Here is a 144,179-nt window from a genome sequence, read left to right on the forward strand (position 1 = left end):
AACCCAGCTATTCCACCTCTGGGAATTTACCTACAGAAAATGAAATCCACATATGAAAGAGTTATCTGTAACTCCATGCTTATTGTAGCTCAGTGCATATAGTGCAATAGCTAACATATGGAATCAAACCAGATGTCTAACAAATGGTGACTAGATAAACAAAATATGGTATACACACAATTATATATATAATATTTATAATATGCATTATATATACATATACAGAGAATGGAATTCTACTGATCTGTAAAAAATGAAATCCTGTATTTTGCAACAAAATGGATGCAACTGGAAACCATTATACTAAGTGAAATAAGCCAAACTTAAAAAGAAAATTACCATGTTTTCCCTGATCTGTGATAAGTAATAGAGTACCATAAGATTTAATGTACATGACTGAAATTTTGTATATGGGCTTAGGTTTTATAATCAATAAAAAGTGTTGCTATCAAATATGATTACTGGCTGAATAAAAACTTATTTCTGAAAATAGATTAAGAAGACCTTATCCCGTTTCACAGTGCCTAGCATAGAGTAGGTACTTAATAACATTGGTTGGACAGATAAATATAACAAAGCTCACATTTTTCTGTCATCAGCTTATATCGATATTAAGATTAATAATCAATATGTAAACATGTGAAAGTCAGAATAATTATAATATGCTAAAAATCATATATTGGCTATTTTAACTGATGTTTTTCATCTCCATTCTAGATCAAAAAAAGACAATATTGGTAGCAAAAAGCAGAAATGAATTTTCTTTTGTGTTAGCAGTGGATATTTTATACCATCATTACTTGATTTATTGATTCAGTTTCATGCAAATTTTATTGGGTCTCTCCTATTGACAAAATGTGAGATTGTAATATTTGTACCTCCTTTCAGTAAATGTTTTTTCTTTAAAGAGTTATTTTATTTCTTTGAAACATAGAGTTACAGAAAGAAGTAGAGCCAGAGAGAGAAAAAGAGAGGTCTTCCATTCCACTAGTTCACTCCCCAAATGACCTCAATGGCCAGAGCTGAGCTGATCCGAAGCCAGGAGCTTCTTCCAGGTCTCTCATGCAGGTACAGGGGCCCAAGGACTTGGGCTGTTTTCCACTGCTTTCCCAGGCCACAGCAGAGAGCTGGATCAGAAGAGGAGCAGCCAGGATGCGAACCTGTGCCCACATGGGTTGCCGGTGCTGCAGGCTGGGCCTTTAACCCACTGCACCACAGCGCCAGCCCCTTAATGTTCTTGTTCAAAAAATCTCTTGCATAAAGAATCCTCTAGCAAATCAGTACAAAAACTTCTTTCAGTAACAGTTCTATTAATATAACAGTACAAAAATGACACTTCCAGGCATAAAGTTAGACTTTAAAAAATAGTGAATTCTCTCTCTCCTTTATCTCAATCAGCCTATTTAGTATTAAATTCACATCAAATTTATCTATGGATGAAATTCATCTGAAGTCACATTCCCAGCATGTTTTCATGTTTTTGATAATCAAATTAGTTCTAAACATTTATAGAATAAGGCTGTTAAGTTTTCAGTTTAAAATACAGTCACACAGGTCCTTGTCCTATCATATACAGAGTGTACACTGAGTAGATTGTGGTTGAATGAATGAATGAATGAATGGAGAAAAAGCTGGTAAAGGTGCAGGAAGGTGAACAAAGATCCTCTGAGACACAGTACAAAGAGAAACCCAAAAGTCAGGATAGAGCCGACATTGAGAAAAACTCCCTGACAACTCCCTAACTGCAACACTAAACATGAGGGATCATTAAAGAAATTTGAAGGTTGTAGTATAGCCTATGGGTAACCATAGCAACATCAAGTCTCAAGCTCAAAACACCTAAATAAATGATACCGAGATCGCACACTAAAAGCAAGAAAAAAAGTCATGCCCATATTCAGTTTAAAAATACATATTTACGGTCACTGCTCTCACACAAGAGGTCCAGAAGGATCTAAGGCATGTGGAAAGACAAGGAAAAGCAGATACATACTTGCAGTGCCACAAAATAATCAACTAAAGAAGATTCAGATATTGCTCAGATACTGGGAATGATTTATGAGAAATTTAAACAGATAAATGATTAGTAGTTTAAAGGCTGTGATGAAAAGCTAGATGACAGACAATATTAGATGGAACATTTTAGAAAGAAATCTGAATTAGAAAAAATCAATTTGAAATGAGATAAAAGGAAAATATAGTAATGGAGATTTTTAAAAATTGCCATTGGTGAACACCTCAGTGGACTCAATTCAAAGAAGGAGGGAACGCATTAACTTGCAAAAAGGTCAACAGAAATTAACCAAGCAGAAACACAAGGAAAATAAAAGTTAACATGGTCCAACAACTGTAGTACAATAATAAATTGTTTAGTATATTAATAGTAGGAATATAAAAATTAGAAGAGTGAGGAATTGACAAAAGAAATAATGGAAAAAAATCAACAAGAAAATGTTCTAAAAGTATAGCCATATACCAAATCACAGGTCCAAGTTTGGAGTTTATCAAGAAAGTAATTATTTGATTTTTATAAGAATTATCATTCTGACAGATTTTTTTTTTTTGCTTTCAAACTTTTATTTAATGAATATAAATTTCCAAAGTACAGCTTATGGATTACAATGGCTTCCCCCCCATAACGTCTCTCCCACCCGTAACCCTCCCCTTTCCCACTCCTTCTCCCCTTCCATTCACATCAAGATTCATTTTCGTTTCTCTTTATATACAGAAGATCAGTTGAGCATACATTAAGTAAAGATTTCAACAGTTTGCTCCCACACAGAAACATAAAGTGAAAAATACTGTTTGAGTACTAGTTATAGCATTAAATCTCAATGTACAGCACACTAAGGACAAAGATCCTACATGAGGAGTAAGTGCACAGTGACTCCTGTTGTTAACAAATTGACACTCTTGTTGATGGCCTCAGTAATCACCCTAGGCTCTTGTCATGAGTTGCCAAGGCTATGGAAGCCCCCTGAGTTCACTGACTCTGATCATATTTAGACAAGGCCATGGTCAAAGTGGAAGTTCTCTCCTCCCTTCAGAGAAAGGTACCTCCTTCTTTGATGACCCGTTCTTTCCACTGGGATCTCACTCGCAGAGATCTTTCATTTAGGTTCCCCCCCGCCCAGAGTGTCTTGGCTTTCCATGCCTGAAATACTCTCATGGGCTTTTCAGCCGGATCCGCATGCCTTAAGGGCTGATTATGAGGCCAGAGTGTTGTTTAGGATATCTGCCATTCTATGGGTCTGCTGTGTATCTCACTTCCCATGTTGCATCATTCTCTCCCTTTTTTATTCTATCAGCTAGTAATTTGCAGACACTATTCTTGTTTCTGTGATCCCTTTGGTTCTTAGTCCTATCATTATGATCAATTGTGAACAGAAATTGATCACTGGGACTAGTGAGATGGCATTGGCCCATGCCACCTTGATGGGATTGAATTGGAATCCCCTGGTATGTTTCTAACTCTACCATTTGAGGTAAGTCTACGGCCATACCACCCTGAACGCGCCCAATCTCATCTGACAGATTTTTTTAAAGATTCATTTTTATTTATTTGAAAGAGTTACACATAGAGAGGAGAGGCATACAGAAAGAGAGAGAGAGAGAGGTCTTCCATCCGATGGTTCATGCCCCAATTGGCCACAACAGCCGGAGCTGGGCCCATCTGAAGCCAGGAGCCAGGAGCCTCCCCTGGGTTCCCCACCCGGGTGCAGTGGCCCAAGTACTTGGGCCATCTTCTACTGCTATCCCAGGCCATAGCAAGAGCTGGATCAGAAGTGGAGCAGCCGGGTCTCGAACCAGCGCACATATGGGATGCCGGCACTTCAGGCCAGGGCGTTAACCTGCTGCACCACAACACCAGCCCCAGATATTATTTCAATAAACTTTCCACTCTCACTTCCAAATTTCTTTCCTTTTAATGCTAAGTATTCAGATTATATTTTTCTACTTTTACAGGCAGTTTCTTAGTTTCTGCGTTAAGAGACAGTAATAGGAGATTAGATGGCATGAGAATGTGAGCAGCCACTTCCTTCCGGTTTGCATCTGACAGCATTTGTAGTTCTGCACATCTCTTAAGAATTTCTAACTTTGTGAAATTGCATTTATTATTTATTAATTCATTTATTTGTTCAAGGCAGAGAGCCTGAGAGTGCATGCATGAGAGAGAGAGAGAGAGAGAGAGAGAGAGAGATCTGATGATCTGATCTCTTGGATCACTCTTCAAATATCAACAGTCAGGGATGATCAGGGTGCAGCTGGGAGCTGGTATTCAATACAAGTCTCCACATGGATAGCAGGAGCGCAATTGTTTATGCATTACCAGCTGTCTCTAGAATTCCCATTAGTAGGGACCCAGAATCAGGAGCAGAGCCAGGACTCAAACCTATTCCCTCCGAAATGGGATGTGAGCATCCTAACTGGCCACTTAAATACTAGGTCAAATACCCACCCAAGAATTCCTAACTTTCACAGTAGGACACAATTTCTTTTCCCAGCAAAGTGGAAGCCCCACTACTGTAATTACTGTACTGTCCATGTGGCCCCTCTTCAGTCTTTAATGGCTATGGTGCCTCCTCCCTGTACCCTAAGGGCAGGTGTCTCCTGTTTATTGGAAATGTCAACAGTTGAGTTAATTCACTGCCCATTTGTCTCTTCCAGGATGCCCAGTATTCTCAGCCAGCTTTCTCAACAATGGCTTTAGTTTTACTGACAGGATATTGACTAATAAAGAAAAAATGCATAAAGGAAACAGTTAGCTCAATTTTCTAGCTTGTTAAAGTATATGTTGTTAAAGTCAAAGCCATACATGCACAACTGTGAGCAAGTGGAAATAATGAAATAATTCATGAATTATACCATAGCCATGTTTTTATTTACAAAAGAAATACTAGGTGAAATTCACAACATTTTAAAAGTGCATATATAACCATCAATATGTCTTTGCAAAATAGCATTCGAGTGTCCATGTACCCCATTCAGAAGGGGCCCTAAACTGACCAGTAGGAAGTATTCTGTGATAGCCTCTAGATTCTCACACTGTGGAACCCTTACTTCTGGTGGAGTTGATTTTCATATTTGATTGAAATCCACAGAACACACATTCCTAAGGGCAATATACTCTAAATCTGGCATCCCTCAAAAGAGTAATTGTTCCTCTTCTAGAATGTGGGTCTTTAGATTTGATAATTCTGCCTTTTTCATTTCATTCCCTGTAAGTCAGAGTCAGCCTTGTGAGACATTGTTAAACAACATGCTAAACATGAAATATCAACAGTTACTCTAAACTTCCCCTCTTCATAGAATCAAATATACATTTCACAGGGTGTTACAGTGGCTGATTATGGTAGCCCATTGAAAAAGGGAGTTTGAAAGTAGCTATATACTGTTAAAGATTGCCTGCCCATGTCCTATCTGAACTACCTTCCTTGATTGTTTATGAAAAAGCATCTTTAACAAAGCTGACTGAATAGGAAAAGAGAATGTTTTTGGGACTGGCTTATTTCACTAAGTATAATGTTTTCTGGTTGCATCTAGAGTGTGGGTGGGAGTGAGGGTAAGGTGGGAAGAATAACTATATTCCTAAATTTGTATTTATGAAATGCATGAAGTTTGTATACCTTAAGTAAGAAGTTTCTAGGTAAAAAAAAATGCTAAAACTAATCTTCACATGTAATACTTTTGCAACATACCTAAGAAAAAGAAAATTCAACAGTGCTTTAAAAGACAAACTTTTAGCAACACCAATGATTAATTTGTCACTTTTCTTTATCTATAAGTAGAAATATGAATTGCAAGCAATAAGGAGGAAGCCATGAGAAAAATATTGTACCAGGGGTTGGCACTGTGGTACAGCAGATTAAGCCATCATTTGCAACTCCGGCATCCCATATCAGAGTGCCAGTTTGAGTCTTGGTGGATCTGTTTCAAATCCAGTTTCCTGCTAACATGCTTGGGAAAGCAGCCAAAGAAAGTCCAAGTACTACTTGGGCTCCTACCACCCATGTGGGAGACTTGGCTGGATTTACTGGATCTTGAATTAGATCTGGCCTAGCTTGGGCTGCTGTGACCATTTGGAAACTAAAACAGTGGATAGAAGATCTCTCTGTCACGTTGTCTTTCAAATAAATCAAGTGAATTTGTGTAACAAATGTATCACATCTCAAGTTGTTAATGTCAGCACCAAGGTCTGCAAGAATGACTTGTGTGGCTCACACAGTGATCCACAGGATGTCTAGCAAAGGACACCCGTTACCACCTCCAGAGATGGAGTTCCACTGTGTGAAGTAGGAAAAAAAAAAAAAAAGCCCATAGTAATGCTTACCACCCAGAGCAACAGTCCCAGGATGTCAACTCATGGCATGGTGTGCAGGTATCAAAGTTGCCAAGGAAAACATGACTCACCGGCCCTGGATGTAGTCATCTTTTAGTCAGAGAAGAATTAGGGCAACATTACCTTCAGTATCGAGCACCCCTTCTCCAGGGCAAGTCTCAGGTACAGGAGTGGAGTTGGCTAGATGCCATATGACCTGCATACTAATGTAGAACACTTTAGGAATACACATCAAGCCCAATAAAGGTGAAAATTTTCCCCAAACAAGTCTCTCTGCCCAGCACAGGCAGTGGGGGCTCTTGATCCACAGGCAAGGAAAATGTTTCAGACTGGAGGAAGACCTTTATACAATTCTGGAAGGCCACACACATAATCTCTCAAGTTTCCCCAAACAGCCTCATTAGTTGGCTCTTTTTTTTTCTTAGACTTCCTGCATGTATCATAGGATGCTAATACTATTTTATTACCCACGCCCTCTTTATTTTTAATAATTCACAGGTTTGTTGGTAGAATAAATGAAATACTACCTAAAGGAAAAGTTGAATCTTTCAAATCAGGAGCTATCTAAATACAAGCCATTGCTACATTGTGCAAAATTTGAATCTATCAATTCTTGTTAAGAATATGAATGGAGAGCAAAATTGGACCCAGTCATTGTTGAAAAATATGTTTTCATTCCTCATTCTTATCATAGCCCTGGGGACTTCAGTTCCAATAACTGGTTATGTGATGAAATAGGAAAGTGGTGATTGCATTGATTAAAACAAGTCAACAGAAAACACAGAAATTCAGTATAAAGTATTTAATATCTTCTGTTCTTTCCTTTACATTGCCTCTAAAAGTAGAACATTAGCAACTTTTCTCATAGGCTACAAAATGAAGACCTAATTGCTTCCAAGGAATTCCCCAATCTAGGCCATCTTGATTTCATTAGCCATATGTCAGACCCTTTCTTTCCTCCAGGGGAATATATTAAAGATAGTTCAGCTAATAATAAACATTTACCACCATTTATAGTGTTTTCGTATTCGCTTCATTTACTTTTTAGGTAATCTCTCAAAATTGGTGATACTATATCACACAAAGAAAACCCCAGCACAAAAGCAATTTACTGATGGAGTGACTCTAAAAAAGAAAATTGTCTACTTTAAGTCATCTTACATGTCTCATTCCAAATTTCAAGTTACTTCCAAATCAGCATTGCCTCAATGGGATTGAATAAAGAAAGACATTTGACAACTCAAATATCTCTCCACATACTAACACAATAGACCATGATCATTTCCTACTGTAAAACAAAACAAAACAAAAAATCTGAAGGTAAGTTTAATTGTCATATTCATTTGACAGAAGCCTAACACAGGAGAAAAGCAAGACCAAAAAAGAAATATAAAAGCAAATAAACTGATATCAACAGCAGACTGGAACAGGATTACAACAAAAATCCAGAATAATATTCATAATAGGTAGATTATTCTGAAATGAAAGAAATAATAACTTGCTGTTTAATCAAAGAAATTTATAAACTGTAAAATATGCATTGCTATGTCAGTATAGGAAGAACAGGGTAAGAACAGATTTGGAAAAATAAAGGGAGGCATTTGAAACTTTTGAAAATCTATAAAATGAAAAGGAAGTTTTAGGTTACAAACTACAGCAACTGATTTTATAATGTTCATTTCAATTTATATTGGAGGTAAAATAGCACAAATTCTCTTATCCAAGTTATAGTTTACTTCACAGCACCCAGGGGTTCGAGGAAGAAACAATATATGAATATATTGTTTTTCATGGTGACAGAATAAGATGCCTTCGTATTAACAATTTGGCATTTCAGCATAAAATAGCTCTTGACTAGTTATTCAGGCAAGCTGCAGAAGTTTTGCCTCATGTACTAATGAATGAAACAAGCTTTACAGAAAAAATTAAATTCTCAGTATTTTTGGCAGGAAAATTAGCTTTATCTACTAAGAAAAGTGATTCTTGCATTTGCTTAGATAAAATAAAGCAAAAGTGATGAAACAAGCTTTGGAACAAGCTCAAAATTAAATAAAATATTTTGGATTTTGAAGACTACTTTATGAAAACAAAAATAAAAACTCAAAACTGTAATATACAACAAAAGTAAAAAAACCTCAAAACTGTAATATACAACTAAAGAAATACTTATATGATTGTAAATGACTATTTGAGATCTTTCTGTAGAAAAAGAAAAAAACCAATATTCCATCTTAAACAGCAAGAAAAATAAAAGCAAACTAACCCAAAGCAAACACAAGGAAGGAAGTGAAAAACCTTCCATTTAATTGACTGATGTTTTTGTCACTTGGGTCACCTTTTTTACTAGTTCTTCAGTCCCTACTGTTGACAGTGATAATGGCAATGATATATATTCACAGTGAATTACCATTTACCACATGTTCCACGAATTCTGCAATCTTCACAAAAGCCTACTGATATATTACTTGTAAAGGGAAAAATGTAAGACTTGAAGTTACTCACCAGACCCAAAGTTAGAGAGTTGATTAGGGGATTTCATATGTTTGTCCATTTTGCCAGTATTTGCCTTTAAATTGTAATGTTCACTCCATTTATGAAATTACTGATAAAGTAGGATTTACTTTTGTCACTTTGCTACTATTTTCCTGTGGTCTCAGGTTGTTTCAGGGTTTTTATTGTTCCTTTGTTCCTCTATTTTATGTTCAATGGGTGTTTTCAGGTGTTTCACTTAATTTGTAGATTCTAAAATTTTGAGTCACTTTCTTTATGGTTGTACTGGGGATTAAAATTAACAATTTATAACAACCTAGATTTGCCTAATACCAAGTTACGTTCAGTAGTATACAACCACTTTAACTCTATCAAGTTCTGATTGCTCCTCCTTCCTTTGTGCTATTATTGTCATATAAAATATCTTTATGTGTTATAATACTGCAAGCACAATTTTATACTTATTTTTATCCAGCTGGGTTTTAAATTATACAGAAAAAAATGCAAGTAACAAGAAAAAAAATACACATAAAATATGGTTTATTTTTACATGTGTAGTTACTGCTGCCAGTGCTATTTCTTCACAAGGCTGTGATTTATTATCTACTATCCCTTCATTCCTGTTTAAAGGACACCTCTCGGTATTTCCTGTAGGGAATATTTGCTACCCAGGCACCCTATCTACTTTTGTTTTTCTGGGTCTGTCCACAATAGCCAGAGCTGGGGAGCTGGACCAGGCTGAAGTTCAGGGTCTGGACTGCAATCCAGGTCTCCCAGATGGATGATAGGGAACCAAATTCTTGAACTATCACCTGCTAACTCCCAGGGTGCAAATTATGGGGAATCTGGATGAGAAAATGAGTAGCTAGGCTCAATATAGGCACTCATCTATGGAATTTGTGCTATATTACAATGCCCACTCTCCCACATTTTTCCCTTTATGTTGCTCAAACTTTCCTGTTTCTTTACATGTCTCCTGTCAGCTGAATATTAGATGTGGAAAATAGTGTCAAGTCTGAAAATCAAATCTACCTCCTGAGTTTACTGTTACTACTACTGTTCATTTAGTGGCATTCCTGAATCCATTCTGCAAAGTCTCTTTTATCATGTGTGGTTACTCAATGCGTGGTTACTTTCTGTAGTTTGCTTTGTAATTAGCTACCGATTATATAGAAAATACCTTAAAGACTATTGCTTCAGGATTCTGTGTTTAAGAGCATTTAGTACTCTAGTGGTTTACAGCTCTGCCTTATTCTTCATCTCCTGCTGGTGCCAAGTCTCAAGGTGCTCCACAGATTAGGGAACAAGGACTTAGGTAAATGTTGCTGGGCATTCTATCCACCCTGCTTGTAATCATGAACTTCTAAATGAACATGTTCAAGATTTATAATGTTGCCTGTAGACATCTCTTTCCAAGTTTCTTAACTACATGCCACTTTTATGTACCAATTCTCACAGCTGCATCACACAGCTATGGCATTAAAAAACTGTCACTGAGGATTTTTTACACTGGAAATCTGTGTGAATGCAACTGGAAACCATTATACTTTGTGAAGTGTCATTCCCAAAAGACAAATATCCCATTTTCCTTGATCTGTGATAGAGTACCAAAAATATAAATACATAGTAGTAAATTGACATTTTGAGCTTCAATGATTGTTTACAGCCCTGAGCATTGTTTTTTCTTATTACTAGTAGTTCAACTCTTTCCCTGGTGTAGGGTTAATCTTATAAAATGAACTATAAAAATTGAGAAGGAATAGGAGAGGAAGGAGGAGGAAGGAGGAGAAACGATGGGAATGTGGGGGGGGGGGAGTATCACTACATTCCTGAATCTGTACACATGACATTTGTATACCTTCAATAGAACATTAAAAACGTGGGATTAAGGAAGTCAGGTATTAGACGCACAGGTTTCATGAGCAGCTTCCACAAAATGGGATCAGATTCTGACAGGCCAAAACAGACTGCCCTGCCATCCCAATGTCAATGTTAGGCAAGTTTAGCACAGCATTGGTGTATTTTCTTCTTTCTACACACCATTTTTAATCATATGAAAACCACTACCTTAGTGAGTTATACTCCAGATCACAAAGCACAAAATAGAACATATAAAATACAGACAACCCAGAAAAAGCAGAGCCAAAGTCTACCAAAGTGAGATTCGTCTTTTTTATAGGTTTCTGGAAAGCATGCTGTAAATTCTCCCAGTAACTACCTGCTGGAGCCATATTTCCAAGCAGCATTTACAGAGTGAAAGGTAATGCATGGCAATTAGAATATACGTGAAGGATAACTATTCTTTTGTAACTAATAGTTGAGTGTTTTCACTAGGAAGGTAATCAAAATGATACTCTATTTAGGGGGTGATGATGAGCAAGAATATTAGACCTAGAGAATATCAGTGATGCCATAATCTGCTTTCCAGTGGAGTAAGTGGTAAAGATCTCACCAAGAAGATAGCTAATTAGCCATGGTCATGAAAACTGCCAGTCCATGAAGGAATGAGTGGAAGGAGAATGACAAGGTGAAATCCCCAAGGCTGTTTCATATTCCTATTGGACTTTTTTCTATACCAAAGAAACTTTGTGTCTCTCAAGTTCCAGACACAAAAAGATAAATCTGGGGCACATAAATTTTTAACTTTTCAGCAAAATGCATCTTACTATAAGGGGAAGTTATGATACATTTCACAGTTTAAAATATATTTGGTTCACAATCTCCTACAAAATCAGTATCCATGTGCTCAGTAATCTATAAAGCAGCCAGGATTGTGTCATAACCAGAGCCACACTGATTAGGACAGTCTAGGCAGTAATTTTAATTCTTACTTTGGATTTTCAAGCAAGTCTTCCATCTACAAAAATAGTTACCTCACTGCAGTTTTCCATCCTTTTGCCTTTTCCTACACTGCACAACTACCTGTCAAATGTTAATCATCCTTCAACACCCAGTCCATGTGTCATGTCGTCTGTGAAGATGTCTTGCAATACCACAAGAAGGAATAACCTCACCTGTGCTTCTGTAATGCCTCCCACACATGTCTATTTTTATCTCCTATGACACTAACTCTGCAAGGAACAGAATGACCATATTTATGAGTGCATGCCCAATGCCCCTTTGCAATCTGTCAATCATGCTTATAATTAAAGGCTAATTGGTAAGGAGCTGTATTACATATTATAAATGATTCAGTGGGTAGAACTTCAAAAATGTGTTGCAGATGATCTACATTCTGAATGATGTTCTAACTCTAGACATTATTCTGTCACCCTTCCATTTTGTCTGCCTAGGGAAAGAGTTCTGGTACAGAGCTGTCCACATCCCCACGTCACTATGGGAAGCTGTTGGTAAAGTTGAGTACAATCAAAGGCATAGAGGACAGCAGGAAGAAATAGCCAGGGGAAAATAAGCAAGTGCTTGGGAGGAGGAAAATGACAAGAAGGATACATTCTTCAATAAGAAATGAGTCTAAGCCTATAACACTAACTTAATAAATGCAAATAAAACAGTGAAATCCTATTAAAATGTCAGCATATACACTGGAGGAGACAAACTAAATTTTTGGTAGGTTAGCTCTCCATTGTCCTATAAGAAAAAGTTCCCTGGCCTCATAGATAATCCGTAGTTAATGAATAAGGGCTCATGTCCTTTCTTTTCATGTGCAGGAGCTGTGAGTGGCAAATAGCTTGTGGTGACTTGGAATCAAATTTCCAGCTGTAGCAGCAAAATGACCTTAGGAAATTTGCCTAACCTCTCTCATCTACATTTGAAACATCTTCAAATTCACAATAATCTCTAGAACCAGGAGCTATTGTGAGGATACAATGAGATGTTAAGTGAAACCTAGCACAATGCTGAAATGTATTCTAACTCAATGTTATCTATTTCTATTAGGCCATCACAAAATACACCAAACACTGGAGAGTAAGGGAAAAGGTTTATTGGGGAAAACACTGCAGCAAACCAGAGGGGTGGGGCGGTGAAGGGAAAAAAGGGCCACATGTCTTGGAAGGGGGTCTGATATACCTTTTCTAGGGGATGGGTAGTGAGGTGGGAATTAGCCAATCCCATTAGGTTGGGGGTGGAGCTTGGCACAGGTAGTTTGGGCCATGTGGCTACCTGGCTTTCAGCAATGGCAGTGGGAACCAGGGTATAGAATGTAAATCGTGCCACAGATAAGACTGTGCCTGCGCCATTTTCCTAACATTCCCCCCTTTTGTTTTTTATAAAGCACACATTGTATGGGATTACATTGGCCCAAAAGTCCAGTAGGGTAGAAGGGGCGATGGTCTGTCTTCTATAGCTGCTTCCTGCTGGCCCGGGTCAATGAATGAGTCTTAAGTTGTTATCTCCTGGGTGGGGAGCCAAGTATATCCCTGCAACAGCATCTGGTTGACAGCCTGGTTGGTGAAGACTTTGGTTCCTTCATGATTAGCTCCTGTAAACACTTGAACAGACATGGTAGTACAAAAGACAGGGTTAGAATAGCAGCCAATGGTCCTAGGAATGGCATTAACCAAGTGGCCAGTGGATTCCATAAGGGAAATGAAAGTAGAGATTCTCCAGACCAAAGGGCAGACTGCTTTATAGAGGTGGCAGTTTGTTGGAGCTGGTTAACATTTTGTTTTACCTGCCCTGATTGATCAACATAATAGCAACATTGTTCTCCCAGAAAAATAAAAATGTTCCTCTATTTTCAGCTGTTATAAGGTCCAGAGCCTGTCTATTTTGTAACACTATACCTGCCAGTGAGGTAATCTGCCTTTGGAGGCCTCCAATGGTGTCTGCTAAAGTTTCAGTGGACCTAGAGACCTCCTCTTGTAATTGCTGGGGCTGCTCTTGGAACCGGTTGATGGACATAATGTTGTGGCCCAGAGCAGTTCCTGAGACCACCGCGGAAGAGAGAGAACCTGCAAGGCTGACTCCAACCAGGACCAGGAGGAGGACTGCTCATTTCTTGTGGACAGGGGGATTAACCTGTAAAAGAAACTCTGAGTAGTCATATAATGTTAGGTGGGGAGAGAATATCACCAACACACATGGGCCAGGTGTAGAATGGTTAATACAAGTGTACAGGGTGTGGTTACAGAGAAATGAGGTTCCATGTGGGCTAGAGAAGGAACTGTTATGTTAATACATAACACAAGGAATGTTAACTGGCCAAATCCCGTTAGATTGTTCTGTTATGGTGGGTATCCAGCACGTTGCGTCCTGGCCTCCAGAATGCAAAGGAAGATGACTGATGGTTCTCTGAGGAGTAGGGGTACAGGAGTTCCTAGAAGCGGGAATATTGATAAGTAGGGTAGCCACAACAGGAGGTTCCTGAAGAGGAGTGCATATAAAGCATTGTTGTTTATAAAGAGCCAGGGGTAAAGTAGAGTTGTGTAGTTGATTAAGTAAGGCAAGAGACAGATTGATAAGGTGTAGCCATGTTAGGGGAGGTTTGGCTGGGTTAATTAGCTGGGACAGGTGTTTAGAGGATTTCTTTACCATATCAACCACCATGTCCATGGGAGCTGTTGGGAGTTGAGTATAGATCCTGATAATTTTTATGGTCCCATGGGGATCTCGCAGGTTATTTCCTCTATACAAAGTGACAGATCCCTTGACCCCCTCTTGCCAGACCTGAAGGTGGGGGTCAATTACGGTGACGGCTAAGAGTGGTTGGGTCCAGTAGTTAAGGCCTATCTGTGGCCTCCTATTTAGAGAGGGTTTTTCCTGGGAGAGGACCTTATAAAATTATTTTCTGGGGAGGCCCTGTCCCTGATCAGTATGGTAATAGTTACAGGACCATGGAGAGCACCCTTTCCAATAGTCATCATTATATGAGCCTGTGTTATCCTAAGTTAGGCAAAAATAATATGGATTTGCTATGAGGTGAGGTAAACTATATCTTGCCCAGTCATAATAGTTATGTGTGCAGGCCTGAGCAAAATTGAAGTACAGAGTGCTTGGGCCTGCACAGCCAGTGGTGGGGCAAAAGGTCACATTGAGTAGTTTGGATGGGGTGGAAGTGGCGTATATCTGAAATTGCCATGCATAATGTATTCCGGGGGCTGCTGTAGATGTGGGATTGACAGAGAGGAGCAGAAGGAATGAGATTATTGAGAGATTCATCGTGGTGTATAAAAGAGGGAGTGAGATAATAGGAGAAGGTATGGGAAAGTGTAGATCTCAGAGGGAGTTAAGTCTGAGAAGGTTCCCTGGAAGTGTAAGTCTTCAATATCCAAAAGGAGCCGAGAGGGGTCAATGGGTAAGGAGTGTGTCTGATACTCTTCCCACACGAGTTGTAGGAAGAGCTGGTAGCGATATAAGAGGGGATCAGTACTTAGCCGGTATTGGAATTGGTGGATGGCTGGATGATTATTGCTTCTCCAAGGTGGGTTCATTAACCACAGGAGGGTCTGAGCTTTCAGGTACGGTTGGCAATGGGGCTTGAGTCTGGGTGAACTTGGCTTTGAGTGGCCCTGTGGGAGTAACTGTATAATGAGGGGGAGGGGAATGCTTAAGGTGGGTGAAGTGGATCCAGTGAGGGATTCCCTGTAACTTTGCTGCAGTAGGAGTAGTGAGAATAACCCAGTAAGGTCTGGTCCATTTAGCCTGTAGTTTAGTAGGAGTGGGGGGGTAAGGAGGGGTGTGAAGAGGACAGGAAGACCTCATCTCCCACTGTGATGGGAGGAGAGCTGTCTGAAGTAGTTGGACTTGGAGCTGGGCAGTAGGTGTCTATATATTTCCAAGCTCTGATCGGAGATGCCTGAGGAGAGGTGAGAGTAGATGGGATGGTAGGAGTGGAGATTGACAGTGTACAGTTGGAGGGATCAAGGGACATCCGTACATCAGTTTGAAAGGCGAAATAGTGAGAGGTTTTCTTGGAAGGGCCCTTATACAGAGCAGGGCCAGAGAAAGTAGTTTAGTTCAGTCATTTGAAGCTCAAGGGAAAGTTTATTCAGAGTATTTTTAGCGTAAGATTTGCCCTTTCTACTTTTCCTGAAGATTGAGGGTGGTAAGGGATATGGAAATACCAAGGGATGTTAAGCGCCTTAGTCATCAGCTGAGTTATCTGAGATGTAAATTCAGGACCATTTTCTGAATGCAGAGAGCTAGGAACTCCGAAACGGGGCATAATCTTCTGAAGTAGGATGTTGGAAACTGTTAGTGCCTGTTTGTTAGTAGTAGGGAAAGCCTGGACCCACCCAGAGAAGGTATCTACTAACATCAAGAGATATTGAAAACATCTCACTCTGGGCATATGGGTGAAGTCAACCTGCCAGTCAGAGGCCAGCAGGTGTCCTCTGGCCTGATGAGAAGGGAAGGGTGGAGGATGGAGGTTAGAGTTAGGGTTTGTCCTTTGACACACAGAACAAGAAGAGGTGAGTTGTTGAAGATATTTGGCATCTTCTGGTGAGAGAGGAAGAGACTGTTTGACAAATTGATAATAGGGAAGAGACATTGGGATGAAACAAGTGGTGGAGATAGAATAAGATAGCCTGAGTGGAGGGCTGTTGAGACAGCTGGTCCTGGGGGCGGATTGCTAGTATAACAGGTGGAGTGGAAGATGCACTGGAAGGAGAAGAGGACAGTGCCGCCTGACAAGCTACCTGATCTGCCCTGTTATTACCGGCAGTGATGGCAGAATTATGTCTGATGAGCCTTACAGTGGACAAGTCTGATTTTTGTCAGAAGACAGGCTGCCTCTAGGAGAGGGGTTATGAAAGTAGCATTGGAGACGGCTGTCCCCTTAGTAGTAAGAGGGCCTCTTTCTTTCCAAATTGCCAAGTGGGATAAGAGAATATGGAAGGCATATTTTGAGTCAGTATAGATGGTGATAGTTTTGTTTCTTGTCAGCGTAAAGGCACAGGTTAGAGCATAGAGCTCAGCCTGCTGATTAGTAGTATTAGAAGGGAGTGGTCCTGCCTCTACAATGTCGGTGGTTGAAACCACAGCATATCCTGCCTTTTTTGTTCCCTCATGAAAGATAGAGCTACCGTCTGTGAACCAGACTAGAGTGGGGTTAACAAGGGGACCCTCCTGGATGTTCAAGGGGTGAAGTAATAGATGTTCCATAGTCTCAATGCAAGAGTGGACAGGTACTGGATAATCTGCAGATGGAGGAGGAGGAGGAAGGAGAGTAGCTGGGTTAAGGGGAAGGCAAGGTTTAAAAGAGAGGGTAGGGTCCTCTATTAGCGCTACCTGAAGGGCCAGAATATGAGATGGTGGAAGAGACTGAAGGCCTTTGTAAGTCAGAAGCTCTGATAGATGGTGAGAGGAGAGGATAGTAAGTGGTGAGTCAAAGGTGAGTTTCTTTAACTCTTGTATTAGGACCACTGCTGACGATAGTACTCATAAGCAGGGTGCCCAACCCTTAACTGTGGGATCTAAAGTTTTTGAGAGATAGGCTACAGGAGCAAAAGAGGGACCAGGTTGATGTCCGAGAACCCCCAAGGCTGTTCCTTGTTTTTCAATTACATAAACAAGGAAGGGCCATGTGAGATCTGGTAAGTGTAAGGTAGGGGCCTGTAGGATAGCTTGCTGGAGCTTATGATACTGGGAGGTAATTGGAGTCAAAAGGGGCTCCTGGAGGGGCCTCTTTGCTGCTTCATAGAGTGATCGGGCTAAGAAGGAGAAGTTTGGAATCCAGGATCGTAGAAATCCTGCTAGGCATAGAAAAGAAAGAATTTCTTCCTTGGTAGAAGGAGGTGGGAGGTCAGCTATGAGTGCTTTCTGTCAACAGTGATAGAATTGAGGGTGGGGGTAAAATGAACCCCAAGATACCTAAGGCACACAGAGCTGTGCTTTGGTGAAGGATACCCGATAACCTCTGGCTTCTAGGAAGTTGAGGAGAGTAGCAGTCTATCGTTGGCTATCTATTTCTGAGGGGTTGCGAAGGAGGAGGTCATCAACGTACTGGAGAAGAAAGGAGGGTGTTAGGTCCATGGTGCCCAGATCATTTGCCAAGGTCTGACCAAACAGGCTGGGGTTATCCCGGAACCCCTGAGGGAGCACAGTCCAGGTTAGGTGAGTGGACACTCGGGTGTCTGGGTCAGTCCAGGTGAAAGCAAAGATGTCCTGAGAATATTAAAGAAAGCATCCTTTAGATCCAAGTCAGAGTAATGAGATGTGGATGAAGGGATAGAGGAAAGGAGGGTGTATGGATTGGGGACCACAGGGTGTATTGGCACTATTGCTGCGTTAACAAGGTGAAAGGACACATTAGGCTTTTTGATTGCCAATATTGGGGTGTTATAGGGGGAGCTAGTCTTGCGTAGCAGGCCCTGATGGAGGAGTTTAGAGATTATAGGCTTTAAACCTCTGAGGCTGGAAAGGGGTAGAGGATATTGCTGCTGGGAAGGAAATGTGGAAGAATTTTGTAACTTTATTTGGATGGGAGGATGGTGGGCTGCCACCGTAGGGTGGCTGGTGTCCCATACTCGTGGGTTGACTGTGGACAGGGGTTCTGACTTGGGTAGGATGGCTAGGACCAGGTTATCTTGAGAGAGAAATAGTAAAAAGGGAGGCAAAGGTGAGCTGGAGGACACGGCCATAGGCTGAAGGGTAAAAACCACCTGAGCACCAAATCGATAGAGTATGTCCCTCCCCAAGAAGGGGGTGGGACATTGAGGTATAACAAGGAAATAATGGGAGAAGGGCATCATATCAATCATGCAGATCAGTTTTGGAGTCTGCAAGGGTCTATAAGGCTTTCCCTCCACCCCGACTATGGAGGATGAGGCAGCAGATGTAGGCCCCCAATACTGGGTAAGGACTGAGAAGGTTGCCCCTGTGTCAATAAGGAAAGAAATTGGCTTACCTGCTACTGTCACAGTTACCCTGGGATCCTGTGGAGTGATGGCCGTAGTTGAATGGTGAGAGTCCAGGCCCCTTCAGTCCTCAGTAGCCAGCCCTAGAATGTCAACCCAGGGCATAGGTGGGGAGGATGGCCTACTGCCTCGATGGACAAGAGGACAGTCCACTCATCAGTGGCCCTTCTGGTGGCATTTTGGGCAAGGACCCGGTGGGCCTCTGGGATTAGGACACATCCAGGCCCAGTGACACTTCTGGCCACATTTGAAGCATGGACCCAGAGGGTTCCTGCTGTCAGCAGGGTTCCTGCGGTTAGTAGGGTTACTGGAGGCAGCAGGTTGCTGGAAAACCTTGGCCAGCATCTGGAGTTTTTCCTTTCAGGCTCTCTCACCCTTCCTGTTATATACTTTGAAGGCCACCTCTAGAATTTCTGCCTGTGGAGTTAATGGACCCTTCTCAAGCCGCTTTAACTTTTCCTTAGTATCTGGAAAACTCTGAGCAAAGAAATGATTCATAAGAAGGCTGCAGCCATCAGGAGACTCTGGATCTAAGTTGGTATATTGGAGGAGAGTCTGCATTAGGCACTGCAAAAAGGCAGAGGTATTTTCCATTCTATCCCGAATAACTTCTCCCAGTTTATCATAATTTACAGCCTTTCTGGTGGATTTCTTTAGTCCAGCTAACAAGCAGGTAATAAAATGATTTCTGGCTGTTTTACCACTGGGAGAGTTATAATCCCAATTGGGATCCTGCTCCAGAACTGCAACTGCACCTATGGGATGGGCAGGGTCTGTCTGAGGATCTCATCAGCATGGAGACAGGCTTGTTTCCAAACTTGCCTTTGCTCCTCTGGAGGAAGGGTATTATAGAGAATCATAAAGATATCATGAAAGGTCAGATAGTAAGATTGGGTTAAATAGCAAAATTCCTTAATGTACAACTTTGGGTTAGAGGTGAAGGAACCCAATTTTTGTTCGATCTGTGAAAGATCAGCAAGTGAGAAAGGAACAAGGTATCGTGAAGTGGCCATTCCAGTTGACCATCAAGGTCATACTTGGGCCACACTTGATTACAGAGAAAGATGAGGTGTCACCACTTGAGGGCTGGGGCCAATTTGAGAGGGACCATATTACTTAAAAGGCAACCAAGAGGAGAATCAGATGGAATGCAGGAGGAGAAATTTCCCATGGTGACTCAATAGGTCAGATCAGTGGACAGCAAGCGCCCTTGAAGTCCTGGCCATCTGATTAACAGAGGAATGGGAGCAGAAGGCGGGGTCATCACCCAAGGGCCCACTGGAGCCCAGTGCCTACCCTGTGAAAAGGGGAACAGAGGTTGAGTCATCACTCACCCACTGTTGCCTGGACACAGTGTCCGTAGAGATTAAAATCCTTAAGTAGGAGTTGCGGCTCGTGTCCAGTGCTATGACTTCGAACAGCCTCAGATAAGCAGATGACAGTAGGCCGCAACTCAAATAAGAGTCACTGTGAGGAATTCCTGTTCGTGTCTTACCTCAAAATTGGGAAGGCCAATGTGTGGATGGAAATTGCAGAGTGTTCGGTGGTGTGGAAGGAGTTCTGGGGGTGTGTTTTGCGACTGGCAGAAATCCAGGATCCCAGAGCACTGGGGGACGCTGGATCACCAATGTAAGGTTATCCGAGTCATGGAACCAATGTTATATATTTCTATTAGGCCGTCACAAAATACACCAAACACTGGAGTAAGGGAAAGGGTTTATTGGGGAAAACACAGCAGACTGGAGGGGGTGGGGCGGCGAAGGGAAAAAAGGGTCACGTGTCTGGGAAGGGGGTCTGATATACCTTTTCCAGAGGGTGGGCAGTGAGATAGGAATTAGCCAATCCCATTAGTTTGGGGGGTGGAGCTTGGCACAGGTAGTTTGGGCAATGTGGCTACCTGGCTTTCAGCAATGGCGGTGGGAACCAGCGTATAGAATGTAAATCAGGTGTAGATCACGCCACAGATAAGACTGTGCATGCACCATTTTCCTAACACTCAATATATTCTTCCTTTCTCACTGTGTATATTCTTCATTGTATCTAAATGTATATTCTTTGTTTATGTCATTAACTTCATATCTTAATATGGTTCAGGAGAAGAATGATATAACTTGCTGCCTACATCAATAGATATATCTTGAAGTTTTCTGGAATAAACTTGTTATTTTAACAAGTCAAGTTGGGCAGACAGGATTTCACTGGGTATCTGTTGGTTGATGTAGTAATATTGCTTGGTTTGAACAAAACATCAAGTATTTGTAGCATATAAAATATATATCTGCTGTCACTCATACAATTTCTATTTTGTTGATTCCTGAAGCGATTCCTAAAAGGCCATTTTCTTATTTCCATATATCTTAAATACATTTCACTTGGAAGCCTCAAGCTTAAAAGATTTCCAAGAGTGAACATAATCTTCCTCTCAATACAGCCCTAATTTCCAAATAATTTACAATACCATAATAAATTGTTCTATTCCCCCTGTTTGACCCACGGCCCTTTTAACTCCTTTATCTCTATTCTCTACTTCTACTTTAATTTCTTTTATCATTTGCTTTAATTCATCTTCTATTCTCCAATTGAATACTACCAACCTTAGTCTTTGTTTGAAAACACTTTTCAATTATTTCATCTATATAATTTACTGAATATTTGCTGATTATGTTTTATACAATGTATATTTTTCTGACTGTTGAAGCTATGAAAATAATTAGACATGATCCTGCCATCGTGGGATTGTATTGGAATGTTAGAGTGTAGTAGGGTTAGAAGAACACACAAGCTGATGCACATTATAAAAACAGGGTAGAGGGTAATGGAGTAGAGGGGGATGGTGGTACTACTTTAGACAGACTGAACAGGGAAAACTCATTGAGGCGAGCTTTGAACTGAGACCTGAAGACAAAGTACCAAGAGGAAATCACTGTCCTAGATGAGGTTGGCAGAAAGGGATTTGTCCTTTTTCTCTAATTGATATAGCCGTAGGCAGGCTGGATATCCTCCCCACTTTAATCTCTTCTTGGTTGTTAGTGACAGCTCTGCTATTGCTCCCAGCTCCAGGTACCTGAATTATCTCTTGTGGTTTCCCCACTCCTCATCCATACCTTTGTAATTAGTCACTTTGTAAATAAAATCTCCCCAAATTATCCTAATTTGAGTGTGCCATCTGTTTCCTGCTGACTCCCTGACGGATACAGTAATTTGTATTGAAATGGCTTCAGGAAAGAAGCCCTCAATATTAGATTCTGGTGAAGTGTTAGTCATATATCTGAGAACTACAGGATAACTTCCTTTCTTGGGTAAAAGAGGAGATGCATCATAGGCAGATGGAAAACAGCTAACCTATGGGGTATGATGGTATCATGATTACTCCAATTATCACTCAGGCCAGCAAGAAATGAAATGCATTTGGAGAACAAAGCATGAGGAGATCAAAGGCCTGAGTAGCTTAGTTAATAACACAAGAATAGTGTTTATGGAATCACCTGGAAACTCGTATTTATAACTTAAAAATGTACATAAGGAAAAAATATAAGAACCATTAATACAAATTAACAGCATATATGGAGAGACACATGCTCTCTATAGCAGCTTCAAATCATTTTTTTTATAATTCTAAGACAAATATTGCTTAGTTCTAGGCCTAGATCTGTTTGGAAGAAATGCAAAGTAATACAGCTGCTTTAGTGCATAGCCACATTATATTTTAGAATATTTTATATTTTTATATACTTTTATATAAGTATATACTTTTACATAAGTATATACTTTTATATAAGTACATATACTTATATATAAGTACATATAATACTTTATACTCATATACTTTAATACTTTTAGCTAAAATAGCTAAGGAATGAGATGTCAATCTGTAGTATCAGAACACTTAGAAAATAGCAGGAAAAAAAAAAAAAAAAGGAGAGGAAGTACATTTCCAGGAGAGAGATAGAGAGAAATCTGCAGTGATAATTCTACAGAAGGAAGAGATATGCATGGATCAGTGTGGAAAATGCAGATGTGCAATGAGTGCAGATACAACACATGATCCACACAGCCCAGGAGCTTAGTATGCACTAGCTTTGAAGCATGAGGTGACAGCAGGCTGCAGCACATGTCACTGGTAATATCACCAAAGGGAGAGCTTTGTGGAACATGCTCTCCTTGAGTCCAACCAGGACCCCTAACGAGGACAGGGTGCCTGCCTATGGTAGCGAGAAAACCAAAAAGCATGTTTTTTTCTCCCCATTCTGCCACACGGGCTCCCAAAAACCAGAGGTGAAAAGGCACTATTTTGTCACTACTAGCGGCTATAGCAGCTCTTGTGTGCATTTATGATCCAGGAATTTTCCCAGAGGGAAAAAATCTGTTCCCCACAGAATCTGAGTCTGGCTGGGAGGGTTAACAGGGAGTTGGGCACCCCTGCTGAACTTTGAGGGCCCCTATCCTCTCAACATATCACAGGCTCTGGAGCTCAAAACGCCAAAGCAGAGTACCTAGAGGCAGCTGGCTCAGAGAACTTTTCAGCCTCTCTATGGACAGGACCACCTAGTGGGGCAGAGCAGATCCTCTTCATCCTTTTAATGTGGGAGCCTTACAATAGGGTCTCTGGGCAATCACTGTGTCATGAGCCAGAGGCTCAGAGCTCCCAAACTCCCTGGGGTGGGTCATTGCAAAAGGATCTGTCCTCACACTGAGGACTGCACAGATCCTTTGTGTGGTTCATGCTGCAGTGCAGGTGAGTATTGCACCCACTGTGGACTAGCCCTTGGCATTGGTCATCTTGGAAGAGAGAAAGTGAAGGTGTGGTTATACCAACAGAGGTGGTCATACTCTCTCCCTGATGACAATACAAATCTATCATGCCCAACTAGGGTTTCATCCTGGATGCTCGCCCCACTCTTCAGCACTGACCAGAGCTTCCTGGCCATACCCAGTGCACATCTCTGGGTATTCACTGAAAGAACATATACTCCACTAAGCCACAGAGAAATAGTTAAAAGATAAAACCCATCAGAGGAAAAAAACCAACAAGTATTTCCCCAAGAACATTTAAGCATTCATGATATTTTGCATCTCAAAATGTCTCCCAATGGGGGCATCCCTCCTCTGTATAAAAATAGTTATATGATACAAGAGTTACTGCTGATTATTTTAAAGACTTAGCCTCATTCATTGCTTTCAGACCTAAGTGAAACTCATTTGTAGTAATCATACTTGGGAGCAAAGGGCTGATCAAATAAAGAGCTTTTAGTAGTTGTTTTCTAGTTCTCCATTAATATAAAGAGGACATATTTCATACGTACAGTTCTAAGAATATAACCATACTTTGCTCCCTTCCTCATCCTTCCATCAATCACACTCATTCCTTTTTTCATTTTTGCAATGACCTACTTTCAATCCACTCTATAATGACAGTTCACCACTAACCATGATATTCAACAAATAAGTAGGAAGACCAGAGTTCCATAGTAATATAAATAAGGGCTAAAAGCAATCATATCACAAGATGTCTGTTTAATTCCTACATATTTTTTCATATTCTTTGCCATGTATCAGAGAAAACATTTAACTGTATACCCATATTAATGCAGCTCAATTAAAATAGCAAAGAAATGGAATCAACCTAGATGTCTATCGACTGATGACTGAATAAAGAAAATGTGGTATATACATGATAGACTACTATTGAGTCATAAAATGAATTTGCATCCATTTTGTTGCAAAAGGCTCAATTGGAAATCATTATGCTTAACAAATCAGTCCAAAAAAGACAAATATCATGTTTTATCTGATATGTGACTTATCTATTTGAAAGGCATAGTATCAGAGAAAGATCTTGATCTACTGTTTCACTATCCAAATGGTTACAACAGCCTGGGCTGGGTGAGGTTGAAGCCAGGGGCCAGGAACCCCATCTGGCTCTCCCATGGGTACTTTCTCAAACATATGAATAGGGATCTGGGTCAGAAGTGGAGCAAGTGGGTACTCAAACTGGTGAGATGATATGAGATGCCAGCATTCCAAGTTGCAACCTAACCTGCTGTTCCACAAAACCAGCCCTACAAGATCCTTTAAAAATTGTGCTATTAAGTACTAATAGGATCCTGATGAATCCATGGGAAATAGATTCCCTGGCTGTTAGAGAGAAAATATGAGACTCAGTGGAGCCAAAGTTATTGATATTGATGGGGTATTCTCTATAATTGGAAAAGTAATGGGTCGAGTGGAAGACATAAGTAAGCATGGCACTAGTTTGGTAGAAAGTATTCTGGACCAATGATGGCCCACAGTTTACAGTATGTATATGTAGGTATACCAGTGGCATCTTATATAGAAGGTTTTCAGAATATCAGAGAAATGAGAATGATGGAACTGACCTATTAGGTGAAAGTATCAGAAACATAGTCCTGGCTTCAAGACATTAAAGCACACATTTATGGTGCTTGGTAAGGAGACCATTGGTGTCCTACAAGATGATTTGCTAGGAGGTAGCTATGAAATTAGATCACCTGACTTCAATTTTAATGAGGCCCCAGAGTAGTGGGATTCATGATTGTCACAGACAAGGTATAGGCTAATTACCACAATAAGCCAGAGGAGTAGAATTGTATAAATAATTTTTAACTCATAGATTTGCTATAACGTTTATTAAGATATCTCTAGAAGTAAGTAGACTAGAAGTCAGATAATGTGTTGCTTCTTATAGATGGAGGAGGAGGAAGAATCAAGATCATCTGAGAAAAAGCCTAACTGGAATTACCTGATGGATGATTTATGGGCTTTTACTCATTCTGAGAATTAAACTAGCTTTTAGTTCCAAAGTCCTTTTTCCAAGAGAAGGGCTAGAGTCCTTTGAGGAAGTATCATGAAATGTCACAGGATAGATTGAATTTTGTCCAGATGGTTACTGTCTGCTCTAGAACCTAATTATCTTTCTTGAACCTTGTGATTGTTAATTTTGGGTGTCAGTTTGAGTGAATTAAGGGATATCTAGGTGATTGGAAAAGCATGGATTCTTCAGGAATATATGAAGGTGTTTTCAGAGAAGACTGTTGTATGCATTTGCAGACTGTGTGGGGAAGACCCGGTTTCAGGATGGGAGAGAATCATCCAAAAATCTTGCAGCCCAGATGGAGTTCTTTCCTCATGGCTTTGACTTGGCCCAGCCCCATGCATTGTGTCTATATGGGGACTGAACCAGCATACGGAAAATGTCTCTCCCTTTCTCTGTCACTCTACCTTTCCAATAAATTAAGTCCTTAAAATAGCATTACTTAATTAGGAGCTGAGGAAAAACCTTAAGATACTCAGAAATGCAATCTCAGTAGTTTCTTGGAATTAAGGAGTTAGACACATCCATTCTAAAGGGATATAAATGGCACTCTACACTAACTGTTTCAAAGGAAGATACAGAAAAATTTGTGGTTCTGTTTGGGTTTTTGAGATTTTGAGTGGGATGGAGTGGGTCCTGTGACTCAAACGCAATTGAAATTAGCGATATCTATTGTAGAGAAATATTTCAATAGAATTTGTGCAAGGCCACAGTGGGGAAATCTCAGCACTGACTCCTAAAATTTTGGTTAAGGTCAAGTCCTTCCTTTAAAATAACATTTTGGAAATTAGCTGTTAGTTTCTGACATTGCCCAGAAAAAAACTAAGAATAATCATAAGATATCAAGTGAATACACATCTCAAATTTACAACATAAACTGGGTGGTCTATCAAAACCACAAAATACTATGTATGCAATAGGTTTGCCATATCAAACAGAAGCACAATTTACTTATCAGAGAGGCTAACACATGCTCAAAAGTAACAAGGTAATGATAGAATAGGTTGTTCTGGAAGTGGTTCCAATCCTTAGCATTCCTTGTTGAATATGGATCATTCTATTCTCTGCCTCCATGTTCACATTGCAATGTCTATACCTTATGTACTTTTCAGTCTTTGATAAGAATATCATTAGATTTAGACCCTACCCTATTCAGCATGATCTCATCTTGATTCTTACCAAAGTCCCTATCACCAAATTAATTCATATTCAAATGTCTCAATTGTTCATAGATTTTGAGGGGTCACTCTTCAATCTCTTCCATTACCTAAAGAAGGGACTTTTGGGGGGTAAAACGAAGTATATAAAAAACAAGTTTCTTGAATTCAGGGATCCACAATGTATTTTGTCATTCAGGAATACTTGATACAGAATAGTGAGGTGGTCTCAGTACTGACTAGTCAACAGTGTTGAAGAGATCACCTATAAGATTTGGTATTTGCTATCTTTCATACAAGATGAATAGACCTGGAAAATTAGAACTGTATCGATATTATACTTAATAAACAGTGGGTGAATAATTTTTTTGTATCTTTGAATCCTACGGCTAATATGGAGTCCTAGTGACTCACGGAAAAAGGATTTTACTAGCGGGTAAAGGAATGCTTGCAATGAATTGAATTAAAGACTACTGTTCTTCAGTCTTCAGCACCAATAGATATAGAAGGATATCACTATTGTAGATTGAGTCTAATCTGAGACATAGAGTTGAGTCACTGCTGTACAACACGCAGAAAAGGCAAGGAGTACTGTTTGTAGAACCAGAAAGATCATCTGGGATACCTCCAGTATCTCCATATTTGATGGTATAAGTCAACAGAAATTTTAATGCATCCAATGAAGACAATATCCAAGGAGATATAGTCTATGAGAATGAAGGATTGGGTCAGCTGAGGACTAGAAGAACTTGAAATTGGTGGTGGAAAAGGACCACTTTTATTTCCAACAGCAGTGATCAACAAGGAAAAGAATGATAACAGCTACGTTTCATATGACTCAATTGTATAATTTCTTTACTTTTTCCCCTTCTATTGCATCATGTAAGGAATATTGGATGTGACAGACATTTTAGGTTGCATATGAGAGTGTAACTGAGTTGATATTACTACATGATGGAATTTCATGTATTCCCTGTTCTAGGGTCAGCTGCTTTCTCCTGAATAAAGGACAAATGTGGGAGCTAAACTACAAAATAGGCACTTTGTCAGATAATTTCCATTTTCTCCAGTTCTACTCTATCCTTCTTTTTCCCTCACTGCCCTGATAAGCTGCCCTGTATGGACATCAATAGCCTACTGTGTGATTTGATTTCAAGGTGTGTTTGAAGAATTCACACAGTAAAAAGAGAGCAAATATTTTGAAGTCAGGACGCTTGCTCTCTGCCTTTGAGGCTGTCATGCATAGTTGTGTTTTTTGGCATTGAATGCTCCTTCTAAAGGTAGAATTTGTGTGTATTCTGTTTTCAGCAACCTCTTCCTTTACTCAGTCTTTTGGGCTTATGGATGGAGATAGCTGTGTCGATACTGTAGCCATTTGATTCTTCCAGTTCTCTTCCACTCGCCATTGTAATCCACCCACATATTTAAAATTGAATTTTTTTCAAATAAGTTTTCCATGCACTATAATTTTATTATGCTTCCTTTCTCCCATTAATACTAATACCTTTGTCACATTTTAGAAAAGGCTAAAAATTAGACTAACAGTAAGACCAATGTGGGCAGTCATTGTGGCAAAGTGAGTTAGTCACCACTTTGGACAACCAGAATGCTAGGGTACAAGTCCTGCCTCTGTTTCCCATTAGGCTTTTTGCTAAGGTATACCCACAAGTGTCAGCAGTTGATGGTTCAAGTACTAGAGTCTCTGCTACTCATGTCAGACCCCACTTGGAGTTCTAGCTTCTGGATTTGGCCTGGCCCAATATTGGCTGTCACAGGCATTTGGGAAGTAAACTAACAGATGAAAGTTCTTGTCTGTTTCTCTTTCTATTAAGTTTAAAAATTAATGGAAACATTTTGAAAATTATCTGGCCAATATTAAAATAAAATACAAAAAATTGTTATTTGAACATAGTAATGATAAAACTAAGTTGTTGTGATTATTTGTCATTATTTTATTTTTTAATATCAAAGATCTGAAGCCATGACAGAGCTTCCACAGCTGTGACAATTTCTGATTCTGTGGGCCAAGATTTCAGGGACACTAGCAATTCATTTGCAGTCACTCATCCATGAAAGCCTTTACTAATTTGGAAGAGGTAGCTAAAAGACTGAAAGTTATGTCAAATTTCAGCTCAATTATAGTGTTAGAGGGGTAAAAGCTGATGTTCAGCACCAGCTAGGGAAGAACAGCTCCAGCAATAACACCAGGATTTCAACAGAATCACCCAAGGATTGACTCCTAAGTGTAGACTAAGATAGATATTCACAAGACCTCAAAGAAATGGAGGTCCATTTTTCAAACACTTCAATTCCTTATTGACCTAATGTGACCATAAAACAGAAAGCGCATACAGTCCCTCCTGATTGAGCTAATGTGATCGCAAAACACACACAGTCCTACCTATGTATTACCAAATGACATGAAAAAAGATTGTACAAATTAACAGTGGACAAAGTATAAACTTTTGAATAGTGATGGATTATTAAACATCCACATGGGAAAAATATTGTCTTTGAACCATACTACGAGTATTGATATAAACATGAAAAATGATACAAGAAAAACTAGAAAAAAATATATTGATAAACTTGAATTAGAAAAATTTTTGTTAGGAGTTGGCACTATGGCATAATAGGTTAACCCTCCACCTGCAATGCTAGCATGCCATTTTGGTGTGGTTCATGTCCTTCCTGCTTTCTCCACTTATGATCCAGCTTCCTGCTAATTGCCTGGTAAAGCAGTCAAAGATGGCCATGTACTTGGGCCCCTGCACCCACATGGGAGATGCAGAAGCTCTTGGTTTAGAATCGGCCCAGCTCTGGCAGTTGAGGCCATTTGGGGGGTGAATGAGTGGACAGAAGACCTCTCTGTCTCTCCCACTCTCTAACTCTGCTTTTCAAATAAATACAGCTTTACAAAAATAGAAGGTTTCTTAAGACATTACTAACTGAAAAAGAAAAAAAAGTTGAATCACATCATAATAAAGATGTCATATTCATACATAAACACCATTAAGAATAAAAACACAAGTTATAAGATTGAATTACTGGAAATATATGAGAAAAACAAATTATTCACTTACTGTATTGAGGACTACAAATCATTAAGAAAGTTAAACCAGAGAACTTGATAGAGGAAAAGGCAAGAAGAGTGATTAGGCATATCTGAATGATCCATAAACTTATGATGCAGAGTTCAATTTTATTAATAAGAAGGGAAATATAAATTAAAATCTGAGATACCATGATTCTATACACCTGAATATGAATATGAAGAATACCAAGTCTGGGAAAGGATAGGACAATCAGAACTCTTGCATGCTATTTCTAGTACTATAATTAGTACAAACACCAGCAAGTAACTAATTAATCTGAATATATGCATTTCCTTTGATTCAAAAATCCTACTCCAACATATACCTCACAAAAATTCATTCCTGCATACACAAAATGACTTTCAAGAGAATGTTCATGGTTTCATTCATAGTAGTCCTGTATTAGGTGGATTGTGCTCCCTAAAAAGATGTTTAAGTAATAACAGAATGATACTTCATTTGGAAGATTTACTGAATATATAATTAGTAAAGATGAGTTATGACTAAAATAGAGTGCTTGCTTGATTCACCATGGTTGCTGTTTTTATAAAATGATATATAGAAGACGGTAACAGTGGAGGCAAAGATTAGTTATGTATTTACAAGTCAAAGAATGCCAAAGATTGCCAAGAAACATCACCAGCTAGAAAAGACAAAGATTTCTCTTTTACAGATTTTAGGAGCAGCTAGCTCTGCTGTTACCTTGATTTCAGACTTCTATTACCCAGAACTGTGAGCAATATATTTCTATTGTTTTGAGCCTCCTATTTTGTGGCCTTTATTACAGAATCCCTACGAGTCTAATTTGAGCTCCAAAGTTGAAACCACCCAAAAAACCATCAAGAGTGTAACAGCTAAATGTATCATGACACATTCACAAAAATGTAGTACTATACAAGGAAAATAAAATACTAACATACAAAAACCACCATGGATTTCAGTGAAAGAAGATGGAATCATAATGTATGTTTTCTATCATATAATCTTTTAAAAAGATTACTTTTGGTTGAATACTGTAATCAATACACAATTCTTCTTAAGTGCTGAAACTTAACTGAAAAGTGATCACTGTTAAATATAAGAGTGGGAATAAGAGAGGAAAGAGATGTGCAATTCGGGACATGCTCAAGCTGACTTACCTCAAATGGTAGAGATAGAAACATACCAGGGGATTCCAATTCAATCCCATCAAGGTGGCATGTACCAATGCCATCTCACTAGTCCCAGTGATCAATTTCTGTTCACAATTGATCATAATGATAGGACTAAGAACCAAAGGGATCACAGAAACAAGAATAGTGTCTGCAAATACTAGCTGATAAAATAAAGGGAGAGAACGATCCAACATGGGAAATGAGATACACAGCAGACCCATAGAATGGCAGATGTCCTAAACAGCACTCTGGCCTCAGAATCAGCCCTTAAGGCATGTGGATCCAGCTGAAAAGCCCGTGAGAGTATTTAATGGGTCATCAAAGAAGGAGGTACCTTTCTCTGAAGGGAGGAGAGAACTTCCACTTTGACCATGGCCTTGTCTAAAAATTATCAGAGTCGGTGAACTCAGGGGCTTCCATAGCCTTGGTAGCTCATGACAAGAGCCTAGGGTGATTACTGATGCCATCAACAAGAGTGTCAATTTGTTAAGTCAACAACAGGAGTCACTGTGCATTTACTCCTCATGTAGGATCTTTGTCCTTAGTGTGCTGTACATTGAGATTTAATGCTATAACGAGTACTCAAACAGTATTTTTCACTTTACGTTTCTGTGTGGAAGCAAACTGTTGAAATCTTTACTTAATGTATGCTAAACTGATCTTCTGTATATAAAGAGAATCAAAAATGAATCTTGATGTGAATGGAAGGGGAGAGGGAGTGGGAAAGGGGAGGGTTGCGGGTGGGAGGAACGTTATGGGGGGGAAGCCATTGTAATCCATAAGCTGTGCTTTGGAAATTTATATTCATTAAATAAAAGTTAAAAAAAAAAAAAGATTTGAAGTCAGAGTTAGTCAGAGTTATACAGAAACAGAGAGGCAGAGAGAGAATCTTTATCTGCTGGTTAACTCCTCAATTGGCCAAAATGGCCAGAGCTGCGCTGATCCAAAGCCAAGAGTTTCTTCCTGGTCTCCCAAGCCAGTGCAGGGACCCAAAAACTTGGGCCATCTTCCATTGCTTTGCCAGGCCACAGGAGAAAGCTGGATCAGAAGTGGAGAGCCAGGACCCAAACTGGCGCTCATTTGGGATGCTGGTACTGCAGGTGGTGGCTTTATCTGCTACATCAAAGCAACTAGTATAAATTTATGGTAAATGTCAAGATAGGGATTATATTAGGAGATGAAAGATTTCAATGATTAATAAAGGGCACAAGGTTGACCTGTGATACTCTATTTCCAGCGTGAAAATTGCATACATGTGTTCACTTTCTGATAATCCATTTTATATCTTCTTTCATTTTGTGAATTTGTTATAATTAAATAGTAGGTTTGTAATTATTCCCAACAGTATAATTGAAGTTTCATTCACTGTATAAATTAAAACTTTGGGCCAGTGTTGTGGAGCAGTGAGTTAAGCTACAGCTTGTTATACCAGCATTCCGTATTGCAGTGTCAGCTCTAGTCACAGCTGCACTGCTTCTGAACTAGCTCCCTGCTAATGCACCTGGGAAAGCAATAGATGATGCCCCAAATAATTGGGTCCCTGACTCTTATATAGAAGACCCAGATGGAGTTTCTGGCTCCTGACGTCAGCCCGCAAACCTTGACCATAGCTTTAATCTTGGAGTAACTAACAGATGAAGATCTCTCTCTCTCTCTCTCTCTCTCTCTCTCTGTATGTGCGTGCGCACATATGCATGCATGTTTGTGTTTATCTCCCATTCCTATATCATTCTGCCTTTTAAACATGTGAATGAACATCTTTTTAAAAATAAAAACCTGAGAAAATGTAAATCAAACATACTTAGTTCATTTCCAAGCTTTCTCCTTAGCATGCCACCACAGATATTGAACAGTCATATTATTTACAAGATACAAAGTTTGGGATCAGAAATGAAACATTTTGACTAGCCCATCTCAACAACATACTATTCATAATTCCTATTCTTCAGTCTAAATACAGTGCTCTAGTCTTCCATTATGATATAACAGTTCTTCTGATGTGTGGTTCATCTATCTGAATCCACATTCTGATCCCTGACCCTCCAAAGGAAAGCAACAGTTTGCGTTATCAAAAATATTGAGCTATGCGGTAAAAACTGTCTCCAAATAAAATCATTTATAATTGCAACTTAAACAGTTTCGAAAGAATTAAGAGGTCCTCTCAAAGATTATGAGACAGTGAGAGTTCTAAGCATGTTGAGGGGATCATTAACAGGACTTTGGTTAAAGGCAGAATCTAGAGTCATCATTCCTTGGCTTCAGATTCCTCTTACACCACTCAATTGCTCTGTGAATTTAGACAAACTACCTAATTTTTGGCTGTTTCTTAATGTTAAAAGTCCCCTTAGAAAAGCTATATAAGGTATAAAATTTAATATAGACAGAGGAGGAAATTTCAACCTAATTAGAACGCAGAACAAATTGTATTGACAGTTGAAATTTAATTTCAGAGCAATTTGAATCTGAAATGTGACCTTTCCATCTATTGTGCTGGGTACAGCTAAGATATCACCTCCCGTACATGATTTCCCTTGATTATCCAAAAGTAAATTCTTAGTTCTGCCGTAGTACTCATCATGCTATTTTTGTCATCTATGACCATCTGTTCCAGATACTATAGATAGGCATCAACAGCCTTCTGTGAGCCCCAGTCAAGCAGGAGGTTCTTCAGGATAGAGATCTTTTATATCTAATCACAAGTCTCCAGCAATGTGCCTGCATACAACTCAATGATCAAAATAGAAAAACTGAATATAGTTTGATGTGTTTAGATATAAAAACATACTTTCTATGAATTTGAAACATGCCAGCTTTTGTTCTTAGGCCACACTTCTAGGAGGCCTGTCAACTAGTCTTATATGTGAAAATATTTTTGCTTTTGTAAGAGTTATCTTATGCATAGCTCTTTAAATCAAGAACTCACTGACTACAAAGATTGGCCATAATCATAATCTTCTAATAAATCAATAAAATACCTTATGGAGCATTCTGCTAAACTTGAATATTTTAAAAAAAATCAAAGCATGGTAGAAGATTATATAATTTTTAGTGGATTTTAGATAAAGATGTTGCTCTTAATGTAGTCTCTAAAGTAATGAAAAATACTTCTTTGATGTGTTTCGGGTATGTTGAAACTGTGATATCTTTTCAAATACAGGGGAAAAGAGTTAGTGTAACCACAAGAAATGACAGGGTGATGCTGGAATGCCACATAGTACTGCACTTTTAGCAGTTCCTAATTAAAGCATTCATTTTGTTTATAAATCTACAATTTGATTTCTTTATACAAAATCCTAATTTCCAGAATGAAAAACCCTTTGATGATTATGTTTTCTACTTCTCAGCTCTCATCATTATAATACAAACTATTTCTCCAAGTTCTCTATAACTAAACGTGTATCCAAAATGGTACTTTGATAGTCATTAAAAGATAAAAGTTGAAAAAGTTAATTTGAGTATAATACAAACTGTCATCCATTAGGTTTTATTGTAAAACAATTACTCATCTCATTTGGGCTCTGCATCAGAATTGTAGATTCTGCAAAGGTAGAAAGTTAGGATGTCTGATCTGAACACCTCTAGATCCATTCACCATTACAACATTTCAAAATCACTTTTAAGTAATCAGTATCTGAAGTGAATTATAAATATAAAAATTAGTTGATAAGTTGTTTATGGAATTGATGACCATATACTAAATCTGTTCTACAAAATAATATATGTAATATTTATACCAAGCAAAGTGCTATATTGCTATTACCTTTAGGTTCCTTGCTTGGGATTCATTGGTAGCCACAATTATGGAAGATAAAAAACAAGAAGTCAAAGGTTTTTACTTAAAATTTATGACTTTGTCCAGTAAATGGTTTTCTTAATGTTTTTCAGTTACAAAGAAGCTAGATGCACAAAGATTGGATCAAGGGTAACTGAATTGATTTATATAAGATATTTTAAATATCTAGATACCTTAACTACATACTTGACTATGTGTAGAGATGTGTTTGCATCAATGTAATATTACTAAGTAAAATATAATTACAAGGAGTAGATAAAAGGTCAGTGCTCTTCAGTGTTCATTTAATCAAGAAAGCTTTCAAGAATGTGTTCATTTATCAATCAAGTGATTGAGAAAAATATCAAAGATTTTAAGATCACTTTAGCTGTTAACATAAAAGTCGAAGTCCAAAACTTCAGCTTTCCATACAAATGTCAGTTTGGCTCTAGTTGTCAACATGTGATATAAAATGACAGTAAAATACATAGCAAGCAGGAAATTCATAACTTCCAGTTTAATTAAGCAGAAGTTGCTAGAGTCACTACTTTAATTAAGAAATCCAGATGGCACCAGATTTCAGCGATAAAATGTGCGGCCACCTTGAGAGGTGTCCTCTTGGATAAGTTTCCTCTTTTAAAATCGTCACAGATGTTCTCTACCAGAAAATAACAGCCAGGGAACACAACCAGTGACTCGTGGGGAATTCAATTTCTGAATGGACATTCTATTAAGCTCCAGGGATAGTCTGATATTATCATTAGGTTCCAGGAAATAGTCTTAATACGATGTGGCATGTGGCTTAATTGTTCAACAATGATTTCTGATCACTGGAACATTTCAGTGTATCGACTTATTTTTCCAAAGATGTTTCAGCATTGCAGAGTCTTGTCCTTTTGAAACCATAATGATATATCTACAAGGACATGATCCATTGCCTCTCCTCAGTGATTTGTCATGTGTAATTTGCTAATCATATTTCTCTTGGATTTATAGTAGGTATTGCAAAGGAAACCATTCAGTTGCTCAGTCTTTCAGAATAAAATATTCAGACCATACCTCTATACTTAGGTTCAAAACCTACACACCAAGTTCTAATACAGCTAGGTAGAACCCAAACAAGATGACCTGTAACTTTCTAGCTGTTACCTTTATTGTTGTTGTGCTGCTGTTATTATTGCTGTTTTGTTAAATTTGTTTTGCCTTTGCTATAAGCACTAATGAAAATTCCCAGGGTGCCAAAACTGAACATATATTATCTCGAGAATGATATTACAAAGCTAAAACTACCCGTTTTTATTCCATCTTCTCTTTGCTTCCAATTTTATCCCTAACACATGGTGACAGAGCTCAACTGTTACCCTGGTTTTCTCTCTAGTGTCCCCAAGCACTTCCTCAGTTTGTCTGTAAGAGTCATTAGCTGTAGCTGCCAAGACCTCACCCCATCATTGCCCAGGTAGCCTGCACTTTACCCCTTTCTTGGTTGGGGGGCAGTGAAATTGGGGAGGATCAGACCTGAGTATGTATCGCATGAACTGTTCATTTTCCTCTCACTTGAATATTTTTCATTATTTTCTCATTACAAAATTGAACACTTTTCCTGTTACACTAATATGTATGCATATCAATTATAATAGCTATTTGGAAAATGTGACCATCTTTCTCAACAGCATCGTTCATAGAGTTTCAATACCAAAAAACTCCGTAAGACTACTTAGGCTGGCGCCACAGCTCAATAGGCTAATCCTCCACCTTGCGGCGCCAACACACAGGGTTCTAGTCCCGGTCAGGGCACCGGATTCTGTCCCGGTTCCCCCTCTTCCAGGCCAGCTCTCTGCTGCAGCCAGGGAGTGCAGTGGAGGATGGCCCAAGTGCTTGGGCCCTGCACCCCATGGGAGACCAGGAGAAGCACCTGGATCCTGGCTTCGGATCAGCGTGGTGCGCTAGCTGCAGCGCGCCGGCCGTGGCGGCCATTGGAGGGTGAACCAACAGCAAAGGAAGACCCTTTCTGTCTCTCTCACTGTCCACTCCGCCTGTCAAAAAAAAAAAAAAAAAGACTACTTAAATCTGAAAATTCTTTGCAGTCATCTGAAAAAAACTGAAGATATAAGAAAAATGACACAGTGACAATAGATGCTACACTGTAGGAACTGAACCTTCTTAAATGCCAGAATAGAATGAGGACTAGCATGTTTAATTTACAGTCCCTGTCATTCAAATCTCAGTTCTTCCTCCACTACTAAATATCTAGGGAACGTTGAACTAATTATTTTAGCTTCTCTGGGCACTTATTTGTCTCATTGATATTATGAGGTATTGGAGTAAGTTATTTGATTTTTTTGTTAGTTTTGATATTCCATAATTCCAAGAAACCTGTCTTAGAATCATGAGTATGGCAGTGTGATGCTTGTGAAAATGGAAGCCAGGTACACAATTTTCTAATGTTGCAAGAACACTCATTATTTGCCAAACAATCCTAATCAATGGGATTGATTTCCAGAACAAAGGAAAAACTGTAGAAAACTCTAAAAATTCATTGGTACATTTATTGATATCTTGACATATTTACATACTATGAAATAAGCATAATAAAGTCTATACCATTAGTTTTATGTCCTTAGCCTACTATGTCTTTTTGTTAATTCTCTATCTCTTCCATGTATAGCCCAGAAATAATCAGATCACTGATACACCAAGGGAATTTTTCTTAAACCCTAAACTTAAAAACTGACAAGAATCAATATTACTCAAATTTTAGATGCTATCTTTACATGCTCCTGATAAGAGATTTTTTACTTCAAATTTGTCAGTTATTTTATAATTCTTGAATTTTACTTCTATGTGAGAATTTTGTTAGTGCATATAAATAGAAGTAAAATTTATGTATTAAAATGTCAAGAAACCATTGTAACAGCCAAGAATTGGAAGCAGTCTGTTTATCAATGGAAGACTAGATTACAACGTGTTGTTACAATGTAAAACCAAACAATGAAATAGATAAAATAAAGCACACATATCAGTATAGGTCGCTCACAAATATTAGATGAAAAGTTGAAGTTAATGAAATGTTATTTATGAAAGTTTAAAATTTAAGTAATGCAACATGAAAAAACTGCCTATTTTATTGTAGACATAAATGCAGATTCTTCCATAAGTGCAAATTGCAGCACATTTTTATGAAGTTAAACAAAAAAATCATTCTGAATACACAATGATATATTTATATAGAAGTCAATTATATGGATAACATTGATATTTAGGGATTTTAATTCATCCAAAAATAGTAATTATAAGGTTATATCTTAAGTTTTTTTTAAACTTTAGAGCTTACCCATCTCTGAACACTACATTGAAATTACCATGTCTAATCAAAGTATTTTTATATGCTTATCAATGTATCTATGTGTAATATTCTCAAAGGATATTATAAATACTAAATGTAACATAATTTTGTGCAAATAGTTTTTAATATTTATGTATTGATTATGAATTTCTCTTATCCTTTAACTTCATAAAATCTAGTCCATTGTAAATTATGTAACTTTTTAAAAATGTAATCTGTCAGGATAAAACTGGAGTTTAAATAATAAATACAACTTTCATAACATGTCAGAAGGGAGAAGTTCAGTGCTTTCTATTAGAGTGAAATGATTCAAACTAATTCATAGAGGGCAGGAATGAAACATGAATATATTTTAAGTTTCATTATCTTATGTTAATAAGTAAAAAAAAACAAACAAACTTTGGAATGAAACACTAAGAAGGCTATCCTCATTACTCAAATAATTATATTTTCTTTTCCCTTTAACTTATGATCACAAGAATCACAAAAAGAATTTCAACAGATAGAAAAACAAGATCAACCTGTCAAAAAATTCTCAAAACAGGATGGAGAATTGTAAATGAGGTCTTTCGATGGTTTTTGTCCCCGCCTGGTAACTGAATGCCAATCTGATTGTCAAGTATTTTTTCCTTTGAAATTGTGCTTAAAGCCTACAGCCACCAACGTCCTTGGGGTTCTCCTCTCTTGGAAGCCCCCCTCCATGCCTCTCTGGCTGGAGGTCCTCAATTCTAATAAACACTTTTAAATCAAGAAAAAAATTCTCAAAAGCTTGTTTTGACAAGTCTTATAAATTAGGTTTTAAAGATTTCAATGAGGATAGAATCAGTCTGAAAAATAAAAGGATTGCAGGATGGCTTTTAAATGGATAGCCATACCCTCAGTTGTAGTAAGGGAACCAGAATTCTAGAGCACCCCCATCTGTTCAGTAGCTGGTACAACATGAACAGCAAAGCTGTTGAACCAGACTGTTCACAAGTCCTGAGGAGAGTACAGATGACTGGATCTCCTGATCATCACAACTTATGAAAGAACTTGTGATAACAAGTTTATAAAGCATGGTAACTATAACAGCTCTCCAATATTTGAATGCTTGTCAATGAGTTCAGTTCTGCTTCACAAATAAAGACCTCTAATGTGGGAGAGAAAGAATTCAACCCACAGGGAGTGTGTGGTAGATTCTATTTTTGTTTCAATTCTTCATTCCTCAATATTTCCAGATACTTTGTCCTGTGATCTGACAATTCCCATTACTAGAGGTAGAATGTATTTTCCTGTTTTATTTTTGATCTTCTGACTTTCTAATAAGTTGGAAGAAGCGAATCTCTGCCCAGATTTGACTAGGCCTTCCGGAAATTTCTTAAATATGACCTTTCTATTTTCATGCTTTCCCCTGGATTTTTTTTTCTGTTGCTGCCATATTAAAAGAAACTATATTGCAAGTCTCTATAATCATTCTTACAGTATAAGATAGAAATTTATTTTCCTCTAATATTTTCCAGCTCTTGTAGAGTCTAGAAGAGAATTATGGTTTTTAATTACTATTTATTAATGACAGTTTGCTTGAGATGTTGATAGTTTATCTTTTTCACTCAACCCTCTACTTTGTTGTTCTAGTTTCTCAATTGATTAACTACACTTAGACTTTAACTTCAATAGTCACAAGATACTCGTGCCTTTTTAGCCTCTACTCACTTACTGTATACATGATGTCTTAAAATGCAAAGATCTTGACCAGTAGGACAATACTTTCTTCATATCCAGCAGTTGAAGTTGAAAGGGAAGCATTTAAACAAACATACAACCATTTACAAGCTATTCCCTATCTTCCATTTTGCCTCAAACAAGGGAAATTCAACTTGAATATCAAGTTCAAGATGTATTCAAGTAACCATCATTTCAGGTGAAATTACTTAAATAACTGCATGAAATAACCACTTATGAACATACAGGTCAAGCTCAGAAAGGGGGAAAAAACAGCCTCTATGTATCCCCAGCCCATTCTCAGAACTGACTTTCCTGTTGGTCCCTGGTTAGGTGCTGACCCACAGGATGTGAACAGAAGTACTGAATAATGAAGGTAGATTAAATGCAAGAAAGAAAACACTACATACTTATCTAAACGTAAGCTTTCTACATAATCTTATTTTCTAGTTCATTCCTTCATGGCTTTCCCGAGAAGACTTTAGGACATCTTCACAGACTTACTAATGACCTGCTAATGAATGGACAGACTGTACTTATGTAAATTAGAGTCGCTGAACCTAAAGTTTGGTACATTTCAAGGATATGAAATAGATCATCCTGATATTAATAGCTGTCACTCATATGTCCTTCACATGTTACTTCACTAGTTCCTACACCTTGATGTGTGTTGTAGGTAACTTTGAAGTACAGACATTACTAGAGTGGGCTAAATTATGATCTCTATGCCCTAGTTTCAATCTGAAATAGTTTCCTCTGAGACAGTTATTTGTGGCATACGGATCATTGCAGTCAGAAAAGTTGACTTGGAAATGAAAAGAGGAGCTTCTCCTAAATAGGCTGGACTGAAGACTCTCAAAATTCAGAAGACAGCAGGACAGCCCACCAGGGAAAAGACGTAAGGGGCCTGAAGTGTAGAGCCACATGGTGGGCCAAAAATTCTAGACCACATCACCCAAAACTGAAATTGTGAGACTTGGGACACATTATATGGCATGTGCTTTGTCTGCTGTTCTTAAGCCAGCCCAGAAGGTGAAAGTTTTAATTTTCCAAAATAACATTTGGTAAAAGTTAACTATTATTAAAGTCAAAGTGATACAAAGAGACAACATTCTCTTTTGTTCCACACCAATCAAATTTGTGGTCATTAAGAAAATAAGACTGAGAATAGCATGAGGAAATATTCCTACCATAGAAGATAAAATTACTGATTAAGAATTTATATGAAAATATATTTATTTTTGACAAGTAATATCTAGAAACAAGTTAACCTAGAACAATTTGATAGAACAATCTCAAAACCTAGGTTATTTTAGTTTATATTTTTTAATCATTCTGTTGATAGCCTATAAAGACAGGCAGAGGCTTTCCAGAGCTTAACATCTTGGACATCTTAATCTTTTGGTTCCTCAAAAATCCAAACAACTTTTGATTTTCTCTCTCCTCTCTTGCTCTTGATCTCACTCTCACCTCCCCAACCTGGTTTTGTAAAATTGTGTCTGAATATAATTCTTATAGGGGAGGGGTAAGACTTTAATGTATTTAAGAACATTATTTGCTGTATGTATGTATTTAAGAACATATTTGCTAGTTAACTTACTTAGTGTTTGTAATGACTGAAGCTGGGGGCTGATGCTGGACTTGGCCAAGCCAGGATCTAGGAATTCCATCCAAGTTTCCCACTTGAGTGGCACACTCTCAACTGCTTCAGCCATGACTTGCTTCCTCCAAGGGAGCATGTCAGCAGGAAGCTAGGATAAGGAGCTGGAGGCAGGACTCAAACCCAGGAATCTGATATGGGTTATTGGCATCCTAACTAACACCTTAGCCAACAGGCCAAATACCACCCCTAGTTAATTTTTGATTAATAGAAGGGCTGATAATTACAGATTAGAAGAAAATGGACAAGTAAAACAATTGAACACAAAATGATGAAAAGAATCCTTTTTAAAATTTTTATTTCCTCACCTACTGGGAATAAATATCTTCCCTAACGTTCCCCTATGTTCCAAGCAACCTCCATCAATCCTGCTGTGTTCACTCACCCATCTTCACCATTGCCTTAGAGTATATATTCACTAGTTTTCTCTAGATATCTTTTCACGGTACTTTGTCTAAGGAACCCATATGGGAATTTTAGATGAGAAATACTAAATTGAAGATTACTCACCTGTCTATGAAAGCAGAGAAAGATGCTGATACACAGAGAAGATATAGTTGCCACCAATCCAGGACACTGCCATGAGAAGTATGTTAATATTCACTCAAGGCAGAGCAAGGCACATAGCTACTCTTTCCAGGTCTTGCCACCCAAATTCCTTCCTGGCATACAATCATTTTTAAAGTCAGAAGTGGCAAGGATGAAGGAAGATGAGGTTACTATGTGAACATTGGCAGTCTACGAAAGAACAGGCTGGTCGAGGGTAGCACAGCCAGGTGCTACCACTCAATTATTATAGTGCTAAGTCTAGGATCCAATGATGGTTTCATATCCTTGTTCTGCCATTTCCTAGACACATGACTTTATCAAGTCTTTTTTTTTTTTTTTTTTTTTGACAGGTACTGTTATAGATAGAGAGAGAGAGAGAGAGAGAGACAGAGAGAAAGATCTTCCTTCCTTTGGTTAACTCCCTAGATGGCCGCCACGGCCGGCACTGTGCAGATCCGAAGCCAGGAGCCAGGTACTTCTTCCTGGTTTCCCATGTGGTTGCAGGAGCCCAAACACTTGGGCCATCCTCCACTGCCCTCCTGTGCCACAGCAGAGAGCCAGACTGGAAGAGGAGCAATGGAGACTAGAACCCGGCGCCCATATGGAATGCCGGCACCACAGGTGGAGGATTAACCAAGTGAGCCACGGTGCTGGCCCTATCAAGTCTCTTGATAATTTTATACCTCAATTTCCTAATCTGTGGAAAGGGACTGGGAGGACCTACTATATCTCTTTTTTATAAGAATAAATGATAAGAAGTGCATAAAACAACTTAAAGCCAGTTCTGTGCTGAAGCAAACCTGAAAACACATCTGAAGTTCTGAAGGTATAATTTTACTTCAGTTCAGTAAAATACTTTATGCTCAAAATGAAGATTTTACTCATCAAGAGCATATTAAATAAACCATAGTGTCTTCTTTAACAGGACAGATTTAAGTGTTTTGGAAACTATTTTAGAAATTGATTTTTAGAAGATAAGCATTTACAAAGAACATCTTTCACTTATATATTGCTAAAAGGATAGCCTGTTTCCTCTTTGTTCTAGAAAAGTCATTCTACATATGAAGATATAAATCCGAAAGAGTTATAAATGTAATTGCTACTAAAAAGATTTCACACTGAATATAAGCATGTATTTTGATAGGATACACTAGGGACAATGATACACAATAAAGATAATACATCATGAAGTCTGATCTTGGGATCTTTAAAAAAAAAAGCCACCGCCTGCAGTGCTGGCATCCCTTATTGCTGCTGGTTCAGGTCCTGGCTGCTCCACTTCTGATCCATCTCTCCTTATTGGCCTTTGAAATCCACAGAAGATGGCCCAAGTCCTTCAGCCCCTGGATCCACGTTGGAGACCAAGAAGAAGCTCCTGGCGTTAGATTGGCACAGCTACACTCATTGTGACCATCCAGGGAGTGAATGTGTGGATGGAAGACCCCCCTCTGCATCTGCATCTTTGTAACTCTTTCAAGTAAATAAATCTTTTAAAAATAAAATAAGGCCTCTCTTTAGGTACAACTGAGATGTAAGTTATCAGTAAGATGATAGTGCATTCCAGTGGGCCCTAAACCCAATCACGTATGTCCTTATAAGAAACAACACAAAGGCACAGATACACAGAGAAGGCCCGGTGAAGTTGGGGGCAGTGGTAGGAGTCATGCTGTCACAAGCCAAGAAAACAAGTAGCCACCATAATCCATGAGAAACATGGAAGACTTCTTCACTACATCCTCTGGAGGAAAGATGACCCTGCCAACATACTGATTTTAGACTTTGCTTAATGAGTTTGTTGTATTAAATCACCAGTTTGCATTATATTTTACAGTACTCAAGAAGTTAATGCAAGAAGTTCAATAGAATAGTAAGCATGTGAAATATGATTGGAAGACTTTGCATAGAGTTTTGTCATTTGGTGACGAGAGTAGGTCATTGCAGGAAAGGAAATTGGATGTGCAAATCATGTAGTCGAAGGTGATTTGGTCTGTGTAAAGAACTGTAGTTAGTGGCTTGACAAGATATCAAAATCAGTGGTCCTTGATATAGGATAGTTGAGATCCTTGCTTTATACTTGACTCATTACAAGGAGCCAGTCTGCAAGATTTGCAACACAGTGCAGATGCAAAGCCAAGCAAGGGTAATCATTGTCAGGCAATCTTCTATTCACCCAAAATTACCCTGTTAATTCCACAATAATATCTTTGCATAACTCTCCTAGCCCTAACTCCCGCCTCTTCAATACCTTTGTTCAATACCTTGCTTCTTATTTTATTTTTTTAAAAAGATTTATTTTATTTTTACTTGAAAGTCGAAGTTACACAGAGAGAGGAGAGGCAGAGAGAGGTCATCCGATGGTTCACTCCCCAGTTGGCCGCAACGGCTGGAGCTGTGTCAATCCGAAGCTAGGAGCTTCTTCTGGGTCTCCCATGCGGGTGCAGGGGCCCAAGGACTTGAGCCATCTTCCACTGCTATCCCAGGCCATAGCAGAGAGCTGGATGGAAAGTGGCCAGGGTATTAACCCGCTGCACCACAGTGCCAGCCCAGGTTCTTAGTTTAGATCTTAAGTGATTTTGAATCCTCCTGTAAGGGATCCTTCCCCAGGTTACTGCCTTCCCATCAATACTTAGCTAGTATACATATATCCACACCTGCACTTAAGAGATTATTATGCCCCATGTTCAAATTCTATGGGAATCATGCCAGCAAAGTCCAGTCTGGTAGTATATCAGGCAAGTAAGGAAGGGGGGTGGTTTTTGTATTCAAAGATGGCATGGGAAAACATTTTCATCCAAGAAATTATTCAAATCTAACTAGATAAAAGAATTCTTAATCTGGCCAGCCACACTTCTAAAGGAACAAGGTCTCTCTGGAACCCAACAGAAGAAATGTCATGAATGTGACTTTCAGCTTCCCATCTTTTATTTCTATTCAGGACCTCTTCCACTTCTGATTAGTTTTGATGAAGATTAAAAATTAGACCCAAGGAGTCTTCAAATCATTAAAATGAATAGTGATGACATTTTAGGATTTAGATTATGTAATTCATAGAGCTGTCCTCTCAATTTATGGTCTTACAAAATTTGGAGCATCTATAATATGCAGCATAAGAAAGGACTCCATCCTAGTTTGTTACTTCTACAGAGGCTAAGCAGGGGCCTCCCTGCAAAGGCATTGTCCACATTGTGTCTTTGACAAAAGGGTGAAAGGGCTCTTATGTGAATCACTGATGTTACTTTTGGTGAGTTCACTATACAGTTTCATCTTCAAGAAAGCATAATACCATGAAGGAGAAAAGAAATTAAATAACCACTCAAACAAGTCATACCTATTTTCTATATTTCTACTCAAAGTCTCCCCTGGTGTCATCTTCATTTCTTTGAAAACTTGATTAGAGATTCAAAGATGGCAGAATAGGGAAAAGGCATGCTGCTCTAGGCTAGGGGAAAATAGTCACACACACCCCCACATACACACACAGGGTCAGAGGAGAAAATGCATTCTCTGAGGCAGATTTGGAGAGCAAACTGCAGTAGAGATTCTGTGGAAGGTGGATGGATGCCATGAATCTGTGAGGAAGGTGCAAATGCACAGCAATGATCATGGACACAATACATGACCCCAGCAGCTGAGAGCTGGACAAAGTACCAGCTTCAGAGAACAAGGTGAGATCAGACTGCAGTGGCCCATGCCACTGGTAACATAGAGGGAGAGTCCAGTGGACTACACTGAGAACAGCCTGGAGCCCTAAGGAGGACAGTATACTTACTAACTCAATGAAAAATTAGGGCACATTTCTCCCCCCCCCAACAATGGCACCTGGAAACTGGCTGAAACAGGGAAGGCGCCGTTTTGGATATAAGTCGAAGCTGCAGCAGCTCCTGTGTACATGCCCAGCAACTGGTTGGGACAAAGTGCCATCTTTGCAGCAATAGCAGCCACAGAAGCTCAGGTGCCTGCACCTGACAACTAATGGGGAAATTGAGCCATTATGACATCAGTAGCAGCTGTAGAAGACCTTGTACACACCCAGCAACCAGTGGGGAGAAGGCGCGATTGTGAAACAAGTAGGGGCTGTGGCTGTCAAATCTTGAGCACATGTGTGATCCAGGGATTTTACCAGAGGGAAAAGTTAACATTCCCCACAACTTTGAGTTTGGCTGGGAGGATTGATAGGGTGTTGGACACCCAGGTAGGGACTGTGAGGTGCCCCATCCTCTCAACCTATCACAGGCTTTGGGGCTCAAACCACATAGGTTGAGCACTCACAGGTAGGTGGGTATGGGAATATCTCATCCTCTGTGTGGAAAGGACAGGCTAGTAGGGTGGAATGGATTCCCTGCACCCATGATACTAAGAGCCTTGTGTGCCAAGACTGTGGAAACTGACTCCACAAAAGGGCACAGGGTATAGCCTGGTCTCCAGGCAATCACTATATGTGGCTCCATACACTCAGATCCCCGAGTGCCTGGAGTGGATCACTGCAGAGGGATTCATGCTCATGAAGACTATAGAGATCCTTTGTGCTGTTCACATGGCAGTACAGATTAGTATTGCATCCACTGTCAATCACCACTAGTCAATCACCTTGGATGAGGGAAGGTGAGGATGTGATTAAAACAGAGGTGATCATACCCTCCTTGTTAACAAAATCTACCAGGCCCATGTTGGGTGTCACTCTGGATACTCACCCCACTCTGGAGCATGGACCAGAGCCCTTCTGGCCAAATCTAGCACATCCCTCTGGATATTCAATGGAAAAGTTGACACTCCAGTATGCCACAGAGGCATAGTTCAAAGATATAGTCCATCAGAGGAGAAAAACCAACAAGTATTTCTATAAATTTCAAATAAACCTAGAAATTCAAGAATAAAGACAATGACTCCCCCAAAGAACAAACACTTCAATATCAGAATGTTAAGGTGAAGAAATTGATGCAATGCCTGAGGCAGAATTCAAAACATCAAACATAGGATTACTCAGAAGCAATGAGAAGCAAATTCACAAATGAAATCCATAAGACATAACTGAAAAATTTTCCCATAAAGACTTAAATCAAAATGAAATATCAGAATTAGAGAATTTAATATGTCAAATGAAAGAAAAGTGGAAAGCCTTAATAGACTTAGTAAGGCAAAATAATATCTGAGCTAGAAGGCAAATCTTTGGACATTTCAGTCACACACACACAAATTAGCTCAAACAATATATTTCACTTTGTGTTTCTATGGGGGTCCAAACTGTTGAAATCTTTACTTAATGCATACTAAACTGATCTTCTGTAAAAAAAAAAAAAAAAAAAAAAAAAAAAAAAAAAAAAAAAGAAATTATCAATTCCCAACTTGACTCTCACTGGGATTAAACATGACAATAGGTCTGATCTGATTTCATCATCATTTAAAAAAATCATCTATTATTTTTCACTTTATGTTTCTGTGTGGGAGCAAACTGTTGAAATCCTTACTTAATGTATACTAAGCTGATCTTCCGTATATGAAGATAATCGAAAATGAATCTTAGCCGGCGCCGTGGCTCAATAGGCTAATCCTCCACCTTGCGGCGCTGGCACACCGGGTTCTAGTCCCGGTTGGGGCGCCGGATTCTGTCCCGGTTGCCCCTCTTCCAGGCCAGCTCTCTGCTATGGCCAGGGAGTGCAGTGGAGGATGGCCCAGGTGCTTGGGCCCTGCACCCCATGGGAGACCAGGAAAAGCACCTGGCTCCTGGCTCCTGCCAGGATCAGCGCGGTGCGCCGGCTGCAGCGGTGGCCATTGGAGGGTGAACCAGCGGCAAAGGAAGACCTTTCTCTCTCTGTCTCTCTCTCTCACTGTCCACTCTGCCTGTCAAAAAAAAAAAAAAAAAAAAAAAAAAAAGAAAATGAATCTTGATGTGAATGGAAGGGGAGAGTGAGTGGGAAAGGGGAGGGTTGTGGGTGGGAGGGACGGTATGGGGGGGGAAGCCATTGTAATCCATAAGTCATACTTTGGAAATTTATATTCATTAAATAAAAGTTTAAAAAAAGAAAAATTAAACAGTATTGGCAATATAGGGAATATTGTCAAATGACCAAACTTGGTCTTAGGAGTTCCTGAAGGTGTGGAAATAGAATAGATTAGAACACATATTTAGTGAATTAATTACAGAAAACTTCCCCAGTTTGGAGGAAAAAAAAGACAGCCAAATATAGGAAGCACATAGAATTCCTAATAGACATGATCAGAAAAGATCTTCACCAGAACCCATTGTTGTCAAGCATTCAACAAAAAAAAAAAAAAATGGAAGAAAATAATCTATAAGTAAATAAGAAAAATTCCAGATTACTTTCAGAGGTTCTCCAATTAGACTCGCAGGTGACTTCTCATTGAAACCACAGGCTAGGAGAGAATGGAGAGACATAGTACAGTCTTAAGAGAAAAAACTACTAACCCATAATACTATACCTTGAAAAGCTCTAATTTATGAATTAAGGTGAAATAAAGAGCTTCCATAACAAATTGAAAGAATTTGTCTCCACTGATCCAACCTTACAGATGATGCTTAAGGATGTGCCACACAGAAACACAAAGATAGTCATCATTATGAAAAAAATATGAAGACAGGAGATCTTCATGTAAAAGTACAAAAGAAATCTAAAACCATAGAAACATTTCCAGAAAAACAGTAGGACCAAATCATTACTGATCAATAGCAACCTTAAATGTAAATGGTCTAAATTCTCAAATTAAAAGATACAAGCTGACAGAATGGAAGAGTAAGCAGGCCATCTCTTTGTTCCCACAAGAAACACCTCACCAAAGATAATCTGGACTGAAGGTGAAACTAAAAAGATATTTCATGCTAACAGAAATAAAAAAAAGAAAACAAGTGTAACTATCCTAATATCAGACAAAATAGAATTTAAGACAAAAACTGTCAAATGAAAGGGCACTATGTAATGACTAAGGGATCAATTCAACAGGAAAACATGACTATAAAAAATATATGTAACCAATGCTAGGGCACATGAGCATTTAAAAGAAATATTAATGGGTCCAAAAGGAGAAATAGACTCCATTATAGTAGTGGGGGACTTTACACCCCACTTTCATCAATGAACTACTCAAATAAAAAAATCGAAGACACAAAATAGGTAATCAACACTATGGAAAAATTGGACCTGATATCTATAGAACATTTCATACCACATTTGCAGAATACACATTCTTTTCATCAATGGATGGAAATTTCTCCATGATAGACCATATGCTAAAGCAACAAAGTAAATCAGCAAATTAAAAAAAAAATCAAAATCATATCATCTATCTTTTCTGATCACAATGAAACTGGAAATTGTCAACTCAAGAATCACTGAAACATATGCAAACACATGGAGACTGAACATGCTCCTGAATGAGAATTGGGTGATAGAAGAAATCAGAGTTGAAAAAGGAAATGTAATAACAGATGCCACAGAAATAAAAAGGATCATTAGGAATTACTACAAAGAGCTATAGCCAACAAGTCAGAAAACCTTGAAATAAAATGGATTCCTGAAAACATACAATCTACTAAATTTGAGTCATGAAGACACAAAAGTCCAAAATAGACCAATAATCAAGACAGAGTTTAGGCCAACACCATGGCTCACTAGGCTAATCCTCCACCTGCGGCTCCAGAACCCCGGATTCTAGTCCTGGTTGGGGTGCCGGGTACTAGTCCCAGTTGTTCCTCTTCCAGTCCAGCTCTCTGCTGTGGCCCAGGAGGGCAGTGGAGAATGGCCCAAGTGCTTGGGTCCCTGCACCCACATGGGAGACCAGGGGGAAGCACCCAGCTCCTGGCTTTGGATCGGCACAGCACCATCCGTGGTGGCCATTGTGGGAGTGAACCAACGGAAGGAAGACTTTTCTGTCTCTCTCTGTCTCTCTCACTAACTCTGCCTGTCAAAAAAAAAAGAGAGAGAGAGAGAGTTTAAATCAGTAATAAAGAAAAGCGCAGGACTAGATGGCTTTACTGTTAAGTTCTACCAGACATTTAAAGAAGAACAAATTCCAATTCTTCGAGTTATTCAAAACTATGGAAAGGGAGGAAATCTTCCCAAGCTCCTTCTATGAAGTCAGCAGTACCTTAATTCCTAAACCAGAAAAAGCTACAACACAGAAAGAATATAGACCAATATTGCTGATGAACATATATACAAAAATTCTCAACCAAATGCTAATTGAATCCAACAAAACATCAGAAAGATCATTAACCTGGACCAATAAGAATTTATCCCTGGTATACAGGGATGGTAAATATCTGCAAGTCAGTACAGAGATATATCACATTAACAAGCTGAACAAAAAAACCATATAATTATCTCAATAGATACAGAGAAGGCACTTGATAAAATACAGCATCCTTTCATGATGAAAGCCTCAGGAAAATTGGGTATAGAAGGAACATTCCTCAAGAAAAATCAAGTCAAATTATGACAAACTCACAGCCAGCATCTTTTTTTTTAAACTTTTATTTAATGAATATAAATTTCCAAAGTACAGCTTGTAGATTACAATGGCTTCCCCCCTATAACGTCCCTCCCACCTGCAACCCTCCCCTTTCCCACTCCCTCTCCCCTTCCATTCACATCAAGATTCATTTTCAATTCTCTTTATATACAGAAGATCGGTTTAGCATACATTAAGTAAAGATTCAACAGTTTGCTCCCACACAGAAACATAAAGTGAAAAATACTGTTTGAGTACTAGTTATAGCATTAAATCTCAATGTACAGCACACTAAGGACAAAGATCCTACATGAGGAGTAAGTGCACAGTGACTTCTGTTGTTGACTTAACAAATTGACACTTTTGTTGATGGCATCAGTAATCACCCTAGGCTCTTGTCATGTGCTGCCAAGGCTATAAGCCCCCTGAGTTCACTGACTCTGATCATATTTAGATAAGGCCATGGTCAAAGTGGAAGTTCTCTCCTCCCTTCAAAGAAAGGTACCTCCTTCTTTGATGACCCATTCTTTCCACTGGGATCTCACTCACGGAGATCTTTCATTTAGGTTCCCCCCCTCCCAGAGTGTATTGGCTTTCCATGCCTGAAATACTCTCATGGGCTTTTCAGCCGGATCCGCATGCCTTAAGGGCTGATTCTGAGGCCAGAGTGCTGTTTAGGACATCTGCCATTCTATGGGTCTGCTGTGTATCTCATTTCCCATGTTGGATCGTTCTCTCCCTTTTTTATTCTATCAGCTAGTATTTGCAGACACTATTCTTGTTTATGTGATCCCTTTGGTTCTTAGTCCTATCATTATGATCAATTGTGAACAGAAATTGATCACTGGGACTAGTGAGATGGCATTGGTCCATGCCACCTTGATGGGATTGAATTGGAATCCCCTGGTATGTTTCTAACTCTACCGTTTGAGGTAAGTCAGCTTGAGCGTGTCCTGAATTGCTCATCTCTTCCCTCTCTTATTCCCACTTTTATATTTACCAGCAATCACTTTTCAGTTAAGTTTCAGCACTTAAGAAGAATTGTGTATTGATTACAGTATTCAACCTAAAGTATTAAGTAGAACTAACAAAAAATACTAAGAGGGATAACATATTAAGTTGCTCATCAACAGTCAGGGTGAGGGCCGATCAAGTCACCTTTCTCATAGTGTTCATTTCACTTTAACAGGTTTCCTTTTTGGTGCTCAGTTGTCACCTATCAAGGAGAACAAGTGGTATTTGTCCCTTTGGGATTGGCTTATTTCACTCAGCATAATGTTTTCCAAATTCCTAACAGGGATCACTTTTCAGTTAAAATTTAAACACCTAAGAATAATTGTGTGTTAATTAGAGTTAAACCAATGTTACTAGAACAAAAAAAAATACTAAAATGGATAAAGTATTACATTGTACATCAACCGTCAGGACAAGAGCTGATCAAGTCACTGTTTCTCGTAGTGTCCACAGCCAGCATCTTAATGAATGGGACAAAGTTGGAAGCATTCTCACTAAGATCTAGAACCAGACAAGAATGCCATTCCTACTACTGCTATTCAAAATAGTTCTGGAGGCCAGCGCTGCAGCTCACTAGGCTAATCCTCTTCCTGCGGCGCCAGCACACTGGGTTCTAGTCCAGGTCAGGGCGCCAGATTCTGTCCTGGTTGCTCCTCGTCCAGTCCAGCTCTCTGCTGTGGCCTGGGAAAGCAGTGGAGGATGGTCCAAGTGCTTGGGCCCTACACCCACATGGGAGACCAGGGGGAAGCACCTAGCTCCAGGCTTCAGATCAGTGCAGCATGCCGACCACAGCGGCCACTGGGGGGGGGGGTCAACTAATGGAAGAAGACCTTTCTCTCTGTATCTCTCTCACTGTCCACTCTGCCTGCCCCCCCCCCAAAAAAAAAAGAAGTAAATGTTTTTCATATTCAAAGAAAGGAAACAAAATAGTCCTGGAAGTTTTACCCAGAATCATTAGGCAAGGAAAAGAAATGAAAGGTCAAAGGGAGACAAATTGGAAAAGATGATGTTAAAATATCCCTATTTGCAGATGACATGATTCTACATATAGGGGAACCAAAAGTCTCCACTAAGACTATTGGAACTTGAGGTTAGTACTATGGCATAGGGGGTAAAGCTGCTACCTGCAGTTCCAGCAGCCCATATGGGTACGGTTTGAGACCTGACTTCTCCACTTATGATCCTGTTCCCTGATAATGTTCCTGGGAAATTAGTGAATTGGAATATTGCCCAAGTCCTTGGGTCCCTGCAAATATGTGGGAGACCTCAGGGAAGTTCTTGGCTCCTGGCTTTGGATCAGCCCAGCTCTGACCACTGCAGACACTGGGGAAATGAACCAGTTCATGGGAGATCTCTCTTCCTCTTCCTCTCAAATAAGTCAAAATATATTAAAAACAAAGAGTAATGTAATTCATAAGAGTTTGGTAAAGTGGTATGACAAAAATTAACACAAAAATCAATAGCTTTTGTATACACATACAATGCCATGGCTCAGAAAGAACTTCAAGGATCAATCCTATTCACAATAGGTAGAAAAAAAAATACCTTGGAATAAGTTTAATGAAGGAGATTAACGATCGCCACAATAAAAGTTGTGAAACATTAAAGTAATAGAAGACACACACACACACACACACAGAGAAAAATCTTCAATGTCTGTGGATAGGAAGTATTGGTGTCATCAGAATTTCCATACTACCAAAAGCAATTTGCAGACACAATGCAGTACCAATGAAAATATCAAGCATATTCTTCTCATATCTAGAAAAAACACTGCTAAAATTCATAGGGAAAGACAAGAAATCCTGAGTAGCTAAACCAATCTTAAAAACAAAGCCAGAGACATCACAATAGCAGATTAAGATAAATTACAGGATGATTTTAATTAAAACAACTTGGAACTGGGGAGGGGGTCGGTGTGTAGGCTCATGTAATACAATATAAACTTCAGAAATCAATCTGTGCATCTTCAACCATTTAAATTTTTTTTTTTAATTTCAAAGAGTTACAGAGAGAGAGGTCTTCCATTCGTTGGTTCACACTCCACATGGCCACAACGGCCAGAGCTGCACTGATCCAAAGCCAGAAACCAGGAGTTCCTTCCAGGTCTCCCATGTGGGTGCAAGGGTCCAAGGACTTGGGCTATCTTCTACTGCTATCCCAGGCCATAGCAGAGAGCTGGATATGAAGGGGAGCAGCCAGGACTAGAACCGGCACCCATGTGGGATGCCAGTGCTTCAGGCCAGGACGTTAACCTGCTGTGCCACAGCGCCGGCCCCCAACCAACTTATCTTTGAGAAAGGAGCTAAAAAAAATCAATCCCTGGAGCAAGGACACTCTCTTCAACAAATGGTACTGGGAAAATTGGACTGCCATGTGTAGAAGTATGAAACAAGACCCTACCATACACCTGACACAAAAGTCCACCCAAAATGGATCAAAGACCTAAGTCTATCACCTGATACCATCAAATTACTAGAAAACATTGGGGAAACTTTAAGACATTGGCATAAGCAAAGACAAGACCCCAGAATCACAGGCAATCAAACACAACATTGACAAATGGAACTGCAAATTTAGAAGCTTCTGCACTGCAAAAGAAACACTCAAAATGAAGAGGCAACTGACAGAATGAGAGAAAATATTTGCAAACATTGCAACTGATAAAGGATTAACATCCAGAAACTAAAAGAGCTCAAAACACCCAACAACATAACAATCCAGTTAAGAAATAGGTAAAGGACTTGAATAGGCATTTTTCAAAAGAGGGAATTCAAGTGGACAACAGACATGAAAAAATGCTCAGGATCACTAGTCAAAGGAAATGAAAGTCAAATCCACAATGATTTTAACCTCACACCAGTTAGAATGGCTCTCATACAGAAATCAACAAATTAATGCTGGCAAGGATTTTGGGAGAAAAGGTACCCTAACCCACTGTTGGTGGGATGAAAACTGGTATAGCCATTGTAGAAGACAGTACAGAGATACCTCAGAAAACTGAAAATAGATATACAATATGGCCAATCAATCCCACTCCTGGGAGTTTAAGCAAACATATGAAACAGTGATCTGTACCCCCATGTTTATTGCAGCTCAATTCAAAATAACTAGGATATGGAACAATCCAGATCTCTATCAACTGATGACTGGATTAAAAAAGTTCATATATTTTATATATATATATGATATGCCATAGTGTGTGTGTATATATATACACACACTATGACATATTGAGCTGTAGAAAAAAATTAAATCCTGACTTTTGCAACTAAATGTATGCAATAGGATAGCATTATACTTAGTGAAATAAGCCAGTCAAAAAAATACAAAAATCATATGTTCACCCTGATCTGTGGTAACTGAGTACCAAAAAATGTAATGTATAGGAGTGAAATTGACAGTTTGTGACGATTATTTATACCTCTTATCTCGATTGTTGAAGAATACTGCTTGCTTCTTCATACTATTCGTTCAAATCTTTGTTTAGTGTAGAGTTGATACTATCAGTACAAAGTAAATGGAAGTGTTCTTTGTAAAAATTAAGAGTGGGAATAATAGAAAGTGGGAGGAAAAGTGTGGAAGTATGAGCAAGAGAGTTTGTAGGGTTGGAAGCATCATTACGCTCCTCAATCTGTATGTATGAAATGCATGAAATCTGTATACCTTAAATTTTGAGAAGATTCAAAAAATGTTAAAAAGGAAAGCTTGATTGTACCTGGTAAGCTTATACCATTATTTTTATTTTATTTTTTATTTTTTAATTTGACAGAGTTATAGACAATAAGAGAGAGACAGAAAGGTCTTCCTTCTTCTGGTTCACTCCCAAATGGCTGCCATGGCTGGCGCTACACTAATCCAAAGCCAGGAGCCAGATGCTTCTTCCTGGTCTCCCATGCGGGTGTAGGGACCCAAGCACTCAGGCCATCCTCCACTGCTTTCCTGGGCCACAGCAGAGAGCTGGAGTGGAAGAGGAGCAACCGGAACTAGAACCCAGTGCGCCGCACATGGGATGCCGGCGCCGCACGCAGAGGACCAACCAACTGCGCCATGGCGCTGGCCACAAGCTTATACCATTTTGAGATGCATATTTTTTTTTTGCAAAAATTGTTTTTGGGAACAAAAAGCAGACTTTTTCTAAAGCAAAATATGAATTTCCATTAAGGCAGCTAGCAGTTCTATCAGTGGCAAACTCCAGTAGCTGCTTGGCCAGATGACATTTTTAAAATTAAACCATATTGGACGATGCCTTGTCAATAATTCTTCTGACTTTTGTTTTTTAATCCTATTTACAACTTGTCAGAAAGACATTTTGTATGTTTGACCCTGTGAAAGATGGTAGTAATCAAGAAATGGATTATGACAAAAACTTTATTTGAAGGCAAGTTTTAGCTTGCCAATTAATCATCTAGGGTACTCAGACTAATTTAGATGTTAATTAAGCTTCTATTTTTGTTCTTATAAATAAGTTTACTATGATTAGAGGTAAATGTGAAATGAGTTTATTCTTTTCCAAAATAAGTATTCTTACTATTAGGGTCTGAGATTTTTTAATTCCATGTATATTTGAAAAAACTTTATAAAATAACTAATAAAACTTTATGGGTATGAAGGGTTGAACTGTGACACCATACCATAGAATCCAAATTAACAAAGTTGCAAAAAAAACTAGTTTCATTATTCTGCTGCTTCTTTGTAGTTCTGAGACCAGAAGACCAGGAAGACATCTTTACTATCCAACTTGCTCAGACAGTGGTGGCCTCTGCCCCCACACTTTCATAAAGACATGAATACCTGACCTTCATTAGCAATCCATTGGGCAATGAAGCAAGGGTTCAAATGTAGGAGACTATGGAAAGGGAAAGAGGCCAATATCATGGGAAAGAAGAACATGTAGTAAAAACACAGGAAAGACTTCAAATGGATAGTGATCACAAACTCTTATACAAACATTCAGGCAACCTGGGAAGGGTATGATACCTAAAGCAGGATAGGAAATGTGAAGTATCCATTTAAAATTGATATTTTAGGTAATTTTAAGAGTATACAGAATGCATATACATTATAGTTACATGTGTAATTTTAAAATGCAGGAGCATACAAGGGGTGGATTTTCTCTTGGAACACCCCTCCTGATGCTGCAGTGGGAAACTTCTGATGTAAATCTTGCTTTCCTCACTATCTTGTCCATGTGGAAATTTTTCTACGCAATACAAGTACTGAAAGCACCTTCACCACTAATTCTTTATGACGGCTTGGCACCGTGACTGGGATACATCTCCAACATGACTTGAATCCAGTTTGAATTTGACTCCAGCCAGCATCGGATCACCTCACTGGATAGGTGAGCATGTGGGTCCCTCCTTTTCCTGTTTTGGACAGCCTCACTCTTCTCCATAGGAACTCTCACTTTCTCAAGGACATTGAGTCTATGGACCAGTTAAGAGCAGTTAGGCAGCTACTAGTCTTACGACTCAGGGTTCAGACTTGCTACGAGGCTGAAACAATCCCTCGGAGTTGAGAGTCTCTTCTAATCTCTCTTGTAGATCGACACTATGCAAAGGGAAAGGACCTGAGATGACTGAGGAATTCTGGCTGGGAAATAACCTAGTGTTTTCCAAAAATTTCTTGGCTGCATCCCAGTCCCCAATAAGCCCGCTTGGGTGTCAGACTATACAGCACACTTTCAGCCGAGAGTGTTACTGTTGAGACTAGGTGTGGTTTGGAGTGAAGCCATTAGGAGCTCCATCGCCCCAGTGACTCCATATTTTACCCCAGACACAAGTGCTCACTATCTACTGTTTTGGAGGCTTCCCAAACATTAGATACTCCACTCTTTGTCTCATTTCAGCTCTAGGAACACTGGCCACATTCAACTCAGTTTCCTTTTGCAAGGATTGGCCTATCATGTGGGACTGAAAAATGGTCTTGGAGTAATTTCAAAACACATGCTAGGGCAACACTCTGGTATTTTTCAAAAGTTTGACTAGAAACCAGTCTCCAGTAGCCCACGAGGGTATTGGGCTGAAACTGATTCTGTTCCTCTTCCCACGGAGTTCAACTTGTCGGTGACTAGGCACAGTTTGGAATGAGGCCGCGGGCTCCATGCCCCAGTGAATCCTTTATTTACCTCAGAGCCTGAAAGATCTTCACCTATTTTTCTACCTGCAACTCTCCTCTTGATGTGTTCCTTCACCTGCCAAAACTCTGCAATTTGTACATACTCAAATTCCTGGTCTCATTAGCTAGTATTTCCCTAGACATCTGGTTAGATTTGGGTCAGACTTTAAGTGTCCCTTTCACAGTCAGCTTTTCCATCTAGATGCCTCATAAGGTATAGATCCCCTCATGACCTGAACCTGTACAGATGGGTCCTCCATCATGTACCCTTCCTTCTCTAGTATCTCCCTCTTTTGGGTTCACTTCTATCAGGTATTTCCTATGAAGTCCATACCTCTGAGGTAGCATACTGGGGATCACTTCTATTCTCCCACTAAACTCCTTTGTTCCTTCACCTTCATAATTATCACAATAAACAGTGATCAGGATTGGCACCCTCCCTCCAAATCTAAGTCAAAACACCTCTGTTAAGGCTCCTGTTATGAAAGCTCATTGTCAAGATCAGGCCCATGAGATATGACTCAAGGTTAAGAGGAGTTCAATTATTTCACTTCATGTAGGGAAAGAAAATGTTGATATATATTTGACCAGGCAGAGGCCCAGTTCTTGCACACTGATGGCAAAGAGAACTGATCACTCCTTAAGTGTACTGTTTTGACATATGTATACACACACACACACACGAACATATACATATACATATATATCCTAGATTACTGGCATGGAAGGCTGAGCAACTGTGGGTAATTTCTGCTGGTCCCACCTGTACCTTCCTCCCTTCCCTGTGGGATTTAGTGCACATCTGGATGTCACAGGCAGCAAAAAGTTTTGAGATGTCTGAAATTCAGGAGAAATAAAAACTGAAAGATGCTTCTGTTTTTATTCTCTCGTTCCAGATAAGAAACAAACCATGTACAGTAGGCATTCTCCTGGGATGGATCCTTAGACATTGGGATCACTTTGACCCCCAGAGCTTACATAAAAAAATGCTTGATCTTTTTCTGTACTGCCATCAGGCCTAGCTACAAGCTAGACAATGGAGAAAGTTAGCCTAAGTGAGTTGAGATCTTATATGCAGGCTAAACCATCCTGATGTATCGGGGGGCACAGGAAAATCCCCTATCTTCTTAGAAAGTTTGAGGGAGACTTTAAAAAAATGTACTCAGTGCTACCATTGTGATGTTAGCAGGTTAAGCCACTGCCTGCAGCACCGGCACCTCATATTGTACTGGTTTGAGTACCTGTTGCTCAGCTCCAATACTGCTCCCTACTAATGTGCCTGGGAAAGCAGAAGATGGCCCAAGTGCTTGGGCTCCTGCCATGCATGTGAGAGACCCAGAAGAAGCTCCTGGCTTAAGTTTGGCCCAGTCCTGGCCATTGCAGCCATTTGATGAGTGAATCAGTGAAAATAAATCTTTTTAAAAAAAGAGGAATATACTCTATTAGATCCTAACTCTCTAGAAGAGCATGTGATTTTAAATGATAGACTCCTAACCCAATTAGATATTTAATCCAATCTTTGAGCTGTCTGGAATGACCTAATATTTACTCCCTTTTGATCATAACAGAGAACCCAGCAACTTTACTGACCTTTATATACCTCCTGGCTCTGTTGAAGACCATTTTTTTAAAGATTTATTTGAAATTCAGAGTTACACAAAGAGAAAAGGAGAGGCAGCGAGGCATAGAGAGAGAGAGAGAGAGTCTTGCATCCTCTGGTTCACTCCCCAGTTGGCCACAACGGCTGGAGCTGCACCAAAGCTGGAGCCAAAAGCTTCATCCAGGGAAGACCTCAGTTCTTATAGGACTAGGAGAGACATAATGCCTCCTCTGACAGAGATAAGACTTCAATACTGAAGTTTGGGGTGTCCAGGGAAAAGCTAATTCATCTATAACTGCTCAGCCTGACCAGATTTATGTCAAAGACCCATCGTCATTTCTCCAGTGACAAAATGCACTAAAGTACCTTAAGATTGTCTATGGCTCCTAGTCCTTTCCAAGTCTCAGGCTTTAATAGCTATTGTCTCTGATGGGGAAAGGCACCTGATAGTCTCTGCCATAATCCAGTTCTAGGAGTTCAAACACCAAATGGAGAATGGAGACTAGTACAGGATCTCCACCGCCCAAATCAGGAAGTTGTGTCCATACATTCTGTGGTTACTAATCCTTATGCCTTACTATCTTGCTTATTGCTACTCTCTTTCACATCTAGATTCTTTGAGTGAAGACAAAACCTCTTTTACAGCCAAAGTCTCTTGACCGTACTCATGCAGTAGCAGTATCTTAAGAGAGGCCTAAGCCAACTCATTCACTCTCAAAATTCCTTACCTAGGCTCTACTGACTTCAACTTGCCTGATCAGACCAGGGACTCTTCATTACCCCATCTCCTTCATTTGAAACTAGACATCTTACACAAAATTGACTCAAAATGGATCAAAGACTTAAATCTACAACCCGATACCATCAAATAACTTGAGGGCGTTGGGGAAACTAGCAAGATATTGGCATAGGCAACGACTTCTCAGAAAAACCCCAGAAGCATAGGCAATCAAAGCTCAAATTGACAAATGGGATTATTTCAAGCTGAGAAGGTTCTACATAGCAAAAGAAACAGCAAAGAAAAGAGGCAATCAACAGAATGGTAGAAAATATTTGTGAACTATGCTACTGATAAAGGATTAATATCCAGAGTCTATGGGGCCTGTGCCATGGTATAGCAGGTAAAGCTGCCATCTATAGTTCTGGCATCCCATATGGGCACCAGTTAGAGTCCTGGCTGCTCCACTTCCAATCCGGCTCTCTGCTGTTGCCTGGGAAAGCAGCAGAAGATGGCTCAAGTGCTTGTGCCCCTGCACCTGCGTGGGAGACCTGGAAGAGGCTCCTGGCTACAGATCAGCACAGCTCCGGCCATTGCAACCATTTGGGGAGTGAACTAGCAGATGGAAGACCTCTCTCTCTACCTCTGCCTATCTGTGACTCTGCCTTTCAAATAAATTTCTTTGAAAAAATCCATAGTCTATAAAGAAAAAAATTCAACACCAAAAAAACAATTCAGTTATGAAATGGGCAAAGGACTTCAACAGGCATTTTTCAAAAGAGAATATCCAAATGGCTAACACATGTGAAAAAAATGCTCAGGATCACTAGTCATCAAGGAAATGCAAATTAAATCCACAATGAAGTTTTACCACATCCTAATTAGAATGGCTGTCATACAGAAGTCAACAACCAAACAATGCTGGTGAGGATGTGTGGGAAAAAGGTATCCTAATCCACTGTTGGTGGAAATGTAAACTGGTGTAGCCATTGTGGAAGACAGTATGGAGATACCTCAGAAATCTGAATATAGTCCTACCATATGATCCAGCCATCCCACTCCTGGGAATTTACCCAAACCAAATTAATCAGCATATGAAACCCTCATGTACCTCCATGTTCATTGCAGCACAATTCACAATAGCTAAAATATGGAATCAACCCAGATGTTCATCAACTGTCAACTGGATAAAGAAGGTATGAGATTTTATATATATATATAAAAATATATAAAATATGGAGAACTCAGCTGTTAAAAAAATGAAATCCTGTCTTTAGCAACAAAATAGATGCAACTGGGACTATTATACTTAGTGGAATAAGACAGTCCCAAAAAGACAGGTATGTTTTCCCTGATCAAGGGTCACTAATGGAATACCAAAAAGGTAATGTTTTGGAGTGAAATGGACATTTTGAAGTTCGATGATGGATTAGAGCCCTTGTCTCTTCTGTTGAGGAACAGTTTTAATATTTTTTGAACTCTTATTTAGTGTTAATCTTAATCATTTAGCAAATTGAAAGTAGATCTTTGTAAAAATTAAAGAGTGGGGATGGGAGAAGAGGGAGGAAGAAGTGCTGGATTGTGAGCAGGAGGGTGAGAAGTATCACTATGTTCCTAAATCTGTAAATATGAAACACATGAAACTCGTATAACTTAATTTTTTTTCTACATTAAAGAGGGTGGGTACCTGACTTCACATCTTCCAGCTTGTTAAATTATAGAAGGTTTTCTGCCTACCTATTTAAGATTATTCTGTTCAATTGTCAATCATGCCTTATTAAACTGTAGAGGTCTCCAATTGAATGCTACTACCCTCAAAATTATAAAGGTCTGTGAAAATGTTATACTTCCTAAAATGCTATAAGTGGTTGAGTTATTGTAAATCATAACTAGTTTAAATCTTTTGCCACCCATAATGTGATTCTCAATAATATTTATGTCTTGAAGCAGTGTTGCTATTATGCTCAAATGTGTTATCTTCTGGGATAAACGTTTTCCTGAGACTCCCGGGGCTTGAGGGACTTTGGTGAAGTATAATTGTGCAACATGGTAGAGTAGTGAGAGCTTACTTCTCTAGTCTAGGAGAATATAGTTTTTAAAAAGTGGTGAGAGTACAGTCTCAGGGAAGAGTTAGGGAGAAAATAGCAGAGGAAGCCCCATGCAAATTAGAGGGACACAGCAGATCTATGTGGAGGGTTTGTCATGCACAAATCAGGATCTTAGCAGCCAAGAGCCTCTCCACCAGCTTCGGAGTGTGAAATGAGACCAGACTGCATCAGCCCAAGCCACTGGCAATAAAGCTGCAGGAAAAGCCTGGAGAGGGGCCCTGTGGGGGATAGTGTACCTGCCAAACTAGAGGATGAAAAAAGTGGGGGGATGTTTTTCTCTCTCTAATCACCCTGCAATGGCATCCTGTAACAATCTGTTAGGAAGCTGGTACCATCTTGGATATACATAATAGTTATGCCAGCTTGTGTCTGTGCCTAGCAACCAGCTGAGTGGAGTTTCCAGAGTCTGGCAGGGAGAACTGACAGGTACCTGGGTGCTCGTGAGTATGGGAGACTTGTGTGCCAGGACTGAAAATACTGAGGCTGTGTGGGAAGGCTCAGGGTATGGCTGGGTCTTTGGGCAGTCACTGTGGGAAGCTCTACATACTCAGGGCTCTCTAGTTCCCTGGTGAGGGACAGTGCTGGGGCATCTGCTTATACTGATGACAGTACAGATCCTTTTTATAGTCCTTGTGGGAAGCATGGATGAATGTTATACTCACTGAGGCTAGTGCCCTGGCACTGGTGTCCTTTGAGGAGAGGAAATGAACTGAGTCTACAACAGAGCACAACACCCCCTGATTAAAGAGGAGGTTTACCATGCCCAATCTGGGTTTCACTTTAATACTCCCTTCACCCTGGATCACTGAACAGAGCTCCCTGGCAACACTTATCAGATGCCTTTAGGTATTTGCTGAAAGCAGACACTCAACTTATCCACAGATATATTCCAAAGATGAAAGCTGCCACAGTGAAAGAAAAAGAAACCAAGGATTAGCTTCATATATGGCAAAGAATAAACACAATCCAAGAAACAAGGAACAAAATGACACCCCAAAAGAATATAATATTTCAATACTAGATTGTAAAGATGAAGAGTTTGAAGAAATGGCAGAAATGCAATTCAAAAAGTTTGTCATAGGATTACTTAGAACTAATCAGAAGCAAATGCATGAAGTAATGAAATCTGTTCATGATGTGAAAGAATTTCTTCCAAGAAATTGAGATCTTAAAGAAAAAGCAAAATGAAACCAGGAAATGAAGAAATCAGTGAACAAATAAAAAATGAAGTAGAAAGCCTTAACAGAATTCGTGAAGCAGAAAAAAGAATATCAGCTTAGAAGACAAAGCACAGGAAATTATATAGTCAGACAAAAAACAAGGAAAAATTAGAAAATTAAAAAAGACAGTTGGAAATATACTGAATACTATAACAACTTAACATACAGGTTCCAGGAGTTCCTGAAGGCATGGAAAGAAAGGAAGAGTTGAGCCAGCGCCGTGGCTCAATAGGCTAATCCTCCACCTTGCGGCGCCGGCACACCGGGTTCTAGTCCCGGTCGGGGCGCCGGATTCTGTCCCGGTTGCCCCTCTTCCAGGCCAGCTCTCTGCTATGGCCAGGGAGTGCAGTGGAGGATGGCCCAGGTGCTTGGGCCCTGCACCCCATGGGAGACCAGGAAAAGCACCTGGATCCTGGCTCCTGCCATTCGATCAGCGCGGTGCGCCGGCTGCAGCGGCGGCCATTGGAGGGTGAACCAACGGCAAAGGAAGACCTTTCTCTCTGTCTCTCTCTCACTGTCCACTCTGCCTGTCAAAAAAAAAAAAAAAGAAAGGAAGAGAAGGTTTTTTGGTGACATAACAGAAAACTTCCATAATTTGGAGAAAGAAAGGGACATCTAAGTATAGGAAGCACAAAGAACTCCATGACCACAGAAGATTTTCACCACAATACATTGTAATCAAACTCACCACAGAACATAAAGATTTTAAATGTGCATGAGAGAAATGCCAGATTACTTTCAGAGTATCTGCAATTGGACTCAGACTTGTCAGAAACCCTACAGGCTAGGAGAATGGTGAACTCTATTCTAAGACTTAAGACAAAAAAGCCTGTCAACCCAGAATACTATATACTGCAAGCTCTCATTTATGAATGAAGGTGAAAAAGACCTTTCATAACAAACAGAAATCGAAAAAACTTGTCACCAGTCTTCCAGCCTTCCAAAAAATGTTTAAGGATATGCTGCACACAGGGACACAGAAGCATGATCATCACTATGAAAAAACGTAAAGGAAGAAAAACTCCCAGTAAAAGCACAAAGGAAATCCAATATAAAAATACGAATATTCATGGAAAAATGGCAGGGCAAAGTCATTACTTATCAATAGTCACCTTGAATGTAAATGTCCTTAACTCTCCAGTTAAAAGATAGACTGGCTTTGGCCAGTGCCACGGCTCACTAGGCTAATCTACCACCTGCGATGCTGGCATCCCGGGTTCTAGCAGGTCAGGGTGCCGGATTCTGTCCTGGTTGCTCCTCTTCCAGTAAAGCTCTCTGTTGTGGCCCGGGAAGGCAGTGGAGGATGGCCCAAGTTCTTGGGCCCTGCACCTGCATGGGAGACCAGGAGGAAGTGCCTGGCTCCTGGCTTCAGATCGGCACAGCGTGATCCATTTGAGGGGTGAACCAATGGAAGGAAGACTTTTCTGTCTCTCTCTCACTGTCTAACTCTCCCTGTCAAAAAAAAAAAAAAAAGATATACTGGCTTAATGGATTAAAAACAAAACCTACTTGGTGCCTACAAGAAACATCTCAAAGATACTCGCATACTGAAAGTGAAAGGAGAGGCCAGCACCATGGCTCACTTGGTTAATCCTCCGCCTGCGGTGCCAGCATCCCATATGGGCACCGGTTTCTAGTCCCAGTTGCTCCTCTTCCAGTCCAGCTCTCTGCTGTGGCCCAGGAAGGCAGTGGAGGATGGCCTGGGTGCTTCGGCATCTGCACCCGCATGGGAGACCAGGAGGAAGCACCTGGCTCCTGGCTTTGGATTGGCATAGCTCCATCCATAGCTGCCATTTGGGGAGTGAACCAATGGAAGGAAGACCTTTCTCTCCATCTCTCTCACTGCTTATCTCATCTGTCAAATAAAATAAAAAATAAAAATGTGAAAGGATGGAAAAAAGATATTCCATGCTAAAAAGAAATCAAAAAAGAGCTTGTGTAGCCTTCCTAATATCAGAGAAAATAGGGTTTCACACAAAAATTGGTAAAAGAGACAAAGTTAATTAAGTTTTTAAAAAGTAATGCTTAAAACAAAGTGAAATCAACTTTGAGATGCAATGATTTTGAGCATCCTTTGTCTCGACTGCTGAGGAACAGTTCCCCATCCCCCATACAATAGGTTGAACTCTTTACATAGTATAGAGTTAATCTTCTGTGTATACAGTTAATTGAAAATAGATCTTAGTAAAAAGACTGGGAATAGGAGAGGGAGGAGGAAGAGAGGTGGGAATATTTTTAGGTGGGCTGGTAGGGTGGGAAGAATCACTATGTTCCTAAAGTTTGTATTTATGAAATGCATGGTTTGTATTATTTAAAATATTTCTGTGGGGGAAAAACCACATAGCTCTTCTAAAATACAGCAAGATTACTTGAATCTGTACCTCTTTGTTCCAAGATGTATTTAATTGTCCTAAGTGATGGATTTATATGCTAATATCACATGCTAAGTGTTTCAATCAAGGTTTTTTCTAGGCTTTGTAGCTGATATAGGTACTTTTTTTGTATCATATGGAAGTTTCATATGTTTTCTATTGCCTTGAGTTTAATTGCTTTAACATTTTGAATCTTAAAGGAGTTAATTCTATCTATCACAATTCTGATTAGATCTAGTCTGCAACTTTGGTTGAAATGCTCAGGTCTAACTTTTACTTTGATCAAATCATTTAGACCTCTGACAATTATTTTTACATCTAAAGCTCTAAAACTGTCTCTAAGGCTTCCATCTAGATCACTGTAACTCTCAAATGATGAGGCTGTCAATTGGGAGAGACAATTACTATCTTTTTTTTAACTTTTGTTAAAAAGTTAAAAAGTCCCACCCGCAACCCTCCCCTTTCCCACTCCCTCTCCCCTTCCATTCACATCAAGATTCATTTTCGATTCTCTTTATATACAGAAGATCAGTTTAGCATACATTAAGTAAAGATTAACAGTTTGCTCCCACACAGAAACATAAAGTGAAATATATTGTTTGAGTACTAGTTATAGCATTAAATCTCAATGTACAGCACACTAAGGACAGAGATCCTATATGAGGAGTAAGTGCACGGTGACTCCTGTTGTTGACTTAACAAATTGACACTCTTGTTTATGGCATCTTTCCACTGGGATCTCACTCGCAGAGATCTTTCATTTCATGTCCTGTTGTATGTCTTGGTATCTGGTATTGTAATGCCTCTGGCTTTGTTTTGTTGTAAAAGATTGCCTTAGCAATTCGAGTTCTCTGGTGCCTCCATGAGTTTCAGGATATTTTCCAGATCTGAGATGAATGTCTTTGGTATTTTGATTGGTATCACATAGTCAACGTGGAAGTTCTCTCCTCCCTTCAGAGAAAGTACCTCCTTCTTTGATGTTTGATTGCCCCATTCTTTCCACTGGGATCTCACTCACAGACATCTTTCATTTAGGTCCTTCCCCCCCACCCCCAGTGTATCTTGGCTTCCCACACCTAAAATACTCTCATGGGCTCTCCAGCCAGATCCGAATGCCTTAAGGGGTGATTCTGAGGCCAGGGTGCTATTTAGGACATCTGCCATTCTATGAGTCTGCTATGTATCTCGCTTCTTTCATATTAATGACTGTCTCTGTGTTTCTCTGTAACACATCTTTAAGCATCTTTTGCAGGGCTAGAGGAGTAGTGACAAATCCTTTCAATTTCTGTTTGCTGTGAAAGGTCTTTTACATTCATTAACAAATGAGGGATTTGCAAAATATAATATTCTGGGCTGGCAGTTTTTTCCTTAGTACTTGGGCTCTATCTTGCCATTCTGTCCTGACCTGTAGGTTTTCTGAGAAGTCTGCTGTGAGTCTAATTGTAGATTCTCTGACAGTAATCTGACATCTCTCTTGCACATTTTAGAACCTTTTATGTTTCACTGTGGTGAGTTTGATTACAATGTGTTGTGGTGAGGATCTCTTCTGGTCATGTTTATTGGGAGTTCTACGTGCTTCCTGTACTTGGATGTCTCTGTCCTTCTCCAAACCCCAGAAATTTTCTGCTACTATCTCACTAAAAAGGCTTTCTAATCCTTTCTCTCCATGCCTTCAGGAACTTCTAGATAATATTATCCTGTAGATTCCTGACAATCTCTTAGATTTCTAATTTCCTCTTCTTTTCTTTTGACTGTATACTTTCCTGTGCTCTGTCTTCTAAGGCTGATATTCTCTTCTAGCTCACTGATTGTTTAAGGCTCTCAACTGTGTTTTATTCTACTGAGTTTTTTATTTCTCTTAGATATCTCAGTTTCATGTTCTATTAAATTCCTCATTTCATTGATTCAAGATTTCATTTTCATTAGATTCTTTCATGTCCTGCATGGATTTTAGTTCATGCATTTGATTACTCTAAATATTCTTATAAATTGAGTTCCATTTCTCGCATTTCTTCTATCTAATCATCTTCATAATCTTTAAGAGTCATGTTCTTTTGGGAGCATCATGTTGTCTTCCTTGTTCTTGTTTCTTTGGTTGTTGGATTAGTTCAGCATTGTGGAGATATTCTTTGGTTTCTTTTTCCCCCGCTGTGGCATCTTTTCTCGTTATACTATGACTCTAGATAAGTGGACTGTCTTCTTTCAGTGAATCTCTAGAGGCTTGTGGTGGGTGTCGCCAGAGAGCTCTGTTCAATTCTTCAGTGTTAAGTGTATGGCTAAGGTGACACACCTAGGTTTGGTGTGGTAAATCTTTTTAATCAGAAGGGAAGTAATTCCGCTCAGCCAAGCTCTTCAATGGAGATCAGCACCTGAGCGCTAGCCCCAGTGGGTGCACTATTCATCTGCTCTGTCCCGAGGACCACACAAAGGATCTGTGCAGTCCTCAGTATAAGCTCAGATTCCCCTGCAATGTCTCACAAGGTAGCCAGAACTTGTGGCGTCTCCCACTGAGACTACTCAAATCTCAGCCACACCGTGAGTTCTCCCACACACCCTCCATTCCCTGCCCCCCACCCCATACCAGTTCATAGGCTCCACACATTCATTAGGTCTTAGTCTCCTGTTATTACTCCCCCTCCTCACCAGTCAGGTTTTTTGCTGATTGCTGGGCCCAGCCCTGAGCTGGTGCAACTGTTATGTATGTCCAAAATGGTGCCTACTCTATCGGCTCATACACCTTTGTGAGATGATTGGAGAGAGAATGTCTGTACTGTCCCTTTTTTCTATTTAGGCCTGTGTACTTTCCCCCACAGGGTTTCAAGCCTTGTTCCCTCTAGGCTCTTCCTGCCACTTCTCCTCCATTGTCTCAGGCTACTGCAGTTTTGTCTCACCTCACTTTCCAGCACTGGTGCAGAGCTTCTTGGCCTGCAAGGACTCAGGAGGAGCTCTGAGATTTGAGAGCTTCGCTGGCTTTTAAGTCAGTTACAAGTTTCTTGTATTTCATTAGGTACAGTTCTAAGAAGATAGTCATATTCCCCCTGTCCACAATCCTCCCTTTAATTTTTTTAATTTTTGCAGCAACATAATTTCAATTTACTTTATAAACGAGAAATAATGAAATTTATAAAATTTTATTGCATTGTAACAAGTTTATAGTATAATTATCCCTGTGATTTGAAAGAACAAAAAATCTTCTATATTTATGCAAATTCACAAAAAAATTAATGTACTTGTATCTCATCATTTGTATTTATTCTGAGATCTTCCTAGCTTTAGCAGGCCAACTTGAAAATACCCATAGTTTCCCTCTCTGGTAAGTGTCTGCTTCCCATTCTGAAAGACACAGGTATGAATGAGGTAAGTTCTACACATATCCCTCTCAAGCTCCACTCCCTGGAGGAGATGAACAATATCTAAGCTACTTACTCTTTTCATCCCTGGTGTTTCTCATGTGTTTTGCCATGTAAAATATCCAAACATTTGTGAGCAAGAGTTATGATAGTCATATCATTCTCTTGGCTTCCCCATGTCCAGAGTATAAGTGTGAAGGCAGAAACTGGAAACAAAAATCAATGGAGTACAAATGATTAATGAAGGCATATTAAATAACATGACTTTTAAAGAGATATATGGGGGTAGAAATAAAGCTAATTGGAGTATGTCCTGTTTTGGCAAACCCAACTTCTAACGGTAAAACTAATTTTGCTCTTATTTTGTTAGACTCTTAACTTTCACTTGAGTACATTGAGCCACCAGATATTTCTTCTTGATTTGGCTGCAAAGATAACCCACAAACATTTGTAGTCATCACTGAGGAACATCTGGAAGCACTTTGAGCCTCCTAGCTCTGCCCAGCAGTCAGAATGTATTATTATGGAAACAAGATTTATTCCTGCTCTTCTCCACAACTCCTGAAACTGCCTTTTCAGATCTTTAGACCTGCCTTACTTGTTGTCTAGATGATTTCCCCATCCTTAACCTCATTTCTACTGGGTTTTTTTATACCCACATCCCACTCACACCTGTCTGCACCTTGAAATTCTATTCTAAATTATAGCATCCAAGTCTTATTCCTGTCCTGCTGATGACAAAGTTTTAGTAAGATCTGGAGGAAGGGACAAATATCTGCATTCCTTTGGAAAGTTGGGAGAAAAACATAAAAGGCATAAGGGAAAAATAGAAGAGAAATACCAAGGAAAACAGTCAAAGTTGGAAGAACTCCTGCTTTTTTTCCCTTCATGAAATTCTTGAAAGTCTTGTTCTTCATTTAAAGTGAATTCAAATCAGCTGAGTTCTTGTTTTGATAAAAACTGGTGTATCAGAACCAGCATCCCAAAACAGAAGATTCAGAGAGACTGAAGAGAGACAAATCCAGAGTTAGTGACAGTAAATAGGGACTTACAGACAGAAATAGTTTTTTTTGACAGAGTGGACAGTGAGAGAGAGAGAGAGAAAGGTCTTCCTTTTCCGTTGGTTCACCCCCCAATGGCTGCTGCAGCTGGTGCACCGCAATGATCCGAAGCCAGGAACCAGGAGCTTCTCCTGGTCTCCCACTCGAGTGCAGGGCTCAAGGACTTGGGCCATCCTCCACTGTACTCCTGGGCCATAGTAGAGAGCTAGACTGGAAGAGGGGCAACTGGGACAGAATCCGGCGCCCCGACCGGCACTAGAACCCGGTGTGCCAGCACCACAGGCGGAGGATTAGCCTATTGAGCCGCAGCGCTGGCCTGTAGTCTTTAGCAGCCACATACTGGATATTGTATATTACAAGGCAGGAAAGAAAATGTTTTGACAAAGGTGGCTCTGTAGTTCAACAGACTGCACCTGGGCTTTCAAGAAATATTAAGATTGCATGGGTCAGGTAAGAGATATTCCAGGTATCAATGCCTGGCATGAAATTCTGGGAAAACTATATTGATCATTTATGTTTATCCCATGGGTATGATTGTGATGATTGCTAGTGCCACCTAAAGGGCAAGATGGCAATTACAACCAAGGTGGCTGAAGTCATATCAAATACTCCCTTGTGCTGTACAATTTCACAAAGAGACTTCAAGAAATAGATGTATCCTAATTCTAAGAGAAGGTTAATTTATTTGTATTAAGGGTAATTGCAAGAAGCTAAATGAAATAGGGGAAATAAGTTATGAAGGAATTTTGTCAAGTAATTGAGTCTCTTGATAATATGAAGTTACATTTTCCCAATCTACTATCAAAGTTGAAATCAGGCAATCAGGATAAGAAGTATCCACACACCCTACAGGATTTTAATATTTTCCTTGTTCTCTATTTTTCCCATTAGGGGCAAAATTACAAAACATTATGAAAGTAACAGCAAAATGGTCATGGTGTTGACAAGGAATGGAGTTAAGGAGAGGAACTGATCACCAGTTAGCAGTTTTGGGGAATGAATAGGAATCCCAAATGTTAGAGATACAGGGAGTTGATGATTATATAATTGGTCTCTGCAAAAACCTAGGAAAATAGGGTCAGTTAAAGTAATAAATCAAGTACATCTCTGGATTAGACACAATGCTAGAAAAGACCCAAGATCACATGTCTAAAAACACATGAGATTATCTTCGTTATTAGCACATTTGGACTATATTTGATGCAGAGCATCAATGAATATTTGAGTTATGCAAGATGAGCAAAATTAATATGCATTTGTCTGTTCTTTCCTTTTTATCATCAAGAGCTTCCTCTCCACTTATAACTTAATTCTGTCAAATTTAACTACATGTGGTAGGAAAAATTGAATTGCTTATTTTATATTTGCATATCATTTTTATTTCACAAAGGATATGTTTCCTATATGTGTAGACATAATTATTGTGCCATTCGTTGAGGAATTAATTGGCACTAAGAATCGGCATTTCTATTTCTTCAGTTTGGAAAATATTGGGAAAAGTGAAGTGCCTTTAAAAATGTATCCCTGCTACCAAATTTTTACTGTTTTTACTCTTCTAGTATTGCCACATTGTTATCAACCTTAGCGCATTTTTAAAATGGTATGTGATCTTTGAAAATGCGAACTGTCTAATGTTAAAGAAACTACATTATTCAGGACACTACAGACTGATTGCTAGCAGATATTTTCCAATATGTTGTCACAGAAATATAACATTCAAGTTAGATGTTATGTAATGCATATGACAGGATAGTACCTTATATTCTCACAGGTTTGCAAAATATAATTTCTAACTTCAACCAAATAGAAATGAAATGCCTGTTTTCAAGTGCAAATTCACTCCGGAACACTGACAGAATGACAGATATTAAAATGATTCCTGCATTGCAAAGTGACAGCCTAGGCTAACATGAAACTTTTAAAGTTAGGACAAATCACTTAAAGATATTGACAATTTGCCTTTTTCTTTTCATGATTTCTTTCAATAAGCTTTGCCTAAATTTCCTTTTCTGAAGTTTTGACAGGTTCTAAGCCAGAAGTACAATTAAATTATGTTTTGATTTTTATTGAAAATGAATCTTTTAAGAAAGACTGCTAAAAATAGGAGCATTAACTATCAATTAAGTTCTTATTTAAGCTTTATTCGTCTTATATGTGCATACATTTTCTCTTATCTCCAATCAGGAAAATAGCATGAGAAATTGGATAGGCTTATAAGTAGTTAGGTTAGGTCCTTGGTGGGAGTGATAAAGGAACATATTCCCTTAAAGAGTCAATGAAGTACTTGCTTCTTACTGGAAGCTGTCATAGTCACACTTAGCTTTATCATGAGAAAAGGGTAGACAGGTTTCTGATTCCTGCCTTATGATTGGTATCTTGGCCCTCTGATTAGTTGTTATTCTTGATCTGATTGGCTTTTACTCTGTTCCTTTCTGAATTGGTTAGATGTAGGTCTGGTTTTCAGAAAGGGGCCAATGAGAAGGAGCCACCTTGTATATATAGAAGTCAGTACTCAAGGCTTCACTGGTAACGCGTCCTTTGGAGTACCCCCCTTGACTGCTATACCAGGTGGTTTCTTTCTTCCAATAAACCTCACTTTCTCTCCCTATCTGCATGGAAATTCCTGTACTGTGTGAGACAAGAACCAAGATCACATAGTTCCGCAATAGCATGATGCCATGACTCATACAATTTAGATCCAACTCATACCAGGATCAGTTTGCCTCATTGTATGGGCAAGTAAGCAGGCTGTTTCTACCTGTTTTTCAGAGAGCCTTACTCTTCTTCATGGCAACTTTTTCTCAATAGTACTGGGTTCTTGTCAGCCAGTTAAAAGCAGCCAGTGCAGCTGCCAGTCTTAGGACTCAGGGGTGAGGTTTGCTGAGGAAGGTTTGATCAATGCCCCTCTGCCAGTTGGCTTTGGGAATGCTGATCCTATTCTGACTCAACTTCCCTTTATGGGGGTTGGTGCATTGTGCAGGACTGGGAGAAAGCTTGAGTAACTGAATTCAGGCCAGGGCATCACTCATGTTTTTCAAAGACTCCTAGACTGGACCTCAGATGCCAACACCATGTAAGCACGCCAGGCTAACAACTGCATTCTGTTCTTAATGCAAGATCTATGATGGCCAGAATGGTCTGTGCTCCAATGTTCCAGTGCTAATAATTACTTACAATTTTTCTGCAGTAACTTAATGTCTTTAGTTATGATTAAAAATGTGATTTCTAGGCAAGATGACATGTTCATAGACATTTAGTGTTGCTCTCCATTTAACTGACAACCATATGTACTTTCCCAAATTATTTTTTGAAAAAATATTTGTGGATTCACACTTTTAAATCTGATTCATACTTCTAAATCTAAATCTGAAGATGTATTTGAAAATATGTTATATGAATGGATAAACATACATTTGTACAAACTTGTCAGTTTGTTGCCACCAAAAATTACATAAAAAGGTAAATAAAACCTGGAAAGATTTCCATTAATTATCATTATATTAGCATCAGATTGATAAATGATCACAACAATATTATTGCAAAGCATCTTTCCATTTTCCTTATCTGTCTCTAGATCAAAAAACACACATATGTAGAATCTAGATCTTTGAGCCACTGTGAAATACTTTGGCAAGAACATGAAGCAATTTATCACTAGATCTTTAGCATTTCTACAGCATTGGAAAGAGATAAAACAAATTCCTCCTTCCATGAGTAAGAATAGACCATGCAAACTTTCATGAACACCAGCAGAGAACACTAACTCTGAGAACTCAGACAAAACTCGTTCTTCAAAGATGTATTTATGGCCGGCACCGTGGCTTATTTGGCTAATCCTCTGCCTGCGGTGCTGGCACCCCAGGTTCTAGTCCCGGTTGGGGCACTGGACTCTGTCCCTGTTGCTGCTCTTCCAGTCCAGCTCTCTGCTGTGGCCCAGGAGGGCAGTGGAGGATGGCTTAAGTTCTTGGGCCCTGTACCCGCATGGGAGACCAGGAGGAAGCACCCAACTCCTGGCTTCGGATCAGCATAGCATGCCGACCGTACCAGCCATTTGAGGAGTGAACCAACGGAAGGAAGACCTTTCTCTGTCTCACTGTCTAACTCTGCCGGTCCCAAAAAATGTTTTTACACAAGCATTAAGAAAATTATGCAAGATATCCAATTTGTGCCCAAGGAAATTCAATTATTTTATAGCTTCCATGAAATTAGCTCAAATGGACATAAAAGTAGAATCACAAGGAGATATTTGAAAACACAAAATCGAGGCAAGTTGAGTTTGAGATATGAATCAAATTGTAAAGATCCAAATTAAAAGACAAAACTGATGTTTTTGAAACACATGAAATGACAAGGAATTGAATATCATGAAAAAAACAAATCATACACGGGACAAATGCCAGAGTTCAAAGCTGTAGAAACAGTGCTCCTTATAAGGAGTTCCAAAATAATAAATACCTGAGTCTTAGACTACACTAATAAGAGGGATAACTGTCCATCAGTATCAAGGCTTAGAGAAATGTGCTTATATGCAATTGAAGATTAATCAACTCATAGAAGAAAACAAACTGGTCTTTGCTTAGTCTATGGTAAATACAAAGGAATATTAGAGAATTTAAAAAATGTTAAACTTCAAACTATCACAGATAGACAAGAATTCATAGTGCAATTGCTCATAAGTTAACAAAATGCAATTTGTGAGGATGATTCCTGAGTTATGTAGAACAATCAAAAGGACATTTTAGTTACAAAGAAGTGATAAGAGCTGGAACTTTGGCATAGTAGGTAAAGCTGCCTCCAGTGATGCTGGAATCCCATAAAGGTTCTGGTCCAAGACCCAGCTGCTGCACTTCCAATCTAGATCCCAGATCTTGGCCTGGGAAAGCAGTGGAAGATGGCACAAATACTTAGGTCCCAGCTACTCACGTCAGAGACCAAGATGAAGCTCCTGGCTCTTAGCTTTGACCTGACTCAGTCCCAGCTATCACGCTCATCTGAGGAGTGAACCAGCAGATGGCACATCTTTCTCTTTCCTTCTTTGTAAATCTTTCAAGTAAATCTTTAAAAAAGGACTTTATATTTATTGACTATTTTTCAAACTTAAATATTTTAAAGTAATAGTTATGGTTTAGGTTGTAATTGGATCAGACTTTCAAATTCCTTTTATTAAAGAACATGTTTAACACAATAAAGGCTTGAAAAAAATTGAAAACGTCAGTGATAATCTGTTCATAAACATGGTTAAATATATGATAGGAATGTGGCCAACAACTATCTTGATTGTGTGTACATAGACACACATGCACATATATATGTTATACCATTTATTCAAGTTTTATCAAGTATACCTCAATAAACCTGAAAATAAGTTTATTAATGTTAGGACTCAGAGTTCCCATGCATTGGTGCATTTCCCAAAGTCCCCACATCTCAAACCTGGGAGCTGGGAACCCAATCTGAGAATCCCATGTGAGCTGCAGGAATCCAATTCCTTTACCCATCACTGCAGTGTTCCAGGGTATGCATTACCAGGAACCTGTAGTCAGGAACAGAGTGAAGATTCAAATCCATGTGCTCCAGTGTGGAATGTGGGTAATAATCCAACAGTTTTCTTAACTGCTAGGCCAAACACCTGCCCCTGGATTTTTTTTTAACAATTTTTTTTTTTTTTTTTTTTTTTTGACAAGCAGATTGGACAGTGAGAGAGACAGAAAGGTCTTCCTTTTTCGTTGGTTCACCCCACAACGGCCGCTGTGGCCAGTGCACTGTGCTGATCTGAAGCCAGGAGCCAGGTCCTTCTCCTGGTCTCCCACGCGAGTGCAGGGCCCAAGGACTTGGGCCATCCTCCACTGCACTGCTAGGCCACAGCAGAGAGCTGGACTGGAAGAGCAGCAACCGGGACAGAATCCGGCACCCCGACCAGGACTGGAACCTGGTGTACCGGTGCTGCAGGTGGAGTATTAGCCTATTGAGCTGCAGCGCTGGCTTTAAAAGATTAACAGGAAGCAGGTAGAAGAAGTCTACTTATTACAGAATATTGTCTTATTACTGATTAAATTATAAAAGCGACTAATCCTGTTTTTTAATGGAGTGATGTAATAGAAATGAATCATGACAATACAGGAAATTTCAGTAATGTTATAGCAAAGGAAAAGATTGTAATAGTTGTGAAATAGCATGTGAATATAGCAGTGGTTTGCAAGTTCCCAAAAGCTTGAGCAGGCCTACAAGAGGGCTATAGATGACAGGTGCGAGTTCACTAAAGACTAGCACAGGAACTGAGCAGACATCTTCATTACCAAATTCTCTGTCTACTCCTTCCTGGATCCCCATGTGCATTTTTTTTTTCTTAGCAAAAACACAGTAGTTTTTTCCCCATAAAAAAGCACATGTATCCTCACTGAACAAGCTTTGATAGTTTAGATGCATGAGATTTGCCACTGACAGCTAGGTCTAACAAGTTATACCCAGATACAAAAGCATTTGTGTATTAAGGAAGTTAACTTATCAGTTTTATAATAAGTGTTTTTAAAAGTAGCTTCATAACAGATGTTCTTCAAAATTTAAGTCAACATAAAACATACCTAAAAATCCCAAACCAAAGTGACTGTAGCAGAATAGGTTGACTAGCAAATGTTGAAACCTTTGAATCATGTACCTCATTTTTAAAAGAATTATTTAAAAGGAAGGGTAACAGAAAGAAAGATCTTCCATCCACTGGTTCACTCCCCAAATGGCTGCAGTGACCAGTGTTGGCCCAGGCAGAAGTTAGGAGCATAGAACTCCATCTGGGTCTCTCATGTGGACAGCAAAGACCTAACTACTTGGACCATCTTCAGCTACTTTCCTAGGAACATTAGCATGGAGCTGAGTTAGAAGCTGAGCAGCTAGGACCCAAACCCATGCTCCTGTATGGGATGCTGGCATGCAGATGGTGGTTAACTTGTTGTGCTACAATGTTACATGATGGGGAAAGCCTAAAACTAATCACAAGAGGTTTTTCTGCTATGCCTGGAGTGCAACTATCATATTGACTTAAAGTCTAAGTAGGTAAGGGAAAAGTGTTTGATGAAATAAAAGCCAGTTTCTTCCATAACTACAAGAACCAAAACATTATAAAAATCAGTAGTCAAGGTAACAATCTGGGCTTAAATAGGAGTATAAATCTGCATATGTTACCAATGTGGGTCAATAATTATTTTCTTATGTGGTTTAAGGCAAAGTCGAAGTTAATGTTTTTCCATTTTAAAAAATTAGAAAATATGCTTAAATAAGCAGAATTTTATATGTATGTATGTTCTCTAAAACACTACAGGAGAAGCCATGTAGAACAGTACAAATTAGAGACAGCAATGATAAAATACAAATGAACATGGAAATATACCCTACACAGTAAAAGCTAAAATGCATAAAGAAATAAAGAAAAGCAAATCAATCTGTTAGAATTGAGAAACCAGAAATAGTGATGATCAAATACAGTAAACGAGTAATCCTGAAAACAAAAGATGTATTGTTTGCTTCCATTTACAGAAGTACCAATAACAGGCAGAAGATAGACAGAATATTGATAACACTTGGAAGAAAAGAATCAGAAGATCTGTTTTCCTGAGAGCATCTTATTTAACTGGATGTTTAATTATCGTCATTGCATTTCATGATTTTCAGATTGTTATAATTAGTTGTCAAATGACATATCTGTGTGTTAAATTTCACTGAAGTTTTAAAAATATTTAAAAACCAGAGCTATGAAGAAAACCAGAGAGGACAATCTTCCAACTGCTGGTTCACGCTCCAGATGGCAGCAACAGCAAGAGCTAGGCCAAGCCATAACGAGCAACTGGATGTCCACCTAGGTCTCACATGGGTGGCAGGGGCCCAAGTGCTAGAATCATCTTCCTCTGCTTTCCCGAACACGATAGCAGGAAGCGGATCAGAAGCAGAGCGGCCAAGACTTAAACCAGCACTCTAGTATGAGATTCCAACTCTACAGACGGTGGCTTAACCCACTACCCTAACATTTTTTAAAGGTAAATATGTAAACAAGTTATAAAGGCTCCATAGATTAGTACAAAAGTTACAAAAGTTGTTTTGGACTTAGGAACCAAGCTACAAAACTTTGCTCAAAGAGATCAGTGAAAACTTGAAAGAGGATGATATGATTTAATCAGCGTGGCGATCCTATCAAATCTACATTAAGTGTGGCATTTGTCTTCAAATGTTATAGCAAGGAGACTTGAGTCCTTTCATATAGTAGAGGAACCTTTCTGAAACCCTTTGCCAGAGTAAGTACAGAAAGCCTTGTGAACAGCCAAGAAACAAAAGGCCAGAACCCTGCTATGCTTTTCAGTTAAAATCATTAAGCTTAAAAAAATATATCATGCCAGGTCACTTTTATTTGTATTATTTCTGCCATATACATTCATAAGCAACTTTAAGGAACACTTGTATCCTCCCATCTGAGGGAAATTGCTAAGGGCTACCAAGAACCTTTATTAGACTTAATTTTTCATCCATAATGCCCTTAGGTATTTACATTTTACCAACTCAGGAGCCATTTAATTAGCATTTTAAAAACATTTTAAAGTCTGTTACACATACACACATGGATAAGGGCAGAGGCGGTTATTTTCTATCTGCTAGTTCATGCCTCACATGGCAGCAATGACTGGGGCGGGGTGAAGTCCAAGCCAGGAGCTTCCAGTTCATAAGCACTTGGACTATTTTCCAATGCTTTCCCAGGTACTTTATCAGGGAGTTGAATCAGAAGCTGGCCAGTTTGCAGCTCCAGTTTGGGGTGCTGGAGTCGCAGGTGGTAGCTTAAACTGCTTTGCCACAACATCTTTCCCTAATAAGCATTTTAACCATTACTCATCCAATCTGCTATCTTACTTGTTATTAACCACCTAAAATCATGGGCCCATGTCCCAGAGACTAAGAAATGCTCTAGAATGGAGAGTCACACAAAGTTATATATTTGCATCAAAGAGTTCACAGGGAAAAATGTCCAAGACCAACCCTCCTAGAGTAGGGGAAGTGGGTAACTTATTTTAGGGAAAGAAATATATGCAAGTTTCACAGCTGGCATTTCCAGTGAGTTAAGCCACATGGAGAAGCAGGTATCACATTTGAACTGTTTCATGTCCTGGCTGCTCAGCTTCTCATCCAGCTCCCTGCTAATGAGCCTGGGAATGCAGTGGAATTTGGTATATGAGTCCTTGTGCTCCTGCTACCCATGTGATAGACTTGGAAGAATCTCTAGTTGTTGCAGCCATTTGGGGTGTGAACAAGATGGAATTTCTCTTCCCTCATTCTAACTTTCAAATAAATATGCAAATTTAAGACAGAAAAAAGGGAAAGTCCTTGTTATCACTTTCAGGAGTGGGTACAAGTCCACGGGCAGGCAGATTTTAGAAATATGGGTGGCGTATCACAATACAATCAGGCAGATAGTTAGACATGAGCAACTGGGAAAGGGCCATAACACCTTCCACTGAGGGCAAATCTAAGTACTTTGCTGCCTGCTGGGACCCACACAAGACCATGTAACTTGCTCAGAAATACTGGAGTCCAAAAAATTCAGAACTGTCAAGAGAGTGCATTTTGTGATGAAAAAAGGTACAGAACTTTAATGCTTTTACATTCTCTTTGCTCATTTCTTCCATACATTAGAAACATGTATTATTTGTCAGGGAGACTGCAGCAACAGAAATACCATGAGACTAGAATTTGGAGGCACAAAGATAAACATACAAACTATAGTGAGAGATATGCAAGAAAAAATGAGGTTCTGATGGTCATTTAATGTGGTAATAGGACCAAGCTGGAGATCAAGTCCTGATAAATGAGGTAGAACTTGATTAAACATCATCAAGCTCCCAGTATCTGCAAATGAGAAGGTGGGGGAAAAAAAAAAAAAAGACTCCAGCTGGCAAACAAAGTCTCACAAGTGCTGATCAAGCATGATTCTACCGCACTACTAGAATGCAATGATTAAAGTTACATATTCAAAGGATCAGTGCCTTCTGAGGTTGGCAGACCAACTTCATATTTTGTAATTTTATTGTTTTGTTCGGCTTGCTAATGATTTGAAAACAGCTTTCTATCTTCTGAAATCAATTAGAACCTCTGATTTAGCTCGAGGTCCTTATTCCACTTGACCTCCAGCTGGCCAGTATTGAGTAAATAGGTATTTACGAATTGCTGCATAATTGGATTGTATTTGCCATTGCTTTGGTACTCGGACAGTGCTAATGCATTTTACCCGACTGAACCTTGAAAGATTTGAGTTTCTGACCCCCAAATAGAATGTAGTGTTAAGTAGGTAGTTAGAAATTATTCTGGTTGTGAAAGAGGGGGCCAAAGGAAAACAAGGCACCATGAAAGGTAAAGGAATTCAGAGCCTTGGAAGCAGCCCAGCATTTCACACTCTAAGATGCTGCCATACTCCTATAACATCCAGGTGGTCCCAGGTTTCTCCTCAAGGAGGGCTCCCCAAGAGAATCTTCTCTTCCTAGGCCTGATGGACTATGCTGTTGAGTAATAAATCTTCAGCCTTCTCCCAAGGAAGATAGCCTAGGGGAAATCTTTTCTGCCTGGTGCCAGATGGATTGCCCAGTCTGACAACATTGGGTAATAACACCTTGGGAGGAATTTCACCTACATCATGCCTCAGCAAATGCCTTGTGCATGATAACGGGGTGGGGGCAGTGGGAGGGGGCAGGGGAGCAGGGAGGAAAACCAGCACGAAGACCTGGACCCCATCTACTTATAAGCCCCAGAATATAAGCTGCACTCTGTTCTTTACAGAGATGTCCATCTGGTATGTCAAATGTATTATTACTTCTTTTCATTAAGCTTTCCTACCTCACTTACCACTACTGTCTCACATCTGAATTCTTCAAGACAAGAACCCCTGAGCAGCTGACCTTGGATACCAACAGAAGAGTGAAGAGTAACTCCATCAGACCTCATCCTATTCATAATTAGATGAGACATTAGATGAGTACTTAACTGCTCTAGGATTCAGTATATTGACCAGGAATTTAGTAGATTTATCTGTAAAATGATTTGGTTGAAATTCAAAGATCTCTAAAGTTCCTGCCGGCTCTAAGTTTTGCACAGTTTTACCAATCTTTAGAGCTTTCCAGTTTGATCTGTTAACCTCTAGAATCATTTTTTGTGTGTGTGCTTTAGAGACCTTAGTAAAGTTTGAGCGGTACTTTCCTTATGATTGCCCTTGGAAACATAGCTACAAGTTTGAAATATAAGGTATAAATATAGGGTCTCATACTCAAATGCCTGAGGAAGTCAGGTGAAAAACAGGCAAGTGAAGTGTGCCAGCAGGGACATTTTCAAATTGGAGTCTACATGCTTTGAGTGAATGGGTATTTGCTTCTAAACTCTAATTCACAGTTCTTTCAAAGGAATACATGCCTAAAGTTGTCAAATCTGATTTTTAAGATATTACATCAATTGTACACTCAAATCATGATTAAGAGTTGGCAAGGAATTTTATTCAGTATACCACATGGGCTAACCACCAAGCAAATTTACAGGCTATCCATGGTCAAGCTCCTTCAGGCTAAACACATTTCATTCTCTCCAGGGAACTCTCATTGGCCTCTTCACTTGCTTTGTTCATTGCTGTCCCGTATTTCAGAGATTTCACTGCAGAACACTTAATTATGGATTAGTCCCAATACCAGCAGCATCAGCATCACCTGGGAATTAGCTATAAATATACATTCGACACACCCTCACCTAGTCCTACTTGATCAAAACTCAGGTATGGGACTCAGTGATCTATGCGTAAACAAGCTCTACATGTGTTTCCAATATCTGCTAACATTTGAGAACTGCAAAACCAAACTATGGTTTATAGCATTGGTTCTCAATATTGACTGTATATTAGAATTGTTTCAGAGCTTGCCAAGATCACTTTAAAGACACAAGACCATTTGTCTGGGGCAATTCCTCAGCATCAGAAAGTTTTAAAATGATTCCAAAGTACAAACTTAAAGCCCTCTGCATTTGTCTAACAGAAAATTGCATTCTAGTTGACTCAGAGAAAAAAAAAATCTCAGATGTAAAACAACTAGCTATACATGTTGGAAATGAAAAAATACAATCATTAACATAACAATGAAACAGGATATAATTACAAAACTAGGTATCATTATAGAACTTCTATGAAAATATGGTTTTGAATCTAGAAAATAGCATGGACAAAGAAGTAAACATGTGAACTATGAATTGAGACATGAATAGATTGAGATTTCAATATTTGTTTCAGAGGATTTTGAAAAGATGTAAATGGAAGAGAAAAGTATATTTGAACTAGTAATTACTGAGAACTTTCCAGAATTGTAAAGAAGTATGAGAAATAAGTGGCAGGTGCATAAAGAGACTCATTACTTAAAAATCATGACTAAAGACAAAGTGATATCTTTCAGGAAAAAAAAAAAAAGATAATCCACTAAGCAGTAAGACCAAGGATTCATTTTTATCAGGAGCGACAGAGGCTAGGAGATGTTAGAGTGATACCTAAAAAGAGATAAGGAAAACACATATGCAACTACATTATCATTCATGAATAAGCACAAAATAGTTACTTTAAATGAAAAAACAATACTCTTGTCAAAGGTCTGACTTAAAACAGTTATGAACTATGATGTTTCAACATGAGAAAGTGGTTCTCTTACCTGACAAGATGTTCAAGCCCTTGGTGCTCACCACTGGACAACCAATTCAGCAGAGACGAGTTGGGGAGAGGAAAGAGTTTATGTCAAGAAGCCAACAGTGTTGGGAGAAAAGTGATCTCTGCATCCGAAATGTGTTCTTCCTGGCCCCAAAAGCCAGCAAAACAGGTTTTTAAAGGGAAGGAGCTGCTGTGGGTGGAGATTAGGAAAAAAGCCTGTCAACTGAAAAACAAGCAGATTTTCCGACTTTTTCCTGATGAGGGACCAGGTGAAGGGGTCATGATAATGGCACTCAGCTGTCTGCAGTTGATGGTTGCAGACCCTCTCCCCAGCCTTTCCAAGTCTTCTCCTTTCAGTAGGCTTCTGAAATTCACATTAAACAATAGCATTCACTAATCACAGGTAATTGACAACACCAGCACCCAACCATTTGTCAACCAAATCATAAAAAGGGATGAGAAGATGCCTTCATTATGGTTGCATTACCAGAGAGAAGTGGTGGGATACAAGAAACAACACACAAAAGGATAGAACACAATTTATCAACTCTAAAATATATACTTCTTTATGACTGTATAAATCAAAAGATGTTAATTAAACTATTTATTTATTTATTTTGCCAGGCAGAGTTAGACAGTGAGAGAGAAAGAGAGTTATAGACAGTGAGCGAGAGACAGAGAGAAAGGTCTTCCTTCCGTGGGTTAACTCCCCTAATGTCTGCTATGGCCGGCGTGCTCCGCTGATCCGAAACCAGGAGCTGGCTACTTCCTCCCAGTCTCCCATGTGGGTGCAGGGACCCAAGCGCTTGGGCCATCCTCCAGTGCCCTCCCAGGCCACAGCAGAGAGCTGAACCGGAAGAGGAACAACTGGGGCTAGAACTCGGGGTGCCAGCACCGCAGGCGTAGGATTAGCCAAGTGAGCCACGGTGCTGGCCAAATTATTTTTATTTATTTGAAAGGCAGAGAGAGAGCATGAGAGTCAGAAAGAGCTATCTTCTATCCTCTGGTTAGCACCCCCAAATCCTGCAACAGCTGAAACTGGGTTAGGTCAAAGCTAGGATCCAGGAACCCCATGTGGGTGGCAGGGATGCAAGTAATTGAGTAATCACTGCTACCTCTGTGGTGTTCATTAGCAGGAAGCTGGATTGAATGTGGAGCTGGAATTGAACCCAGATATCCCTGATATAGAATGTGGGGACACCAAGCAAAATCAACCACTGCATCAAATAGCAGTGCCCATATATATATTTTTTCAAGGAATAAAAATGAAAATTCTACATAACAATTACAATAAGGAGGGCAGAGAGCGAAGCCTTCATATGAGTAAATTCATATGATCTCCATCATTATCCAAAGGAAAATGGATGTAACAATACATTTATTCTAAGAAATTCATTATATACAAATCTTGTTTCAGTGTTTTGTTCTATGATGTAAAATATGGGTGGGCTCCAAGAATTGATGTGGGCTTAATATTTAAATATGGCAGATTAAATAAGCACATGTCTCTGTTTCTTCCCTTACATTCCAATAGTTGAGGAACTAAATGAACAAGGAGAGAAACAACAGAAAAGTTTTACTAAGTGAAAACTGGGAGGAGAAGTAAAAGTGACTTTATGGTTTAGTTTTTCCACTCATTTGAATGCCAGTGGCAACACTAACAGCTAATCAGTCATTCTTCCTCCAACCTTAGGAATGTCTGAGGATTTGACCTTAGATAAATTCTTCTTGAAAAACCAGCGAAAGGAATGTCTAGAAGTTTTCTGTCTCCAAGATAAATGAAGATCCTGCTACATTTGGTTTGCAGCAAATCAAACTCATGTACCTGGTTGTGCAGATGATTCATAAAGAAACCTATTATTGATGAGAAAAGTGAAATTGATGAACAAGCAGTGATGGAGGAGTAGCAGGTTAATGATGAGATGGGGTTTCACCAGGGAATGAGAGACAGTGAAGCATAAACACCCCTGAGTGCAGGTTTCCTCCACTTTATTACTTAAGTGACTTGGGTTCAACAGGGAATAACTGGGGAATTTGAAATCTCCCCCTGGAAATCAATGAGACGTCTTCTGGCTGCTTCTATCTCAATATGGTCTTCTCCCTGTTCTGTGCTTTTTTTTTTTTAATTAAGTTAATTTGGAACTAGATGAATCTGATTACGTTTCACAATTTGGAAAGTTCATCTCATCCTTTAACCATCATGGCATGTCTGGCAAAGTTAATATTGAAAGTTAAAAAAAGGAATATGGCCAGGGAAGCTAATTTGTATCACAGACCAACAGAGAACAAAATGGGTCTTTGTGGGAAAGCAGATGTCTAGGGAGTGATAAAAGACCAAGACAGTGCCGTGACGAATTTTCAAGGAATACATACACAGGAAGTCTTGGGGAAGGGGTTTCAAGAAAATGGTGTTGGTATCCACAAAAGAGAGAGAATATGAACTCTACCAAGTGTTGGAGGGGCAGGCAGGGATAAATGCTATGCATGTGGCCTCAAAAAATCAGGACTGATTGCAGTAGAAGAGAGAAACTTGGTAGTGAAGACTTCTAGGGGAAAAAAGGCACAGACAACTTACCTGAGACATTTACATATTAAAATGAGAATTTTAATTAACAGTCTGAAAAGAAATTAATGAGAGGGAAAAGGAAACCAACAACAAAATTACTTAATTTATTACCTGATGAAAAAACAGAAGCAAAATGAAAATACATTTCAGATGTATATTAATAAACTTGTGTAATAAAGTTAGTGATATACATTTACTGAAAATTACAATATAGCACAATAGAAGGCCCAGAATTAGGTATTTGTTGTTGAGTCATGGTATATGGAGGTCAGTTAAAATATTGTACAGTAGGGAGTCCATAGATAAAACCATTAGCTTATTTGGAGAAATGGAAGTAAATGAAAAAAGAAATAGATAAGCAAGTTAAAAAAGTTATTTCTTGGAAATGGGGCATGGAGATTGGAAAAAGTGAGGGAAATAATTGCCCTCTTTTTATTTAGATGCCATATAATACTACCTAATTTGGTAAAACATGCACATTTCATGGATTAACAAAAATTTGTAAAGTGTAACTGATTCTTCCAATTCTTACTTCAGAGAAAATCTTTTTGTAAGTCTTTTCCCCCTATATAGATTGAAGTCCAAGTTTTGCTTAGTGTCCTCGTGCCAGTGGTTTAAATTCCTTTTGCGAAAATACACATATCAAGCACCTAGCACAGTGTCAAGTGTCTCCATTTTACCTTCATAAAATTATAGGTGTGTTTTGATTATTTAATGTCTATTATGGGACCTTTTCAAATGTCCTGTTTAGTTATTTTCTTTTATTTAATTAAATATATAAGATTCATATTTTCTCTGTCAAGATAGATAAAGACTTCATTCAAGTTTAGCTTTGTATGAGGCTGGTGCCGTGTTGATGCAGGTAGACATGCCGCCTGAAGCGTCAGCATCCCATACGGGTGCTGATTCATGTCTCAGCTGCTCCACTTCAAATCCAGCTCTTTGCCATGGCCTGGGAAAGCAGTAGAGGATGGCACAAGTCATGGGAGACCCAAAGGAAGCTCCTGGCTCCTGGTTCTGAATCCATGCAGCTCTGGCCATTGAGGCCAACTGGGGAGTGAACCAGGAAGACTTCTCTCTACCTCTCTCTGCCTCTCCTTCTCTGTGAAACTCTGACTTTCAAATAAAAAACTAAACCTTTAAAAAAACTTTAGCATTGAAGTGATTTTTGGCGGTTTAATTTTTTGTTACTGGGAGCTTTCCTGTGTATTTACAAAATGTGAACAGCATCATTGGGCTTTACTCATTAGATAACAGTAACAGGCCCTGCATTCTCTCAGCTGTACTAATGTCTACATGCACTGCCAAGTCCCTCTGAGGGGCATAAACCTCCCTTGTTGTGTACCTGGACACACACACACATACACACACACACAAGATTCCTTGCAAAAAATGCTTAGAAAACAGAATAAAATGTTTAATTTGCTACAAGATTTTTGAAAGATTTATTTATTTATTTGAAAGGAAAAGAAAGGAAGAAAGAGATGGAGAGGGATAGAGACAGAGGGAGAGACAGAAATCCTCCATCCTCTGGTTTACTCCCCAAATGACCACATAGCCAGGACTGGGGCAGGCCAAATCCGGGAGCCAGGAGTTTCCTCTGAGTCTCCCATATGGAAGCAGGGGCCCAAGCACTTGGGCCATCTTCCATTGCCTTCCCGGTACATTAGCAGTGAGTTGGATCAGAAGTGGAGCCAGGTGCCCATTTGGAATGGCGGTGCGACAGGTTACTGGCCATATCATAGTGCCAGACCCTGCAAAATTTTTGAAATTCATTCATTTGAGAGAGCTACATATGTTCTCAGAAAATGTGCATTGTGGAAAAATCTATGCATGGATTTCAAATTTTTTGCACCAACATAAACTTACCATCTTTTTTTTTTTTTTTTTTTTTTGACAGGCAGAGTGGACAGTGAGAGAGAGAAACAGAGAGAAAGGTCTTCCTTTGCTGTTGGTTCACCCTCCAGTGGCTGCTGCAGCTGGCGCACTGCGCTGATCCTGAGGCAGGAGCCTGGTGCTTCTCCTTGTCTCCCAATCGGGTGCAGGGCCTAAGGACTTGGGCCATCCTCCACTGCACTCCCTGGCCACAGCAGAGAGCAGGCCTGGAAGAGGGGCAACCAGGACAGAATCCGGCGCCCCGACCGGGACTAGAACCTGGTGTGCCAGTGCCGCAGGTGGAGGATTAGCCTATTGAGCCACAGCGCAGGCTAAACTTACCTTTTTTAAATAAAAATGTTTTCTATTCTACTCATGCACTCCCCAAATGCTCAAAATGTGTGAAGTTGAGGCAGGGCTGAAGGTAGGAGCCAGAAAAATCAAGTCAGGTCTCCCGCATAGGTGGACGGAACCCAATAGTATAAGCCATTGTCTGCACCCTTTCATGGTAAGTATTAGCAGGAAGTCGAAAGTTTACTCTGTAAACCTATCATTTTAATTATATTTTCCATGAAATTTTGGAGTTCTTGTGTGTGTGTGTGTGTGTGTGTATGTGTGTGTGCATACACATACACGATGTTATCATCGCTAGAACTATCAAGATGCCTTGTAAGCACATTTTTTTTTTTTCAAATGAAAATAAAATTCTTTGCTATTAGTACAGATATCTCCCAAACCTGGGAGCAAACACTTTGCACAGCAAGGCAACTACTGATTTCCAGGTATTGTAACTAGGACGTGAAAATGATCTGGGGGGCCTGTTCCTCCAAAAAGAGTGGTTTAGAAAAAATGTGTCTGAAGAATAGAAAACTGCTAAGTGTTACGCTCTTCAAGAATAGGGGTCTATGGGAATGCTTAGGAAATATTTATTATTTATTAAATGTCCATGGACTTTAGAATTGATATTTACTTGATTTATTCAATTACATTTCAGAGAGATGTTATTTATAGGAGCAGATAAAAGATGTTATCAGCTGACTATTCCAGCTATATGATTAGCAAGCTTATTACAATGAGGAAATTTATTAAATCAAGCAGACAGACACAAAGAGCCCAAAGAGGAAAATTCAGTAAAAGCATTTATTTTCTATTGCTTTGCCAGTCAGGAAGTTCAGATATTTCCTTCCCATTGAGAGAAAGCTGTCCAGAATCAGACAGACATAAAAACTAACATAAAGTGTTAATGAGATTGAGGAGACTGGTGAACTGTTGTCATCCTGAATATTTCATGATCTGTCACCATTCAAAGGATTTCAGCGTTTAGCTTCATTGCAGCTCAGTCTTCAAAGTCAAGATAAGAATGTACAGATAAATCTTTGGCACTTGATGATATCACCAGAAAAAAATATCTCAGAGAGATATTTCCTTTCTATACATTCAGAATAACCTTCCTTTGGCTTGTTGCTATGTCTGTTTAGTCCAACATGAGCCACCACTTTGGATAACTATGACTCATAACAGGCTACTGTGTTATATAGATTAATAATAATAAAATAATTTCATAACAAAAATAATTTCTACTCTTCAGAAATGTTGAGATTACATACCACAAAAAAATAAAAAACTCTAGTTTCCACCTCCAAGATAGAATTACTTTTCTTACATTAGGGTATATACTTTCAGAAACTTTGTATTTAGGGCCCTGTGGCATAACTTGTTAAGCCTCCACATTCAGCACCGTCATCCCTTATGGGCACCAGTTTGAGACCTGGATGCTCCACTTCTGATCCAGCTTCCTGTTAATGTGCCTGGGAAAGCAGTGGAAGATGGTCCATGTGCCTGGGCCCCTGCACCCATGTGGGAGACCCAGAAGAAGCTCTATTCCAGAGGCATATATTACACTTTATTTTTATTTTCCCTTTGTTTTTACTTTTGCAAGTCATCTTTAATGGGTCTTATTTTGGGGCAAAATCTGACCAGACATTAAAGAATGTCAGCCTTCTACAATTGTGCGTTTGCTTCTTCATGGTGTCATTTAAGTTGTCTTTCGTGGATTCTGTCATCTGAAAATGAGATATAAAGGCTCAAGAATTTAAGTTAATCACATTTGTTAAACTACATCCCAAGTGATATAGTGTGCTTTATATTCCATTTCATCAAAAAATTCATTCTGTTTCATTTGCCCTATCATTAATATTGATCAGGCTCATTGCTTGATTAGGGTAATGACAGTCTAAGCCCTCATCTATAAACTAACAGTTCCCTCCTTGCAGCTAGAAGATAAAATGTGGTATAACTTTGATATCATCATATAATTTCCTCTTTTCTCATCAATTATATGACTAATGAATTAGACATCAATTCGTAATCCTTGTCTGACTTAATATTTTCATTAGAGGGAGTTCTGAAATAGTGGTTTGTTCAATTCTATTTTATTAGTTGTCATTCATATCTAAAATAAAACGTTCCTTCATCAGCAGGGCTTATTTAGTTATGCAAAACACAATTTTTGTTTTTATCTTCTTTTATAAAACACAAATTCTAATTCAAAATCAGGATATATGATTTATGTTTTTAAGTTTTTTCAACTCTCTTACACAGACATGCACATACTCACACACAGACTTTTTCTCTTAAAATCTTGAAATCACAAATTTTTAATGTTTCAGTTGGACACTTTTTTTTTACTTTAAAGTATGTACAATTTGTGCAATATTATGTCAAGTTGCTAGACTGTATCATACTGTCCAAAAATGAAATATTTAGGTATTAACTGTAACTATATATATATATAACCTATTTAAGAAAAACAATAAAATTTGATGAAAGAAATCAAAGAAAAGCTAAATAAAATAAATGGATAGTCTATTTTCATGGATAAGAAGAATTCATATTTTCAAGATGCTAGTTCTTCCCAACTTAATCTTTAGAGTCAATGGAATATGAATATGAATTCCATCAAGTTATTTTGTGAATACTAACAAGCTGATTATAAAGTTTAAATGAAGAAACAAAAGGCAGAGTAGCCAATACACTATTGGAAAACACAAATAGGGAGATAGATACAGACCTACTTCAAGATTTACTATGAAGCTGTATTAATCAAGACAGTGTGGTTTTGATGAAAGACTAACTACTAGCTCAATAGAATAGAATAGAGAATACACGACTCTCTGAAAAAGGAATGTAGATAACACAGAACAATGAAGCAGAAAGTCTTTTCAACAAACACAGCTGGAATAATGAGCCATCCACATTACAAAAATGAATGTAGGTGCAGACATTATATCCTTCACAAAAATTAAATCAAATTGGATCACACACCTAAATGTAAAATATAAAATTTCAAATCTTAGTTGATGAAAGAAAAATTGAGATTTTCTTCAGTTTGGTGTTCATTTAATATATTTAGCACCAAAGGCAAAATCCATGAACAAAAAAATTGATAAGATAGATTACATTAAAAATAAATTTTTTTTATTATACTATTATTCATAAAAGCCAAGAATTGGGGGCTGGCGCTGTGGCATAGCAGGTTAGGCCGCCGAGTGCAGTGCCAGCATCTCATATGGGTGCCCATTTGAGACCCGGCACCTCTGCTTCCAATCCAGCTCTCTGCTATGGCTTGGGAAAGCAGTAGAGGATGGCCCAAGTCCTTGGGCCCCTGCACCTGCATGGGAAACCCAGAGGAAGCTCCTGGCTCCTGGCTTTGGCTCAACCCAGCTCTGGCCGTTGCAGCCAACTGGGGAGTGAACCAGCAGATGGAGGACCTGTCTCCTTCTCTCTGTCTCTCCTTCTCTCTCTGTTTAACTCTTTCAAATAAATGAATAAATCTATAAAAATTATTTTAAAAAAGCCAAGAATTGGAGATAATGTATAAATGGATACAGAAATGTGATACATATATAGAATAGAATATCATTTAGCCATTAAAAGGGATCAAATCTTATCATTTGCAATAACTTGAAGGAACAGGAAGTAATTATGTTAAGTGATATAAGTTGGGCACAGAAAGATAAGTACTGAATGGTCTCACTCATTTGGGAAAACTAAAAAAAAAAGTAGATCTCATAGAAGATAAGAGAAATGGTGATTATTCTCTTGTATTTGTTGGAAATAAATTATCAAATTGTGAAAAGACTTAGAGAAATGTTAAATGCATATTAATAGGTGAAAAATCCAATGTGAAAATACTACATTTTCTATGCTTCCATCTCTATGACCTGGAAAAGAGACAGCTTTGGAGACAGTTAAGTGATTGATGGTTTTCAGGGGCTTTACAAGAGAGAAGGATGAATAGCTGGAACACATAGGGCATATGGGGCATATCTTTACTTTTCTCTCGATCTTCTAACTAACGTAAAATAGCTTTAAAATGCATCTTATAAAAAACATATGCCACCACTTCAGTTACCTTCCATAAGTGCCTACCTCAGATTTGAAAACTTTTACTTGCTTTCTGGCACAATGATGTTTCAGTCCCAGATCTGTTATCAGCCATTCGCTAAAAAGCTTCTAATTCTATTAAGAAGTTCTACAAAAGACCAAACCTAGGGTCAGCACTGTGGAGCAGTAGGTTAAACCATCGTCTGCAGTGCTAGCATCTCATATGGGCATGAATTCAAGTTCCAGCTGCTCCACTTCTGATCCAGCTCTCTGCTAATACACCTGGGAAAGCAGCAGAAGATGGTCCAAGTCTTTGGGCCCATGCACATATGTGGGAGACCCGGAGGAAGCTCCTGGCTCCTAGCTTTAGCCAGACCCATCCCTGGCCATTGCAGCCATTTGGGAAGTGAACCAGCAGATGGAAGATCTTTCTCGCTCTCCTCTCCTCTCCTCTCCTCTCCTCTCCTCTCCTCTCCTCTCCTCTCCTCTCCTCCCCCCCCTCCTCTCCCCTCCCCTCCCCTCCTCTGACTCTGCCTTTCAAATAAATAAATAATAAATTTTAAGAAAAAGACCATAGACACTAGTGGTGCTCATTATTACCAAGCTATCTCTACTTCTGGGCCGTTTCCATATACAGAGCTAAAGGTAGATAGATGATAGATAGATAGATAGATAGATAGATAGATAGATAAATAGATAGATGATTATAGAGAGATAGATCAAAATCAGTTATATGCTAGGTAGATAGATAATTATGAGTGGATTTAGTCATTTCATAATATTTCCAATTCAATTTTAGCACAATGATTTCACTTATTTTTTGACTTTGTATTTCCTTACTATTATCATAAAAATTGTGTCTTAATATCATTACTATAATTATGTTTTTGACTTATTAAGTATACTAAAGAAATTAGCTTAAAATAACATATCTATATTTTTAAAAATAAAACTGAAGGGAAATTTTGAATGGTCTTATATATTTTAAATTTTAAAATATTTTCACCAAGGTGGTAGAGTCAAGCCTTTATGTGATGAAGTTGTTGAGAATAACGCTTTATTTATTTATTTGAAAGCTGGGGTTAAAAGAGAAAGGGAGAGACAGAGAGCTCTTTCATCCATTGTTTCACTCCCCAAATGTCCACAACAGCCAGCACTGGGCCAGGCTGAAGTCAGGAGCTAGGAACTTCATCTCAGTCTCCCACATAGGTAGCAAAGGCCCAAATACCAGGGCCATCCTCCACTGACCTTCCCAGGCCATTAACAGGGAGCTGGACTGGAAGTGGAGCAGGTGGGACATGAACTGGCACCCATATGGGATGCTGGCATTGCAAGTAATGGCTTTACTCACTCTGCCACAATGCCAGCCTCTGGGGTGAATTCTTAGTGGGAGAAGGGCATGGAAAGATGGTTGGTTGGGCTTACTTCTTGGGTGCTCTCTTCAAGGACTGCTTCTGCTATCTCTACAGTGGTATAGAAATTTCCTTGATCTATAAGATTGCTATTTTACTTCTTTATCCCCTTTTTCCTCTTGCACTATCCCACAGTATTTCTCAGGCATGGCAGCCCACTTCTTCTTCCGAAAATAATGCTTCCTGCGTTCTGTAAATTGTGCTCTCTCCAGATCCCCTATCACTTTGGGATTGTCACCCTGAGTCTGCCAATCCAGCTGAGGCGCACTGTATGATTTTGAATTCCAGCTCTCATTCTACTGGTTTGGGGAAATTTCCCACAATTCATGCCTTGTGTACTATTTGTAATTTCTCTCCCCCTTGGTCTTAGTGAATATACAAGTTTCGGGGTCTTCATTTATTCCTCTAGTTACCTATCGCTTCGTAAGGAAATGAGATGAGATCTGTGCTTCAATGGCTGTCATATTCCTACTAGAATCCAGAAACTTTAGGTGGCTGCTTCTATTAACAGAACCCAATCTTGGTCTGTTTGGTTAGAGAAGACACTGAAGTGGTCTCAGAGTGATAACTGAAAATCTCAAGGTGGGAGGAAAGGACCGGCCATGGTTTGCCGCTGTGCACACAGACCTCTGGTGCCTGGAAGTTAATGAGAGCACTCTGAATCCTCATGACCTATGAAGCATCATTTCCCAGCTAAATTATTAATAAAAGCATATTATGGATGGTAACGCTTGAAGTTTTCTTGTTCTTGTTTTAAATTAAGGGTGATAATGGGCAGTACAGGGGCTGTCTGCAATGCCAACATCTATATGGACACTAGTTCATGTCTATTCCACTTCCAATTCAACTCCAGGTTAATGGCTTGAGAAAGCAGTGGAAGGGGATCCTGCCAACCACACAGGAAACCAAGATGAAGCTCCTGGCTCCTGGCTACCACTTGCCTCAGTACGGGCTATTGACACTGTCTAGGAAGAGTCTCTCTCTCTGTCTCTCTCTCTCTCTTCTCTCTTTCTCTCTCTCTCTCCCTCTCTTGCTCTGTCTCTAACTCCAAGTTTCAGATAAATAAATCAATCATTACAAAACAAATTCCATAAGGATAAAGGTTTTTTTGTTTTGTTTTGTTTTTGACAGGCAGAGTGGACAGTGAGAGAGAGGGAGGGAGAGAAAGGTCTTCCTTTGCCATTGGTTCACCCCACAATGGCCGCTGCAGCCAGAGCACAGCACTGATCCGAAGCCTGGAGCCAGGTGCTTCTCCTGGTCTTCATTGCGGGTACAGGACCCAAGAACTTGGCCCATCTAGGATCTGGCTGAAGAGCCCATGAGAGTATTTTAGGCATGGGAAGCCAAGACACTGGAAAACAACAACACCACCACCTAAGTGAAAGATCTCTGTGAGTGAGATCCCAGTGGAGAAAACGGGACCATCAAAGAAGGAGGTACCTTTTCTGAAGGGAGGACAGAACTTCCATTTTGACTATGAACCTGTTGGAATAAGATCGAAGTCGGCGAACTCAGAAGGCTTCCATAGCCTTGGCAATTCATGACTAGAGTCTAGGGAGATTACTGACGCCATAAACAAGAGTGTCAAATTGTTCAGTCAACAACAGGAGTCACTGTGTACTTACTTCTCATGTGGGATCTGCCCTTAATGTGTTGTCCAATGTGAAGTAATGCTATAACTAGTACTGAAACAAGATTTTACACTTTGTGTTTCTGTGTGGGTGCAAACTGATGAAATCTTTACTTAATATATACTGAATTGATCTTCTGTATATAAAGAGAATTGAAAATGAATCTTGATGTGAATGGAATGGGAGGGGGGAGGGAGATGGGAGGGGTGTGAGTGGGAGGGAAATTATGGGTGGGGGGAAGCCATTGTAATCCATAAACTGTACTTTGGAAATTTATATTTATTGAATAAAAGTAAAAAAAAAAACAAATTCCAATGGTTTTGTATTTATACATTTGCAAAACAAAAATAAATATAATTTTTGAAACTCTTAGTATATCCATACATATATTATTTTCTTTTTTTTTTTCACAGGCAGAGTGGACAGTGAGAGAGAGAGACAGAGAAAGGTCTTCCTTTTCCGTTGATTCACCCTCCAATGGCCCCCACGGCTGGTGCGCTGCAGCCGGCGCGCCACACTGATCCAAAGGCAGGAGGATCCAGGTGCTTATCCTGGTCTCCCATGGGGTGCAGGGCCCAAGCACTTGGGCCATCCTCCACTGCACTCCCTGGCCACAGCAGAGAGCTGGCCTGGAAGAGGGGCAACTGGGGCAGAATCTGGCACCCCGACCTGGACTAGAACCCGGTGTGCCGGCGCCACTAGGCGGAAGATTAGCCTATTGAGCCACGGCGCTGGCCCCCATATATATGTTATTTAATCAGATAATTTCTTAGTATTTGGTAAAATAAAAATTTTTCATGATCATTACTATCATCACTCCCTCACAATGTATTATTTTACTTAAAAATTCACCAAGGCATTTTATTAAAATCCCCTTCTAACACATTACCATATATTTTTACATTTTGAAATATTTTCAAATTTTGTAAATGATAGAGTTTCACTTTAGAGTATTTTTTAAAGATTTATTTATTTGAGAGGTAGAGTTACAGACAGTGAGAGGGAGAGACAGAGAGAAAGGTCTTCGTCCGTAGCTTCACTCCCCAGTGACCACAACGGCCGGCGCTGTGCCGATCTGAAGCCAGGAACCAGGTGCTTCTTCCTGGTCTCCCATGCGGGTGCAGAAGCCCAAGCACTTGGGCCATCTTCCACTGCCTTCCCAGGCTATAGTAGAGAGCTGAATGGGAAGAGGAGCAGCCGGGACTAGAACAGGAGCCCACATGGGATGCTGGCAATGTAGGCGGAGGATTAACCTACTGTACCACAGTGCCAGCCTCTGTAGAGTATTTTTAATTCATGTACATTTTTCAAAATATCATATGTTATATATCACAAGTAATGAAAATGCAACTACATTGTGTGGTATTAAATAGAATTATCTTATAATAGAAAAGTAAACTCATTACTAGAGCCTAGGGAGATTACTGACGCCATAAACAAGAGTGTCAAATTGTTAAGTCAACAACAGGAGTCACTGTGTACTTACTTCTCATGTGGGATCTGCCCTTAATGTGTTGTCCAATGTGAAGTAATGCTATAACTAGGACTGAAACAGTATTTTACACTTTGTGTTTCTGTGTGGGTGCAAACTGATGAAATCTTTACTTAATATATACTGAATTGATCTTCTGTATATAAAGAGAATCGAAAATGAATCTTGATGTGAATGGAATGGGAGAGGGAGCGGGAGATAGGAGGGGTGCAGGTGGGAGGGAAGTCCTGGGGGGGAGCCATTGTAATCCATAAACTGTACTTTGAAAATTTATATTTACTAAATAAAAAATTTTTTTAAAAATGTTTGATGTTAAGAAGTTTTGGGCATCTGAGAGGGCAGAACTGATCCTGTCACTAGAGGGTGCTGTTCAACCAGGGAACAGAACAATGGAGGGTCACAAAGGTAAAAGGGTGAAAAGAGGCACAAAAACCTTTTCTCCAGTATGCCCGACATAACATGGCCAGTGCACATTCTCACCAGTATCTAAGAATTCCTGTTAAAGTATATTTGTTATAAAAATTGACTAGCTTTCATCACAAATATCCTATCAAATATTTTTCAACATCAAAGCAATAAAAAATGTTATATAATATTAGGAAAAATTGATAAGCAAAGAAAAGTAAATAAAAATAGCTGCCATCTCCCAAATCTGTTATAATGACTAATATCTTATACTGGGTATTTGGTACATGATAAATATTTCTGGGTAGAAGATAAGTTTAAGCATTTTTTCATGCACAGTATTATTATCACTTGATTTTTAGGATTATTTGTTGAAATATTTATAAACTTTATTTTAGTATATGAATACTATTGGCATAATTTCATTCCACTATTATTCTGCTATTATTAAAGTTACATCATTTCTAGTTTTTCACTACCCTAACCTCTGTGTGATAAACATATCTGAAAATAATATATCTTATACATAAATGGAGTTTTCTCAGGATATATCTACTTTCGAAAATTTTTAAATTTATTTATTTGCAAGGCAATAGAGAAAGAGATACACAGAGAGAGCTCCCATCTGTTGTTTTACTCTTTTTTTAAAAAGATTTTATTTATTATTTGAGAGGTAGCATTATAGACAGAGAGAGGGAGAGACACAGATAAAGGTGTTCCATCCACTTGTTCAATACCCAAATGGCTACAACAGCCAAGGCTGGGCTGATCAGGAGTTGGGAGCCAGGAGCTCCTCTGGGTCTCCACTCAATACAGGGTCCCAAGCACTTGAGCCATCTTCCACTGCTTTCCCAGGCCATCGCAGAGAGCTGGATCAGAAGAGGAGCAAATGGGTATAGAACTGGCAGCCACGTGGGATGCTGGTGCCCCAGGTGGAGTCTTAGCCCACTAAGCACTGACCCCATTGTCTTGCTCTTCACACACCAGCAATGGTGGGAACTGGTCCAGACCAAAGCTGGAACATGGGAACATAATCCAGTTGTTCAACAGGGCTATCAGCAACACAATTATTTGAACAATCATAGCTGCCTCCCAGAATCTGCATTCGTGAGAAGCTGAAATCAGGAGAAAGCTGAGGATGAAAACTGAGGCTTGGGTCGTTGCTGTGGCTCAGTGGGTTAGCGCCCTGGCCTAAAGCACCAGCATCCCATATGAGCATCTGTTTGAGTTCCAGCTGCTCCCCTTCTGATCCAGCTCTCTGCTATGACCTGGGAAAGCAATAGAAGATGACCCAAGTCCTTGGACCTCTGCACCCGCGTGGGCGACCCGGAAGAAGCTCCTGGCTCCTGGCTTCAGATTGGCGCCGCTCCAGCTGTTACGGCCAACTGGGGAGTGAACCAGCAGATTAAAGACCTCTCTCTCTGTGCCTCTCTGCTCTCTCTCTCTGTGTGTAACTCTGACTTTCAAATAAATAAATAAATCTTAAAAAGAAAAAAAAAAACTCAGACTCTCCAACAAGGCATGCATCTTAACTCCAAGACTAAATTCCACTACGAGATCAATTTTTTAAATCCATGCAGAGGAATACTCAAAAAGTTCGTGGAAAGTGCATATTATGAAGTGCATACAAACTGCAAAAAAATTTGCACCCTCCCCCTCAAAAAAAATTGAAAGATCTTTTGAGACTCTAACAACAAAGACTGTTAACTGCCTACCCAAACTGACCTAACTGAAATTGAACTTCCGGGAAAGTTCTTAAGGGAAGTCTGACCTTGTTGACTCCTTTCTGTTTTGCCTTTTGATACTTGAAAGTGATTACCATCATTCTAGTGCTGAGTACCAACACCTGCCTTGGGAAAAATGAGCAGCAATCTAGAAATAATTGATGGTGGGATATGCATGTAAAGAGGGAGTGTGTGTGCTTTCGTGTGGTGGAGCCAAGGGAGAAAATGTGGCTGACAACTTCATGATCTACATATCATTCCTGGACTTTGTTTACAGTTTTCTCATGCGAGAAAATAGAACACCTAAAATTACTAAATCACTACTCCTTCAGCTTTTGTTATGGACAATTTTGTTCTTAATTCATAGAACAGTGCCTTCCGGGAAGTCATTGCATTCTGACCACTGGCAAATTAGCTCATGTCACAGAGTGCTTACTACACAGGATACCTTGTGTTTCATCTACACTTTCTTCTAATTTAATAGGCTATTATTTTAAGTAGCACTTCTTTGATTATTACAGTGGCTAAACATTTTAAGATATGACTTACCGTTATGTCTCTTCTTTTGAAAATTACTCCACATGTTCTTTGCCTGTTTTTTATTGGAATACTTGTTTTACTTATTTAGAAAGATTCTTTACAAATTAAGGCTATTCACTCTGGCCTCAGAATCAGCCCTAAAGGCACTCGGATCTGGCTGAAAAGCCCATGAGAGTATTTCAGGCATGGAAAGCCAAGACACTCTGGCAAAAAGATCTCTGTGAGTGAGATCCCAGTGGAAAGAACAGGTCTTCAAAGAGGGAGGTGCCTTTCTCTGAAGGGAGGAGAGAACCTCCACTTTGACTATGACCTTGTCTAAACAAGATAAGAGTCGGAGAACTCAAGGGGCTTCCATAGCCTTGGAAACTCATAACTGGTGCATAGGGAGATTACTGATGCCATAAACAGGAGTGTCAATTGGTAAAGTCAACAACAGGAGTCACTGTGCACTTACTCCTCATGTAGGATCTCGGTCCTTAACGTGCTGTACACTGAGGCTTAATGCTATAACGAGTACTCAAACAGTATATTTCACTTTGTGTTTCTATGGGGGTGCAAACGACTGAAATCTTTACTTAATGTACACTAAACTGATCTTCTGTAAAAAAAAAAAAAAAAGAAAAAAAAAAAAAGAAAGAAAGAAATTTTCAATTCCCAACTTGACTCTCACTGGGATTAAACATGACAATAGGTCTGATCTGATTTCATCATCATTTTAAAAAAATCATCTATTATTTTTCACTTTATGTTTCTGTGTGGGAGCAAACTGTTGAAATACTTACTTAAGGTATACTAAGCTGATCTTCTGTATATTAAGATAATCGAAAATGAATCTTGATGTGAATGGAAGGGGAGAGGGAGTGGGAAAGGGGAGGGTTGTTGGTGGGAGGGACGGTATGGGGGGGGGAAGCCATTGTAACCCATGAGTCGTACTTTGGAAATTTATATTCATTAAATAAAAGATTAAAAAAAAAATATCAACCTGTGAATTACACCAACACTATGAATCCCAACTATTTGTTTCTGCTTTGAAGTTTATGGAATACTACTTGAAATAATGCAACTCAGAATAAATGTATAATACTGCAAAAAAAAAAAACAAAAAAAAAACAAATTAAGGCTATTAATCTTCATCCATTCGGCCTATTAATCTTTGAACTTTTGTATTTGTGATGAGTGTGGTTTTTCTACTTTACAATTTATTACTTTGTGATTATGGTCACTTTTACCTATACAATTTATGTTTGTGCAAATTTTAACATTTCTGTCAGTAGTCCAATATATAGAAAATCCTTAATGTATTTCTGAACTAAAAAAAAAATATGGCATTTCTTCCTGATTGTGGTTTTTTTTTTTAATTTATTTGAAAGACGCAATTATAGAGAGGGAAGGGAATGAACCAGCGCCATAGGTGGCAGCTTTACCAGCCACACCAGAGCGCCATCCTCTCGATTGTGTTTTAATCCCATTGTATTCTTATTCTTATGTCTTATACATAAATGGAGTTTTCTCAGGATATATCTACTTAGCTATTTCTTTGGACATCCACGTCCCACACTGAAGTCGAGCCAGAGCTCTGCTCCTGAAACAGCTTCCTGCTAATGTGCACCCTGGAAGGCAGCAGGAGACCATTCATATAATTACATCCTCACCCCCTGCACAGGAGCCCTAGACTGAATTCCTGACCGGAACTTGATGAGGCCATTCTCAGCTGTTGCAGGCATATAAGCAATGAACCAGTGGATAAGAGTTCTCTGGTTTTCTGTTGCTCAAAAATAAATAAGAAGAAGAAAAAACAATATTGTAGTTACTATCTGCCATGTATCAGAACTATTTTCTTTCTTTTTTTTTTTTTTTTTTTTTTTTTTTTTTTTTTTTTGCCACAATCCCAGTGCAGTTCAAACCTGCTGGAAAGCTTCACTGTCTTTTTTTTTTTTTTTTTTTTTTTTTTTTTTTGTAGATGTCATATTCTTTTTTTTTTTTTTTTTTATAAACTTTTATTTAATGCATATAATTTTCCAAAGTACGACTTATGGATTACAATGGCTTCCCCCCCATACCGTCCCTCCCACCCACAACCCTCCCCTTTCCCACTCCCTCTCCCCTTCCATTCACATCATGATTCATTTTCGATTATCTTAATATACAGAAGATCAGCTTAGTATACATTAAGTATGGATTTCAACAGTTTGCTCCCACACAGAAACATAAAGTGAAAAATAATAGATGATTTTTTTAAATGATGATGAAATCAGAGCAGACCTATTGTCATGTTTAATCCCAGTGAGAGTCAAGTTGGGAATTGATAATTTCTTTTTTTTTTTTCTTTCTTTTTTTTTTTTTTTACAGAGGATCAGTTTAGTATGCATTAAGTAAGGATTTCAACAGTTTGCACCCCCATAGAAACACAAAGTGAAATATATTGTTTGAGTACTCGTTATAGCATTAAATCTCAATGTACAGCACATTAAGGATAGAGATCCTACATGAGGAGTAAGTGCACAGTGACTCCTGTTGTTGACTTTACCAATTGACACTCCTGTCTATGGCATCAGTAATCTCCCTATGCTCCAGTCATGAGTTTCCAAGGCTATGGAAGCCCTCTGAGTTCTCCGACTCTTATCTTGTTTAGACAAGGTCATAGTCAAAGTGGAGGTTCTCTCCTCCCTTCAGAGAAAGGTACCTCCTTCTTTGATGACCTGTTCTTTCCACTGGGATCTCACTCACAGAGATCTTTTGCCAGAGTGTCTTGGCTTTCCATGCCTGAAATACTCTCATGAGCTTTTTTTTTTTTTTTAAGATTTATTTGAAAGTCAGTTACACAGAGAGAAGGAGAGGCAGAAATATAGAGAGAGGTCTTTCGTCTGCTGGTTCACTCCCCAATTGGCCGCAATGGCCAGAGCTGCGCAGATCCGAAGCCAGGAGCCAGGAGCTTCTTCCGGGTTGCCCACATGAGTGCAGGGGCCCAACAATTTGGGCCATCTTCCACTGCTTTACCAGGCCATAACTGAGAGCTGGATCACAAGTGGAGTAGCTAGGACTTGAACAGGTGCCCATATGAGATGCCGGCGATGCAAGTGGCAGCTTAACCCGCTATGCCACAGCACCGGCCCCAATATCATAACTATTATACAAAGAGTGATGAAACAGATGTCTTATCCAAAGAAATTAGCTATTTATTTTTGAAACAAATAGTCTATTTCAGCCATATGCAATTAGAATTAGCCATAGGGATCACCTCTGAATACTCTGTCCATTTTTCTTTCTATCCCTAAATGAAGGCACGCTACAATCTTTCAATACTTCATTGTCTAGGTTACTCTGTAAAATGTGTACATATCATCCTTACAGGCACTGGAGTGAGCTGTACTTGGTTTGTGTGATATTTCTGGTGAACTGAATAGCAATGCCCTACCTATTCCTTGCTTCAGAGGACTTAATCCTTCTTCTTTTGAATGTCTCCCAGCACTATTCATGGCTCTTGAATGTCAGGTGTCCTACCACCTTCTAAAGCCTTAATATAATTCATCCACATCCCAGCAGTTCACTTCAGACCCCCTGCAGAAACACCTAAAATACAGAAACACCCAAGTGAGGTTGCCAGATGGAGCTGCCTTGAAAGGAATGATGTTCCCCAGAGGAAGCACGCAACTGTGCCATCACAAGGTTCTCCGCAGGCTCAGATTTCCACACAGGGCACGGAATCTGTCAAACTGTCAGAAACCCAGCATGAAATGAGGCTGTCTGAAGTCAAATCACAGTGCCACTGTCAGAGGGGAGCTCTGCCGCCCTTATTCTTTTATGTGAAAATAAACAAAAATAAAAGTTTTCAATTCTGTTGCTTTATTTCCTGACCCCACTAGCAGCAGTTTTCCCTCTTATGAACAAATAAAATTAGAATTATATAAATATATTAATTTATATTTATTTCTATTTGAAAGAAGGAGAGGGAGACAGATAGAAAGAGAGAGAAATAGAGAGAGGGAGGGAGGGAGAGAAACCTCATTAATCTCATTCACTGGTTCACTCCCTAAATGTAATAAACAGTCAGGACTGGGCCAGACAAAGTGAGGAGATGAACTCAATCTGACTCTCCCACAAAGGTTGCAGGGGCCAAAGACTTAAGCCATCATCTGCTGCCTCCTAGGGTAAGTAGTAGCAGGAATCTGGAATTGTGAGCAGAGCCAGGACTTGAACCCAGACACTCTCACAGGGGATATGGGCATCCGAAGTAACATTTTAACTGCTTGCCAAACCTCACCCTTTAAATTGTATTTTAAAAAGAATTATAGTGATTTTTTTAAAGAAGATTTATTTTATTTATTTGAAAGAAAGGGAGGGAGGGAGGGAGAAAGAGAGATAGAGATAGAAATAGAAACAGAGATGGAGAGAGATGGAGAGATCTTCCATCTGCTGATTCCTTCTCCAGGTGGCTGCAATAGCCAGGACTGAGCCAGGCTGAAGCCAGGAGCCAGGGACTCCAGCCAGACCTCCCACATGTGTGGCAAGAACTTAAGCCATCTTCTGCTGCCACCCTAGGTACATTAACAGGATAGGAAGTGAAGTTAACCAGGACCTGAACTGATGCTCCAAATGGTGGCAACCCATCTGCCTTCTGGAACCTCATCACATTACAAGCTGAAAGACGCAGTAATGCCACATAGTTACCTTTCATAAGAAGCAACCTCAAGCAAAAATTTGCAGACTTGGGCTCAATTGGGAAAGATTTCCATGCCGAGACTCAGAAATAAAATTTAAAAAAAAAGGACAAAGTATGGACAGTTGTATTTTCAGTGATCTTGTGACTCTGATGCAGTCATTTATTTTTTTTTATTTTTTTTTTATTTTTTATTTTTTGACAGGCAGAGTGGACAGTGAGAGAGAGAGACAGAGAGAAAGGTTTTCCTTTGCCGTTGGTTCACCCTCCAATGGCCGCCACGGCCAGCGCGCTGCGGCCGGCGCACCGTGCTGATCCGATGGCAGGAGCCAGGAGCCAGGTGCTTTTCCTGGTCTCCCATGGGGTGCAGGGCCCAAGCACCTGGGCCATCCTCCACTGCACTCCCTGGCCACAGCAGAGAGTTGGCCTGGAAGAGGAGCAACCGGGACAGAATCCGGCGCCCCAACCGGGACTAGAACCTGGTGTGCCGGCCCCGCAAGGCGGAGGATTAGCCTAGTGAGCCGCAGCGCTGGCCTTGATGCAGTCATTTCAATTGATTCTTGAAATTCCAAATTATGTGCTAAAGATATCAGAAGAATACATAGTTATCATATGACACTGCAATTAAATTTACGTTGTATTGGCCCAATACCTCAAACTTTTTTCTCTCTTCCCTTCCCTTCCGTGCCCTCCTCTCCCCTCCTCTCCTCTCTCTTTCTTTCTTTTGAAGAGAGACAGAAAGAAACCATTTCCTGGTTCACTTCCTAAATGCCTGCAACAGCTGAATCCTAGTAAAACTAAAGTCAGAATCTCAGAACTAAGTCTAGGTCCCCCACATAAGTGGCAGGGACTCCTTCTTAAGCCATCACCTATTGCCTCCCAGGGTGTATTTTAGCAGAAAGCTAGAATTGGGAGCAGAACTGGAATTCAAATCCAGACACCATAACATGGGATGTGAGCATCCCGAGTGGTGTCTTCACCCCTGCACCAAACACCCATCCCACCTTTGCTTTTCTGATGTACCCGGTTGGACTGCACATTGGCTAAGACCATTCTCTTAGATGTTTCTACATTCAAGGCAGATCCAGTACTACCTTTGCTTGCCCTCTGCTGGATCTAAGCCACAACTAATATTGGTCCAGAACTTCAACATTTTTAAAGCCAGAGGGGGAACTAAAACTAAAAAATAAAACAGGGCAGTGGGAGTATTTGCCAACTAGTTTGATTCACTTATATCCCCTTAATTCCACTAAAATGGAATTCACAGGTATCCTCTGGAGGAATCACTGGAGTAGGATATGGTGGCAATGATGGGGAAGCCCCAGGCACTCACTGGGTATCTATGGAAATGAGACAAACCAGAATCCGGAAAATCAGAGAAAGATATTCTTTTTGAACTTGAGATTTATTGAACATGTTTGAGGGGTTTGTATGCCTAATTGTGCAGTGTGAACGCTTTTTAGGCTTGTATAATACAACAGAGAAGAATAAGGAAACAAAGTGATTGGGATTGTGTGAGAGAAAAATTTTTGATGGATTTGTGGACTGATTAGTACATAGATATCATAAAAGACATTTCCCAAAAGTTTTCTGAGGTAGACAGACTTTGACATTTTCTCAATGTGTCTGTGATGATTCCAAGCTTTTGGAATCTAATAAATGCAGCACAATTAATCTAAATCACAGATGCTACATCTGCCCCTTGAGGCCAGCATTATACACAGATTTTACTGGTGCTCCTGTGATGGGAATGTAACTTATGTTCATTCATTGTTTTGTTTTTCTTAGTTTAGTAATTAAAGCCATCTGACATCCTAACTATTTTATGGATGAGAGATTTTTGGACTTCATATTTAAATGACATCATATGTTTATTTGGCAATTAGATATTTAATTCAATAAAATCTTTTAATGAGTAACAAAAAGTCACACAACTACTTCTACAGGGATGGAGATAAACACTGTGGTTGCCAGCTTCTCAATTCCTGGCTATTGTCATTGGACAGGGACCTCTCAGGAGAAATTTCCTCACCTTCCCAACTTGGAAACTAGAGGACTTTATTCCTTCAACTGGAAACTAGAAGCTTCTGTAAGGGGACTAAAGGAATTTACCTCCCAAGCTACTCCCTCATGCCTGGCCCACCCAACCCTTTCTCAGTTGTCTAAATATGCAGTGCCCTAAATATCTTGCAGGAGACAAAGGTATTAGCAGAATCACAGGGTTTATGGGGGTAGTGATGATGCCAGGTTTAGAAACCTAGATGAAGCAGCAGCAATACTACAACCTGAGTATCTCATCCTGGTGCTCATGAACGTTTCCATTCTCCTGCCTTATTCTGAAATGGTTTGGTCATTTAACTCTGCATTGGATTCATCAGTTCCCTCTATTATGCTAACATTGGAAGGCATAATGATGATATCTCAGTAATGAGGCTCATTATGTCTCTCTGGCAAGGACAAAAGAGGGCATTTCCTTAGCCTTCGACCTCTGCCATGTGCGGATCTTCTTCTTATTTATGTCATTTCATACCTGCCTCTATTCCTGTTGTGTCCAAGAATGACATGACCTCACTGTCACTGTTATGTCCCATAGATACTTACTCTCAGACAGAGTTAGGATGTAGGGTTTGGTATCATTCTTTTCCTGCCTTGCATGCAAAGAACTCAATTCTGATACTACTCATGTCATTTCAATCATACTTTTCGTGTTATTGAATTTTTTTGTGCTTTATGTACTGGACGTTTTAAACCATATCATTTTACTCTTACTCCTTGGGAATCTTCAGTGTTTGTTGTCTTAATCTCCCCTTTGGTTTTATTTTTGATTTCTGTCCCAGATTGCTCTCAACTGCTGGAAAGTTGAAGTGTGAAATGTGGACCTCCTCTTGGGAGCAAGCCATTTTCTTCGCAATCATCCACAACTTAACATTTGTTCTCTGTTCATTCTTGGATTTATTCCCTGGATCTCTGTTTGACTTCAGTTTCTTATTAAAACTTTCCCTGAATTCATATATCACCTTTAATTTATTTTTTACATGGCCACTAATTGCTAACTAACATTGTACATGAGCCCTTACAACCCACGATCACTGTGTTAAGCACATAATTAATTCATTATTCATTTCCTCTTTCCAAATCCATACAATCTAGTGATCAGCAGTGGATCTATGTTATGCTCCAAAATGTAAAGTATCTTTAAAAGGCTCATGGAAATACATATTAAGAAAAAACTGCATGGATTTTAAAGTGTTTTACATTGAAATAAACGACTTTTAATTCCATTTTTCCACAAACTTTTTGAGTTTTTTACAATTAGAAAACCTGGCACTTAGGAAGACTTGTTTCCTTTCATGAAATTAGGCAATTAGTAATAATAAAAGTTAACAGTTATTAGGTGTTTACTAATCGCCTGTGCTATTCACTGTATTTTTATGGGGATTTGTTGTGTTTTTGTGTGTGTGTGTGTGTGTGTGTGTGTGTGTGGTGTATTTACTGTCTTTTCCTTTTTCATTATCCAATAAAAGAAAAACTCAGATGATTTTATATTCTTAAGAGAATTAAATTAGGACAAATGGGTAGAAATTTCAGAGATGCAGTATATTCCATAAAAGCAAAATTGAGTATGAACTACTTCTTATGCTAATGATGTTCTCCACAGGGATATATTCAGGCACAGGCTCTGTAGTCATCCCACAAGGTGCTGTAAGGTGATTTTCAGCAAATGAAGTAAATTGAAAAAGTAATATCAGTGTTACCTTTAGCTCTAAAGCATCTATGATAAAAAATACCTTGGGCAAGAAAAAAATAAGCAAAAGGAGATAGATGACTGTGCATTTGACTATAAGAACACATAGTAAGGAAAACATTGATGGTAGAAATTCTGAATGAATAGAAATTCAACAGCAATATAAAAGCACTATGATTATTGTCATGACTTACTTTTTTGTTGTGGCCAAAGTTCCACCATCCCAATTGAAGACATATTTCCAAGGCAGTATTTTTTTCACTCAGTTTCCTCAAACTTACAAACTATGTTTTCCATGTTGGTAGTTTCCTTAAGGCTCAAAATTCATTTACTTTAATGGTTTATACATATTTGAACGAATTTCTTGCATTCATTAGAAACCTATTATATGGTGTTTGGAATTCGTAGTAATTTCTTATGAAATAGAATGAATCTTCTACATCTCAATTGTAATCAGGAGCAAATGAACATTGTTTCAAATATTTTTGTATACTCTGGAAAATATATACCAAACTCTAGATTTTCTTTTGAATGAGAAACAGAAATATGATTAGATATAAAAAAACTCACTCTTTTCCTTTGAGTGCGTTTCTGTAGATGAATCTCACCCAGGTCATAACCGTGTAACTGTGCTGAGGCTATTTCACCTTGTTGTTAGCATCCATGCACCCTTGGATATTTCTAAGGCTTTATTAGAAAGTCAGTAGGAAAAGATGGTCAGGGATCAAAAGAATGTATGTCAAATATTGAAAATAGTCAGTTATGAAACAAGATAATTAAAACAATATGGAAATCATTTTCTACATTGACCTAGAATGGAAAAGTAAGAATGAATTTTAGTTTGTGCATTCTAAAGTTTTACAGGTCAGCTCATATCTCCAGAGAGAGGCTACAAAGAGAAATGGAAAGGATAGGACTTTTGAAGTTGGAGACCATACAGTGTACAAGCTCTTACCTTCAATTTTCTACCTGATGACCTTAAGTAACTCTTTATCTGAGTCAGACTTCTTAACTCTTCTGAAAAACAAAAGATATGGTAATAATAACCACTTCACAGTGTTATTATATAAATAAATAGAATAATGTGGGAAAAGAGTCTTGTATTTATTCAAGAAGTATTTACTGGGAACATATTATGCACCTGGTTACCTAGGATACACAGGTGAATAAAATAAAGTAGTGGCTGATAAAATTTAAAGCAATAAACACATTATATAACTTTACTTAAAGAAACTCTTAATATACTAATAGTTCAATTGACACTCTTGTTTATGGCATCAGTAATCACCCAAGGCTCTTGTCATGAGAGTTGCCAAGGCTATGGAATCCTTTTGAGTTTGCCAACTCCAATCTTATTTAGACAAGGTCATAGTCAAAGTGGAAGTTTTCTCCTCCCTTCAGAGAAAGGTACCAATTGTTAAATCAACAACAGGAGTCACTGTGCACTTACTCCCCATGTAGAATCTCTGTCCTTAATGTGTTGTACTATGTGAATTAACTAGTACTCAAACAGTACTTTACACTTTGTGTTTCTGTGTGGGTGCAAACTGTTGAAATCTTTACTTAGTATATACTAAATTGATCTTCTGTATATAAAGATAATTGAAAATGAATCTTGATGTGAATGGGATAGGAGAGAGAGTAGGAGATAGGATGTTTGCAGGTGGGAGGGAGGTTATGGGGGGTGGGGACCACTGTAATCCAAAAGCCGTACTTTGGAAATTTATACTTATTAAATAAAAGTTAAAAAAACTAATACTTCACTGATGAGTTTAGTCTTGATATTTAACTGTAGAAATTCACAATAATCTTAATATATGATATACTAAACAGATCAGAAATGTCCAGGTCTGCAGAGAAAAATCTTTATACAATTTGACAGAGTTACAGAGAAAGGTAGAGACAGAGAGAGAGAGAGAGATCTTCCACCCGCTGCTTCACTCCCCAGATGGCCACAGCAGCCGGAGCTGAGCGGATCCCAAGCCGGGAGCCAGGAACTTCCTCCGGGTCTCCCATGTGGGCGCAGGGGCCCAAGGACTTGGGCCGTCCTCTGCTGCTATCCCAGGCCCCAGCAGAGAGCCAGATCAGAAAAGGAGCAGCTGGGACCAGAACTGGCGCCCATATGGGATGCTGGTGCTTCAGACCAGGGCTTTAACCCATGCACCACAGTGCTGGCCCCTCTAATTGCCTTTCAATACCCACCGTCACGATTTCTATCCTCTTATTTCTTTCGATTAACTTTCAGTATGCACAGTTACTTGTGTGCCTTGTTATCTTTACGTAAAAATGAAACTGTTTTGCTTCTCCAAATTATAGGGATTTCAGTTGGTGTTTTATTGTTTTCTTAAACTGGAATCAAACTGTTCAATGATGGGAAAACAGCAAATTATCATTTTTTAATGTCAGAGAATAATTAGATATTTGCATATCAGCAGAGGAAACATCTCCAGTGTTTATGGCAAATGCTTAAATAAAGCAATTTTGGAGTTTCATCTAACAAAACCTTCATGACACATTTGTTGTGAGATTGTCCCTGTGTTTCTAGCTCATGTTGTTCTAAATGGATAAGAAATGACTTCTCAAGAAATATGGTATGGTGAGCCCCAGGTATGAACTATTAGGCTTCTATCATCACTAATCATTTTCATATAGTAATTGGGGATGCCAAACTCACCCTGTGTTTCTCTTTTCAAATTTAGAGAGCTCTGTGTGCTGCATCTAAAGGCATTGCATTACCTAGTTATTACGTTAAAATGAACTACTGTGCTGAGAATGGCCTTAAATGTCATAAGGGTCTCTAAGCAGGTTCCAGTATTTGAGGAGATGGGTGCTTAATGCTCATATTTGCTAGAGGAAATAATTTAGCCTGATAGCTTAAAAGCACAGATTTTTATTTTATTTCAGACATAGATGAATTTTCATCCAGGCTCTGCCACCTGTTTGTTGTGTAAACTTTACCAGTTTATTTAACTTCTTAATCCTTTCTTTCCTCAATCATATAGTGAAATAATGCTAATATATACTGTAAGTGATTTTCACGAGAATTTGAAAGGCTAAAGCATTTAATGAAATTATCGCCATCTGATATTTAGCAATACTTCAATAAATACAAATTGCTCTCATTCATAATAGTCAAGATGAGAAATATCCTGTCAGGCTTAGGGACTAAAAACAATTCAGTTATCAGATTTGGGAATACACAGACATGTTCAGAAATCCAGAAAAAATAAACCAAAGGAGTTCCATGATTATTGAAGGAAGAAAGGAAGAAGACAAGAGAAGTGGAACATTTTCTTAGTATCCACTGTGAGGTATGTGGAAGAAGTTTTACACATCCTATGCCATTGAATTGAATTATATTATAATTTAAAAAATTGATAATTTACTCATAGAAAGAGTCTGAAGAAATTACATACTATACTCGTTACAGAGCGATTAACTGGCAGACCTAGCATTTGATCCTGTGTCTCTGTGGCCCCATTTTTTTTCCCAAAAGACAAAATCAAGCGTAGAGCACATTCAGATTAGCAGGTATGAAGGTATTAAGTACCCAAGGCAAGTAACAGAGTACACTGAATTATGACAGTGGTCTGACTGAATCTGAAACAATCATTGTATCTCTTTTATTCCATTGAAAGCTATTTGCCACATAATACCCTTGGAGACTTTCTATCAGAGCAAGAACTAATCCTGGATTATGAATGACCAGGTCAGCTCATCTACATGTCTTTGTGCAACCGACATCAGCTAAATAATCAGGAGTGGTGGTGACAGAACACACCAAGAAACAAATCCCAATGATGTTTAGTGATGTCTCGATACCCACACAAGTTACATAATGTTTAACTCTGTGATGGTTAATTGCATATGTCAACTTGACTGGACAAAATGATGTCCAGGTACCTGGAAAAACCATTTCTGGATGTGTCTGTGAGAAGATTTTGGGAAGAGATCAGAAATATCTGGAGACTGAGTAAAAATAAACACCCCTCACCAATGCAAGAAAGCAACCTCAATTAACTGGTTGCCCAGACAGAAGGAAAAGGCAGAGGAAGAGCAATCCTCTCTTTCTCCTTGAGTTGGGATGTTCATCTTCACATACAGGACTCCATGTTCTCAGATCATCAGCCTCAGACTGAGGTCCACATCGGCTTTCCTGGCTCTCCTGCTAGTTGACATTAGATTGTGAGACAAAAATTCACATATGGTAATTCCCATTAAAAAAAAAAAAGCTCTCTCCCCTTGTAATCTGTGTATGTATATTCTATGCATATTCTGTTGGTTCTGTTTCTCTGGCGAATCCTGACTAATTCAGGCACTGTCATCATAATAATAAAATAATAATATTTAATATATTATGCTTGCTACATTCTACAATTATGCTGTAATTGGTGCCTTCCTCATACTAATGCTATATTTATATATAAATGAATTGATGAATTGAAGGTAGTGCTCTCATTATGTAGAACTAACAATAAAGCTATAAAATGCACTATCATTTTCTCAAGTTCAAATGATTAAATAGTGATAGGTAAATCAGATTGTATTAAGTATGGTGTGTGGCTGGGAAGCAGAACCCACGAATCCTATCCTTCACTGAGCATTAATTAAACCTCCAGTACATCATTGCATCCTTCAATATACAACAGAATGATGCAAAGAAAGAATACCAGATGTTAAGTCAGAATAATTTGGCTTTAGTTTTTGTTTCATGTTATAAAGTGCAGGCTTAGACATATTATTCAATTAAAGCATTTGACCTTCAGTATTCTCATTTGTAAAATATGTGAATAATAAGGGAATAATATTTCCTATCTATCTCACTAGGCAGTAATAAGATGCAATGGAATCATAAATTGGCACTACATAAATTCAATGATAAAATGCAAATTGACATTATTTTTGCCTATATCCCTGGAGCTACATTTAAATAAAATGAGTTAATATATATGAAAAAGCTATTCAATTATAAAGAAAAATAAAGAACCATTAATGATAAGTTTAGCCATGCCTGGGGGTTGTATGACTGTTTGAATATTTATATGAAAGGTGATTATTGTGCTTTCCTTTCATTACTAATATGATCTAAGCATTTTTAGTACATAACACTGATGCTAGGTTTTTGTCATAATTGAATATCAGTGGGGACAACTGATATTTCCAAGTCTATATAATTAGTTAGCAATGATACTAGAATTTAGGTTTTGTTCTTAACCTTATGCATTTTGCCTATAACATGCTGCCATTGTGTGAAAGGATTTTTTTTATATCTCACAGAGGTTTGAAAAATTTATTTAGAACTAAAATATGGATTTAGCTTTTAGAATATTTGCATTTTCAAAGTCAACTTGCAACTCTAAACTTTGCAAAAGATGGTTTATATCAGTGTTTCCAGTTCTTTAATGACTATGGAAAGATTTTTTATTTGTTTGTTTGCTTTCCTGTTTTGATAGAAATTACTTCTGCCTTAGGATATTCTTTGATAAGTCCTGAGATGCACCTCCTTCTCAGCCATCCTTTTTTCTTGTTTTTTATTTTCTGTTATTATGTTCTTTTTTTAAGAGGTAGTGGGACAGAGGCAGAGATAGACAGACAGACAAAGCTCCCATATCTTGGTTCACTCCCCAAATACCTGAAATGGACAGAGGCAAAACTGTTAGCTGGGAGCTTCCATATGAGTGGTAGGAATTCAACTACTTGAGTCATATCATCCCAGGGTCTGCATCAGCAGAAACCTGGAATCAAGAGTTAGAGATGGGAATTGAACTGCAATGATTCAATATAACATGGAGGCATCTAAAAAAGAGTTTTCCTGGATAGCCAAATGCTCGTCTTTAGTCTTTCCATAATCTCTCCAATATTCTGTCAGTTTAAGATGGTTCCTTAACTGCTGCTGAAGCCTAGACTTTATTCTCATCATGATACTGTGCATTTCCTGAACTTATATTTAGTTCTGAGTACAATTACCAAGAAGAAAGAGAAGCAAAAAATAGAACATGGATTTCGTCACTCCCATCCTTTCTGGAAGTTCAGCCTCTCCTAAGTCTATTTTCCTGTATTTCACCCAGTACTTTTTACCTGGACAGATACTTCAACTTACGAACTGTCAAAATAAAGATGGAATAAATATCCATAAATTGCACTGAGAAAATATAAATATTTTAGAATAGTAATCCCAAACTAGAAATCATGGCTAAATAGGCCTCTAAACATCATAATTATCTTTGTTCTCTGTTTGAAGTTGGTTTTTGTAGCCTAGGGCTTGCAGGGTTCTTATTTAAAATTGAATTGAAGATTCTTGAAAATATATATTCTACCCTTTTAACTAGAATAGAGTGTTCCATTCTCAACTATACCAGTAGCAAATAACAAAGCCTGAAGAAGAGGCATTTTTGTGAGCGTGTGTGTGTGTGTGTGTGTTTGTGTATGTTCTTTAGAGTATATTGGGAAAGTATTATAGGATTATTAGTTTAAAATCTTTTATGGCTATGAGTTAATCAAACACATTGAAATTGTTTTTGTTTTCTTCTTCAGTAAAGACATAAGGGAAATTTTTCATATCCAATTCAAATCATTTCTCTTGTTAACCATAAAACTATATCATCCATTAAAAGACAAATAATCCAATATACACATCTTATAAATAATGAATGTTATACATCTTATTCAGATGACTGATGGGTCAAGCAGATTCTATTCAGTACATTGAAAATGATAGCTTTTGGCTTGGTGATAAATGGTAGCTTCAAAGAAAACATTCAGCCTTAAACTTCAAACATTAGCTGTTCCACCCTGACTTACACCTTTTTCTGAACTCTTACAATGAGAAAGTTAATTTGCATATATTTCAGAGGTACAGTCATTTGAGAAGTGGGTAGTTAGATAAAAATAAAGATTATCAGATAAGTAGGCAGGTCAATAAGAAGGAGTCCAAGAAATACCACCCCGGCATAAGCTATTGGTGTGCTGATTACATTGAACTGAGGGCACTAGGGAAGCAGCAGTCATCTGCAGAAGCATTCTCTGAGCTCCACTTATCTGTCTGAAGATGGATGCTTCAAAAGAAGTTCAACTGTTATGAATTGTCTACCTAGGAATTTCATGAACCGGAGGATGCTAGCTAGGATCACAGAAGAGGCTTCAGTTTGACACCACTGACACAGGTCATATCACCTTTTCTTCTGAGGAGCTATTCATTTTCCCCAGAAATGATTTACTATCCTCTAAATTTCTCACATCCCCTCCCCCTCTCCTATATGAAGAAGGTATAAATTTTTGGATTTGAGGTGCTCATTTTTCTTTCATGTGATGCCCACAAACAATACATTTTCTGATATTAACCATCCTACTATCATAGACTCAATTAGCAAACCTTCTAAAGGCTTCAGAGACTGGATTGGCAACTATTTTCTTAAAAAATACATATAGGAACAGGCATTGTGGCACAGCAGGTTGAGATGCCCACTGTAACACTGGCGTCTTATTTTGGCTCCAGTGTGAATCCACACTGCTCCTCTTCCAATACAGTGGCCTGCTAATGCACCTGCAAAAGCAACAGAAGATGGTTTAAGTATGTGGGCCCATCCTACCCATGTGGGAGACCAGAATGGAGTTCCGGACTCCTGGCTTCAGCCTGACTCAACCCCAGAAGTTGCAGCCATTTTTCTCTCCTCTCTCTCTCTCTCTCTCTTTCTCTCTCTTTCACTCTGCCTTCTGAATAATCTTTATATATATATATATATACATACATCTATATATATATATATAAATCAGAGACAAAATAAAATGTTAGCAAATTCAAGATTACATAATACTTAAAAATAATCATCACAAATGTAGCAATTTCTATGAATAAGATTAAGATTTCTTGGTTAGTCTATTTAATCATAATTTATTGGAGATATTATTAAATATCACGTTTTATAGACTCATTAATGAAGTTCAAAGAAGCTTGAATGAACAAGTGAATGACAGGATTCTGAAACATGTTTCATGGACTCCAAGGCCTGGGAGACTTTTCCACTATATTACATGATGCAAGACTTAGAAGAGGACCAAATCCTGGAAAGCTAAAAGTTAAAGATAAAAATTAAGGTAAGAGCAAAAAACAATTCACATGCAATGTTAACAATATGGGATTGTGGAAAGCAGGTAGATGCCTTAATTTAATATAGAAAGTCAAGATTTACACTTACCTTTAATAAGAGACAAATGTGAGTACATCCCCATTATTAAATGTAGAGTGCTGGCTGGATAATGATCAGAACAAAACAAAACACAACTTGTTATAGATGATTCCTTAAGGAGTTGAGTAGCAGGGTAAAAGATGATACTTACATGTTCCTCTTCACCAAAAGTACTAGAAATATTTCTCTTTTCATTTGTTATAGGACAAAAGAGGAAAGATAGATAAAAATATTGATCATATGTTTGGATAAAAATAATTACTACAGTGACTGACTTTCCCTAAAACAAATCATTTAATCACATTGCCTGTATTTTCCTATTACTTCTTCCTTTCTTCCATTCATCAAGAACATTGAAGGTCATCTCTAAACTAGATTCTTTTTTTAAAATAAAGATTAGTTCATATAATTTATTCAAAAGGAAGAGTTACAAAGAGGAGATAGAGAGAGATTTTCTGTCTGCTGTTTCACTCCCCGAATGGCCACAAAAGCCAGGGCTGAGCCACACCAAAGCCAGGAGCTGTATCTGCGTCATCCACATGAGTACAGAAGCAACAGCACTTGGGCCATCTTCAGCTGCTCCCCCAGGCACATTAGCAGGGAGCTGGATTGGAAATGTAGCAGCTGGGACATGAACCTCTGCCAACAGGGGATGCCAGCATTGCAGGGGGTTTGAAGAGGGGGAGAGAAAGCTTAATCTGCTGTGCCACCACACCAACCCCTAAACTGGAATTTAAATAATCATCCTGCCTAGCATTTAACATTCTCACTTTTCTCTAGCATTTGTTCTTATTTCTTTTTTTCTTCCATTTTCATCTTCTCAATTCAAAATATTAAAATAGGCCTTCAGACATTTATAATGTTCGACAAGATAGCCCTTAAAAACATATCTCATTTAGATTCTTACCACTTTCTTTTAATGACCTGATCACATTAGTCGAGGCCCTTAGCAGGTTTGCTAATTTCCAAGCAACACCATCTAGTGTGTCCTGATCTTGTAGCAACTCTTTTATGTCTCAGTTTAGATTAAGGGAAATTGGATTTTGAACTTGACTCCTAAACATGTTTAGAAATAGTACATCTGGGTCACAAGGCCTTGTACTATATCATTTACCTTCTGATAGTTTATATGACTTTGTAGTGTTCCCGTTGATTTAACTTGCTTTAAATCCTGCTTAATAATGTGTAATGCTCTTTGGCCATTTTTCAAGTTTAACTTTAAGAATTCTAATTCCATATAGCATAAAAGGCATCATAAAACCCCATCCACTGCTTTACTAATCTTTACTGCACATTGGCCTTTTTCTTTTCTTAATTCTGACAGATTGTATACATACCAAATCATATTCTTTAAGACATTTTGTATGTATAATGGTGTGCAATTATAGTTATAGCTGAGAGAAACTAGCATTGGTAAAATTAACATTCTACACTTTTATCAGAAAAATATATTTGGTTACTTAGTACTGTAAATGGTTGTCAAATATAAAATATGCACATTTCCAAGCAGCATAGCTTGACTTCTAATTTATTTAAAAATTGAATTGAAAACAACAAAGACATAAGCCTTGAAATATATTTTGTAGTTAAAATCAGAGACCCATTTTCCAGGTAGCTTATTTTAGAACTTGTAACCACATTTGTCTAAACTATCATACCCAACATCCCCAATATACTGAACAAATGGAGTAATAGCAAGCAAACTATCAACCTTACCTCATCCCAAAGATCTGGCCCTCATCTTAAAAGCAGCAATAAATCCTCACATTTCCCCACACTGCTCATCACCAAATTGCTGAATCAGCATCCTGTGCCATGCCGACTACATTTCCAGAAATAATGCATCCCCAAAGCAATATTCCAGGATATGCTGAATCAGCATGGTGAAGGACAAGCAACACAAAGAGATGCCTTTAAATATTATATATGAATCATGGTTTATCAGTAGAGGTGAGCATTCACTATTGTAGCCACAAACAGTTGACAAGAATCTTTAAATCTAATATGGGTCACATATTTGTATGTACTTGCAGATTTTGTTTTATTTTCATTTTTTTTAACTTGATCAGAAAACTTTTAGTCTGTCTCTAGGAAGGATAGAAAACCATGATGCTGTTTTAATAAATCTCCAAATCTGATGCATTGCTGTGATTATATGACTTGACAAGATGATCTATGATGTTTTGATGTATTGAAATCAATGTGGCTCTGTGATGCTACCGTATTGTTAAAATATACAAATTTTTAATGTATCATGCCTTCAGAAATATGATGGCTATCAATTGATAAGACAGCTACTTAGGAACTCTAAGATGATCCAATTTATTTTAATGTAGGCTCATGATTATTAGGAAAATAATCTCTAGGTGGTTACAGATAACATCATTGGAATTATCTTTTATCTGCACCTTAAAAACATGTCAAAAATAAATTTTTCTCAGATGTCCACTTCATACTAAATTCATTCCCTGAGCCCAACACAAATCCACACAAAACTGTACATTTAGTAACCCATGATAGCGCAAGAGTATGAGTATGTTCTTTCCATTGCAAGATCTTTTTACTATTCCAATAATGGTGTTTAAAGACCTCAAGGATCTGCAAACAAAGCACTATAGTGTACAGCTTTCTGATAATTGTGGTCAATAAAATGCCTTTAAAACAAAGTGAGATCATAAACTATGTGACAAACATGAATCAAATTTGAAATTTGGGCTGGTTGCAAATCAACTGAAGAACTAAATAACTTCTCATATGATAGTTTCACAAAATTCCATCCATGGTTCAATAAAATAATTTCTACATTAATAATACTTTAGAATCATTCACAAAGAAATGGAAGCATAATATGAATCCCATGAAAACACATTATCCATTAAAGTTATACAAATAATAATTCCTTCATTAAAACCAATGAACTAGTTTTATCCTAATTGCTTCAACTGTATGATTCCTTTTGTCTCCACATTTTATTTATTAATAATAGTTTTCTTAATATTTATTTATTTGAAAGAATGAGAGAAAAAGAAAGATCAGGAGAGTTAGAGAGAGAGAGAGAGAGAGAGAGAGAGATCATTTATTCACTGGTTCACCCTCCAAATACTTAAAACAGTCAGTCTGGGACCGGCCAAAACAAGAAGCAAGAAACTCCATAGGGGCCTCCCATGTGGAAGACATGGAAACAGGAACTTAATCATCATCTGCTACCAGGATCTACATTATAGCTCCTTATATTCATATTGAGTATTTTTAACTCTGCTTCTCCCTCTAGCTCCAGAGACACCTTGGATTAAAGAAAGCTATCATTCAAAGATAATTTTGACAGTTATCCTCATTGACATGTATTCCAAATTTATCAGGTTATTCATATTCCCTTACATTCACTTATTTCTTGTTTTGGAAATGTTCAGACATGAACAAAAGCACAGGGGGTAGTACAATGAATGACAAATATACCCATTATCCAGGTCTAGTTAATGGTCATTCTTGTTATATTTCTATCATCTTTTTCCCACTCTACACTAGCAAATTAAGCTCAAGGTATGTAATTTTTACTAATATAATCATGAAGTAAAAATGGTAATTCAAAAAGAAGTGTTAATCAGCCCTAAAGGCATTCGGATCTGGCTGAAAAGCCCATGAGAGTATTTCAGGCATGGAAAGCCAAGACACTCTGGCAAAAGATCTCTGTGAGTGAGATCCCCGTGGAAAGAACAGGTCTTCAAAGAAGGAGGTACCTTTCTCTGAAGGGAGGAGAGAACCTCCACTTTGACTATGACCTTGTCTAAACAAGATAAGAGTCGGAGAACTCAAGGGGCTTCCATAGCCTTGGAAACTCATGACTGGAGCATAGGGAGATTACTGATGCCATAGACAGGAGTGTCAATTGGTAAAGTCAACAACAGGAGTCACTGTGCACTTACTCCTCATGTAGGATCTCTGTCTTTAATGTGCTGTGCATTGAGATTTAATGCTATAACGAGTACTCAAACAGTATTTTTCACTTTGTGTTTCTATGGGGGTGCAAACTGTTGAAATCCTTACTTAATGCATACTAAACTGATCCTCTGTAAAAAAAAAAAAAAAAAAAAAAAAAGAAATTATCAATTCCCAACTTGACTCTCACTGGGATTAAACATGACAATAGGTCTTATCTGATTTCATCATCATTTAAAAAAATCATCTATTATTTTTCACTTTATGTTTCTGTGTGGGAGCAAACTGTTGAAATCCTTACTTAATGTATACTAAGCTGATCTTCTGTATATTAAGATAATCGAAAATGAATCTTGATGTGAATGGAAGGGGAGAGGGAGTGGGAAAGGGGAGGGTTGTGTGTGGGAGGGATGGTATGGGGGGAAGCCATTGTAATCCATAAGTCGTACTTTGGAAATTTATATTCATTAAATAAAAGTTAAAAAAAAAAGTAAAAAAAAAAGAAGTGTTAAAAATGAACCATCATCTATTATTTTTCACTTTATGTTTCTGTGTGGGAACAAACTGTTGAAATCCTTACTTAAGGTATACTAAGCTGATCTTCTGTATATTAAGATAATCGAAAATGAATCTTGATGTGAATGGAAGGGGAGAGGGAGTGGGAAAGGGGAGGGTTGTGGGTGGGAGGGACGGTATGGGGGGGAAAGCCATTGTAACCCATGAGTCGTACTTTGGAAATTTATATTCATTAAATAAAAGATAAAAAAAAATGAACCATAACAAAAATCCAAGAAAAATATTTTGATAGTCCCTATAAAAATTTTATTTAAGTGGAATCATAAATGATTGATTGATTTTATTTGAAAGTCAGAGATAAACAGAGAAACAGATCTCATATCAACTGATTTATTATCTAAATACTCTCAACAGCCAGGCTGGTCCACACTAAAGCCAGCACCCTGGAAGTCAACTAGGGTCTCCAATGTGAGTGGCAGGATCCAAGTTACCTGCTGCCTCACAGGTTTCACAGTAATAGGAAATAGGAATGGTAAGCAGGGCTAGGATCAGACCAAGACACTGCAGTATGCAATGCAGGCATCTCAGACATCTGCACAAAATATCTACCAGTGAAATCATAATTTTGATTAGCAGTATATTTTATAAATGCCCTTATTTGTATAAACTTTGTAACCTTTGATTTTAATGAATATATACATAAATCATAATTTATTTGATATTTGTTAAGTAAAAATAATGTCATTTTAGAGGAAATTGGAATTATTACATAATATTATAATCAACCCTGAAGTTTTAATGCGCAAATCAATACTCTGCTGACTTCCTGAAAATACAGATTTCTATTCAATAACTTTAGAGTAGGCCCGAGTATGCATTTCTAAAACTCTTACATTATACCAATAGTGCCACTCCTTGGTACACATTTTGCTGTTCATTTCCTGTAAAACTATTTCCCCAGCTTATAGTTCACATTTATATTTTACAGGTCAGTTTTATGCATATGTGTGTAATGTATGCATATATAGAGGCAATTTTTGAATATATAAAACTTTATTTTTGTATTTATTATCAAAACTATTCACCTTTATTACTTTTAGTATTTTTTTAAAAATCCAATTATTTATATACTTTGAGACAATATTACATTTCTAAAATCATGCAACTAATTAGATTTATGTGTGGAAGAACACCAAAGTTGGTTTCTAAACTTAAAACAATCAAACACAATATAGAAATGGGAAGCAGAATTACGTAAGTCAATCATCCAATGTCTATAAATGTCTAACTTCAATAAATTACATTAGATTGGAAATAAATTACTGGTCACTAATAAATCTTAACAGATTAAATATATTGGGAATATCTCTAATTATCTCATGAAATCTATAAATTCATTTAGGATCATTTTCTGTTTTTCTTTCAATACGGTCATTTCCCATTTCATTTATTGTCCGAGCATGAAAATCCAAACACTTTTTCTTAAAAGGAAAATCTTTTCTAAATTAAATCAATTCTTTAAGAATGCCAGTGGCTACGGCTGGGGTTGACAAGTCTGTCACATGTCATGTCTCCCAACCTATTACATCAGCAATGTCACAGATGCAACCAAATATCTCTTGCCTTTAAATACTAGGTTATGCTTTGCTGATCAGGCAATTGAGTGAACAAGAATATGCCACTATCTATTCAACAATAAAAGAGTTTGTTCTATCAAGATGTAAGTCCCTATTCAAAGCATAGTAAGCATAGTTAGCTAATTATTGCTATGTGATATCTTCTAAAATTGGAAATTAATATTGATTTCTGGTATCTTACTAAATTTTGTAGGAAAAAACTATTTTTTTACATTCTCAGCCACATTTCAATAACTCAAAAGTTGAATAGAATATGGGCCATATTTTGCACAGTTCTCTTCTACAAGCTATACCCCCAAAATGCTCCTGTAATTCTGGTGATTTATTCAATAAATTATTCTTATATTAGAAAAATAAGCATAAATTATTTAAGCTTATCTATTTTATTAATCTGAGATTTAAAAATATTGATTATTTTCCTGGGGCTGATTTTAAATCTTAAATGAGTAAGGTCTCTTTATTCTCTGAACAACTAAATCTGCAGAGTCAATAAGCAGAACCAAACTTAAACCATGATTCAGACAAGCTTAGCACCATTTTAAAGACAACCCAGAACAGCACAAAAGACTCAAGCAATTTGCCTTTTAATATCTTAACTGTTCCAGGTAGTATAATATAGTTGTATTGTTTCCAAATTTTCACTCCCTGGAGGGTAACTTGAAGCACATAACCTACTAGCAGAGAATCTGGTTCATTTTATGTTGGTATTTGGAATGACATTCCTTGATGGTAGTTGTAAAAATACCCTTACTTTAAGCCCGCAGTGCATTTGTTCTCCAACCATTGGTCCCATTTCAGAGAACACTATATATATCTTTGCCCTGAGATATAGATAACTTTAAATGATTTTTTTTTACAGGCAGAGTTAGACAGTGAGAGAGAAAGAGAGAGAGACAGAGAGAGAAAGGTCTTCCTTCTGTTGGTTCACCCCCGCCAAATGGCTGCTACAGCTGGTGCACTGCACCGATCCAAAGCCAGGAGCCAGGTGCTTCCTCCTGGTCTCCCATGCAGGTGCAGGACCCAAGCACTTGGGCCATCCTCCACTGCCTTCCCGGGCCACAGCAGAGAGCTGGACTGGAAGAGGAGCAACTGGGACAGAATCCTGCCCCCAACCGGGACTAGAACCCAGGGTTCTGGTGCCGCAGGCAGAGGATTAGCCAAGTGAGCTGCGGTGCCGGCCTAAGTGATTTTTCTCTACATTAAATGGTCAATAATTTACAACAGTGCTCTGAGGCATGTGTTTATAGATCAAGTGAGATGAACAAATGTTTGTCCCATTACTAAAAAAATCTCAAAAATTCTAAACTATCATTAAATTCTCAAATGTGCTTATTTGAGCAACATCCATTTTCAAAATTCTCCAGCTGATACAGAAATATCATTTAGAGGTGACATATGTTTAGAAATTTGCGACTAATGGTCCAAATCAAGACACAGCTTAATGGACTGCAGAACTTACACAAAAAGTTAGAAACTCTGCATGTTCTTTTGAAGCACTATACTCTTAGACTAAAAGTGAATTTATGCAGATCACATCATTAATATAAGTTTCAATCTGGGCAATCATGATGACATTTAAACTTCTCCCAGTTTCCTTATTTCTTTCCTATAAAAAAAAGTGATAATGTATTTTTAGCAGTGGAGCCATTGGATTTCAGCTGCAGAAAGATGTAAATAAAACTAATTTTGAAATTAGATTGCAGATCTTATTGAGTTACTGTTTTTTATCCATTAAGTGGTAATGATAATACTGATCTGTCAGTTTTATTTTAAGATTGAGTAGAAAAGCACATGTAAAGGATCTTCTCTAATATGTGATACATAGAAGAGGCTTAAGTTCATAGCATGGTAGTTTCATTATTAAAAAAAATCATTTTCACTTACTAGTAGGAGTGCATAAAAATTGAGTTGTTGGATAAATCTCAGAATATCTTGACTATATTGAATATTTTGATAATATTTTATATAGAGGTAAAATTTGAACTGGTTTTCTCTCTAAGAGTTGGTTTGTTCAGACAATGGTGTGTTAACAAACTGCTTCTCCACAAAGAAACTAGCCATTGTTTCTATCATCTGCAGATTTCTGCAATTTAAATACTCTCATGATGGCTAATTTCAATCTACCAATTTTATGTTACAGAATCAAAAATTGGGAAACCCTGTGTACAATGAGCTCTCATGAACTGGTGCAAGCTGACTGATTCCAGCACATTTCTGGCTCCAGGTCATTTCAATGACAGCCAATTATTGGAATGACCAATTCAATAAATGACAAACTCAGAAAATGACCAACTCATCAAATGACAAATCTGTCAACTAACCAATTTACAGAATGAGGAATTTGTCAAAACCCAATTTTTCAAAGGCTAAGTTGCAGAAAATTAATGTTTCATGTGATCAATTCCCGAGTGATTTTAGTTACTAAAACATCACATATCTTAATGAGGAAATAGGACAATCTTTTTAGTCACTGTGTCTCCAGAGGCAGGCAGATGAGGGAAACACAATGAAAGATTAAAAAAAATAAAGAAAAAGATGGGTGATTGTAAACATGGTAATACCCATTTGAATATAAAATGCACTGACAGAAATATATAACATGCATGAACCTGACATTCACTTAAACAAGACTAAGAATGCTGAAATTAAATTCTGAGAGGCAATGAATAATCAATTATTTTTTAAAAATCCCAATCAACTTTGCAATTTTTTCATTTGCTATTTTTTATCAACAGGTAAACTGATTTTCCAGTGAATTGGCTTTACTTGAATTTGTTCCTAATATCTTTATATGATTCACACCTGAAGATTCTGAGACACAGAGGCATTATTTAGTAATAGCAAATCTAGCTCTTGGGATCTTGATGCAATCTTGAGGACATTTTTTAAAGGCCTGTTGTCAAATCATCTTGATATCTAATTATTTTTCAAAGATTTATTTATTTATTTGAAAGTCAGAGTTACACAGAGAGAGGAGGAAAGGCAGAGAAAGAGAGAGAGAAGTCTTCCATCCACTGGTTCACTCCCCAATTGGTTGCAACAACCAGAGTTGCATCAATCTGAAGTCAGGAGCCAGGAGCTTCCTCCAGGTCTCCCACATGGGTGTAGGGGCCCAAGCACTTGGGCCATCTTCTACTGCTTTCCCAGGCCAAAGCAGAGAGCTGGATCAGAATTGGAGCAGCCAGGATTTGAACCGGCACCCATATGGGATGCCAGCACTGCAGGTGGAGGCCTTACCCACTATGCCACAGCACCAGCTCCAATATCTAATTATTTTAAAATGTAACTTTCCTCATTAGAGGCATGAGGGCTGAAGAAATACAGAATCTAAATTCAGTGGTTTTGCAATTGCACTTGAATCATGGTCAATGCATGATTCAACTTATATAACTCATTCTGAACAAAGCTATTAAATATCCGATTTGGCTTTATCTCATATGCTTCCACAACTTTCCTTTCAATGATCATATTCAGCTTCTCTGAATTTACCCAAAATAATGTAGTTATGACCTCGTCTACTTACAAGCTTACACACTGATCAGTAGCTCCCCAAACACTTCTTTTGTGTTTATGCCTTGGCTAACTACTCTCAGATAATGGCACCCTAGAAAATGACAGAAGCATAAATACTTATATCTGAATGGGACCCTGTCTGTTGTTTAAATTGATATTGGATTTCATTGGTTGGGAAACTAAATTCCAAAGTGGTAAAATTATTGACTGAAAGACATAGGGAAGAAAGATTGCTTATTGAAATTTCACTTGACAATGAATATATATAATGACAATTTCTTTGTAGCTCCTTCTATGAAAATATGAACTCCCTTTCCTCATTTCCTTGGATCTGGTCTGACATTTGGACTGGCTTTGATCAATAGAACTTGAAGTAACACCCAGTAAGTTCCAGAGACTAGACTGCAAGGGCCTTTGTCATTTCTGCCTTTGCTCCTGTAAAATGCTTTCCCAAACTCACCGGCTAAAGAAGCCAGCCTAGTCTATGGGAGAATGAGAGATCACATGAAGAGTGAACACTCATACCCACTACCAAAGATATGATTGGGTATGTGATGATCCAATTCCAGACCATCCTACTCCCCAGGAGAAGGAAGCAGTATAAAATGAGCATAGGCAAAGAAGCCAAGGACTCATCTACTTAACACAGAAAGTTGCAATAATCAATGTATTGTTGTTGCTTTCAGTCACTAAGTTTTGGGGTGGTGTATTACGTAGTATTCTATTGATTTCAAAAAAGGGTTTTTCAAGTGGCCAACAAAAATACATTATAAATTTTAAAAAATCAAAGAAAATAATTTAAGCTATCAAGAGAAAAAGAAAATATAGTACCAATAAGATGAGCATAGATAGAAAAACATGGATTCATATCTACGTATAGTGTCCAAAAAATAGTCAGGCCTAGGAGTGCTATTCCATGAAGTAGGGGCACTGTCATTTCATAAGAGTGAGATAAAATTCTACATGGATGTCTTAGATTTGTGTATGTTTTCCAAGAAGGCACATTGTCTGCCTTTGTTTTGGAATATCTTTTCAGGATATTTACTGTTAGGGAACCATTCACGGAGAAAGTAACTGTAGCGCTGTTTGAAAGAAAGTAACTGTGCAGTAGGGCAGCTTGAAAGAAAAGTAGAAAGGTAACCACTCTAGCTGGTAAGATTTGAAAAGGGATGGCCTAACCACAAACTGTCATTGCCGTGACTATGGGACACTGGGAGGTCAGAATGTGGGCGGGGCTAGCCTCTAGAAACTGTATATAAGGGGACCCTCAGCCACTGTAAACCAGAGGTTGCTCAGCCTCTCTCCCCATTCCATAGTGCCTAGTGCACGCCAGGAGAAGCTCCTGGTCCGTAGTGCCTAGTGCCCGCAGGAGTAGGCTTGAGCGATCTCTCCTCCTAGTCGCCTAGAGTATCAATAAAGTGTGTTTAGCTTGACCTTCCTCAGTCTCCTTGACTCTTCCTTCTTGGCAACCTGGCCAGTTCCCGGAGGGGGAGAGCCTGACAATTTACACTACACTATAGTGTAGATCCTTGGAAAATAGAGACTATGTCCTCTTAGGAACTACGAATATGAAATATTCAGGTTCCCTAAACTCAGAATTCCTTTGCTGCAATGCAATTCATTGTGAATTTAGAAATCATTTACTTCTCTTTGCAGGAGCCAGGAAGAACCAAGTGAAGGAAGCCAGTGCCTATATGACCCATGAGTTTCTTGTCATCTGTCAGTATCAATGAACCTTTACCAAGTGCATTTATTAGCATGCAGGAGATGAAAATAATTTCTAATTCTTCACAGTTTTAACAATGAAGTCTTCCACAACATAACTACAGGAAACTGTTGATAATTGTTGATTTTAGGAGATTTATTTGTTATTAATTACTAAAGGAAGAACAGAAATAATTTGACACTAAAGTCAATATTCTCTTATTCTACATGGTGGGAGATAGTACGAAAAATCCCCAATGCTCTCTAATAATTTGATGGTGTCAGGTCGTAGATTTAAGTCTTTAATCCATGTTGAGTGGATTTTTGTGTAAGGTGTAAGGTAGGGGTCTTGCTTCATGATTCTGCACATGGAAATCCAATTTTCCCAGCACCATTTATTGAATAGAGTGTCCTTACTCCAGGGATTGGTTTTAGATCTTTGATCAAATATAGGTTGGCTGTAGATGTTTGGATTGATTTCTGGTGTTTCTATTCTGTTCCATTGGTCTATACATCTGTTTCTGTACCAGGACCATGCTGTTCTGATTTCAACTGCCCTTTAGTATGTCCTGAAATCTGGTATTGTGATGCCTCCGGCTTTGTTTTTGTTGTACAAGATTGCTTTAGCTATTCGAGGTCTCCTGTGTCTCCATATGAATTTCAGCATCATTTTTTCCAGATCTGAGAAGAATGTCTTTGGTATCTTGATTGGTATTGCATTGAATCTATAAATTGCTTTTGGGAGAATGGACATTTTGATGATATTGATTCTTCCAATCCATGAGCATGGAAGATTTTTCCACTTTTTGGTATCCTCTTCTATTTCTTTCTTTAAGGTTTTGTAATTTTCATCGTAGAGATCCTTAACGTCCTTGGTTAAGTTTATTCCAAGGTGTTTGTAGCCAGGAATATCTTTCTGTCCCCAATTCTTACAGCTCAGCCAGCTGTTTATTCTAGCTGCAATATGGTATAAATATAAGAGCAAGGCTTTGAAACCCAGGAGAACCAGATCTAATCCTGGTTATATATCTTCCAAGATTTTCGAATGAGTGATATAAATGCATTAGCTTCAGTTTCTTCATCTGTGAAATGGTGCCAAATTATTCAAATATAATGACAGTACTTAGCTTGCATTACTTGGAAAACTAGAAAAATTTACATCCGTTCATACTCATTCAAACAACTCAATAAATGATATATTCCTTTTTCATTTTATAAGTAGTTATCAGTCCTTTTCCTATAAATTTGTAGAGGCCCTTGGCTTCTAATTCTTCCCAGCTGTCACCAAAGTGGAACTTATGGGAAAACAAGACTGTGGAATTGCAAGGTGACTCCATGCTTAAAATGTAAACTCCATGAGGAAATGCATGGTGGACACGAGGGCCTTTGGACAGTGCCCATCACACAAAAGATGTCTAGTGACTCTTTGTTAACTAATTGATAAATAGACCTGCATATTTCCGAGATTAAATGCAGAAGTCTTATACGAACAAACAATACAAAATTCAAATATAACAATTATGGATATCCATGAATATGTGTCACTCATGACTAATATGATAGCTGATGGTACAGTAGGTCCCAAAAAAGAATAAAAAAGGGATGGCGCTGTGACGTAGCGGGTTAAGTCGCAACCTGCAGTGCCCGCATCCCATCTGGGTGCCGGTTCGAGTCCCAGGTGCTCCACTTCCAATCTAGCTCTCTACTGTGCCCTGGGAAAGCAGCAGAAGATCAAGTCCTTGGACCCCTGCACCCGTGTGGGAGACCTGGAGGAAGCTCCTGGATCCTGTGGGAGACCTGGAGGAAGCTCCTGGATCCTGGTTTTGGATCAGCACAGCTCTGGCAGTTGCGGCCAATTGGGGAGTGAACCAGTGGATGGAAGACCTCTCTCTCTTTCTGCCTCTCCTTCTCTCTCTGTGTAACTCTGACTTTCAAATAAATAAATAAATCTTAAAAAAAAAAAAAGAAAAAAGAAAGAAAGAAAGAACCAGAATACCTCTAAGGCACATGAGCCTGCGTGGAAATGAAACAGACTCAACCAAAAACTGAATGTTCCAGCCAAACCCCGACAGGCCCTTTCTATAAACCACAATTGTCGAAGACCTGCGTTACACTTCCCTAGTGACATAAGGGAAGCCACAGAGAAGGTGGAGCCCTGATGCTGCCTAGGCACACCACATGATACGAGACAGAGATAAGAACTCAAAAATAGAAATTGGTTTATACACACATACCAATTTTTATTGTTTTTAAAACAATCTAATCTTACCTATAAAAAAACTGGAAGACCATAATAAGGAAATAAGACTCACAAGCAGCATATTCTTGGCGTCATGACTATTGAAGATTGTATATTTTTACAGCTGGGAATGTTCATTTACTACAAACCTGCTTTTTGCAAGTGAAGAGACCCAGGAAGGCTTTCAGTTTCGCAAGGTGACATTCCAGCTCATGAGGCCACATATTTTTTTTTAATTTTTAAGTTTTTAAAGGAATTTTTTAATACATTTGATCTCAAGTTTACAGCAAATGCACGATAATCACTACAACACGATTCTCATGTTAATGTGATATTACTGCAAAGAGAACAGACTCAGTGCAGTTCATAGATAGGATCTCAAGAACATAGTGATGCTTCCCTGCCTGTATGGATGACTGGAAACAGAACCGAAAGGAAAGACTCTGCTGATCAGAAATGCATCACGAGCTCCAGCTTGTGTCTGTCCTGCCTGTCTGCTAATTAGTCAGCATCGATCCAAGCCTGTTTAGGCCAAAAGCATTTTCCAGATTTGAAAGTTTCAGCGATTTTGCCTTTTAAGTATCCGAGTTAAAAATAACCTTTACAGAAACATCACACGAGGGCAACAAACACTCCATTTTTGGCACCTTTCAGGGAAACAAGCTTCTCTTCTCTGAGTAATTGCAGCATTTCACTGAATCTCACACGTGACATGACAGATCAAATCCATCATAATGAACAGTGAAACAAAAAAGCCTGGAAACACTCTCTTTTTTTCCCCACCAAATGAAGAAAAATTGAAATCAGCAAGTCCTTAAATGTATTTAACTTGGAGTCAGGCTTTAGATTTGGAAAGCGCCGTGTTTGAAATCATACTGCCTCTGCTCTCAGATGAATCATCTGGATTTGTTGACTAGGTGTCTGGCAAACATTCCAGACCCTTCCTATTGGCAAGCATGTCTAACAGATGTTAAAAATGAAACGCTGACAGTTTTTATGATATAATTAAATCTCTCCTTATTTCTCAAGTGCTATTTAATTTAATTTTAATCAAAAGTAATAACCATCCATAATGGCTATAATAGTGGCATTCATGTTCTATGTAAGGCATTACCTATTGTGCTTTAGGAGGAAGTCTTGCTAAAGGAAAGTCTCTTGTTAAGGAATATTTAGTATTTCTGAAACATTTATGAGCACATGGTCCTCAAGAAAGATAAAGCTTCAAGTGGTCTCACAAAGGCCTTGTGGCCAGTGCAACGATATCTGCTTTGTTTCTAGTTTCCCAACTTTCTAAGTGAAAGGTGAGGAATTTTGCAACCTCTTTCTTAGAAGGCTGATATTATGAATACACATACTGGAAAGAAATGCTTTTTATTCATAGAATCTGATGAAAATAACTGAACAGATGATCCAAGGCATTGTATAATGGAGAAGTCACTGCGTTTAACCTGTGAATATTTATTCCATTAGCTTGGTTACATGGTATATGTGGTGCCTATCACAAGATAGAATCCTGCATTTCAGAGCTAGAGGGAACACTGGGCTTAGCAAATCTGACCTTCACATTTCACTGATGAGGAAGGTGGAATGAGAGTAATGAATATGATTTAATCAACTTTTCATTATTGTTGAGTTGAAGAACCAGGCGTAAAACATGGTATCATGAATCCACATCCAGCAATTTTTACATCTAACCTCATGCATTTTCATTAATTAAGTTTTGCTAAAAAAAAACAGACTTATTGAAGTTTTAAAACAGTAGTTCAGAAGCACATTCCACTTTTCTATATGAAACTTGCTGAATTATCATTTCATTTTAGTTATAAATATCCTCCTAGTATATTTAAACTTGGTGTGTGTCTGTGTTATTGGAGTTAGTACAAGGCTAGCATAGTGTTCATAGTTTGAGTTTATTCATATATTTGAACAATAGCATATACCTACTTTGTGGCCTGATTATTTTAACATATTTATATGAAAGCTGGTAAGCTTTAGATAGATGTTATGTGAGGTTAGCTAAAACTGTGTTTCACAAAATGGTCTGTGGTGCCTGAGGAAGCTTCTCATTGACAGTTAGGGGAACTTCAACTGGATGAATGTTGACAGTGCTAGGAAATGTCACATGAGTCACTATGAGGGGACATAAAGCTGTCGTGTAATGGAACCAGAGTGATGATGATTTGAAACACACTTTTTAGAATCTAGTGGTCAGAGATATGGAATTTCGGACTCCTTGGACAAACAAAATTGTAGCATGTTTATGACTGCTAGAGAGACACAGTAGAAATATGTGAAAACTGAAACATGGAAGCCTATATGTCAAAGGTAATACTTTACTAGTTGTATATTATGGGAGAGAATGGAATGCCACAAATATGCATTGCTCAAGTTTCTGTAAGATAATCCTCACTGCCAGGAGCAACCCATGGCTCAACAAAAGCAGCACCTAGTTAGTTGGTGGTTCCTAGACTCTGTTACAATCTTAACTGTATAACTGGTTAGTTTAATCTCAGGCACTTCAACTCTGCTTCTTCATGTATAAGAGGGGGACATCCAAATAGATGTTACTTAAAGCCTCTGAGTCTTAATATTCTCTGACTTTATTATTTTGAATTTCCCACATACTGACCCTTCCATTTCACTGTTAAACTTAGTCAATATTTCACTATATATTTTTAGATATTTAATTGGATTTCTCAATGTTTTTGATGAAAGCTTCTGGTAATGATGATGATGCTCATTTGAGGATAAATGGCATCATTTTCTCCCAAGATGACTACATGATCATTTTCACCTGATCATTTCTGTCAAAAATAATCATACTTTCAATGGTTGTAGGAATAAAGAAATGCCTGTTAACTTTTTAAAATGTTCAGGCTGAGGTACTCATATGTCATATAATCTATATGAATATTTAAGAAAATTGATAATTATTGAATTACATATTTATTAGATGGTCTTCCAAAAGTTCATGAAAATGTTTATTACAAAAAATTTATTCATGAATCTCAAATGTTTGTAGCATAACAAACTTATCTATTAATTCCATTTCCACAAAATTTTTTGAATCATTTGCATATACTTCAAACACAATCCTAACATGTCTTCAGCATAAATAATTTGTGATTACTTATAAGAAGTTAATAACATCCAATGGCTGGATAACAACATAGTAAATAAAGATATTTTGAATAATTTTATGCCTACTTTAATGTCTTGCAGCAATATATTTTAATACATATCTCATATTTTTGACAAACTGAAAATTATATGCTTTTAATAAAGTGAATCATTATATTTGTTAGGTACTGAATGTAGAAAGAATTGTATGTAACTGTTTTCTAAAGTGAAATATTAGCATATACCATCTATTCATATTATTTTGGCAGTGTAATGGTAATTAATTGTTCTAGTATCTAGATGCTCCCTAGTTAAACTACTGTCATCCTATGTTTAAATGCAGCCATGTGAGAAGCTCAGGCTAATGAGCCATGTGTACACTGTCGTATCCTCAGCTAAACATCTACTTGCCAGTCATGAGATACTTTAGTGCTTCCTCTGTTTCCTCTGCCACACTGTTTTAGGTTGGGGCTCCTCCATCAGTCAAAATCCCGAGTAAGGAGGATAATGATACAGAACAAGGCCTTGGCCAGCTCACAGAAGAAAAGTAGCAAGACCAGAAAATAAACTTTTGTTCAGTTCCTATTGGTCATTGCAGCATAAACAAACCTACCCTGACTGACAATAACTATTCAAGATCTACTAGGCTTACAAACGTACACTGAGGAAAAATTATGGGCAATACCAAACTCTTCTTCCCTCTCACACCACCAGCAATGAACAAAAAAAGGCATTTGAATAAATTAAGGAACCATATACATTATTAATAGAATCTTAGTACTGACTCGCCTCTATATTTTTGTCTAAATTTGTTCAGGTGGATTATTCCAGTCAAAATTTGAAATTATACTGCCACTAAGTTTACTCACTTTTCATCATTTTACCTAACTTTCTGTTAAGCCAATAATCATAACATCTCAAATTATTACTATGTCCCATACATAATTCTAAGCCTTTTAATTCTGTTACCTAATTTAGTTTTTTTGTTTTTTTTTTTAATTTTCAAATATTTTAATTGACTCAAAGAGAAATGAAGGCTGTACTTGTTATTTATGGTTTCAGTAACAAATTAACACATACGTGGTAGTTTAAAACAATACATTTCATTTTTCTATACTTCTGGAGACCACCCTAAGTCAATTCAAGTTGTTGTCAGGATTTGTTTCTTATGGAGTCTCTAGAGGAAAGTCCACTTCTTAATTTTTTCTAGCTTCTTGGAACTCCCAGCATTCCCTGACTTGCACATCACCCTAACTTCTTGCTTCCATTATCATATCTCTTTTTTTAACTTTTATTTAATAAATATAAATTTCCAAAGTACAGCTTATGGATTACAATGGCTTTTCCCCCCATAACTTCCCTCCCACCTACAACCATCCCCTCTCCCACGCCCTCTCCCATCCCGTTCACATCAAGATTCATTTTCAATTATCTTTATATACAGAAGGTCAATTTAGCATATATTAAGTAAAGATTTCATCAGTTTGCACCCAAACAGAAACACAAAGTGTAAAATACTGTTTGAGTACATTATAGCATTAATTCACAATGTACAACACATTAAGGACAGAGATCCTACATGAGGAATAAGTGCACAGTAACTCCTGTTGTTGACTTAACAAATTGACACTCTTTTTTATGGCATCAGTAATCACCCTAGGCTCTTGTCATGAGTTGCCAAGGCTATGGAAGCCTTTTGAGTCGCTGACTCTGATCTCATTTAGACAAGGTCATAGTCAAAATGGAAGGTCTCTCCTCCCTTCAGAGAAAGGTACCTCCTTCTTTGATGGCCACTTCTTTCTACTGGGTTCTCACTTGCAGAGATCTTTTATTTAGTTGGGTTTTGTTTTGTTTTGTTTTGTTTTGTTTTGTTTTTGCCAGAGTGTCTTGGCTTTCCATGCCTAAAATACTCTCATGGGCTCTTCAGCCAGATCCGAATGCCTTAAGGGCTGATTCTGAGGCCAGAGTGCTATTTAGGACATCTGCCATCTTTTTTTAAGATTTATTTATTTGAAAGGCAGAGTAGGGGGAGAGAGAGAGAGAAAGAAAGAGAGAGAAAGGGAGAGAAAGAAATTTTCCATCTGCTGGTTCATTCCCCAACTGACCTCAATAGCTGGAGCTGGGCATGCTGAAGCCAGGAGCTAGGACCTTCTACTGTGTCTCCCAAGTGAGTTCAGGGGCCCAAGGACTTGGGCCATCTTCCACTGCTTTCCTAGGCCTTCAAAAAGATGCTGTATCTGAAGTGGAGCACCCAGGACTTGAACAAGCACTCATATGGGATGTCAGAACTGCACACTGTGGCTTAATCCACTGCCACTCTGCTGGCACTTACCTACCTAATTTATTTTAACAATCACCATATCAAATATGTACATTAGTGTTAAGTGAAATTTCCAAGGCTAACTAATTAATAAACTACAGATCTGTATACAAAGTCAGATAATTTATCTCCAGAGATTACCTTCCTCATCATTAACAATATGGAACCGCAGCATACTCTATTTGAAGATGCAGAAAGTATTAGTAACTATTGAATCAGTACTGACAAATACTAATTGAACAGTTAGGATTTAATAGACAATAATTCCTGGTCAGTAACTTATTGCAAGCATTTATTTAGCTCACAGATTTTTGAGGTTGAATTCCAAAATTGGGTGACCCCATTGATCTACGCTCTGATGGAGACAATGAATGGCAATAGCAGAGCACAAACTGGAGAGTGATCTTATGGTGACCAGGAACAGAGTTCTACAGTTTTCAACCAGGTTCTTAATGCCATCTACTCTCTAAATTAATGACTCCAGTGGAAATATGATCAAAGACTATGTATTCTGGCTGGAGAACTGGAATAGTGAAGGACGGAAATTATGAATCTTGCAAAAATGAAGGATCCTAGAAAAAAATGAGCAGGAAAAGGAATCCACCCATAGTTGCTGGCACAGCCATGATGGACCTCTGAGGTATACCTATGTGGAATAAGCTCAAGTTGCTCATCCAAAGACTACAGAGCTGAGTTCAGTCTGGAACCGTTGCACTAGAAATAGTTGCCAGTGCAAATCCAACAAAAAATTACCTGCCAAAACCAAACACATCACTCATTGGAGGAAAAAATGAGAGTACAGAAATCAGCAATTTAACATTCATAATCCCCAGGATACAAATGTTTGAAGACAAAATACATTACCAGAGATAGAAAATCACCTCATAAAAATAAAAGGGTCAATTTATCAAGAAGACATAACAATTTTATATGTGCAAATTCCATATAAAGAATCTTGAAAATATGAAACAAAATTGAACGAATTAATGTAGGAAATCAATAATGCTCATACAATGTTTGCAGATGCTAACACCCCTCTGCTTCCACTTGATCTAAGAGCTAGAAAAGAAAGCAAATGTAATGAAAGTATGCATAACACAATCCAAAGATTGATTTAGTTAGTATACATGTATAGAACTCTACCTCACAGAGAAAAACAATACCCAAGGCATGTTTAAAAGGACAGAGTAGATCATGAGTCATAACACAAATCTTAATTAATGTATATTTTTGGAAATTATGTTCTGTCACCATGATAAAATTAAAATCCAAAAACAAAGAATTCCAAATCCCTGCAATTTTTGGAAATTAACAGTGTACTTTAGAATGATCATTGATTCAAAGAAGACACAAATAAATTTAAAAATATATTATGCACTAAATGATAATGAAATGGTAGTAGATCAACACTTGTGGAATGCAGAGAAAAAGTGCTCAAGGGGAAATTTAAAGATTCTGTTGCCTATGTTAGAAAGAAAGGATGATCTAAAATAGATGTTTTAACCTCTATCTTAAGAAACAATCAAAAAAAAGGTAAGAAAACTAAATATCAAGAAAGGAAATAATAAAATAAAAACTCAAGAAGAAAATTAATTAAGTAAATAAATATTGTTGATATCTAAAGGGTTTTTTAAAACATATTTATTTGAAAACAGAGAGAGAGAGAGATATCTCCCATCCTCTCCACAAATTCTGGTACAGCCGGGGCTGGACCAGATGGAAGCCAGGAGACAAAACTCAATTCAGGTAGTTGCCGGGGACCCAATAACTTGAACCATCACCTGCTGCCTCCCAGGGTGAACATCAGCATGGCACTGCACTCAGGGGCATGGCACTCAAATACAAAATGAAGGAACCCCAAGTGGAATCTTTTATTTATTTATTCATTTACTTTAATTTTGTTTGAATTGCAGAGAGACAGAAGCAGGAAAAGGTACAGCCCAAAATCTGGCTACTGGTTCACTCTCAAAATGCCCTCAAGAGCCAGAATGGGCCAGGCCTAATTCAGGAGCCTGAAACTCAATGTGGGTCTCTCATGTGGGTAGCAGGGATGCAAGCATTTGTCACCTGCTGCCTTCCTGGATGTGCCTTAGTAGGAAGCTGGATAGGAATCAGCCAGGAATTGAATCAGGCATTCTAATTTGGGCAGTGGGTGTGTCCCAATCAGTGTCTTAACTGCTGTGCTAAATGCTGGCCCTTAAGGTAGTTTTTATTTTATTTTTAAATGACCAAAAGAATAAATAAGTTAACTACCAATGTCTGAAAAGAAAAAGAGGATATCAATGGAGCTGCAATAGACATTGAAAATACAAGAAAATAATATGAAAACCTTTATTTCAATGAAGTTGATAACTTCGCATAAAGAAATTATGGGATATGTACTCTATAAAATACCATACAGCAGTTAAAAAACTGAAATCCAGTCATTTACAACAAAATGGAGGAATCTGGAAAACATCATACTGAGTGAATTAAGCCAGTTCCAAAAGGACAAATATCATGTGTTCTCCCTGATTGATGACATCTAACTGAGCACCAAAAAGGAAACCTGTAGAAGTGAAATGGACACTATGAGAAACAATGACTTGATCAGCCCTTGTCCTGACTGTTGAGGAACAACTTACAATTTTATTCCTTTTACTATTTTTTGTTCTAATTAATACCATTGGTTGAACTCTTTAATTAACACACAATTATTCTTAGGTGTTTAAATTTAACTGAAAAGTGATCTCTGTTAAATATAAGAGTGGGACTAAGAGAGGGAAGAGATGTACAGTTCAGCACATGCTCACGCGGCCTTAGCCCTAAGGTAACAGTTAGAAACGTGCTGGGGGATTCCAATTCGATCCCATCAAGGCCACATGTACCAATCACTAGTCAAAGTGATCCATTTCAGTTCATAATTAATCAAAAACATAGGATTGAGAGTCAAAGGGATCACATAAACAAGACTAGTGTCTGCTAATACTAACTCATAGAATTAAAAAGGGAGAGAATGATCCAACATGGGAAGTGGGATACACAGCAGACTCATAGAATGGCAGTTGTCCTAAACAGCACTCTGGCCCCAGAATCAGCCCATAAGGCATTCATATCTGGCTAAAAAGCCCATGAGACTTTCTCGGGCATGGAAAGCCAAGCCACTGTGGCAAAAAATAAAAATAAAAATGACCTAAATGAAAGATATCTGTGAGTGCGATCCCAACAGAAACAATGGGTCATCAAAAAGGAGGTACCTTACTCTGAAGGAAGGAGAGAACTTCAACTTTGACTATGGCCCATGTCTAAATAAGGATAGGATTTGTGAACTCAGGAGGCTTCCATAGCCTTGGCAGCTCATGACAAGAGCCTAGGGTGATTACTGACGCCATAAACAAGAATGTCAATTGTTAAATCAACAATAGGAGTCACTGTGCACCTTCTCCCCATGTAGGATCTCTGTCCTTAATGTGTTGTACTATATGAATTAACAGTAAAACTACCACTCAAACAGTACTGTATACTTTGTGGGTACAAACTGTTGAAATCTTTACTTGGTATATACTAAGTTGATCTTCTGTATATAAAGATAATTGAAAATGAATCTTGATGTGAATGGGATGGGAGAGGGAGTGGGAGATGGGATGATTGCAGGAGGGAGGGAGGTCATGGGGGAAAAAGCTGCTATAATCCAAAAGTTGTACTTTGGAAATTTATATATATTAAGTAAAAGCTAAAAAAAAAAATGAAATAAATTCTTGAAAGATATAAATTTTTCAAAACTAAAGAAGAAATAAAAAGTAAACTTGTTGCTATATCAGTTAAAGAAGTTGACTTTAATATTTAAACTCTGTTCATAAAGATAATTCCAGGTCCACAGAGCTTTATTAATGAAGCAGATCCAGGCTGACTCGGCCTGAAATGCAGAACAGAATCAAAGGTTAACAGAGAGAAACTCTAGAATTAGGAAATATTTGGTATCTTGATTAGAGTTTTTTCTATAATGTTTTAAATGCATCAAAATTCAAAATTCAAACAGATAAATATTGTTGTGCATAAATAATACCTGGGACAAGTGTTTGGTGTAATGGTTACGATGCCACTTGAGGGGCTGGAATTTTGTGCAGTAAGTTGAAGTGTAGCTTGCAAAGGTTCACATGCCCTCTTAGAATCCTGCTTTGAATGCACCAACAAATGCCCCTCGGAAGGCAGTGGAAAATATGCCAACTACTTAGGCCTCTACAACCCTGTGGGAATCCAGGATGGATTTCCTAGCTCCTGGCTCTGGCCTGGTCCATTGTGACCGTGGCTAAATTTGAGGAATGAAACAGTGGATGCCTTTCAAATAAATAAATAAAATCTTAAAAAAAAAGTGATTGTCACTTGAAACATCTATATTCCATATTAGCCTTTGTGTGTTGAGATCTTGGATCTACTTCTTAGCCTACCTTCCTGCTAATGTACACCCTGGAAGGCTGCACTTGATGGTTTAATTACTTGCATTCCTGCCACTCATGAGGAAGAACTAGATGGAATTCCAAGCTCCTGGCTTTGACCAGGCCCAGTTCTGGCTGTTGAAGGCATTTAGACGTGAACTAGCATATGAGAAATGTATATTTATTTGCCTGGCTGTTTCTGTTTCCCTGTCTTTGAAGTAAATGAAATAAACAAACCAAGATTTTAAAAATGTCAATAAAAATGTGTTTCACTTATTCCTCATGTAGGATCTTTGTCCTTAGTGTGCTGTACATTGAAATTTAATGCTATAACTAGTACTCAAACAATATTTTTCACTTTATGTTTCTGTGTGAGAGCAAACTGTTGAAATCTTTACTTAATGTATGCTAAACTGATCTTCTGTATATAAAGAGAATCAAAAATGAATCTTGATGTGATTGGAAGGGGAGAGGTAGTGGATAAGGGGAGGGTTGCGGGTTGGAGGGACGGTATGGGGGGGGGAAGCCATTGTAATCCATAAGCTGTACTTTGGAAATTTATATTCATTAAATAAAAGTTAAAAAAATTAAAAAAAATTAAAAAAAGATAGAGACTTAGTATCTCATGATTGTGCTGTGCAATATTTGGAAAAGATTTTTAAAATTGTACATCTTTGAGGGATTATCATAAATAACATAAAAGTATTTATCAAGGGAAGCATGCCTATTATATAAAATGCCAGGTTTTATTTGAAAACTGGATTAATGTAAATTTAAAAAGGGAATTAGACAATGGCTTCTGAGGGGAAAAAAAGTACCACTTCACATGGGGAAATTCATGTTTACCAAAGCATGTATGTTTGTCTAACATGGAACCAATAGGTATTGATCAAAAAAAAAAAATGCTCTTTTCTTATTTTCTTCTCAAAATGAGATGTTTGTGTGGGCTCAACCTGAGAGGCCAGCACACTGCTTGGATAGTGGGGAAACTGCGTTCTTCCACGAGAAACACTGGAAAAAAGTTTCAGTGAGCATGTCCGTTTATTAAGGATCAAGCGTAAGCTTTTAAAGGGCAGGAAGAGGGGGCGTAGCTAATTCAGGGCAATACTAATTCTATAGGATACAGCTGATACTGGCGCCTCTATGCTTCTCCAATCAACTTGAAGGTCACTTAGGCTATGGAAGCTTTCCTGATGGGCTTGTGCCACACCCGGAGGAGGAGCAGTTTACCTGATTAGCAGAGGTGGGGGAAATGTGCCTGGGGCTCCTGTCGCCTGCCAGCAGCCAGGCTGTGGGGCCGCTCCCAGTGGGGAATGGCACCATAGCCTCTCAACCTCCTGCATGGACAGAACAGGCAGTCTCACACATCACCAACATGTCTGAAGGCTCTGACAAAAAATTAAGACTTCTGCTTCACCCTGCCCACTGGTAGAGTGAATTTCTCCTAAGAAAATGAGCTTCTTTTTTTTAAAAAAAAATTTGTTTGTTTTAACTTTTTTTTTAATAAATATAAATTTCCAAAGTACAACTTCTGGATTATAGTGGCTTTTCCCCCCATAACATCCCTCCCACCTGCAACCATGCCATCTCCCACTCCCTCTCCCATCCCATTCTTCATCAAGATTCATTTTCAATTACCTTTATATACAGAAGATCAACTTAAGTATATACTAAGTAAATATACCAAGTAAAGATTTCAACAGTTTGCACCCACAAAGTATAAAGTACTGTTTGAGTAGTAATTTTACCATTAATTCTCAGGACATCCATATTCCTGTGGCCCAAGACACTCTGAATTTGTCTGTAGCCTACGTATCTTCAGAACAGCGCCCCCAGGAGAAACAAACTTGAAAACCATGCCATGATCAAGTTCCCTCTGACCACTGATTTTGCCATGAAGAAGACAGAAAAGAACAACACACTGTGTTCATTGTGGATGTCAAAGCAAACAAGCACCAGATCAAACAGGCTGAGAATAAACTCAATGACATTTAATGTGGCCAAGTTCAACACTGTGATCAGGCCTGATTCCTGATTACGATGCTTTGGATGTAGGCAACAAAACGTGGATCATCTAAACTTTCCAACTGCCTAATTTTAAATATACGTTTTTACCATGAAAAAGAGATCACAATATCAAAATAAAGTACATATCTTTTCAATTAGCCTTATGCAGTGGGCATTCAGCCTAGCAATAAAGATACCCAAATCCCATAGTGGAGAACTTGGGTTTGATATCCAACTCTGACTCCTGGTTCCAGTTTCCCACCAATATGGACCCATTACTCAATGCTGGCTTAGGTGGTTGTGTTCCCGCCATCATGTAGGAGATCTGGTTTGGATTCCTGGCCCCTAGCTTTGACTCCAGTCAAGTCCCAGCACTTAGGGGCACTTGGGTAATGAACGAGCAGGTGGGCACTCTCTCTTTCTCTCTCTCTCGCTGTCTCCCCACATTTATAATTAATAACTAATTAATTAGAAATAGCTTTAGGGAAACTCACCACCCTGTCCTTTCCTTATAGCAATACTACCAAAGAAATATTTTATCAAAAACTGCTTTTTGAAGTGTTTGCAATGATTAACTAATTCTCTTATACTTTTGTGCCCAAAATTAGGTAGGAAGCCACCATGTTCACAAATCATAAGGCAGCTTATTACTAGCCTTATATTATTATCTTTCCTTCTCTCCTAAGCAATATGAAAAATAATGTCAGCCTCTGATAACAAATGAGAGTAATCTGAAGAATATCAAATGTAGGCACAGACGTAGGCCAACTAGAATTCTCCAGCATTGCTGAAAGAAAGGCAAGAAATAAGCTTGTCAGTATCTTACAAAGTTCAGAATTCATCTGCTATATTAACAATCAGTTCCATTCCTAGGTATTTGCTTACTCACATGAAATTAACTAATATGCGTACACAAAGACTTGTAGTCAAATATTCACAGCAAATTTACTAATCAGCATCTCAAATGTCCACCAACTGGTAAATAGAAAATCCAATGTGGTATATCTTGTAATTATACAGTAACCAACAATAAAAAGGAGCACACAAAATCAGGCAAATCTCAAAAAATACATTACACTTAGTTAAAGAACTCAGATATATAACAATCCATATTACATAATTAAATGTACAAGAAGTTATGCTATTGGCTGGCTCCGCGGCTCAATAGACTAATCCTCCGCCTGTGGCCCCGGCACCCCAGGTTCTAGTCCTGGTCAGGGTGCTGGATTCTGTCCTGGTTGCTCCTCTTCCTGTCCAGCTCTCTGCTGTGGCCTGGGAGTGCAGTGGAGGATGGCCCAAGTGCTTGGGTTCCTGCACCCGCATGGGAGACCAGGAGAAGCACCTGGCTCCTAGCTTGGGATCAGCACGGTGCGCCAGCCGCAGCGGCCATGGGGTGTGTGTGTGTGTGTGAACCAATGGAAAAGGAAGACCTTTCTCTCTGCCTCTCTCTCTCACTGTCCACTTTGTCTGTCTAAAATAATAAAATAAAATAAAATAAAATAAAATAAAATAGTTATGCAATAAGCAAAAGTAATCTCTAGGGAGAAATCATATCAGTGAATGCCTTAGGCACACTGGTTGATTTCAAAGTAGTGATATTACATGAATATATTAGTTTGCTGAAGTTATCAAACTGTATAATTAAAATATGTTCTTTTTGTTATATGTAAATTATACAATGATAATGATAATGTGTAAGGCAATAAAAAATTGCATGTTAAGAGTTTGGACTTTTTTTCAAAAGTTTGACACATCAAACTTAAATCATATACAATAATTCAAAAATCAAGTCATTGCACACTGAACAGAATTAAGATAAATTTGAAAATGGTCTAAAGAACACGATCATAAAGATGATTTAACAAAGAGCAATTTCAACATGGATTCCTCTGAGGCAAAAATTATACACATGTTTCAGTTTTTGTTTTCATAAACATTCATATTAGCTAAAAGTAAAATTATAAGTGTTCTTTAGGGTACTTTTAATATATATAATCTTGCTGTTATAAACATGTATACTTTTTACTAATGCATTGATGCACATTGTTGAAACACTCTAAGTGTCATCTCCTTTAGAAGTCAAAGGATTGTGACATTGCATATCTGACAATACTTGAAGGATTGCCTTACCCTGCTGAATATATCAATGAGAATAAGAATGGCGGCTTAAGCATGGACTACTATTTCTTCCCTAAATTGAAGCCTGGAGAAGCCATGAATTGAAAGTGTGAGTCATCCTAGATTTCATCACCAAAAATCCTTATATAGGTGGAAGCAAGAGAATTATCTGGTGTAGAGGCAATTGCAGCCTACAGTGCGTGAAGGTCGGATGCCAAAGATGAGCTATGCTAGGAAAGAACAGTCATTGTTCTGGATGAATGAAGGCCTTCTCTATCACCCATGAGACTGGAATACAACAGAACTAGAAAGGGCCATCTAGAAGCATGTAGATAACTTCAGGGCTGTGTGAGACCTTGGCTAGGGTGGAAAGCAGATAATGAGAACAAATTCTCATTAGTTCAAGAGGCTGCTCTTCTTTTGTATATCCTGAACTGAGAACTGTCAACAAATGGTAGCAGCCTCTGGAAAACAGCAAAACTGAGCAGAAATACTTGGGCTTTCTTGAGGTGGGATATCTTTGGGGGTCAGGTAAGTGCATGAGTAGCTTGGCCAAGATTGTCACTGTCGGAGTTCTCCATTAAATGAGCTCCCCAGCACAGACAGCTAGCAAGAACACAAAACAGTGGTTGGTGTGTGTTTGCTTCATTTGTTTCCTTTTGTTTTTGTTACTCTCACTTACACTGGTCAAGGAAAAGCAATGAAACATCTAAAGAGAAGCAAAATGTACAAACAAAACCAGGAGATGAGAAAAATAGAGTGGCATCAAAGGAAAAGTAAGAGAATGAGTGGCAATTTAATACTAGACAAAAGAGAGTTTACGGAAAAAACCATAATCTGTGAAAAAAGTGCTTCACTGCTTTAAAACAAAAGTCCTATGTTTATCTCAGTAGATGTCAATAATGCATTTGATAAAATCCAACATCTGCTCTTGGCAAAACCTCTTAGCAAAATAGATATGGAAGAGAAATGTCCATTTTTACAAAGAGTGACTACCAAAAGTCTACAACAAACTCTCTGTACCTGAAACAACAGTAGGAAATTTCCTTTATGAAGAGAAATAAGATAAAATTCCCTACTATTGCTTCTATTCACCAATGAGTTTGAAGTACCAGAATAGAAAGTAAAAATATATTTTAAATATGAATTGTAAAAAATAAACAAACTATTTATGGATGATATGACTGCCTATGTGTGAATGTCTATAATACCTACCATAAATAATTAGAAATTTTGAGAATTCTTATGTAAATAATGTCTGAAATTTTGATTAGTTTTTATAGCTATAAGATAGTAACAGAAAAATGTAAACACTTTTTATAATAACATTGATCATATAAATAACCTAGGAATAAATATTTTAAAAATATGGAGGAATTTTATCAAAAAACCCTAAGTCAT

At 38.5% G+C, this 144,179-nt stretch overlaps 1 long non-coding RNA gene across 3 annotated transcripts; it reads right to left on the bottom strand.

Annotated features, from left to right (window-relative positions):
* Positions 1-12,752: 12,752 nt before the first annotated feature.
* Positions 12,753-82,876, bottom strand: LOC149127468 (uncharacterized). Of its 3 annotated transcripts, XR_016231615.1 has the most exons (4): positions 82,639-82,876; positions 18,642-18,734; positions 13,576-13,810; positions 12,753-13,280 (listed from the first exon to the last, which is right to left on the bottom strand). It is a non-coding gene; the product is annotated as an uncharacterized LOC149127468 (long non-coding RNA). The 3 variants fall into 3 exon arrangements; XR_016231614.1 differs by lacking the exon at positions 13,576-13,810 and having other exon boundaries at positions 82,639-82,870; XR_016231616.1 differs by lacking the exons at positions 12,753-13,280; positions 13,576-13,810 and adding an exon at positions 13,860-14,108 and having other exon boundaries at positions 82,639-82,872.
* Between the last annotated feature and the right edge of the window lie 61,303 nt (positions 82,877-144,179).

The sequence above is a fragment of the Oryctolagus cuniculus genome, chromosome 3 (genome assembly GCF_051225735.1).
Source record: "Oryctolagus cuniculus isolate XC-2025 breed Fujian yellow rabbit chromosome 3, ASM5122573v1, whole genome shotgun sequence".
In the NCBI taxonomy this organism is placed as follows: Eukaryota; Metazoa; Chordata; class Mammalia; order Lagomorpha; family Leporidae; genus Oryctolagus; species Oryctolagus cuniculus.